This window comes from Pecten maximus, chromosome 8, assembly GCF_902652985.1.
Source record: "Pecten maximus chromosome 8, xPecMax1.1, whole genome shotgun sequence".
Lineage (NCBI taxonomy): Eukaryota > Metazoa > Mollusca > Bivalvia > Pectinida > Pectinidae > Pecten > Pecten maximus.
In genome coordinates, this window is record NC_047022.1 from 22,394,081 (window position 1) to 22,510,760 (window position 116,680).

At 35.4% G+C, this 116,680-nt stretch overlaps 6 protein-coding genes across 7 annotated transcripts; 3 read left to right on the forward strand and 3 right to left on the reverse strand.

Moving 5' to 3' along the window:
- Positions 1-18,955: 18,955 nt before the first annotated feature.
- On the forward strand, positions 18,956-33,141 carry LOC117332850 (protein pelota homolog). Its single transcript, XM_033891902.1, has 10 exons — positions 18,956-18,996; positions 21,309-21,401; positions 23,968-24,118; positions 26,047-26,137; positions 26,407-26,570; positions 26,808-26,868; positions 27,088-27,128; positions 27,360-27,480; positions 32,298-32,418; positions 32,733-33,141. The coding sequence occupies exons 1-10, from the start codon at positions 18,956-18,958 to the stop codon at positions 32,989-32,991; spliced, it is 1,143 nt and encodes a 380-aa protein (XP_033747793.1). The 3' UTR covers positions 32,992-33,141.
- A 3,667-nt stretch (positions 33,142-36,808) lies between these two features.
- LOC117332794 (protein GUCD1-like) lies at positions 36,809-54,281 on the reverse strand. Its single transcript, XM_033891830.1, has 9 exons — positions 54,136-54,281; positions 51,280-51,403; positions 50,174-50,239; positions 49,303-49,402; positions 48,613-48,704; positions 47,601-47,700; positions 46,880-46,928; positions 46,588-46,662; positions 36,809-46,009 (listed from the first exon to the last, which is right to left on the reverse strand). Exons 1-9 carry the CDS (start codon positions 54,155-54,157, stop codon positions 45,921-45,923), a joined length of 717 nt encoding a protein of 238 aa, XP_033747721.1. The 5' UTR covers positions 54,158-54,281; the 3' UTR covers positions 36,809-45,920.
- A 3,433-nt stretch (positions 54,282-57,714) lies between these two features.
- LOC117332795 lies at positions 57,715-66,158 on the reverse strand. The gene is made up of 3 exons (XM_033891831.1): positions 66,040-66,158; positions 60,961-61,072; positions 57,715-59,636 (listed from the first exon to the last, which is right to left on the reverse strand). The coding sequence occupies exons 1-3, from the start codon at positions 66,105-66,107 to the stop codon at positions 59,472-59,474; spliced, it is 345 nt and encodes a 114-aa protein (XP_033747722.1). The 5' UTR covers positions 66,108-66,158; the 3' UTR covers positions 57,715-59,471.
- Positions 66,159-66,352: 194 nt separating this feature from the next.
- LOC117332798 (39S ribosomal protein L44, mitochondrial-like) lies at positions 66,353-78,560 on the forward strand. The gene is made up of 10 exons (XM_033891834.1): positions 66,353-66,437; positions 68,759-68,879; positions 69,314-69,400; positions 69,602-69,708; positions 70,465-70,540; positions 75,218-75,302; positions 76,112-76,183; positions 76,541-76,689; positions 77,572-77,654; positions 78,030-78,560. Exons 1-10 carry the CDS (start codon positions 66,362-66,364, stop codon positions 78,203-78,205), a joined length of 1,032 nt encoding a protein of 343 aa, XP_033747725.1. The 5' UTR covers positions 66,353-66,361; the 3' UTR covers positions 78,206-78,560.
- A 901-nt stretch (positions 78,561-79,461) lies between these two features.
- On the reverse strand, positions 79,462-93,245 carry LOC117332796 (rab5 GDP/GTP exchange factor-like). 2 transcript variants are annotated; one of them, XM_033891833.1, is made up of 8 exons: positions 93,158-93,245; positions 91,910-92,209; positions 90,484-90,608; positions 89,481-89,513; positions 89,181-89,414; positions 88,124-88,351; positions 85,848-86,104; positions 79,462-84,980 (listed from the first exon to the last, which is right to left on the reverse strand). In XM_033891833.1, exons 2-8 carry the CDS (start codon positions 92,116-92,118, stop codon positions 84,417-84,419), a joined length of 1,650 nt encoding a protein of 549 aa, XP_033747724.1. In that variant the 5' UTR covers positions 92,119-92,209; positions 93,158-93,245; the 3' UTR covers positions 79,462-84,416. The 2 variants fall into 2 exon arrangements, with proteins under 2 accessions (XP_033747724.1, XP_033747723.1); XM_033891832.1 differs by lacking the exon at positions 89,481-89,513 and having other exon boundaries at positions 89,181-89,447.
- Positions 93,246-93,452: 207 nt separating this feature from the next.
- On the forward strand, positions 93,453-111,190 carry LOC117333004. The gene is made up of 6 exons (XM_033892111.1): positions 93,453-93,584; positions 100,737-100,860; positions 101,111-101,219; positions 103,730-103,825; positions 106,187-106,249; positions 109,100-111,190. The coding sequence occupies exons 2-6, from the start codon at positions 100,760-100,762 to the stop codon at positions 109,199-109,201; spliced, it is 471 nt and encodes a 156-aa protein (XP_033748002.1). The 5' UTR covers positions 93,453-93,584; positions 100,737-100,759; the 3' UTR covers positions 109,202-111,190.
- The last annotated feature ends 5,490 nt before the right edge of the window (positions 111,191-116,680 follow it).

Sequence of the window (116,680 nt, forward strand, 5' to 3'; positions counted from 1 at the left end):
ACCATACAGCTGCTTCGGTGATGTTAGGGACACCATACAACTGCTTCTTCCTTCTAGGACTCGTCAGTGATGTTGGGGACACCATACAGCTGTTTCTTCCTTCTAGGACTCGTCAGTGATGTTGGGGACACCATACAGCTGCTTCTTCTTTCTAGGACTCGTCAGTGATGTGAGGGACACCATACAGCTGCTTCTTCCTTCTAGGACTCGTCAGTGATGTTAGGGACACCATAAAACTGCTTCTTTCTTCTAGGACTCGTCAGTGATGTTAGGGAACCCATACAACTGCTTCTTCCTTCTAGGACTCGTCAGTGATGCTAGGTGGCGGCCAAAAATCAACCACACTTTTCATGGAACAAGAGGTCACATTTATACAATGCAGTGATTCATATATTCTTAAACATTATCTTTGTATATATAATAGATACAGTGATTCACTAACTCGTTAACATTATCTTTGCACATGACATGGTAAATACTTTGAAATTGCACAAGATTCACTTCTATTAGAATTGACAAAAACAAAGATAACGCGTATTACAATGACACAACATACAAATGTATATGCTTTCGTTTACACAGGGCAATAATTATAATGAGCATTAAGTAGTAATATTATACATAATAATACACAATGTTCACTATCAAAAATACAATCATCATACACATTTCTATCAAAACGGTATCTTATTCTATATGAATTTGACATAGTTTGGACAGTTAAAAAAGTTTACAGCATGTTAAATAATCTAAATGTCTTATCTTTAAATATACAATGTACTAACGTTTTTAAGGAGAACACTATTGCGAAACATTCCTTTCATTTTCGAGGTGGTCGGGTGGTTATACTAAGTAGTAATAAATTGGTGTATGTCAAAATCTAGATTGAGAGGTGCAAAAGACCTATAATTCAATAAATTTTTTAAGTTTCAGATTTTGGATTTAAAGCTGGAAAGAACAATATATAGTGAATAGCACCTCTAACTATGAACAGAATAATGTATGGTACATTCTGTTTCGTCCTTCCATGACCCGAAAGCGATGGTAGGAGACCAATAATTGGAACATATTAAGGAATACAGTAAAAGGTGTAGGCCAAAAACACTTGTTTCATCAATGGAAAAGCTACCGAAAAGTTATTTTACTTGTGTCTACTTGATGTAATGAAGTATGTTAATTTTTGAGTCTTAATAGACACTTAAAATGACGAAATCATAAAGATACGCGACAATGCTATTTGAGTTACTTTGATATAATACTTTTGCGCAATACACCTCCTTGATAATATATTTAAGCGTTAATATACACAATGAGGTATACCTGATATGAGTACACTGTGAGTGGTATGTCGGTGAGTACGCCACGGGTACCCTGTCAACGACCGAAGCTGCCGCGTATATTGACATTCAGTAAGGTATATATATATATGTATGTCACGCTGTCACTTTAAGTCGTTTGATCTGTCAGCGCCAGCATCATCAGCTATTCCTCGCGTTTCACTAATTTACATAGGTAAGGTGTTAGCTAGTGGAGATTTCCATTATTAGGTGTCCGGTTTTAAACGTATAGTTTTCTTGATGAACAAATAGCAAATCTGTGGAAAAAAATGAATAAAATCACATGTTAAGATGTTTTTAATACCGTTACACATATTTAACTAAAGGAAAGAGGATCCAAGAGAGTTAGAACAGAGCTGTAATGGAGACATCAGATCAATTTTGGTTTTAGAAAGCAGAAGCACTCGACTCCCAAGAAGTTCCACTGGCAAGTCTTATTTTGTTAGGCTTAAACTTCTTTCTGCTTGATTCTCTTGACACTTTTAAGTACGCATGTGGGTTAATGTTGCATTTATAATTAAAAAGAACAAAAAACATCATGTTTTAATATAAATTCAATATTTAATGATTTCCCGGTTAGTTCTGTTTGTTTTTTTGATCGGATTTTAATGTTAGGTGTCCAACGTCTTTATCGGGATGTTTTCGTCGTTCCTCGTGTTCTCGCGTGGTCACGTGACCGGCACGAAGGACTACATTAACACTTGGTCGGTAGATATGGCCAGAGCACCCGACCAACGTATTTTGTCGTACAAACAAATATGATACACTTATTCATCGTGTTAAGAAACCGAGAAAAAGTGCTGTACATTCTTCTATTTATTCAAGTATGGTTACATAACGGCGTTATAAACTGGTGTTAATTGAAGAAATGCCGATTAATTGACTACTTTTTAAGTAATTTTGACGATGTTTGTCATTTTCGTAAGAATGTACAGCACTTTTCGTTGCTCTCATACAATTACCTTCACGCTCGTACCTGTTTCATAAGTATTGATTTAGGGTAGTCGGGTGCTCTAGGACGATTTATAGAGCAAGTGTTAATGTTCATTCTCCAATATTGGAACTCTTCAGTGTTTTAAGTATCGAAATCGGCATATAGAAACGAACAAACGTTAATAAACGAATGCAATGGATCGTAATTAATTCAATTAATTATTTACAGATGATTTCCAAAGACATAAGGTATAGTTAGAAGTTTTCGGCTGTACACATGCAAGTTTGTAAATTCGTCACTGTGATGAAACCACCGTCCTCGTCGTTGCCATGACAGCCTATCGAAGCTGCGATCACGAATGCACTGACAAAGTGAAAGTTGAAGTATTTTTCGCAACATGCGGTTTAAACTTAAAATTACAATCACACCTCATATTGATTGGGGTTGTTTAATCATACCTGATCAATTGAATTATCAGAAAACTAACAAAAACATTAAAAAACACAGAATGAAGCCTTCGTGTCAGGCAGTGCAGACACAACGCGGGATCTGTAAACAATGTGACGTCATTGGAATGTACAAGTTGCAACAATGTACAACAATGTATATTTTACATGAATACACTAATGAGCAACAAAACGGGACGCAACATTAACCCACATGCGTATGGAAAGGTTGCTTCATTGCAACCTTTTGAATAGCTGGTAGAAACTAAATAGAGAAATGCTACTTTGGAGCAATTTTTGAATAATTAAACCATATCAAATGAATTAATTTAATTCAACATCTGTTAAGCCCTTTTTATTGAGAGAACTCAATGATTATATCCTGTTTGTCTTTTCTACAATCCTCTGTATAGCAAAAGTTCTTCAGATGAATGCTTGGAAACTCTTTGATTTCTAAAATACGTATTAAAAGTTGTTTGATCACGTCGTTTTCATGAAAATATTTCACATGCCATAGGATTGTTCAAACATGAATACTTAAATGTATTTATCGTTTACTGAGAAATTTGGAAGCTTAATTGTTTTAAGACGTTGATTGTGATTTTATTTTTACAGTTTTGATAATAGTATCAGTTTAATTAAAAAATATATAAAACTGCTTTTGATTCAATCAGTTGTCTTCTTGAATTACTGATGTTAATTGACGTGTAAAGTTCGTTATTCTTTCAAAATTATTTGCCTTAATGTCACATGTTTCATTAAATTTGAAATCGCTAATTATAATTAAATAGTCGTCTTACTAGCTTTATCAATATAATCTCCATTCCGACTTTCCGTGGTCACAATAAGAAAAGTATCATTTGAGTTAATACCTGATCAATACACATAGATAATTAGCATAAAATGTTGTCAACTTACTAGTAAATAGTCCTTCTAATTCAACAACAGCAAAATAGACTCATATAGTTATAAATATTGGTACAAAATTATGCTTTATCGAGAAAATAAACTTCTTCGAACTAGAGGGACGCTTTCTCGACTGGCAGTATCCTCTCTTTCATTAAAAAGATATTTTCAAAAACAACTCCGGGTCTGCAATTTTTAAAGTACAATTTTTACGCTTCTACATTTGCAAATTATGACAAATGATTATAAAATGTTTACCTTGTTCAAACGGCACTCATTGAGTAAAAAGTGCTTTGTTTGGTCGAATAGCTCATGATAAACAGCAATCTATGATGTCATTATACGAACTGTGCTGAGCCCTGATCCACATTACTACTGTGCTTTGTTGAGTGATATACATCTGCACGATGAAATGAAGACACATATTGCATATATAAAAGTTGCAGTATAATCTTACAAAGAATAGTCATTTAAGAAACGACCTCTGTTAATATCAAACGAAGCGCAATTCTGCCTTATGATGAATCGTTACAAGAGTCCTATTGTGTCGTTAACCTTTGCTGGTCTCCCCGTTCTGATTTTCTGTAAGTAAAGAGGTCAATATATTCTATACACCAAATCTATAATATTGCTGCCTGTTTCTCCTTCATAATCTCCTCTGTTTGTCACACCTTTGCCGTCGCAAATTTTCTATAAGGTTGAAACACCTGAGCTCGAATTCTTCAATACGGCATTGACCTATCGAGCTCCATATAATCCAAAAACATTGTTTTACTTCTAACCAGAGAAAAACATTCTAAACAAACTACCGTCGTAACAATATAATTATACAAAACTATTTCCTTTATCAACTGCATTTTCCAACACTTCATCTATTGAACAATATAGAATATATCACTTAACAAAAATATGTCAGCTGGAAAGAAGGAATATGTAAATTGGCCAAACCGCTAACACGTCAGTAAAATGCTTTTACGGGGACATGTATATGAATTATATTTTAGAATGTTTTTCAGCAACATATCATTTATCAAACATTTACTAAATATAACTAAATACTAAATACCCTGAGTTCGATATAACATCAGAAAATCATTTTAGTATAAACCAGAAAACTGCACTGAGTTGCATTATACTTATAGCCATAAACTGGTACTTTTTAAAAGCATTGACAATTCCCTGATTGCAGTATGTACATCATGCATCATTGCAATAAGAGAACGTCAAAATCTTCAACGATATTTTCCTACCATTGTTTCTGGTTATGAAAAGAAGCGGTTTTCAATCCAGGTTCAATAACATTTATTACATAATGTTTTGTCTGGCATAATTTTCCTTTGCAGACAGAGGGATGTCAAAATGGTAGATTGAATATATTCACAAGTATGAAACATCATTCCCCATGGTAAGAGAGTTTATCGATTTCGGTAAGGGTTTTGAAGTCAATTACAAGTTATGATAATGTAAATAATATAGATCTACTCAAGCACCACTTGACAGACCACTTGTACATGTTTAAGTTCGTAGGTCTATTGAACGTTTACATAGATTGTTTATGATATTAAATTTAATACTTATACCTGTATTATGATAAAGCGCATATCGGTTAATAAACACATTCTCACCTTTAACAATGGACTACTAATGGGATTAAGTCTCAGTGTACAATTGGAACTCCTAAGGCAATGCTTAGCGTCATCCCAAACCAACACAAACATTCTCCCAAAAACACACAGTCACGCGTCTGAAGGTAGTTTACATTGTATCCGAACGGACAGCTCACTGTCGGACGGAGGTATCCGAGCCACTGACATTGTGTGTTTGCATAAAATGATATTCATTCCAGTGATTTTCAATAGATTCATATTTAGGCAGTAGTAATAAACCATAACATAGGTTTCGGAAACGACAAAAATATTTTATCAGATCTAATGATTTTAAGTCTAAAACTATCCGGACACTGACTCCGCTCAGATTATTTCAAATTGAGCAGGTTCATTTGATTGTATACAGTTTATGATATTTTTCATTATTAGGTATTAACCAGAATTTAGTTTATATCTATATTTCTGTAGAAATTTTACAGATAAATAAATTTTTAAAGCTATGTTATTGTATATACATGTATCAATGAACTACATTTTTGTCTTATCTCCTGTTGTAATAAATTGACGAAAATAAGTAAATGAATACATGTATTTCAAGTTCATTTATGATTTTGTTTAATTCACTAAGAGTAACTAAGGAAACCAACTACCTTCTTAACGAGACTTCGATAACAAGACATAAATGAACATTACATTAAACTGTAAACGATATTTGTTGACGCATATCGTCAATTAATTTTATTTCAAACAAATTTACACGCATGACGTACCAAGAAGTAATGACCATTAATGAACGTAATATATACCAGAGTAGACATTGACTCCTATGGTTGTTACACGCTCTCGATACAATTACGTGACAATTCAAATTTCAATTAATGCTAATTTTATTTATATAACAAACGGATATGCCAGCTGTAATCAGAGATATCACAGAACATGTTGGAATGTCTAAAGGCATTGACATCCATACAAGCTTACAGCAATTTCCAACAGTTTGATTCCGCGGTTGTTGACCTTCGTTTCATTAAAACAGAACATACGTACTGTACCCAGAAATGATCACTGAAATGGTCGTATAATGAAAGCAAATTTTGTTTTCATAAGCATATGTTACAAGTAATGATTTTGAAAATTGTCAATTAAATTCCGGTCGATTCTTATTTCACAACAGTGTGTTAGATAGTGCACCTCTTTGCTACATCAGAACCCAATTTGTAAAGCCCTGTTAGCTTACCGGATCATTAAAGAAGTTTCTAAATTCAGATTTTTTTTCCCATTTTTGTTTTTATTTAGCATTGTTTTTGGTTTGTGTGTTCTTATCTTTGTATATTGTATTCACATGTGAAGGTATGATTTATTATGACTTTAAATATAAGAATACTCTTGACGTTTAATTGATACTAAGCTTACAAGGTTTACGCCATCAAGCATTGGCATTCGTTCGGTAGCTCCCCGGTACTACGCCAGAGTATCCCTCCCCGATTTATTTCCAATCTCCTCATCAATAAGCCATCGTTGGCGAGAACTTGCGATGTGGCCAACACCAACACTGTCGAGTGGTCATGACATTCGGTCAGTCCCCTCGGACCATTTCGTGTAGATGTCCACTGACCGACTGTTATGTTGTATATACATATGTAACGCGTCATTATATCACCATTATAGCCGTGAAGATCTCGGGATCAAATATTAATTAAACCATTTCTGACTCGTCACTGAGTCATGTCAGAGCACTAATGTATACGGATGTGACTACTAGGCGTTACTGAGGTCAATGCGCCATCGCTAATGAAGTCGACATAGCTAATTATAAACCTTACGCCTATTCTTCATCAAGCCTCAAAGGCCTTGTAATAGAAGGGTATTATGCATTTCATATCAGATTAATGAAGACCAATTTTGATGTTTTATCGTCAAAACAAGGTGGTTTTATTTTGGTGTGTCTAAATTTGGAGTTTCCATCAACCTTTTGTCAAATTTTGCCGTATTCCGATATTCACGATGCAATGTCGATTTCCAACTTGTCGAGAGATAAAATATTGTATATTACCTGAAAGTTATATCATTGTCATCCCTATATACCACATTAAACGTTTATCTATTAATTCATCTTAAATCAAAATCACACATGCGGTTTTCGGTTTGAAAAATGCGGCGATTGCTTTTGAAGCATGGCGGTTCACCGACCGACAGGTCTACTGTGACCCTTACAATTCAAAAACCCCTTTCGTATAAAATACAAAAAAGAAGTAATTAATTGTCATGTATCTATTCATATACATAGTCATGAATATAGTCAGTGCAAGTGTCAGAAACCTGTATTGATTCAATCGATACCATATGAGCATTAACCTCAGCTACAGTATCAGCAGTGTTAATGTTTTATTACTTTATTCAAAGCGAAATATTGCAAGTGCAAAAACATTATAATCACATTAAAAAAAATCATATCTTTATTGAAGGCTGACAAAACGACACATTATATGCAAACACGCCTGATAAAACAAAACAATGAAAATCATTAGATGTGGTGTAAGTCACATGCGCGGTTTTAATTTAATATGATTAATTTTGGCGCTTCCATGCCTGGCGCCAAATAAACCAAAATATAACCACAGCCAAAATATTCATATACATAGTACCATCTTTTGCATTTATCACGTAATAAGCGAGTTACTGTCTCAATTCGAAAACTCGTTTTATCAAAGATTAAATTGAAAACTTTTCTAACGTTATTTCGCTAATTAACATAGTTTTACTAATTAACACAATTTCTAATTAAATTGAAATAATTCTATTGTCCTTTTTACTTCAATTTTTTTTTGCGTTTTTCGCTTGCATTGGATTTCAGTGCCGCCATTATCTTTTTTTCGAGTTATGGTGTCAAAAAATTGAAAAAATGGGAGCTTGCAGCCAATCACAGCGCCATTAACTGTTATTTACTGATAAGTCGATTCATTGTTATGATATCTCCTGACTTTGTTGGTTTTTCGTCTTTTGATAGGAGTTCTGCTGCGAAATGATTGCAATGTATATCAAAATAAAGTATTCACTTATATTATTGCATGGAAAAAGAGAAATTTAATTTTTTGGTGAGTTAAAATCATCAGTTTTAACAATGCTCACGTGCATTTCAATTAAGAATAGCATGGCCATTTTATTAGGGATCATTTATTCAATGATTGCATTTTAAGTCATTTTGATTGGACGCGCATTGTCCTTGTTAAAGCTGCAGGGGTAATGCACTTGAACATAATTATCTTAAAAGAGGAATTAACTTAATAATGTCCATGATCATGCAGAGGTCTTAAAAGAAGATATATCTTTTTTTGATTTGTTATCATCTCCACATCGGCTTCTCCTTTAACTTTCCACGGTTTATGGTACATAATCATGCAATACTTTAGGACTTTATATAGTTGTATATTAACCCAATAACAAGTGTATCATTTCCAAAATGTCCTAAATATATCCTTTTATTTGGTAATAATAGTACAGACTTTAAAAATAGCCACACGGTAAGTATTTTACTCATCGATAAGACAAAGAAAGGAAATATTAAGGGATTACTGGTCCTTGTCTCGTGTCGTTCACGTTCTAATTCCAATATCAGTTTTAGTTTTACAAAGCATCGTATTAAATGTAAGTATATTTATAAACGTGTTTACCTTTTTAAGGATTAAATAGTATCATCAATGAATGTAGACTCATTTAGTCTAAAAGCATGAAGCTAATTACCCAGTAATCGGCATAAGTGTGGTATTTATTTTGAGATAATTACAGAATCATCGACATTACACACTCCGGAGGATTACAATGCGTCTTTAAGTAGACTTCTGTCAATATACGGATTATTCCCCCTTATCCTGTGGTCAGTTTAGTAGTAACTTCAACACCTCGGCGGAGCAATGACCTATAGACTGGACATAGGTATGTAACCTAATGTTAATGTACTGCATGCATAGTAAAATAGCATTAGCTTTGCCTGTCCATGAATGCATTGCTATACCTATATGTATATACCAAGGGGTATATAGATATATTTGTCTGATGCAGTAGATGAGCAAACATAAATCAGCAAACAAGGCTTTTCATGTGAAAAACAAACATATGCTAAAATTCAAATTTTATATCCAAAGCTCATTTTTGATATTGCTATCTTACATTCTAATACACGCAAAAGTCGAAATCATCTAGACATTTCAAATGGATGTCTCAAATCACTCACAAAATGCATAATCTTTCTTCGAGTGTTAAATTCACGAAAACCACAAGGTAGACGAAGCTCTTTGATGAAAGCAATTTTAACAAATGTGCTATTATGTTTTGAATTATCGGAATTGTGCACTATAAATAACGGTCACTAACCCTATCAATTAAGGTGTTAATGTCCATTTCAATGACACGCTTTGTATACTGTACAATGTAGGGTGCCTAGTGCTATCAAAACAAATCGTTGAGGTTTGTGCGAAAATGAAAAATCATTTGTTGCAATGACCGAAATCCATATTCTTAAAATAAATCCAACCTGCTTACAAATATATCAACAGATGATCGTAATGGTCTGGGTTACTAATCTATTATACGGGGACTCTCGATGAGACTTGAACAAATATTGCTCTTTAATTTTGGTGGAAACATTCTAATACACATATAATATCTATTGATGGAGGAATACAAATACACCTGAAAGATGTTTGACTAATTAATTAGTACATTTATATATACTTAAAACATATATCGATTATTAATGTATACATATATTATAATGTGAAGTCAGTGTTCTGAACACGCTTGCCAACTCCCAAACGCTACCGGCACTGCTTAACACCGCTCCGTGGTCGCTGGTCAGATTCTATATAGTAGGGGTCAATACCCAATGCAATGATATACCCAGAGAAAACCTTGTTAGGCACAGGGCCAAATCAGGTGAAATGGAAATTACCGATACGACAGCCAATCAAATGCATTCTCCATTGTAGGGAAGTCTTTTAAATACACACGCGCCTGGAGCTGCTATTAAAAGCAAATTTGCTTGCACGGGAGGTGGAAGTTTAATCATTCTAGCCGTGCTTAGTGCCTTGCTGTGATAAATTATCCTTATTTTTGAAGATTTCTATTCAAAATTCATTAATATCAGAATGAAGGGAGAAAGTGAGGATGATAAACCAACTCGTCCCCAGGAGTTGGTAATCAGAGACGTGGCAGATAGACTACGAAGTATTGGAGACGAAATGGACAGAGAGTACTCACAAGTCAACTCTGATTTTGTGGTGGATTTCTCCCAGTTGTTATTCCAATACGTTGTCACGGAATTCCAAAACAAATTCAAAATCGTGCTGAGAGTGGTAAAACCAAACTGAAGAAAGTATCAGAAAGGTAAGCATGTCCATCAAATATCAATAACGCATAGAACATAGTTTTATTAAGTTGAATATTAATTCATAAATTATCAAAGTTTGTCATTTACCTGGCATCTATTTTTTTCAATAAAATATCTAGATTGAAACAAGTCATAAATGTGTCGTTTGTTTTCGGATAAACTTTACAGTATATACATGTTATTTAATCAATTTTATCCTTCATCTTTTGCAGGGTTGGCAATGCTATTTTCCGTCCACATCCGTCCAAAGTTTTACCTGCAGTAGAGAGTTCAGAGCAACGTCAGAAAAAGACAGTGCTTTTGAACCCTAGCAAAGAGTTGGATTTAAAGAAAAAGTTCCCGGTGACTCTTACAAACATTTATCACGACTTCTGGTGATTTGAGCGGGAATGCAGGGGACGCTTTCACAAACAGCAGACGATACCCAGAAAGTCATTGTGTCATCATACACCTAATAACATACATACCGTCGCTTTGACACCTACTAGGTGGCTTGTTGCCATGACGACTGATACAGCGCGAGATGGGGAAAGGTCAATGACCTTTCGGGACAATGAATATTGATGAGTGCTAATTATGCTACGGATATAGATATGGAATACCGGGAGCAGAGAAGTTATACCATGGTGGTGATAACTCCTATAAGAGAGATTCCTGACTTTAAAACTCATTAAGGAATAATAAAAGCAGAAAGTTATTTCTCCTGTGACTCGAGAGAATTTGGGAAGTAGTTTTGAGGATACCTAGCATTCCTGTAGAGACACTGAATCTGTTTTTCTTTTTCCGCATTTCCCAATTTATAATGTTGTACACGTTATTTAGACAGTATTTGCTATCATATCAATCTACATTACTCACATTCCAACACTTAATAATGTCACTTCATGGTGCTGTCAACTTATGTCATTTCTAATACTTTACAGAAATCGTGTGTTTTATTTGTATCGTTTGTTTATTACGATTTACCCAAGACATTTATATATATATAATATGTATGTTTTTTTTTTAAATGTTATTGTCTCAGTTCTTAGTTTAATTAAGAACGCAACCCGGTGCAATTTCATATTGATGTTTTAAAGCCATAATACACGTGCGTGTTTGTTTAGTGTCTCGAGTTTAAGTATCTAATACATAAATAGACAAGCTTACTTACAATGAAAGTTTGTTATAATGTTTTTATTTCTCGAGTGGCTCCGATAACGTTCATCTTTCTTCTGATTCTTTATTAAGATATATCCATATTCATTCGATTTATTAATTCACTTTTAATATAGTTCGAGATGTTGCTTCATCAGTAAAACTGATCACCTTTTGCCATATCAGTGCTGTGATAATTTATTGTCAAGCTATTCAATGTTTATTATCTCATACAATGTGCAATTTGAGTGCCATACATTTTGTATCATGATGCAGAAATAAAATTGTAAACAAATATATTTTTGTTTATTTCATTCTCGTACTTCATATGTAAATATGTGTATTACCATTATCACAAACATAGCTTCTCGACGCGATTCAAATTAAACTACTTATTATGCTTGATTGGCCTTTAACCACCGACATTGCCTTCTTTATTCTCGGTGTGAATGAGTACTAGATTACAATGTTCTTTGATAAGAAATGATAACAGTATGTTAGGTTGTATCTATGACATATACATAGTTACAAAGTATCCTAGAGAAATGATAACAGTAGGTTGTATTTATGATATATACATAGTTACAAAGTATCCTGGAGAAATACATACGACGCTTATCCTGCCAGAGCACCTGGTCCTGTGATCATTGCACATTCGTTTGCATGTCGGTATTCCTTGTTTGTATTTTTACCGTAAAACTTCTAGAGATTAGCCTTTTCTTCAACATGTTAAACGGTAATTTGAACAAAATCACGAACTATATGGCATTATTGATGTTGAATATCTCGAGCCCATGGCGATATTTTATTATGTGAGACAGGTGGACAGCATCAGCAGCTTTTAATGAATAGTTGAAATATAACTCAACACGTGCACGTGTTAATTATGCCAAGAGCATTATCTATTAGATGGAATCTGTGGTAGTATATGTAATGGCAATTTAACTTAACATTCATTCAAAAGACATTGTCGGATCAATAATCATTAAACTCAATAAGATGTCTTTTCAAAGATTTATCTAAAATATTTGTCAGATGTTTCATATTATGAGATACAAAACACTTAATTAATCATATTTAAAATTGAAATTATTGATCAAATAAATTGTCATAAAATATATAAAGAAAACGAGACAATACTGACGGGTTAACAAAACTGCATCACAGATAAAACAAAAATACCGAACTTACATTTAAAAAAACATAAATAAAACAGCTGGCAAAAGGAAGGACACAGTCAAAAGCGATATGGAATTCACATGTACTTAACAACGGTGTTATAATCCAAGAATTCAATCATTTTCGCGAGCTCGCTCTTCGTATATTTTACATTTACAAATGTCATATTCTTGACAATAAATGCTTCTACATAGTCCAAAATAGCCGGCGACCATATTTTCACATTTCTTGGAATACCATAACAAGCGAACAAAGGCTTTCACATAAAATATGTCACAAATCGGACATATCACTTTCTTTTCATACTGACATCCGATATGTTTGATACGGTTTACTCAATAAAAATTGTACATTTAATGTAATTTTATAACATACATCGTGGACATTGCTCCTTGAATAAATCTTCATTTGGTTTGAGTTCTCTATCGCCGTGAATAAAAGCCTTTCTTTCCACCTGTGCACATTGTGTTGTGTATATCGTTTCTAACTGGTAATCTAAATATAGCCAAGTAATATTTCTACAAATCGACATATCAAGATTAATTATCCCTGTGGTCAAGCTGAAGAGGATATTGCGAACCTAATCTGATAGTAGGTTACACGATTAGTATTATATATATCGAGGCATTGAAAAAAAAATCTTTCGATGCTTCCTCAATAGACCAACGTATTTAGAATGATAACTATTATTTATTTAAAGAGATCCATAGCAATGTCAACATACATTTTACTTCTGTCACTTTCAACAAATAATGTGTTCGTTTGATAGAGTGTTCGATGCGGAAGGGAGAAATTAATCTAGTCTGCATTTCTATTCGTTCTGAAACTTGATAATCAATCAAGTTATTATAAATATTGACAGTCCAACTGGCAGGCATCTGTATTGAAAGTAAATATCGATCGAAGTCTACTTCCGTCCTCGATCTTTAATATATACAAAGATTTCTATATACTCAGTGTGGTCTTCATTTAATTTTTATTTAAATGATTTTTGAATTATACATATTTCGAAAAACGGAATGTGCTCTTAATAACAATGAACGAGTGTTGACGAGAGCACACAATCCCCCTTTCCCCTTTTTTAAAATAATGTAACAAATTGCCAAATATGACTTCCTTGAACTGATATTTCCATTTGGGAAATCATTACATAACTTTATTAGACAATCAGAAACGACGTTGTGGAATAACATAGTTTTAGCCAATAGAAATGCTTGTTTTCATACAAGGGTATCAGTTTATAGATAAAACTAAGGCAATACCATGGACCATGGCTATAACTTCACGTAAGTAATGATTTCCTTGCAGGAAATCGGCAATCGTCAAATGAGTGGAAGGATTAATTTATAAAGTTAACTGAACATTTTTTTTTGTCAGACAAATAGGCCTAAACGTAGCAGGATTGCGATTAATCCGAAGGTTTCTGATATTTTATCAGTCTTTTAAAAAATATTATATGTTCGGTTCATATAAGATTTTGAAAAGGCCGATAAACAGAAACCTTTGGATTAGATTGCGATGTTCTGCCATCGCAAAATAAACACTAGTGAAAAATTCGATATCGATTTGAACGTATTTTATTGTTTAGACACAACTGGAAGTTTTTAACAACTTATTAAAGCCCTCTCCACAAATATATTTCAAAGATTGTGATAGAGACACAGTATACTTATAATGATTATTAAGAAAGAGAAGCAAAGAAGAATGACAGGAAGAAAGACAGATCTAGAGATACAGTTAGGACTTAAAATTGTGCAGAAAAGGATGTTACTTGTCCTGTCACTAATTCATTTAATTCCAATAAAGGAAAACACTGCTTCAGTCTGATTTTAAAGCAATATTGAGAGACCAAACGTACATACCAGTAAAAATTTTCATACGCAACCCTGCATCTATGAACATCTCTTGTGTGGGTCATTTACATATGACTACGATACGATGACTTGATTACAAGGAAGATGTTTAATTATTAAAATCATCTGTATATTATCTAGATGTAGTATTGGGAGACTGGAACACATTGTTAGTGAAGCATTCACCTGAGAAATGCGTGGCTGTTGAACTCGAACGTAATTAACACCTTTTGGTGGCGTTACCTACTTCAGCGGCTGCCGGCTCGTTACTCGTCTACACAAACCGTGTTAGATTCCAAACAGTTATTGACTGATCTGATAAAAAGAATCTTTGAATTGTACAATCAGCTGTTATACAGTGACAAATGTTACCGACATTTTTGTGTAAACGAGTGGCTAATTATGTACTAAGATAAACAATGTTTGTTTGATAAAGCGTGTCTGTTACTCCTTTTGTAACGGACAACGTTAACTCGGATATTGATTACCGTTAATAAATTAATCAAACATAGGTATGTATACTTAACGCTATAAAATTGACTGTTGATAAAGGTCAATGTCTTCAACAAGATACAAGCTGCTGATGTTAAACTTTAGTTAGATATTCCACTAATGCCGACCAATCATTTCATTTCCTTGTTCGAGGTGAAGCCTAACGTATTTGATGTTTGTTGGTGTGTCCGGTGGTTCTGTTGTCACCAACCAATGGAGTTTGTGACTTAAACTCGGATCTAACATAGATGTGGGTGGTGGGCGTCGTCGATGAAACGGAAGACGTTTACTTGTCCTGAACACATGGTCTTTCCTTTTATCTTTTTCAATGATCGCCAAGTGTTAGTTTTTATTCTGTCCCCGATGGATTTTTATATATGGTATCGCATTGGTGTGTGAGCTCTTGTACATATCAGCTGGTGAAGAAATTCATTTTCCTATAGGGAAAACTTAGATGTTTTGATTTTTTAGTTTATTTTAAATGAATGAATAAATAATTGATATGTATGTATACAACAACAACAACAACAACAACAACAACAACAACAACAACAACTAAATATTATTTATCGTTGTTGCTTTACTATAAAACCTTCGTTTATGGAAACTTGCTGAACAAACCATTTATCTAATTGAGAACATATTGATGATAGTTCAATGCATTGATTCCCGAATAGGCTTACGACTGCTTCAGAAAATATATATGTTGTCCTCAAACTGCTGAGAAACGGACTGGTCTGTACTGTCATGGTTGTGTCCTTTGGTAATACACTTACCTTAATTGCTCTTGGCCTTTCGTATATCGTTCAGTGAGGTGGTCACCAACTACTACATGAAAACTCCCTAGCTGTTCACAGGGCGATCAACACACCAAGCAAACAAGATATACATCTCTGGCATTTTGCAATTATGAATACTAGATTGAAACTTTTGTCACTGCATGACATCGATATACTTAAGCATCGATCTAGATTACATTGATTAGCTACATGAGACACTTGACACGGTACTCCCATTTTTTTCGGGGACGTTAGCGCATAACGAACACGGACACCCATTTTTGAGTAGGTAGATCTGTGACCGTGTTACTACTAACCCAAATATAAGCTTTCCATTTATAGATAGTAACATCCCCGCTTCTCCTCCATTCGTTGTCTAAGCTAGTATTTGTTCCCAACATAACGATTCCTGTGACTGATGTTGACTTCAAGGTGATTGAAAAAAAACCCAGATGAATAACACGGGGTTTCGAAAGATGCATGGTGATGTTCAAGGCTATGTGAATGTTTTATAGTCTACACCATAGTATTAAGGTAGATTATTTTCATACCTATTTCCATGAGATTTCTGCAGGTGTCGGTCACGGTCGTCTTTGTTGGAGTCCCAGGTCTCTACATGTTTAGGCATACCTTGACACTCCGTTATGGTTTTTAAAGATGGTGTAACCTAAATAGGATAATTAAAATACCTCGAATTAAAACTTCGTGTGATCTTCTTAATAACACCATTTACAATCTGCTCTTTTTTTTTTTTTTTTTACACTTTCTAGTTCGAGGAAAGACAACTCTTTTAGAATAATTGCTAATAATAATAATTTATTAATTAGGCTATTATATATACGTACACGTAAGGTTGCTTAACCTCTCTATAAATGATTCATGTTTAAAAATTGGACAACACGTCACCTAAAATATTAGAGATCAACCTTACATGCGCGTGTACATGTAGGCTACACGTACACGTACACGTTGACGTTATTTTGAACGTCGTAAAACGACGTTACGACAAACGATACAGTATACGTGTATGAAGGTAATGTTATAACAGTCTATTTTGAACGCTCAATTTCTCGTTTTTTACCATACCAAGAAAGACCCAATCGTGTCACAAAATACAGATGTTAAAAAACAAAATTTACAACAAAAAAATAATTAAATAAGTGTTTATATAATAATCCGAATTTTTATGTTAATGACCGTAGCGACTAAACCGAAACTGTTCTGAATACATAATGACAAAATTAGATGATCAGACCACACTGGGACATTGTACGATGTTTACTTGCCGAAATATACGCATTTTAATTCCAATCCAAACCGCCTCACAACTTCGGGTCGCCATCTTTGCTAAAATCAAAACATCTGTGCGTTTGGAAGAGTCAGTACTGCAAAGCTTCTAAATGATCTTGTGATACAAATTTTAAGATTATAATAGAAACGAAGTATGGATTTTAAAATTATTTGATTTAAATTACTTATGCTTTAGGTTAGCAAATAGTAGCAATTGTTTACAATGAACTTTAACGTTGTACTCAATACTGATCACGATGCTTTTATTTAGACGTTTTCTATTTCTTTCGCTTCATTTCATTTAAAGAATTGTTTTAGATTTCCCAGTAATTTCGCGGGAAATGAATTTGATGACGTAGGAAGCCCACATGCTATAGAATCAGGCATCTATAGTCGATAAGTGGAGGTTTGGAGTGGATAACACTTCGGTCCATTAGCTGTATGACATTTCGTGGCGACGGTTATAGAACGTGACCCAGAAAACACGACGATAATAAAAACAGAAGACCATTGAACATTACCGGATTATTTTCGCAATTTTGAGACACCATTGTGCTAAATTACAATGGAAAGTAACACTGTTTTAATTCATAGCTATCGTATCGTAACCTATATGTAGTTGGGCAAGACCTACTTTCGTTTTACAGTTTACGGATATGGTCATATAAATAATTCATCTTCTCAACCATAGTCGAATTACTTCACGGAATAGTTCTAACAAGTATATTTGTACTTCTCATGTACAGGGTGCATCTTTGTTTAAAATTGACTGGTCTGCAGGTGTGATCTGGCTACTCTCAGCAGACCCTGACCCCAGGGTCACGTTACTATCGTATCCCTTTGTAAACACTTCATAATAAATGTATCCACCACTGATTCGTTTGGATTACTACAACTTTCTACCTTCTGGAAGAGACGTGTATATGATATACCATATTTACGTGGATGGATACTTCAGCATTTTAAATACTTTAATATATAAATACTTATAATCCGGTAAGCTTGTAATAATAATAATAATAATAAAATAAAATCATTGCGAAAATCCGTCATTCAAACACAGTCGACTGTACTGTGACGTTTCAACTTACTTCCAAACTCTGCGCTACGTCAGAGACGTGTAGCAGTTGCAAACCACATAAATCTATGACGTCTGGCACACAAAATGACGTAACAGTTAAACACGTAGGATTGCTTAACTTCTCTATAATTACTTATCATATAAGATCTAGTCCACGATAAAAGCCGAAGTTTAATTTCGTGAAGTAATGTAGGTATTCATGACAATATCGCATTTCGAAATTTATTTTTCAAACTCAGCATATCAACAAACTCAATAAGAGAAATGCTTAAATATACAATCATATCATGCAACCTTTTAATGTGAGAGAGTTTGTCTCCCCTGATCGTGAATTTTTCAAAGGCGATATGTCATTGGTCAATTTTATCATATCGGACCAATAGCTAGCAATGTAATAACACGTGTTGGTACTTTTCGCTCGCAGGATGTTGCCTCATATGTGTCAAACGTGAAACACATTCAACATGTTTAGTGTTTTTGTGAACTTCGAATATGACATCACATAGTTAATGCGAAACAGAACGTAAAATGAAGCTCGTCAGCAGAGATATTGACAAAAATAATTCCGGGTAAATTTCATATACCGTGGATTTCGGGGTACCGGTTCGCCGGTGTTGTGTTTTTCACTTGTGTCTTGTGACGTCTATTCTTGGAAAAATTGTATTTGCTTTTTTATACGAGTTTGATTGGTAAAATCTTATTTAGATTGGTCATTTTTCATTTCACTAGGTAATTCCTCGTCTATTGCTTTTATCCCTATTTTCATTATAACATTTATTTAGACAATATATATGGAATCCATTTACAGGAACAATTTACCATATTACAGTACTCGTGTTATGTACGCATTTCTTCACGGTCTGTCGATTTTCTTCTTTTACGAGACGAGTCTCCTAATGACATGGATGAAATTGTTCAGTTTTGATACTGAATTCAGTATTTTGGAAATATTTCCCCCATATATGCATATGTTAAATTTTGACAAAACCAGATATTTCAGGAACTGGGACAGACTTTCACCCATGTGATGACCAGTATTAATTGAAAAAATTCTCTCTTTAAGTTGATGATCTTGAAGTTTCCATATACTCTTTAATGTTTACGCAAACACTGTATACCCTTTCTAAATTCAAATATATATATGAATACATATATGTACGAAAGCAGGTTTGAATCATTTTCGTAGGAGGAAGTAATATTTTTCATGTAATAAAGTGAATACAACTTGTAAGATAATTGTTAGTATGCGAAACTAATGCATTACAGGGATTTTTCTCACTAGTTTTGGATGGGGCCTTTTTGTCTCATTTTGGGGAGAAAATTGGTGAATTAAGAAAGATTTTGGGAATTTCGCTTAATTATGAAATAATATCAGATGGGAATGGGGTCCATTAAAGGCCCCAAAAAGCCCTAAGAAAAAGCCCTGCATTATTATGCAAAACTTACATATTGTATCAAGTAACTACTAGTTGACCTAGTATAAAACAACAATTTCTGATTATCGCTATAATACGGAGATGTAAATGGACCTCTACTTGTAAACAATGTCAGTTTGTTGAAATAATGTATCTAAATTTGACTATATCTAACAAAACTAATTGCCATATAATCTATAAATATCTTCATTTTTAGCTGATATCACAACTTGTTATAATAATTTAGTTGTAAAATTGTCACTTGCATTAATTATATAATTAAGAATATATTTCGAAACACACCATCCCAGCGGCATCCCATCACTTCAAAATTACAACTGATAATGATTTGGGCCTGTGTAATTTAAAGGAAGATGATCATGAGGGTCACCTTTCTTAAATAAAACTAAAACATGAGCTTTCTTCCATGGATTTGGAAAAGAATATTTCACAGATGGCACAGTTAAATAAAATGGAAAAAGGTGAAGAAAGTACTCACCGTAACGATGACTAATTTTGTCAGGTCCCACTGCTTTTCACCTATCAAGAGTAGACAAAATATCATAAACATTGTCTATGCTGATGATAATATCACTTAAATAACTCGCACATTTCACAACGCATTCTGGTAAGTTTACATTATAATTATCAAAAGTAGAAATTAAAGAAAAATCATCATTAAGAACATGAGACTTGTCTTTGTCACTACATGTTAAAGCTATTTTTGGAATACCACAATGAATATGATTAGGAGGAGGAAGTATTTTTTTGGGATTTGACGAAGTTTTTCAGTATTTAATTTTCCAAAAGAATTGAGGATTAGAATTCCTTGATATGTCAACATTTAACTTGAGATTACATTAAAAAGTATATTTGTAGCCTTTCATATCATTCACTTTATTTCTGGATTTTTTAAAAAGTTTTTTAAATTGATAAGGTTTCTGTATTGAGAGCCTTTTTTCATCACCTGTCACGAATTTGACAGTGTTTAGGTAGAGTTAGATCAAACCATGAATCAAATCATATTAATAATCTGATATTCAGAAACCGTTCCATTGTCTTATTGAACTAAATACACAAATTAAAGCAATGGCTTTGCATAATAATTGTGTTAGTTTTGCGATATAACACATTATTTTTACATGATAATACATTAGTTTCAAGTTGTTGCATCAGAAAAAATGTTTATGCCTATGCAAATGATCCCAACTGGTTTCACATGTATGTTCAAAATGGTGATGGTTTATTTTACTGCTACATAATGTCTCCCTCTAAAATGACTTGTCAATTTTGTTTTCCAAAACTTGTCATGAATACTCTTATCATATAAACATAATTCTGGAGTTGAGCTTTTGTGTTAAGCAAGAAGTCAAAAAGGGAAATAAAGGGTATCATTCAATTCAAATTTTTGATTGAATTGAATTGTATCATTTAAAATTCTGATTACAATTTTTTTTATGTTTCAGGGGTGTGACCCTGATTCCTGAGGAGGCTGAGGATATGTGGCACACCTTCAACCTGGTAACCATTGGAGACTCGTTAAGGTCTACCACCATCAGGTATATATAGTAACCATTGGAGACTCGTTAAGGTCTACCACCATCAGGTATATATAGTAACAGGTCTACCACCATCAGGTATATATAGTAACCATTGGAGACTCGTTAAGGTCTACCACCATCAGGTATATATAGTAACCATTGGAGACTTGTTAAGGTCTACCAACATCAGGTATATATAGTAACCATTGGAGACTCGGTCATTAAGGTCTACCACCATCAGGTATATATAGTAACCATTGGAGACTCGTTAAGGTCTACCACCATCAGGTATATATAGTAACCATTGGAGACTCGTTAAGGTCTACCACCATCAGGTATATATAGTAACCATTGGAGACTCAGTCATTAAGGTCTACCACCATCAGGTATATATAGTAACTAGTCTACCAACATCAGGTATATATAGTAACTAGTCTACCAACATCAGGTATACATTGTATATAGTAACTGGTCTAGATCTACCATCATCAGGTATATATAGTTACCGTTCTACCACCATCAGGTATATATAGTAACCATTGGAGACTCGTTAGGTCTACCACCATCAGGTATATATAGTAACCATTGGAGACTCGTTAGGTCTACCAACATCAGGTATATATAGTAACTAGTCTACCATCATCAGGTATATATAGTAACTGATCTACCATCATCAGGTATACATTGTATATAGTAACTGGTCTAGATCTACCATCATCAGGTATATATAGTAACTGGTCTACCATCATCAGGTATATATAGTAATTGCAGAATACCTGTATTAGGAAAAAGAAGGTGATGAAATCAATAACTCCACCACTACCGACCTAGGAGATTAACTCAAAATCGAGAGTGTTTCTTCTGAATCGGAAATTACACTTCTTGAAATTGTCCGACTTATTTATCCTGATATGAACACTGATGAGTCGGATGTTGAACAGAAAATGAAAATGAGGTGAGCTAGACTACAGAGACGTATGAAGCCGAAAAAATCCGTTTATATCTACCTCATTAGATTGAATTGAAAAAGGATGACAGAGGATTTGATCATTAAGATGAAGGCGAGGTCTATTTAAAAGATAGTCAAATACCTTTTCAAGCAAAAGCAGTAAATTAGAACAGTAACTTGTTAATGTTGTGCCAATTGACAATATAATGATAACAGTGTTAAATTTAAAAATCCTAAAGAAATTTGTACCGATTTTACATTATAAAATAAACAATGTTTCACAGATATATTCAGGTGAAACACAGAATATACAGATAATTTTAATATACCCCCCCCCCCAACAAAGTTAGGGGGGTTACACTGGAATCAGGTTGTCCGTCCATCTGTACGTCTGTAGACACAACGATGTACCGGCTACTCCTCCTAAACTACTGAGGGAATTTCAACGAAACTTTATGTCAATAACCTTTATACATTGTAGATGTGCGTAATCTATATCATGTTGTAATTTTGTGGTTACCATGGTAACCAGGTCACTATACTTTGTTTTTTGGGTGAGTCTGTAGACACAACGATGTACCAGCTACTCTTCCTAAACTACTGAAGGAAATTCAACGAAACTTTATGGCAATAACCCTAATGCATTGTAGATGTGCGTAATCTATATCATGTTGTAATTTTGTGGTTACCATGGTAACCAGGTCACTATACTTCATTTTTTTGGTGAGGGGGAATTTTGTCCAGTCAACTCCTCATAAACCTGTGAACTGCTTCAAGTCAAACTACACAGGAGTGATAGGGACCATGTGTAAATGTGCATGCATGATATTTCTCTACAGAATTTTTAGTTTCCATGGTTACCAGGTTTCAATACCCTTATTCTTGTGGAAAACTTTGTCAAGACAACTCGGTCAACTCCTATAGCTATCAACCGATTTCATTTGAAATACACAGGAATGTTGGGGACTCACAATGTGCATGCAGGTTTTTTCCCCACAAATTTAGGTTGCCGTGGTAACCTGTTCACAAAAAACAGGTTTTTGTTGGAAAATATTCACCAGAGAGGCGGGGGTATGAGTTGGCCCTCTGGACGACAGTTCTAGTTGTACATGTAATGATATTAAAGCAGACTCTCTACAATCTAAAACTGTGTACAAACCAAACAAATTATATTGTCCCAATGTAGTCTGTTTAGACAGAGTCCACTGTATTGGTAAGATTCCATTACTGGAATGAAATCATTGTTATTGAGTTATGATAGAGTTATACCCGGTTTACTGCTTTTACTTAACTTTAATAGTGTCCTTTTAATTAGCAGTTGATTGGCATGGTCAGTGATAAGTTCTCAAAATGGTCAGCCTGTTTTAATTGAATTTTTAGTCCCCTACCGGTAAAACCAAGGGGACTATAGCTTTCCTCCTGGCTGCCTGTCTGTCAGTCCGTCCACACAGTTTTCCGTACTTTTCTCAGCCATACTCCGAGGTATTTTCAGATCAAGTTCAGGTTTCAGGGTTTTTGGGTCAAGAGTCCTGGTCACTTACCATTTTTAGTGGGGGACCGATAGGGGACATGTACATGTATTGTTTAAGCAATACCCAGCATGCTTGTTTCCATGGTTTTCTGCTTTGTTTCCAGGAAGGTTCAGACAGAATCAGCAACAGGAAGTGTAAGTGTAAACAAAGTGAGAACCACCCTCACTATCCATGTTGAAGCCATTGACTTTGATACACAAGGATGTATGCTGCGGGTCAGAGGACGCAACATACAAGAAAACCAGTATGTCAAGGTAAACAGTGACCATACATTTACAGTAAAATCAGTATATAAAGGTAAACAGTGACCATACATTTACAGTAAAATCAGTATATAAAGGTAAACAGTGACCATACATTTACAGTAAAATCAGTATATAAAGGTAAACAGTGACCATACATTTACAGTAAAATCAGTATGTAAAGGTAAACAGTGACCATACATTTACAGTAAAATCAGTATGTCAAGGTTAGAAGTGACCATACATTTACAGTAAAATTAGTATTTCAAGGTAAACAGTGACCATACATTTACAGTAAAATCAGTATGTCAAGGTTAGAAGTGACCATACATTTACAGTAAAATCAGTATGTCAAGGTTAGAAGTGACCATACATTTACATTAAAATCAGTATGTCAAGGTTAGAAGTGACCATACATTTACAGTAAAATTAGTATTTCAAGGTAAACAGTGACCATACATTTACATTAAAATCAGTATGTCAAGGTAAACAGTGACCATACATTTACAGTAAAATCAGTATGTCAAGGTAAGCAGTGACCATACAGTAAAAATCAGTATGTAAAGGTAAACAGTGACCATACATTTACATTAAAATCAGTATGTCAAGGTAAACAGTGACCATACATTTACAGTAAAATCAGTATGTCAAGGTAAGCAGTGACCATACAGTAAAAATCAGTATGTAAAGGTAAACAGTGACCATACATTTACAGTAAAATCAGTATGTAAAGGTAAACAGTGACCATACATTTACAGTAAAATCAGTATGTCAAGGTTAGAAGTGACCATACATTTACAGTAAAATTAGTATTTCAAGATAAACAGTGACCATACATTTACATTAAAATCAGTATGTCAAGGTAAACAGTGACCATACATTTACAGTAAAATCAGTACGTCAAGGTAAGAAGTGACCATACAGTAAAAATTAGGATTTCAAGGTAAGCAGTGACCATACAGTAAAAATTAGTATTTCAAGGTAAGCAGTGACCATACATTTACATTAAAATCAGCATGTCAAGTCAAGCTGTGAGCCAGTGACCATATATTTTGCAGTAAAATCAGTATGTCAATGTAAACAATGACCATGCATTCACAGTAAAATAAGTATTTCAAGACTATTGACAAATGACCATCCATTCAATGGAGTTCAAATTCAGATGGATTCTTGTTATCAAATATAGCATTTTACTATTTGCAGGATGGAAGCAAGGAAGAATTCTTGCTGAAGGTTTTGAACTAGCTCTTATAAAGGGGTTTTAAATGTCACTGTTTTTAGCTCACCTGCCTGAAGGGCAAGTGAGCTTATGCTGTGGCGCGGCGTCCGTCGTCCGTCCGGCTGTCCGTCTGGCGTCAACTTTTCCATTTAAACAACTTCTTCTCAATAACCAAGAGGCTCAGAGACCTAATACTAGGCCTGTAGCATGCTGGGGTGAAGGGCTACCAAGTTTGTTCAAATAAATGAAATTGACCTTCATTCAAGGTCAAAGGGGTCAAATAGGCTATAATCTTCAAACGACTTCTTCTCAATAACCAAGAGGCCCAGGGACTTGATATTAGGCCTGTAGCATCCTGGGATGAAGGGCTACCAAGTTTGTTCAAATGAATTACCTTGATGTACATTCAAGGTCACATTGGTCAAATAGGCTGAATTCTTCAAACAGTGATTTCTCGATAGCAAAGAGATCTGATATTAGGCCTGTTTTTTTACTGGAATGAAGAACTGGAAAATTTATTGACATGCATAAACCTAGCCTCACTGATATTTGAATAAAGTTGTTATCAGCATAGTATCTGCAGAAATAACCTAAATCAACTTCAAAGTTGCTGTAGAGCCAGGTGAGCGATACAGGCTCATTGGGCCTCTTGTTAAAATAGATCAGTATTGATGACCGATTCTGACAGAAAAATTACTGTTTGTTTCTCTGCTTTATGTAGATGGGCGCTTACCACACACTTGACCTTGAGCTGAACAGGAAGTTTACATTAGGCAAACAGGAATGGGATAGTGTAGTTCTAGAAAGGATTGGTAAGTTTGAACCAGCTTTATAATGTAAGGGACTAATCCTCGCCAAAAACTTCACACAAAAATGCCACAGAATTTAGCCTGATTAGCACCTGTGTTCCTATATATATAAAGTATACATATCTTTCCCCTTTTTTTTCGCTGCTTTTGACAATTATTTGTTAAAAAGTTGCAAAATTATTTGAAATTTATTTTGCATTTATTTGACAGATAACTTTTAAATGGCATATGATTATTGTTTAGACATACATGATTTGTGTGTTTATATTCAGAGACAGCTTGTGACCCAACCACACATGCCGACCTGGCCGCTGTCGTGATGCAAGAAGGGCTTGCTCATGTGTGTTTAATCACCGCTAACATGACTCTTGTCCGTGCAAAAATAGAGACTAGTATACCCCGCAAACGCAAGGGCATGTGTTCACAACACGACAAGGTAGGTGCTAGACAGATGTTTGGTTTTGAAAATAAGCAGAATTATTTCCTTAGTTCTCCACCAGTCTGTAATTGCATAAATTGGGAAAATATATCAATATCTGAATGAAAATTGAGAAGATATTCCTCCAATATTGATGATTTGTGGGTATAAAATGATGGAAAATGTTTGACAGTTTTTATCCATGATAAGTTATATATTGATTACAATATTTTATTTTTATATTTATTTCCACAGGGTCTGACAAGATTCTACGACCAGATCATACAGGCTGTACTACGCCATGTCAATTTTGATAGTAAGTGTTGTCTGTAGCTCACCTCATGCCCATTGCTTGTGACTTTATATAGTTGTGTAATGTATCATTTGTCCAGTATAAACTTCCTGTCAAATCAGTGGTCATGTCTGTATTAAGTCAATTTCTTACGATGCCTTCTGATGTTATACAAAAACCCAAAAGCCCAACTGTATTGTAATTTGATTTGGTTTGAATTAAGTGTTTTTTGTTGTGTTTCAGTTGTAAAATGTTTTCTAGTGGCAAGTCCAGGGTTTGTTAAGGTAAGAAATGATCATTTTTGACTTTACAAATTATAAGTAATATTTCCTAAGGGGGTTAATGCTTTTAAAGATAAAGGGTGATTTAAATAGTGGACAGCTCATATTTGAGGAATGGTGTGCTAAAATTAGAGATTTGGACAGAGTGAAATATTTGCCAAATAAAGATCTGATAGAACCAGAAATTGTATCTGCCTTTTCCAAAATGTTATTGCTGTTTTCAATCTACTTCAGGACCAGTTTTCAGAGTATATGTTTACGCAAGCTGTTAAAATGGATAACAAAGTGTTGCTGGACAACAAGTCAAAATTTGTTCTTGTCCATGCTTCTTCAGGATTCAAACATTCTCTCAAAGGTAAGAGTTATTTGCTCATGCCTCTTCATGGTGCTATACAAATCTGAACCTATGTGTTCAAAGCATAGTTAAAATGAGAAGCTGTTAATGGGGTATCTCAACCAGAGGAGGAAGATTGATAAGTTGACCAAACACAAGGTTTACTATGTGTTTGGCAACTTAAGAATCTTACACAAAGGGTTGAGACCACCCCCTTGACCCCCCTCCCCTCCCAATTCATACCCAAGAAGGGGAATGATCATTCTTTTTAGCCCACCATCATCAGATGGTGGGCTATTCAAATCGCCCTGCGTCCGTGGTCCGTCGTCCGTCCGTCCGTCCCTCCGTCCGTCCCTCCGTCCGTAAACAATTCTTGTTATCGCTATTTCTCAGAAAGTGCTGAAGGGATCTTTCTCAAATTTCATATATAGGTTCCCCTTGGTTCCTAGTTATGCATATTGCATTTTGAGACCAATCGGAAAACAACATGGCCGACAGGCAGCCATCTTGGATTTTGACGAGTGAAGTTTGTTATCGCTATTTCTCAGAAAGCACCAAAGGGATCTTTCTCAAATTTCACATGTAGGTTCCTCTTGGAGCCTAATTATGCATATTGCATTTTGAGACCAATCGGAAAACAACATGGCCGATAGGCAGCCATCTTGGATTTTGACAATTGAAGTTTGTTATCGCTATTTCTCAGAAAGTATTGAAGGGATCTTTCTCAAATTTCCTATGTAGGTTTCCCTAGGTGCCTAGTTATGCATATTGCATTTTGAGACCAATCGGAAAACAACATGGCCGACAGGCAGCCATCTTGGATTTTGACAATTGAAGTTTGTTATCGCTATTTCTCAGAAAGTATTGAAGGGGATCTTTCTCAAATTTCCTATATAGGTTTCCCTAGGTGCCTTGTTATGCATATTGCATTTTGAGACCAATCGGAAAACAACATGGCCGACAGGCAGCCATCTTGGATTTTGACAATTGAAGTTTGTTATCGCTATTTCTCAGAAAATACTGAAGGGATCTTTCTCAAATTTCATATGTAGGTTCCTCTTGGTGCCTAGTTATGCATATTGCATTTTGAGACCAATCAGAAAACAACATGGCCGACAGGCAGCCATCTTGGATTTTGACAATTGAAGTTTGTTATCGCTATTTCTCCGAAAGTAATGAAGGGATCATTCTCAAATTTTGTATGTAGGTTCCCCTCGGTGCCTAGTGATGCATATTGCATTTTGAGACTAATGGGAAAACAACATGGCCGACAGGCAGCCATCTTGGATTTTGACAATTGAAGTTTGTTATCACTTTTCTCAGAAAGCACTGAAGGGATCTTTCTCAAATTTCACATGTAGGTTTCTCTTGGTGCTTAGTTATGCATATTGCATTTTGAGACCAATCGGAAAACAACATGGCCGACAGGCAGCCATCTTTGATTTTGACAATTGAAGTTTGTTATCGCCATTTCTCAGAAAGTGCTGAAGGGATCTTTATCAAATTTCATATGTAGGTTCCCCTCGGTGCCTAGTTATGCATATTGCATTTTGAGACTAATGGGAAAACAACATGGCCGACAGGCAGCCATCTTGGATTTTGACAATTGAAGTTTGTTATCGCTATTTCTCAGAAAGTGCTGAAGGGATCTTTCTCATATTTCATATGTAGGTTCCTCTTGGTGCCTAGTTATGCATATTGCATTTTGAGACCAATCAGAAAACAACATGGCCGACAGGCAGCCATCTTGGATTTTGACAATTGAAGTTTGTTATCGCTATTTCTCAGAAAGTAATGAAGGGATCATTCTCAAATTTCATATGTAGGTTCCCCCTCGGTGCCTGGTTATGCATATTGCATTTTGAGACCAATCGGAAAACAACATGGCCGACAGGCAGCCATCTTTGATTTTGACAATTGAAGTTTGTTATCGCCATTTCTCAGAAAGTGCTGAAGGGATCGTTATCAAATTTCATATGTAGGTTCCCCTTGGTGCCTAGTTATGTATATTGCATTTTGGGACCAATAGGAAAACAACATGGCCGACAGGCAGCCATCTTGGCTTTTGACAATTGAAGTTTGTTATCGCTATTTCTCAGAAAATACTGAAGGGATCTTTCTCAAATTTCATTTGTAGGTTCCTCTTGGTTTCTTATTATGCATATTGCATTTTGGGACCGATCAGAAAACAACATGGCCGAGAGGCAGCCATCTTTGATTTTGACTATTGAAGTTTGTTATCGCTATTTCTCAGAAATTGCTGAAAGGATCTTCCTCAAATTTCATATGTAGGTTCCCCTTGGTTCCTGGTATTGCATTTTTGGACCAATCTGAAAACAACATGGCCGACAGACAGCCATTATCGCTAAATCTTAAATTTGTTATATAGGTTCCCTTTGTTTGAAAAGTACCAGAGGGCTATTAGTAAGACTTAGAGGAAGGGAAAAGTATAGAAAAGATCAATCTGACATGGAACCTATAAAGATCATTCAATGGTGGGCGCCAAGATCCCTCTGGGATCTCTTGTTTCTTCTCTTACCTGGTTGGCATATGTATGTTATGTTGACATTATATTCATACAAGACATTAATGATGCGACGTTATTGTATTGTTGGTGCCATGCCATCATGATGTTGTATTATTGATGTGCCGTCATTGTGGTGTTATGACATCATAATGTTGTATTATTGATGTGCCGTCATTGTGGTGTGATGACATGAAAATGTTGTATTATTGATGTGCCGTCATTGTGGTGTGATGACATCATAATGTTGTATTATTGATGTGCCGTCATTGTGGTGTGATGACATGAAAATGTTGTATTATTGATGTGACATTGTATCGTTGGTGCAATGTCATCCTGATGTTGTATTATTAATGTGCCGTCATTGTGGTGTGATGACATCATAATGTTGTATTATTGATGTGTCGTCATTGTGGTGTGATGACATGAAAATGTTGTATTATTGATGTGCCGTCATTGTGGTATGATGACATCATAATGTTGTATTATTGATGTGCCGTCATTGTGGTGTGATGACATGAAAATGTTGTATTATTGATGTGCCGTCATTGTGGTATGATGACATCATAATGTTGTATTATTGATGTGCCGTCATTGTGGTGTGATGACATCATAAAGTTGTTAGCTCACCTGGTCCGAAGGACCAAGGTGAGCTTATGCCATACCGTTGCGTCCGTCGTCCGTCCGTCCGTCCGTCCACAATTGACTTCTTCTTCATAACCACACATCAGAATTTGACCAAATTTGGTCAGAAGCATCCCTATGGGTAGGGGACTCAGAATTGTACAAATGATGGGGCTGACCCCCTGGGGGCCTCTGGGGCGGGGCCAAAAGGGGTCATTTTTGCGCTATTGATATAAACGACTTCTTCTCTGAAACCAAGCAATGGCTATCACTCATATTTACCTGGTAGCATCCCTATTGAGTGGGGATTCAAAATTGTACAAATGGTGGGGCTGACCCCCAAGGGGTCTGAGGGGCGGGGCTAAAAGGGGTCAATTTGGCTCTCTTAATATAAATGACTTCTTCTCTGAAACCAAGCGATGGATATCGCTCATATTTGCCTGGTAGTATCACTATGGGGTGGGGATTGAAAATTGTACAAATGATGGAGCTGACCCCCAGGGGCCTGAGGGGTGGGGCCAAATGTGGTCAATTGGGCTATATTGATATTAGCGACTTCTTCTCTGAAACCAAGCAATGGATATTGCTCATATTTGCTTGGTAGCATCACTATTGGGTGGGCATTCAAAATTCTACAAATGGTGAGGCTGAGGGGCGGGGCCAAGAGGGGTCAATTTGGCTGAATTGATATGAACAACTTCTTCTCTGAAACTAAGCAAGGAATATCGCTCATATTTGCCTGGTAGCATCCTTTCGGGTAGGGATTCCAAATTTTAAAAAGGAAAGGACTGACCCCCACTTCCCCCGGGGTGCAGAAGACAGGGTCAAAAGGGGTCAATTGGTTTAAACAACTTCTTTTCTGAAACTAAGCAGTGGATATCACCCACATTTGTGTGGTAGAATCCCTATGGGGTTGTGCCAAAAGTTAATTTTATTTCATGGATTAAGGTATTTTTTGACATCAAATCCTCACATACCCATATAAAATGCCTATGATATATTGACATAGCAATACCAGTGACAAATATACTTAATCATCATTCTTGTTTCATATCTCATGAAATCCAGGTGAGCGATACAGGCCCTCTGGGCCTCTTGTATTATTGATGTGACATTGTATCGTTGGTGTGATGACATCATAATGTTGTATTATTGATGTGACGTCATTGTGGTGTGATGACATCATAATGTTGTATTATTGATGTGCCGTCATTGTGGTATGATGACATCATAATGTTGTATTATTGATGTGCCGTCATTGTGGTGCGATGACATCATAATGTTGTATTATTGATGTGCCGTCATTGTGGTGCGATGACATCATAATGTTGTATTATTGATGTGCCGTCATTGTGGTGTGATGACATCATAATGTTGTATTATTGATGTGCTGTCATTGTTGGTATGATGACATCATAATGTTGTATTATTGATGTGACATTGTATCGTTGGTGTGATGACATCATAATGTTGTATTATTGATGTGACGTTGTATTGTTGGTGTGATGACATCATAATGTTGTATTAGTGATGTGACGTTATGATTTCCAAATGTTGTAAATAGGGAATTCCAACATCTCTCACATTTGCACGTGATAAAAATTCTTTTAAGATTTGATGCCTTATACATTTGTATATACTGTTTTACATATATATATATAGCAAACACAACTGTCCATTGCTTTTCCAGAGGTTTTACAAGATCCAGCAGTCACTGCTCGATTAGCTGACACAAAGGCGTCCTTAGAGATCAAAGCTTTGGATGATTTTTACCAAATGCTTCAAAATGACCCAAACAGAGCTTTCTATGGGTAAGTATTCCAAGCCCTAATGACTATGAAGTTTTTTTCATTCCTGGTTATGATGTAATTAAGTAATGGAAAGTCTGTTTTGACTTCAGTTTCTGGCTTTACTAAGTACTTTAAAAATGTAAGACCGTGCTTCTGATAAGGGTTAAAAAAATAAAATATTGTCTTAACCAACATGCCAAAAAGAAAAAAATCTGGTTAGTTGAAATTTTTATGTTGATAGTTTCTCATCACCATTGTGTGTAAAACATAAAACTTTACCACCATGCCCCCTCCACTAATTTGAAAAAAAAAATGTCTGTTTCTGGTTAATTCAGAGTAAAACAAGTGGAAAAGGCTGCAGAGCACCAGGCTGTAGAGGTGTTGCTGATATCTGACGAGCTATTCCGATCCCAAGACATCAAACAACGTAAACGATATGTGAAAATTGTGGACACAGTAAGGGAGACCGCTGGTGAAGTGAGAATGTTCTCTAGTTTACATGTATCAGGAGAACAACTAGGTCAGTTATCAGGGGTTGCAGCCATACTTAGATTTCCAATGGCGGATGAGGATGAGGATTCTGAGGAGGATTAAGAAATGTTTTCTATCTCTGAAAAGATCTGTGCAATGAATATGCTAGCTTTAAGAATGAAAATTGTTGCTGGCATTTAAAACACTATTTGTTGCAATCCTTATTTTATGTGTAGCATGATAAAAATTATTTATTAAATCATTTCAATTCTTTGAAATTGTTTTATTTTGTACTCGGCTAAAATACATAATCTGCTCCAAACTGTGACACTAAGAATTGCTCTAAAGGATCCCAATTGTAAAATGTGGATAAGACTTGTACAAATGTCAATATTGATCTAAAGAAAATTTTGTTGAGATCCAAATTTCATGTATGGATAATTTCAGAATACAGTACAGGTTAGGTTGTATGGTCCCAAATTACTGCCACAGTGGTGAGGTCTAATCCCTTACACTTGCTCATCTTGGTTGAAACACCAGCTAACACTGGCTCAAAACCTGAGTGGTCACCTGTTTACTGACAATGCGTAACGTGGTATGGAAGAGTGTTGGGGATTAGTGAAACAAAGGACTCACTCATGATTGACAGGTGCACTGCACAATACTTTGGTGTGTTTTACCAGTTGGAACCTGCATTGTCGTACAGTATAGGTACTGTAGCTGGACATTGTGTACTTGTAATATCTTAGACCAGTGTTGTGAAAAACCGGGATACATTGTTAGTGACTTGTGACAAACAGGGATACATTGTTAGTGAAATCACAATCTATACTAGGGATACACGAGTGGGATCTGATGTGTCCAAGATGTATTGTGTTGTAAATATATGGTACATATACACTCAAAATTATTTAATTAAATTCTAGCTAGATGAGTAGCACAAATGTTCACTGGGAAATGAAATATCGACACAGAAAACAAAACTCCATAACATTTTAATGATCTCCAGAGAAGCGAAAATCAACACTATGTTGTTATGTGGATCTTGCAGAGTATTTGTGATTAATCGTAAGGTTAAAGTTACTTAACAGTCTGAAGTAAAAGTTGTAATCTAAATAAGAAAAATCAAAACCTTCTCTACTCATAAGCATATGTAATGTACGTGTAATTATCTTGCTACAATCTTAATCCCTATACCCTTGCCAGACACCAGCTGTTGGTGGCTGGCGGATACACCCGAGTTGAAACATGTGGCATACTTAATCCCCTTCACTAGAGTGACACTCGCAACCCTGAGGGTGAAATAGAACCATAACACCTGACATGTACTGTATATTTACATAATTTATATTCTAAAACTACCAGAAGAATTTCAAAGAGAAAAATTTACGTCTAACTAGTAACAAGTACAGTAAACATCCAGTTCGAACGTACATTTTTTTTCTAGAAAAAAAACAGTATTTAGTTTAGCTATTAATAGTTCGAACTCGGTTGTTTATAACTGACACTATTTCGAATAGTTCAAACTTGTCAAAAGAATGTAAAGTAAGAATTTTTTTGGCAAGCTTCATTGAAAGCTCGCGACCGTGACTGGCCCAGAAAAAATGTCAAGACTTAAATTTGATCAACAGGCACGTTAAGGTTATTAGATTGTATGCGTGATCATTGGAGTGCGTCTGTGACAGAAACAAAAACACATGAATACATATGTATTCATAATTATTATTGATCACGAAGTGAGGAACGTTTAATGATAAATTAACATTCAATTAAATAAAATGCAATCATTTTACTTATTATACGCCCGTCGAAAGACGGGATGTATTATGTTACCATGTTGGCGGGTGGGTGGGCAGGTGGGCAGGCAGGCAGGCACATATGGTGTCCGGACCATATCTCCAGTACTACTCGACCCAGGCCCTCCATACTTGATATACTCAAATATACATATTGATGAGCCGGAGTGTCGCATACCAAAATCATGCCCCTTACCCCCTTATTTGTGGAGTTATTCCCCTTTGATGATTTTACTTGTCCAGACCATAACTCCAGTACTACTCGACCCAGGCTCTCCATACTTGACACAAATATACATATTGATGAGCCGGAGTGTTGCATACCAAAATCATGCACCTTACCCCCTTATTTGTGGAGTTATTTCACCTTTGATGATTTTACTTGGAGCACATATATGGTGTCTGGACCATATCTCCAGTACTACTCGACCCAGGCTCTCCATACTTCACACAAATATACATATTGATGAGCCGGAGTGTCGCATACCAAAATCATGCCCCTTACCCCCTTATTTGTGGAGTTATTCCCCTTTGATGATTTTACTTGTCCAGACCATAACTCCAGTACTACTCGACCCAGGCTCTCCATACTTGACACAAATATACATATTGATGAGCCGGAGTGTTGCATACCAAAATCATGCCCCTTACCCCCTTATTTGTGGAGTTATTCCCCTTTGATGATTTTACTTGTCCAGACCATAACTCCAGTACTACTCGACCCAGGCTCTCCATACTTGACACAAATATACATATTGATGAGCCGGAGTGTCGCATACCAAAATCATGCCCCTTACCTCCTTATTTGTGGAGTTATTCCCCTTTGATGATTTTACTTCGAGCACATATATGGTGTCTGGACCATATCTCCAGTACTACTCGACCCAGGCTCTCAATACTTGACACAAATATACATCTTGATGAGCCGGAGTGTCGCATACCAAAATCATGCCCCTTTCCCCCGTATTTTTGGAGTTATTCCCCTTTGATGATTTTACTTGTCCAGACCATAACTCTAATACTACTCAACCCAGGCTCTCCATACTTGACACAAATATACATCTTGGTGAGCCGGAGTGCTGCGTACCAAAATCATGCCCCTTACCCCCTTATTTGTGGAGTTATTCCCCTTTGATGATTTTACTTCGAGCACATATATGGTGTCTGGACCATATCTCCAGTTTTACTCGACCCAGGCTAAATATACATCTTGATGAGCCGGAATGTCGCATACCAAAATCATGCCCCTTTCCCCCGTATTTGTGGAGTTATTCCCCTTTGATGATTTTACTTGTCCAGACCATAACTCTAATACTACTCAACCCAGGCTCTCCATACTTGACACAAATATACATATTGATGAGCCGGAGTGCCACATACCAAAATCACGCCCCTTACCCCCGTATTTGCAGAGTTATTCCCCTTTGATGATTTTACTTGTCCGGACCATAACTCCAATACTACTTGACCCAGGCTCTCCATACTTGACACAAATATACATCTTGATGAGCCGGAGTGTCGCATACCAAAATCATGCCCCTTACCCCCGTATTTGCGGAGTTATTCCCTTTTCATGATTTTGTAATTGCTCACCATTCACTTAATAATGGTTTTAGGAAACTGATTCTTTGCAAAGAGGTTTTTTTAATGTATATATTCTGTATATAAACATGTGAACTAATTTTTGTGTTGTTGTGTCTAAACCAAGGTTTCCCATATTTGCAACATATATACATCTCATCATTTAAAGTTGCCCTTCGGTTTCGACTACACACCATTATGTGTATCAATATCTCCTTCCAACTTCCCAACAATGATATTTCATTTTAAAGCATTACAACCTGTGAAACTACCCCCTTCCAAGTGTCAAATATTGCGGCAGGCGTGTTGTGGCCCTCCAACTGGCCCTTGTTTTTAAATGTGCCATTGTTCAGGCCAACGTTGTTACGTATCAGATTTACAATGGATGTGTTTGTGTCTAATGATTTTACTCTACCGAGTTTTTCGCCGATATCGACTCGGATAGTTCGAACTCACGCTTATTTTCTGAAGCATAATTTCGAATATTTAATTTTGTTCGAACTTATTGAAGGTTTACCGTAATGTGACATGATGAAGGTGGGGAATAATAACCAAACAATAGATAATGTAGGAAATGTATCAATTTATTTGTAATAAGTAATGTAAATTTGTACATAATTATACGTAAAATTTTTAAAATTACTTTAAATTGACTAAATATGACTTAAATGGGAAATCAGAACAATTCATACATTATATAAAGCAGACTTTGTGAATTTTTTTCAGTTTTGCTAAATAAACCTGTTGGTCAAGACCCAAATAATCAATCTGTTTTCCTGACAATTGTTAGAGATTTAGCAGTACTGCCAATAAGCAAGATAAACATGCCAGTATGAAAACCTGCTTACTTCAGCATAACAATATCAAATTAAGTTATCAAGAATCATGTCAGTTTACACAAAATATAGTCATTGTATGAAGGCAAAATTCGGACAATTCCTTTTTCTGAAAAAAATAATCTACCCAAGGTTAAATGTTTGAAGGAGATTGGGTATGATTTATGAATATATGTTTTAGGTAGCATACCATAATAAGCTGGTTCAGAGACTGTTTCTGCATTATAACTTTGAAGTAACCTGGTTATTAATTTCCTTCAAAGATATTTTTGATCCATATTGCATTTTTGTTTCTGTTCAATTTTCAGCAAATTCTGTTGAGAACTAGAGTGTTAAGAGTGATACCCTTTTTCGATATTTTGTCACTTCTTGATTTTGATAAATCTTACAGATAATCTATCCACAACAAAGATTTAGACATAAAACTTGCATCATCAGACCAGTTAAACTGAGTATTCATATATTATCTCCCACATAAATCCAAACAAGTTTTCCAAAGAAAATCCATCACCGAAGCTTTTGGCAAAAATCAAAATAGCGACATACCATACATATTTTACATACTTTATATATTAAAGGCATGTTGACCAACACTCATCTGTATTCAAATGCTGAAATATTGTTAAAGTTACACATACATATACATATATATATATATATAAAAGATATATTTTACTATCACTATGCACCAATTCATAAACATTCTTATAATACTTCAAGAACTTTGAAATGAAGAAGATGGCAAGGATGAATTAAATTTACATTATGCCTTGTCCACTAAAAAAAATTAATAACCAAATGTTGCAAAAAAAGCATACCTCCTTGTAATCATAAAAGTCCATCTACATATCTTCATATCAAAGAGCACCACTTAAAGGTGAACAGCTGTAACTCAAAATTTCTGTTCAATTACACCATATTTGGAGCTCAAGTACATCATCAAATTCCCAAATATGAATAAGTGGTCTTTCAACAAAGGTGGTAGAGTATTCATCAAATGTATTGTATAGTTTTCAAATTTCACTGGGATAATATTTCACAGTTGCCCCCGTCTGACCTAATTCATGAGTATCATTAAATTTTGTGCAACCATGCCTTATGAACATTTTGCCAGTATGTATGAATATTCGTAGGGGATTTATTTTTTTTGTGATTATTCAAATGACTGCAAATATATAGCATAAGAAATCCCCATTAATGTTACAATCTATATAGTACCAATACTTAACATTGCTAATTAAATATAGAGCTGCACATAAAATCTCGGCTACTTACTATATTAAACCTTCCTCTATACTCATGTTTAATAAATTATATGTAGTGTTGTGTATTAGTATCTATACGGGTATCATGAGAGGGGAGACAACTCTTGTAATTGCCTAACTTCTGTTAAATTGTAATTACCTCCCTTGATTTAGAACTCTCTAGGTAGGAGATTTGGGGAAGAATAAAATGATGGAAGTTGACATGCAGATTTTGTCTTCCTCTCAGCACATTTCAAATATCCCCAAGCGAGTTGCCGACAGTAGGGTAGTTTAAGGAACAGAAACCTAGAGTGGCTGAAATAAGATGGATACAAAATTTTGTCATTTTCAACAGACCCTGCACTGCCTTGCAACAGACTGGGCAACACTTGTCAAAAAGTCTCCTCATATTGTAAATCTAAAACAGCTGTGAAAACAACAGATAAGTGAAGTGATTTGGATAAATTTTGTTAAGTGTACGTAAGTATAATACCTGAATTAGACCAGTCACTAAAAAGAGTCTCCTGAAATCTTGACATCAGCTATATATATGTTTAGACCGACATCATAGCAGTGTTTAGTCAGCTGTGTTAAGAATGTGTTATCAGCAGTTCATGTGTTGGAGATTTTTTGGGATGGTGACATCAGCTGTGGTTAGACAGTGACATCAGCTATATTTAGATCTTGACATCAGCTGTTTTTAGATCATGACATCAGCTGTGGTTAGACAGTGACATCAGTTGTGGCTAGATCGTGACATCAGCTATATTTAGATCTTGACATCAGCTATATTCAGATCTTGACATCAGCTAAGCTGTGGTTAGATCGTGACATCAGCTGTGGTTAGACAGTGACATCAGCTATGTTTAGATCATGACATCAGCTGAGCTATGTTTAGATCGTGACATTCGCTGTGGTTAGACAGTGACATCAGCTATGTTTAGATCATGACATCAGCTATGGTTAGATCGTGACATCAGCTGTGGTTAGATCGTGACATCAGCTGTGGTTAGATCGTGACATCAGCTATGTTTAGACAGTGACATCAGCTGTGCTGTGGTTAGATCGTGACATCAGCTGTGGTTAGATCATGACATCAGCTGTGGTGAGACAGCGACATCAGCTGTGGTTAGTCCATGACATCAGCTGGGCTGAAATTGTGACATTAGCTTTGTTTAGGCGGTGACATCAGCACTTCAGACCAAACATCTCCTGAAAGCAGGTGTTATATGAATATAGAAAAGTATGAGCGCTGAAAAATTGATTTCATAGTTAAGCATAGTTTAACAGATACAGTGAATGATGTATAAACCAATTACTTGAATCGAGGATAAACAATGTAAATTTAATGACATTTTTCTCATATTAATCATTTAAAAATTCAAAATGGTCTAGCAACATTAACAAAGGTCGAAACCAGCATGCCTATTGTTTGAGAAAGGTCAAGGATAGCCAGAATAATGGAATAGCTGCTTCAATGAAGGTTACACAGGCTGTAGATTTATATAAATAGCAATATAGGATTTTTACACAAAAAGCTATTATCTATACTGTGCATTGATAAAGAACATTTTCATAAGTGATAAACATTCTGACAATAACTCGGTGAAAAGCTGAGCTTAACATCGTAAAAAGGCTTCCTACAATGGAAATAGTGGTCATTTTTTGTATGAAAGTTTTTTTTGTAGATTTAAAAGCCAACATGTATCTACTTAAGATAAATGAACATAAACAAGTAATTATCACAACTGTCCATAAATCTATATAGAGTTGATTACCATAAATGTCCATATAAACAAAGTCTACATGTACCTGGTTATCATTATTTTGAGATAAAACTGAAGTCTATGTACTGCAGTATCCGCTGGTCACAAATACATGAAATCTCTTGTTTAATATTTTATATTTCAATTCTGTACATGTACACGTTAATATCCATAGATGGCAGGGCTTCCAGTAGACTCTCGAGCGTATGTTTTTGACTCCCAAAAATAAAATTTGACTCTTGGGATTGAAGCGACATGTCTACTCAACTATGTTTGAACACTTAAGATTGCTGAGAAATAGATTTGATTTCTGAAATTGTTGCAGTAGGGTCAACTGGATGTCCTAGGCATAAATGATACCTGTGAAACAGGAGACTTACAGAGCAGTTTATACACAATTTTAGAATTACACATCCTATACATATATCAAAGGAGATTTTTACTGAAATAGTACAACCATTTAATACATACACAAAGTGTATCATGTATTTACAAGTGCATCACATTATCAAGTATTCTTGCATTGAGTACAAACTTGTAAATTTGATGATCATATATAGTTTTTTTATATAAAATACAATGTACCATGCATATTATGCTTTTAGGCCTTTAGATAGGTGATTGAAATTGTAAACATAACTAAGTTGTAGCCAAATACTGTTGTAATTCATTAACAAGCAGGGAATTTATGCAAATTAATTTCTAAATATACAAAAAAAATGTATATGAATATCCTGGGATAAAAAACATACCGTCCTTGAAATTCCAGTGATTGTATTCATGTACGATCTTAATGATTTGTCAGGAACTTAGCTCACGGATTTCAAAGATGCAAACCCACATGCTACCAATAATTATGAAGCATCTGCAGTTTTTCAGTTAAACACTGATCAATATGGCAAGTGAAGAAAACACTTTGATGTCGTCTGCTGTGAACATCATAGCTCATCGATCATGATAAACAATACGGCAGTAGGAGGACTAGTGAAAAGTTAAAGAAACAAAGAAAATAGTGAAATAAAAGAAAAGTGTTAAAGTAATTAGAAAAAAATAGGCAAATAAAGTTCCTGAGCCCGCAAAAATTGTAACATGCAGAAATTTTATCCTGTGTGATTGAAAGTGAAGTCAAAATTTACATTAAAACTTCATTATATATTATATTATATGTTATATTATATTATATTTATATATTTTCATTTTGAACATTTTACCTTACTTAAATTATGAAATACCTGTAGTAGTTTAAAAGAAAACACCTATACACTGAAACAATATAAGTGTACATAATATCACTTGATATTCCTTCAAATTATCGAGAAAAAAATATCAATTCAGATATCGCATTTATCACCAAAAGTATTTGAGCCTAAGCACAAAATGTGTATTTTAGCGTAAGTACGGTTTTAAGAATACGGACCCATATTGTTCTGTTTATATTTACGTGAAAATTACCTTGTGAAGACATCAAAAAGACACTTATTTTTGTGATGATTTCATTTTCAAAAATGTTTCGATTTAACACTGTAACTGTTTGTAACATATCTGCCAGATATTCCCCTTAAAAGAGATATACACATCGATGAATATGTACTTTTTTATAACATTTAATGTTCCAATTTTAAATAAAAGTTATCAGATTTCATCAACAATCCAGGATTCTATTGTATCAATATTTTAATACCAACCATTCCAGTTATAATGTTACAGTACTAATATGAACAAATTTCATAATTAACTTGGATTTAAAATTATATCTCCAATACAACTACATTTGTACAAGAATTTCATTTCTCATCTTTTCCGTTTTGTTTGTATAGTACTCCAAAATTCACTAAAACATTATTTTTTCCAAAAAAAAAGCAAAAAAACCCAACCCTCCACTTGATAGTATGGAAGCAGCCTTGTATACATTATAGATACCAGGTATGTGTAAATACTGATGTAAGATTGCAAAAAAAAAAGAAGCCAAATTTAGCAAAATTACTAATTCTTAAAATTCACATAAATATATCATTTTCCCCCAAAAATCAAAAATGTGAGAAAAACGTGCATCTGATTTATAATACAATTCACTCCAATTTGGCAATAAACTACAACCAATCTGGCAATAAACTAACTTGGAAATCAACTTGAGAAGCAATGAAAATTTTACATAAATTTTTCAAAATCTAAGGTTTTTAACCTAAAGTAACAGCAAAAAATTAAAATTCATGCAATATGTTGGGTGTGTGAAAATGTCCATACTTCAACTTTTTGAGCAGCTGATCTTACTACAAAACTTAAAAGTGAAATGCTGACGATGCTGTCGCTGCTGGTGGAAATGTAACACCGAAGTCTCACTTCGTGACTGTCACAGGTAAACAAATATCAAGTTGAGTTAATTTTTTTTTAGAAATTTTGACTTTTAAAAGTGGGTAACAACATGATCCTACACAGTACCACTGGAATCATATCAATGTAACTTCATATTATTTATCCCAATATTCATAATGTTACATAACATAAAAAGCATTCATCATAAACAATATGACAATACCCACACAGGCAGCTTATAAGGTAAGTATGATACTGTGTATCGTATTTCAAAAGAATCATTCATATCTGTTTCTGAAAAACATACACCGTTTCACTGCAAATGGTTATTTGACACCTGCATCAAGTTCCCTTTGAACAATATACAGAAGAACATTCATATAATTTGTGCTGCATTTATCCAACAACATACCCAGGGGCCAACATATAACCTCTGGTTCAAAAGCAGTGGGTGGGTTTCAAAACAATAAAGTATAGTTTGTGGACAATTCTACTGAACTGAAGGGGATAGGGGTGGGCTGAGTTCAAGGCATGGGCTTATTGATGGATAAATATGGTACATATCCATTGTTTTAAGACTATTCCAAATATGTATGTGTAGCTGCAGGTAAGGCAGGTGTTGGTGACATCTACTATTACTAGTGGTGGGATCTAAAATAAGATAACATAATATTTGAAAAGTGGACCATAGCAAATAAAAATTTTTTGGGTGGGCAAGGGCACAATAAATTGCTACCTGCCTGCTATCCCTCACTCCTCCATTTTTGGAATAGTCCTTAGCAACTGTTCACAATTTGCTTTATATTTGTCAACTTTCTTTTATTTTAATATTTCATATTTTTTCTTTCAAAAAATGGAATATTAGAACTAGACTTATAGTAAATAAGAAAATTTTGAAAACTTAATAGAACATATATGTATATGTAATTGGATGTGCTACCATTTTACCAAAGCAATCACAAATTGATATGATTTGGAACTAGAACTAAATACTTCCAATATCAAGACATGATAACTAATTAACTGACTTAGATAACTATAAACAACAAACAATTAAAAGTCCCATAACACAACAAAAACAATTAATATACAGTTAAACCTCGATAGTCAGGACAAAAATCTTTTTTTTTATCGGAAAATGAAACCTTGCTTGGTGATTAGTGATGTGGAGGAGCAGACGAGGCAGTGGATAGCATACATTTCACCTAGATGCATGGCCAGCTTGGATTGGCCTTTTGGATGAGAAAAGCTCCTGGTTTTTTTTATCTGTTTGTTACCTCTAGTTTAATCATCCCCTGCTCATCACAGTACAGGCCAAAAGGAGGGATGAATTACTTTATTGAATTTTTCATAAATGTTTTAAAATATTTGTTTTCCTCCAACACTTACTTTGTCCAGATTATTGAAGTTCTAACCTTTGTGCAATTCCTACATGTACAGTAATAACAAATTAAAATTCACCTATAAATGTAAACTTGATAAAGATAATACAATCCCCGCTCCCTCAATTACAGGTGAACACTGTCGAAAGTCTTGTAGCCTGAACACAAGAATATACATTACAGCCTACAGTTGAGCCTATTTATTCTCTCTGTAGAAAGGGAATAAGTCATATACTACAAAGTGCTAAGCACCTATAAACATCATCTAAAAATTACAACATAATTTAATTGACTTCATGTTAAATTATAAATTTGATGCATAACACACAAGGGAGGTAATTCAGTCAAATTGGAGAACTTTTAATACTGTAATGATTATTTAACAGTTTTAAGCAATTTTGACATAATTTTCGACAACAAAAAAGTATATTTAATACTGAAATGTGTTTGAGATAAATTTATCTTGCATATCCTGCTGATATTCAATACCCTCTCATTCGCAGCTAGTTTCTGTTAGACTGTTGGCTGTTGATGGATATACAATGTAGATTAATCTTAAACATAGCAGTATACAGGTAATACATTCTATTAATCCAGGAATCTTCATTCAAAACTTTTGTGGATTCTAAAATTTCTTGCCCACTGGAACGGGTTTTTATTGAATAAAGCAAGAAAAATATGTTACCGGATGCAGGGCTAGACCGTGGGTCAATGATATTAGAGGTGTCTGGATAATGAGGCTAGATTATAGAGTATGGCTGTTCTGTAAACTTATAGATATGTACAATAATCTTGTTTATATAGCTATCATGTTCCCCAATGATCACCTCGATTTAGGACTAGTTACCTTTCTAGGTAAAACTTGAATTTTTCAGTTCTTAAAAATGAAAAATAATAATTTCCCTTGAAATGATTATCATAACCAAAAATAAAGGAAATATAAAATAAATAGATTCAATAAAATACATAAAAAATACAATTGCAATAAAAATAAAAGTTTGATACAACTATTACTTGATAGATATCCAAACATTAGAAAGATTATCTCAGAATGGCAGCTGTAGTGATTTAATGATTTGATCCCTTGGTTTTAGGTGTAGTTCCTCCACATAGAGACCTGTACAACTCCATCTAACTCAGCAGGAAACTTTTTATGTACAGAACACCTAGGAATTCCCATGTATAACAGCAACTAAAATTATCCAGAGGGTGATTTAGCTGAAGAATTTGATAATACATTGTACATGTACATGTAACTGCATATGACAAAAAATGCTATCCCCTCATTAAACATTCAGCATGACATCTACCAACTTAACATTCCCTTGGTTTTTCTTTGACCACAATAAAAGCATTTTGTAACCATTACTTACAGTTTTGTAAAAAAAAAAAAAGATTAAATTTAAAGTTTCTTACAGTTTTGTAAAAAAAAAAAAAAATGAAGATTAAATTAAAAGTTTTCATCATACAAAATTAAACAGAAATACCTGAGGTACATACTTAGGAATAGTTTTCAGATGGTGGTAGTTTTTTATCATTACAATGTCTGCTGATTACATGGAGCTGTACAAGATCTGACAATACATATCACAGCCTCACCACTAGACAAGGTGTTATACATAATGAAAATTTCTCACAACCCTGCAGCAAAGTACCTCTTAAGAAGCCAAAGATAACGATGATGTTTTAGTCACAGTCCTGCAGGGTTGTGTCTCTAAATAAGCTGAAGAAAGATATCATATATATTCATAGCCCTGCATTATGTTTGTACTTCTCAGGAAGCTGAAGAAAACTATGTTTTGTTCACAATTCTGCAGTAATGTTTTGTCTTTCTCAGAGATGAAGGTGCAGTGGATATCTTCATCACAACCCATGCAGAGATGTTGTTTTTTTCTTTCAGTGGAGCTAAGATGAATATTTCTATCACAACAAACCACTGCAACATGAGATATAAAATTGTCTAGGTGCTGGAGATGTAGAGGATGTTTCACCATAATCCTGCTGAAATGTATGCCTTTATCAGGACTCAAGGTGTAGGCGATATCTTCATCACAACCCTGCGAAAATGTGCTATCTTATATAATCAAGGGATGAAGAATGTTTTCATTATTACACTGCAGTGATGTTTGTGTTTCTAGGAGCTGAAGATGAAAAGTGTATCTTCATCAGTACCATTACTTTTTCTTGCTTTGTCAAATTTGTCCATTCGGCTACAACAGACCTCTGTAAAAAAAAGAATGTCTGATTTATCTTCTGACTTACAAGGCTGCATCTAATCCATTACAACCAATTAATTCACAGTCATACTAACACAATACACTGTCATAAATTATGCACATATATTTACTGGGTAGCTCATATAACATTTTATGACTAATTAGATCACGAAAATTATTTACTTATTATACTTTTTAGCTTAAAACTTTTGGTATCATTTTTGAAAATTTGAATGATCTAAACAACACTTAAGTATAGAAAATCCTAATTAACACTACTTATACACAGCACTTTTGGTACTGAAAAATATATTGTAATGTAAAGGGCAAAAATGTTTGTTAAATTTCCTTGTCTACCCTAAACCAATTAATTTAATTAATTGACGAGACAAATCTCTGATATAACACATTTTCCTCCTGCCCTAGCAGCTTCTTTACATTAATGGTGACCAAACATTTTGACACAATATCTACCCCTTGGGTAAAGTATTAATATCTCATATTGTATGATATAATATCCATGTGGACCTATCACAGATATCTACTAAGCTGTCTCAATGTTTGACAAATCAATTTTCTACTTACCTTCATCATATGAAGGATTTTTATAGAACACACGTTTTTTTCTTTGGTCAAAGCCACACACAACCACAAAATGTCCTGAAAAACAAAAAGAGAAAATCTGAGCCTGAAGTAAGAGAGACTGGTTCACGATCTATGTCCCTGCAGATTTTACTGAAATTCTAACATTATCATTGCCTAAAAGTGAAGGTCACAGTGACCTAAATACAGACCAGTGTGATCTTTCCTTCCGTAGGAATACAAGTACCAGTATTCTTATCCTGTAACCTTTTTTCATGAAGCATAAAAATCTTACCTTGGTATGTTCCACAGCACCGTTTGAAGCAAGAAAAACAATGTCGTCTCTGTAAATTTAAATTTGGTCAACATTTAATGCTGATAACAAGTATGCTTTTTAGACTTCCAACAAAAATTATGCAGAAATTAATCCATTTTCTCTCATAATGGAATTTGGTGCAACAATTATGCCTTAAAATATATCAGTTGTAGAGATATGTAGTATTAAATGTATGAACATATTAAATATCCACAAGGTAATGACAAAATTGTAATTTAAAGGACTGTTGATGATATACATTTCATGCCCTTTACAATGTCATAATTGTCACCAAGAGGACAGCTACAGCCCACAAACAGCAGTTCAATCTAAAGCCTCACACAGTCCGTAATGGATACAGTAAATCTCTGGTCAATTAGAACAAAATCAAATAAATATTGTCGAACCTATTGTCAAACTATCCGAGATGACATCATCAGAAAAAAGAAAGTTTGAAATATCCGACACTGTCAAAATCATCACTTATTTTAGTTCAACTCAAACTTGAATCCACATCATACAGCGAAAAGCACAGGAACTGTAAATTAAACTGTTTTGCCATTCCTTATAAATATAAATGATGATAAAAACCATATGCTGTAAGTTCAATGCTTACTTAAAATTAATATCAATTGTTAATTGAAGTTTACAATATGACTGTAAAATTTCCTCACATGTTTTAGAACGACCTTGTACTGACCTTGTCACACCAGATACACTCGAGATAGTTCCAGTCCACTAGGCAGATCACCAGGTTTTCCTTAGCGATGTGATTCACGATGTCCGACATAGGCACTGAACTGTAAATATCACATCCAGATTAATATATACAAAGTGTATACAGTATTAGTAATAATCAGACAAATTTCATTTTCTTTTACAATGAATGTGGATAATATAGTGAACATCTATGTTCTGATTGTTTTCAAAAACTCATAAAAAAGGCAACCAATTTTGATAAATTCACTATGAAAAATGTCACAATCTAATATAAAATAGCTGCAAGCAAGTACTATTTTACAACTACCCTTAATTTGTGTATAGCGCACACTTTTTTTTCTTCCAAAATTGACTACACTATACAAACATCTTTACTTCCACTTTCCATTTCACTTATTGACAAAATTGTCATGCTTTTTTTCCAAAATTGAACTATAAATTAACATTATTATTCACAGTTGTGTAATGTGACATTTTTCTTGTGGCCTCACCTATTCTTGACAAGGCTTTCTGCTAAAATGAAAAGGAGCATAACTAACACACTCAAAATCTACAACTCTACAGTACAACTAGCTGTAATTTGCTGGCTGATCATGCCAATGAACAGCCAGGGTCAGTTTGAGGCTGGGTAATCTTAGAGCTGCTGGTGGCTACTTTAACGATCTTACCCAAGAGACAAAGCCCCAACAGCACATGGTGTTCTCATCAGCTTACATATGAGATGCCCCAGGTTGGGATCCAACACTCGCCTCTAATCTTCACATTAAATGATACTCTACTGACTTAAGCTATTGCGGCATGTGTATCGATATACAGTGTATTATTATTAGCATTCAATATAATTATGTTTTCAGTTTAAAATTTTGAACACATACATTTTTTCAACAATTTAATTTCCAAAATAATTCATTTACTGGTATTTTATTTGATAAGAGTCACTAGACCATTTTTGTCTCCAGAGAAGAATTCTGAACACATTATATGGTACTCACCACTTTTCCACGTCTATATTTCTTGAGGCAGCTTCAGAAAACATCTTGCCGACCCTGTCCTCATCTTGATTGAAGTGATTTCTGTAGAATGGCTATAGGACACAGAATACAACCCCATCAAACTTTTTTGTTACCATTCAATACATGTACAAACAGCCTCTAGATAGTACATTTTAGGTTTCCATTTTAGCAACTAATTCAAACAAACCATTTAAACTCTTGATCCCTGTTCTTCATAAAATAAATTTTTGGTTTGTTTTTGTTTAACGTCCTATTAACAGCCAGGGTCATTTAAGGACGTGCCAGGTTTTGGAGGTGGAGGAAAGCCGGAGTACCCGGAGAAAAACCACCGGCCTACAGTCAGTACCTGGCAACTGCCCCACGTAGGTTACAAACTCGCAACCCAGAGGTGGAGGGCTAGTGTTAAAGTGTCGGGACACCTTAACCACTTGGCCACCGTGCGTGGTCCCCATAAAATAAATATCAATAAGCTAAAAACAATTCAATTTTTGAAATAATTACCTGGCAGTATTCAATATTTAACCTACCAATTCTAAATAATGGTGAAAAACCAGAAACTAAAAACCACAACCATTACCAGAATGTCTTCAGAATTGAATAAGAAATGGGTTTTTTATATGTTTTTATTAAAACATTTGTTGAAAAAAAAAATGAAAAAAAACTGCATACCTTTTTAGCATATTCTTGATCCACTCCAAGGGTTATTGTTGTCAGCTTCGTTTTAATATCATGGTACTTAAACAAGTAAGCCAAATCAATTGTCCAAATACTGTGTAACAAACAAACAATTTAGCTGATTAATATTGCCAAAACCTTTATATTTACTGGTGGTGGGGAGACAATGTTTGTCTGTCTTATGGAAAAGTAAATTGATTGAAAATGAAAGAAATCTGAAAAAAAAATTCACAGATTTAATTGGTGCCATTGACCACTCCCAAGTGAAAGCTATAGGAGATTGAGAGGCTTACTTGGAGCTATAGAACCTGTGGTTGTCTTCAGGGGTGAGGACTTTGTGAAGGATGGAGTAAGTAGTGTAAATGTAGAAAGTATAGATCACCTTCGTAGCCCAGGCTAGCAGGAATTTCCCTTTAGCCTAGTGGTAAGATGTTTGCCTTGAGAGGAAGATGTTGTTAGTTCAACCCCAGCATGGTCAGTGTATGTTTCATTACTTCTTCACATGCATACATATCACCCAAGATTAAAAATAAATAAACATGAGTGAAAGAAAATTTGTTATGCCTCAGACTTGATCTCAGGATTGTTTTTCCAGTAGTGGATTGGAACAAAAACTATGAATAGAATAGAATTTGTCTTGGGTATTTAAACATACCATCCACATATGTTAATCATCAAAACCTAACATCGGTGAAAGCAATTTATTATGTGTCAGACTAATTTTAGGATTGAATAACGAGTCTACATACATGTTGTTTACTAAAACCTGTATATGAATTTGAAATAAACATTCCAGAGGTTTCGACACTGCACAGATTATACAAGAATGACAATGTAACTACAAACACAGGTATAATATACTGACCTTTCTCCACAATTCAGCGCCTCAAAGTCGGAAGTATAAACGCTGTGATCATCCCTCTTCATATACCTGAAAAATATTTTATTACATTCTTCATACCCGATACAAATGTCATTACAGAACTAGATTCTATGAAAACTGAAAATTATGAAAAGCTGCATCATCAATATGTCACAGATCCAGGAGTAGAGACCATTTCTTTAGTTCCAGTTTGGTATGTTCCGTTTATCCATTACCTGGATATACCAACCAGCATGCGAGTGATTGAAGATGAGGGAAAACTTCATTATACAATACTATCAAGGACAAAAATAGAGCTACAAAAGAACAATAATTTCAAAAGCTTCATTAGGGATTAGGGAATGTAATCAGCTATATATGAGATTAAACAATATGTGACCAAAAATATAGTCCATATAAAGAATAAAGACATTTTACTGAAATAACACTGGCAAGCTAGATGGGAAAAAAAGGTTTTTACTGAAATCTTTAATCGTCAGTCACAAAATTGACAGCCAAATTACATTACTTCTCTCCCCTTGGTCCAATTATGCGAGATAAATAGCAGAACAGATGATATATACAAAAAACAATAACCAAAATTGAATATGTATTGCCCCATCCTGATACGAGGGCTGATTGATAAGTTGTGAACCTCATATTGAAGGATTTGAATTTTTCCTTTTCTTGGCTGCATGTTCAGAAAGTCATCCACTGCGTGTTAGGGTTAGGGTTAACATTAGGGTGCCTGAAATAGAGGTTTTCAGTCTTGGAAATAGATGAAAGTCTGATGGTTATATTAAGGTGCATGTGGATGCTCAATCAATTTAAAGCCACAATCGTGACTCTTTCACACTAACCTTAACCCTAACCCTAACCAATTTTGTCCATTTTGCAAAAGTTGCTTGTCTTGTTTACTTTAGAGTATTACCTCATCGATATAAACTAATCAAATGAGACCAGTCCATGGGTACACGGCCCTATATATAGTCAGAGAATAGTACGACTTAAAAAGAACATCATTGAGTACGTCCTTCAATACAAGACTCACAACTTATCAATCAGCCCTCGTATGTATGCATGGCAGAGGTATCAACAAACACACAAACCTTAGCACCATGCAGCAACAAGCCAGTCCACAGTCCCAGGAATAAGACTGTATGTGTGTTGGCACTTTCAATTGAACTTGTCTTTGGCTCTCTGCATCTTTCTCCTTAAGCTTAATTCCTCCATCTAAGAACAGGAAATTAACTAAATTATGAAATGATACTATCAGAACAGTATCTAATTATTTTTTCCTCTTAGTCTTAACTTTGTGTCTGTGAAATAGTATATGCATTGTGTGGGATTAATAGAATTGATATATATGATACGATATGATATATGATATGATATGATAATGATGGACACAGGCCTGAGGCTTCTATATCCATGTATTGATCTAAAATATTGTCTATTCTACCATGTTTACTATGCAACGCCAGTTTTGATTGGTTTAAAACCATGTATTATTTTCCAATAACCCACGCTCGTGCCAATAATACACGGTCGTGACTCAAGGCTGTTACAATTTTATATATCTAATATTCACCCGTCTGATATAAGGTTACTATAGCCGAGTGGGCTAATGGGTTAGTCTTTCAATATATTTTTATCACGCCGCGAGTTCGAATCCTAAGGAGGCCTCCTTTTTCCTTCTTTTTTTTATCCTTTTTTTTTATCCTTTTTTTTTCTTTTCAAAATCAATGCCATATGATAGATGCTCTTGATCGTAGTACTATTTGTCTGTATATTTCATCAGCAAATAATGCAATACTCAAGAAATAAATAACAAGGTTTTCTCGGGGTTTCTTTGCTGTTTTTCTATTAGAAAGAGGTCGATCTCAGAACTAAACAGTACATGGTAGAATAGAAATAATCAACTTTGAATCGTGTATTGTTGCAGGATATACAACTCGGACTCGGATATTTTGCAATTTTAATTAATAACTCAGGCCTGTGGCCTTCGTTATTAATTTAATTGCAAAATATCCTCGTCCTCGTTGTATATCCTGTAACAATACACGAATCATCGTTAATTATTTCTTAAATATATTATAATGGTATCTTAAAGCCCTGAACCAGTAAGTAATATACTAAATCCTGAATACTGACACAAATCAATACCATAATTTATCATTCAAGTTTTTGTTTTCTTTCCAGGTTTGTGCTGTCGTGCTAAATACATTTCGTTCTTCGTAATTATTACAAATCGGGAATCAAAATACTTTCAATGTAACTTTGAACTTTTTTTTTTAAAGAGCCTCAATATACAAGGATTGGTCTCAGTTTTTCTTTGGAATCTGCAGACTGTTTCCATAAGTCTTTAGTATTTTAATTAATTGCTATGGTTTGAAAATGAAATTGAAATGGTTTAAATTTCTTTTTCTATTCATCTTTTCCATTCCTGCTGTATTCTGTTTCCTTAATACCAAACATAATCTATATATATTGTGTCCTTGACTTAATTAATCATTTGATAGACCTGTGTACATGTATTTCAAATTGCCTTCTTTAACATTTCGTTGATCTTTTATGTCGGTTTATACTTCTCCATTTCATTTGTTACAATTTTCTCCATGGATCCTCCCCACTATTTACCGATGGCCTCCTCTAAATGTCTTACTCTTTCTTCATATCCTTGCATTAATTCTTTGCATTTTCTGTACTTTGAGTCCTTGACTTCTCCGAGTAAATTTCTCTCCACATTAACTTGGCATGGTGTTCATGTGAATAACAACTTTCGGGTTGATTATATAATTAGTGTACGGTACCAATTATAACAGCCTGTATGGCAAGCCGTTTGGGTTTTTACCTATTAAATACAGATATCTGTATTCAAAATAAAGATATCATTATTAATATAAAAATTAAAGATATCTTTAATTTAAATAGAGATATCTGTATTTGAATTAGAGATATCTGTATTTAAAATGAAGACATCTCTATTTAAACAAAATTAAAGATATCTCTATTTAAAATAGGGATATCTTTAATTCAAATAAAGATATCTCTATTTTAAATAAAGATATCTTTAATTGGACAAGAATTAAAGATATCTCTATTTAAAATAAAGATATCTCAATTACAATTAAAGATATCTATAATTCAAATAGAGATATCTGAATTTTAAATAGAGATATCTGTAATTTAAAAGAAGATATCTCTATTTTCAGTAGAAATAGAGATATCTGTATTTAAATTAGACATATCTTTATTTAAATAGAGATATCTTTATTTAAATTATAGATATCTCTAATTAAATAGAGATATCTTCATTTCAATAGGTAAAAACCCAAACGGTTTGCCATACAGCCTGTCATCCCTCAATATTTCTTACATGAAGAGTTGGCAGTGTAAGCTTTTGTCCTTTAGATCCTGATGACTGATTTTTTACGTATCTTGCAAATGGGCTATATATATATAGCTACAGTATATATATAGCTACATACGTAGCTAGAATCAATCTCTAATGATGTGGATGCTCATTTTTGTCGGTCTCCTGTGTACCATTTTCCCTTAGTTTCCTCTACTTTTTAAGTCCTTCATGCCATTGCCCTCAATTAAAGCTTGACTATGTCCTTCTGTTTTCCTTTGATCAACGGCTGTTGATAAGGTTTCAGAATGTATCCAAGGCATTACATGAATACTTAAAATTTATACTCTTTTTCTAGTTTTTAGAGTTGTGATTGTTAACTGATGTCATATGTTACTCAAAATCCCATAACCGAGTCCCTGTGACCATACATGTATATATCAACTTATCAGTCGGAACGAAGAAGACAGATTATTTTGGCCTAAGGGCTACAGTACAGTAATCTCTGCAGGTCAGCTTAAAAGTTCATCATCAGCTACGTATACATGTACATATATATATATATATATATATATACAGTATTATTTCAACATGTGGCAGTCCAGCTTACCGCCTTTGACAGCTTCCTCCATCGTTTAAAGTTGCGTAATGTGTATCTGCTGATCTACATGCCACCGTATCCCACATAACAAACATGGGAACACAGAAAATAACAAACCAACTTCGCAATGAAAAAGTGACACTCGAGTTTGTAAACAGGAACAAGCATAAGGGAGATAACTTTGAATTAGACAGCCTCTCATCATTAAGGTTGCACACCTACTAAAATACACGTACTGCATGGTCAAAGAAAGTTGGATCGAGTGATGACATTCCATCTATATATATTTATTACCCAGATTGCATTTATTTAGGCTATCATGGCAAGCCGTTTGTGTTTTAACTATATAATTCAGATATCTCTATTTTTATCGAAATAACTGTTTTATATAGGTATCTCTCTATTTGAATCATCGAGAAGTATCTCTTTTTAAATACAGATATCTCGATTTCTAATTCAGACATCTATATATTTATTTAATAATTAGAGATATCTATATTTGAAAAAGTGATATATCTAATTTAATTTCAATACGGTTATATGTATTCAATAGAAAATATAGCTACAATGTATCTCCATTTCATAAATAAATACAGATATCTGTATTCAAATTACAGACATCTCTATCTCAAAAACAGAAATATTTGATTCAACTTAAGATATCTGTGATTCAAATACAGATACAGTGTATCTGTATTTTGTCAAAAAATAATCATGTATAATGACCAGGATATCGTTTGTTCTCACGTATAACGGACAAGTCATCTTTTGTTCTCTCGTATAATGTCCAGGATATCTTTTGTTCTCACATATTATGACCAGGACATCATTTGTTCTCCCGTATACGTATAATGACCAGGACATCGTTTGTTCTCCCGTATACGTATAATGACCAGGACATCGTTTGTTCTCACATATAATGACCAGAACATCGTTTGTTCTCACATATAATGACCAGAACATCCGTTGTTCTCTCGTATAATGACCAGGACATCTTTTGTTCTCTGTATAATGACCAGGACATCGTTTGTTCTCATTTATAATGACAAAGACATCTTTTGTTCTCTGTATAATGACCAGGACATCGTTTGTTCTCATTTATAATGACAAAGACATCTTTTGTTCTCACGTATAATGACCAGGACATCTTTTGTTCTCTGTATAATGTCCAGGACATCGTTTGTTCTCATTTATAATGACAAAGACATCTTTTGTTCTCTGTATAATGACCAGGACATCGTTTGTTCTCATTTATAATGACAAAGACATCTTTTGTTCTCACGTATAATGACCAGGACATCTTTTGTTCTCTGTATAATGTCCAGGACATCGTTTGTTCTCATTTATAATGACAAAGACATCTTTTGTTCTCTGTATAATGACCAGGACATCGTTTGTTCTCATTTATAATGACAAAGACATCTTTTGTTCTCTGTATAATGACCAGGACATCATTTGTTCTCACATATAATGACCAGGACATCCGTTGTTCTCTCGTATAATGACCAGGACATCTTTTGTTCTCTGTATAATGACCAGGACATCGTTTGTTCTCATTTATAATGACCAGGACATCCTTTGTTCTCACGTATAATGACCAGGACATCCTTTGTTCTCACGTATAATGACCAGGACATCATTTGTTCTCACGTATAATGACCAGGACATCATTTGTTCTTTTAAATGTATAATGACCAGGACATCTTTTGTTCTCTGTATAATGTCCAGGACATCGTTTGTTCTCACTTATAATGACAAAGACATCTTTTGTTCTCACGTATAATGACCAGGACATCGTTTGTTCTCATTTATAATGACAAAGACATCGTTTGTTATCAAGTATAATGACCAGGACATCTTTTGTTCTCAAGTATAATGACCAGGACATCAGTTGTTCTCAAGTATAATGTCCAGGACATCATTTGTTCTTTTAAATGTATAATGACCAGGACATCCTTTGTTCTCACGTATAATGACCAGGACATCCTTTGTTCTCACGTATAATGACCAGGACATCCTTTGTTCTCACGTATAATGACCAGGACATCATTTGTTCTCACGTATAATGACCGGGACATCATTTGTTCTCACGTATAATGACCAGGACATCATTTGTTCTCACGTATAATGACCAAGACATCTTTTGTTCTCACGTATAATGACCAGGACATATTTTGTTCTCACGTATAATGACCGGGACATCATTTGTTCTCACGTATAATGACCAGGACATCATTTGTTCTCACGTATAATGACCAGGACGTCATTTGTTCTTTTAAACGTATAATGACCAGGACATCTTTTGTTCTCACGTATAATGACCAGGACATCCTTTGTTCTCACGTATAATGACCAGGACGTCATTTGTTCTCACGTATAATGACCGGGAATCATTTGTTCTTTTAAACGTATAATGACCAGGACATCTGTTGTTCTCACATATAATGACCAGGACATCGTTTGTTCTCACGTATAATGACCAGGACATCATTTGTTCTCACGTATAATGACGAAGACACAATCTTTTGTTCTCACGTATAATGATCAGGACATCTTTTGTTCTCGAAGTATAATGAACAGGACATCTTTTGTTCACAAGTATAATGACCAGAACATCTTTTGTTCTCACATATAATGACCAGGACATCATTTGTTGTCACATATAATGACCAGGACATCTTTTGTTTTCACGTATAATGACGAAGACACAATCTTTTGTTCTCCCGTATAATGACCAGGACATCGTTTGTTCTCACATATAATGACCAGGACATCCTTTGTTCTCACATATAATGGCCAGGACATCCTTTGTTCTCACATATAATGACCGTGACATCTTTTGTTCTCATCTATAATGACCAGGACATCGTTTGTTCTCACGTATAATGACCGGGACATCTTTTGTTCTCACATATAATGACCAGGACATCTTTTGTTCTCACGTATAATGACCAGGACATATTTTGTTCTCGCGTATAATGTCCAGGACATATTTTGTTCTCTCAGTATAATGACCAGGACATCGTTTGTTCTCATATATAAAGACATGCATCCTTTGTGTCCATATATAATGAATAGGCCATTCCAACACATCATGATATGAACATCCGATATTTTCACATTCAAAAGGCGAAAAGTCTTGAATCCCTCATATGAATAGTAAGAAACAATGGCAAGATAAGTACCCTGATCTGTACATGTTGAAAGTTGAGAGGAGTATTCTTAAACAGTTTTGGTTTTTACATATTTAACTCTTGTAGGTTATGCATTGAAAATAAGTCAAGGTCACCCATATATATAAGGAAATTTATAGAGCTTAATCCCAGGTATTTGCTGGCCAAATAAAAAGTTGTTAATGGTTTCCATGTTAGGTCTTCAAGATACATCCATAAATTCCTTGTAATACTCAACCTTTTTACTTACATTTCAACCCTTCTCTCTCAGCCAGCTTTCATATGCTGGTTCTGTTTTTTTTTTAAGTAAAGTTCATTAGGGTTGGTTGGTTCTGTAATGCATCTTTGTGGAAGCTTAAGATACTGCTATGTAGTCATAAACATCACATGGACAAAATACAATTATGACAATATGAAAATCTCATCACAGAGTTTTATTTACAAATCATACTTCATGTTTCAGTCACATGCACAAATAATGAACCACAAATTCCCTCGGACATATATCACATCTCTCATTTCAAACAGTTATTCCGTAAAGATTTTAAATATCACAACCACCAAGCCCATACAAAAGTAGACTTTACTTGGGGTAAGAATATTTGAATACATGTGTATGCAAAGTATAAGCAATATAAACTTCACTGTGGACATCTAGTGGTTTACCATCACTCTCTATACAGCTACCACTGGTGGTAATATTCCTCTAGTGGTTTACCATCACTCACTATACAGCTACCACTGGTGGTAATATTCCACAAGTGGTTTACCATCACTCGCTACACAGCTACCACTGGTGGTAATATTCCACTAGTGGTTTATACCATAACTCGCTATACAGCTACCACTGGTGGTAATATTCCATTAGTGGTTTTCCATCACTCGCTACACAGCTACCACTGGTGGTAATATTCCACTAGTGGTTTACCATCACTCGCTACAGAGCTACCACTGGTGGTAATATTCCTCTAGTGGTTTACCAACACTCACTATACAGCTACCACTGGTGGTAATATTCCTCTAGTGGTTTACCAACACTCGCTATACAGCTACCACTGGTGGTAATATTCCACTAGTGGTTTACCAACACTCGCTATACAGCTACCACTGGTAGTAATATTCCTCTAGTGGTTTATCATCACTTGCTATACAGCTACCACTGGTGGTAATATTCCACTAGTGGTTTATCATCACTCGCTATACAGCTACCACTGGTGGTAATATTCCACTAGTGGTTTATACCATCACTCGCTATACAGCTACCACTGGTGGTAATATTCCACTAGTGGTTTACCATCACTCGCTATACAGCTACCACTGGTGGTAATATTCCATTAGTGGTTTACCATCACTCACTACAGTTACCACTGGTGGTAATATTCCTCTAGTGGTTTACCATCACTCGCTATACAGCTACCACTGGTGGTAATATTCCACTAGTGGTTTACCATCACTCGCTATACAGCTACCACTGGTGGTAATATTCCTCTAGTGGTTTATCATCACTCGCTATACAGCTACCACTGGTGGTAATATTCCATTAGTGGTTTATCATCACTCGCTATACAGCTACCACTGGTGGTAATATTCCATTAGTGGTTAACCAACACTCGCTATACAGCTACCACTGGTGGTAATATTCCTCTAGTGGTTTACCAACACTCGCTATACAGCTACCACTGGTGGTAATATTCCATTAGTGGTTTACCAACACTCGCTATACAGCTACCACTGGTGGTAATATTCCTCTAGTGGTTTACCAACACTCGCTATACAGCTACCACTGGTGGTAATATTCCTCTAGTGGTTTACCATCACTCGCTATACAGCTACCACTGGTGGTAATATTCCACTAGTGGTTTATACCATCACTCGCTATACAGCTACCACTGGTGGTAATATTCCCCTAGTGGTTTATATTACCAACACTCGCTATACAGCTACCACTGGTGGTAATATTCCACTAGTGGTTTACCAACACTCGCTACACAGCTACCACTGGTGGTAATATTTCACTAGTGGTTTACCATCACTCGCTACACAGCTACCACTGGTGGTAATATTCCACTAGCAGGATATCATTATCCTTTTACAGCTATCACATGTGGTAATATATTGACACTTGTTTTCTAGTACAGTTTTAGTTCATATATATTATGTTCATTGTCAACATCATTCCCATTTTTTTGAAATATTTAATTGTTCAAGGTGACTTTCTATTGAATAGTGAGGTCGCTTCTCCAGCCATTTTTCTTCATTCACTTTCTTTATCTGTGTAGAAAAATCTTCTCTGTAGCCAGCTTTTCTCAACGCTTTTGCAGATCCATGTTCCTCTTCCTGAAATGAAGCATCAAACAATTTTAAAACCAATATCATTTTTGCAGCAGTGCTATTTTCAAACATTCATTATAATCTAATGTTATTTGATTGGAAACCAAGCATTTTTTAATTACAAGAAGACAAGAGGCCCATGGGCCTTAACAGTCACCTGAGATTTGAAATATTTCAGTTAATCTAATTGACCCTTTTTTGGCCCCACCCATCAGTCCAATGGGGTCTGTCAGGGCCAACATGTGCATATCATTAAGCTGCCATCCCATGCTGATAATGTTAGGAAAGTTAGAATGAATTCCAATAGAAATCAAACAAATAATAGTCAAAAATGTGATTTCCCTTTATAAACTATAGTAAAGTTTACCCCCTCCCCATGGGCAAACTTGAGACCCCAGGGTCATGAAATTCACAATTTTGATAAAGCACTATAAGACCTTTCAAGCTATGAAGAGCATTTGATTCTACCTTATATGGGTCTTGAGAAGAAGATTTTTGAAATTTCAGTCAATTTGACCCTTTTTGGACATGCCCATCAGCCCCTGGTGGTCAGTCAGGGCCAACATGAGCATACCATCAAACTGTTATCCCATGCTGATAATATTAACCAGGTAAGAATGAATTCCAATACAAATCCAACAAATAATAGTCAAAAATGTATTTCCCTATATAAACTACAGTGAAGTTTACCCCTTCCCCAGGAGCAAACGTAATACCCCAGGGTCATGAAATTCATAATTTTGGTAAAGCACCATCAGACCCTTCCATCTATGCAATGTATTTGATTCTACCTTATATATTGGTATTGAGAAGAAGATTTTTGAAATTTCAGTCAATGTGACCCTTTTTGGCCCCGCCCATCAGCCCCTGGGGGTCAGTCAGGGCCAACATGTGCACACCATCAAACTGTTATCCCATGCTAATAATGTTTACCAGGTTAGAATGAATTCCAATAGAAATCCAACAAATAATAGACGAAAATGTGATTAAAGCACCATAATACCCTACCAATGATGAAGAATGTTTGATTCCACCATATCTCAGTGTAGAGAAGAAGATTTTTGAAGTTTTAGTCAATTTGACACTTTTTCACAATTTTGGTTGACCTTCAGACATAGAAGCTTTCTGCCAAATTTCATTGAATTTGGTGTAGCGGTTTTTGAGAAGAAGTTGAAAATGTAAATTGTTTACGGACGCACAATGCACGTCGCACGACGACGGACAAAAGACTATTAGAATAGTTCACTTGACTTTGTCTCAGGTGACCTAAAAATGTCAGCCTTAATCAAGTGATTTTAAAAACAAATAATTCCGGATATATATATCTTACATGAGTTATGAAGGGTTTGCTTATAATTTCCATATTTCTTGCATTCTGTAGAAAATTCTTCACAGCTGTTGCCTTGTGAGTGTTTTCAACTCTTCGTATCACTTTGTTTTTCCTGCAACACACAGATGATAAATAACAATTTAAAGATATAAATTAATGATTAACTGAAAGGTCATATGAACATGTTCAAATATACATGTACAAAAATGTATATCAATTCACCGACATTGTAATTTTAAGGACTTACATTGTAGAAATTGTAATCTACACATTTACATCCAAGTGTGCATATCTTAGTGTTGAAAAAATTCTTAACAATTACCCTGACAGAAATCAAATTCAGGATTTTCAAAATCTCATCGGAGATTCTCAATGCCACATCTGAAGTTATTTGTTGGATGCTAAATATGGGAGAAAATGGGAAATTTTCATTTTTATAACTCGAGTCTACCAGCTGTACCTTTCCAAAGGTCTGTGGTCAAGCATGCGCACTGGTCATTATATATATACAAATTCTGGTTTCTTTATAGGGGTTTAGAATTTTGTATTAAGTTGATTACACCAATTTAAAATATCTTTTTTTGCCAGGAAGATGGAATAGGCTATTCTTCAGACCTACCAGATTTACTTCCCTCTGTCCCCCTCTATCATTACTTGAAGCTAAACAGTAAAGAAATAAGCTTGACAGCCTATGGGGCTGAAAAAGTGAAATTAGGATGTTTCTTTCATACTTGCTCTAAAAGATGTGCAATTCAACATTACTACATTTTTCGACAAATCTCTTTGAAACTTGGTGATATATACTGTCTATGACGTATTTTCCTGAAAAGAATTTTGATTCAAATTTTTTTTGCAAAAATGACTCCCTTTATTTATTTCCATACCCCCTACCCCAGTTTCCTTAATCCGAAGATGTTTTACTGGCCTTTTAAAAATCTGATATGGGCCAACTAACTTTAGGGGAAGGGGAAAAGGCCATATTTGTAATGTGAATCATGTGATGATAAGACTATCTGAAATTATTTGTCAGGTCATGGGAACGTAGTCATTACAAATATGGCAATACATTTGACTTGTAGTTCAACATGTGTTGTACAAGACACAAATTTTAAAGGGGTGCATTGCATGCTCATAATCACAGGCACTTGCATAATGTGAATTTTATTTAATTTTGTATATATATATATATATATATATAGCAGGGGTCTGTTTACTGTGGGAAACACATACAGGTATTTGCATATAAAATGTGAATCTTCAAAGACATGACCGGGGTTTGTGTATTGGTACTTTTACCACTACACAGACCCCTGCCATATATATAAAAATAAATACAAGAGATCCCAGAGGGATCTTGGCGCCCACCATTGAATGATCTTTATAGGTTCCATGTCAGATTGATCTTTTCTCTACTTTTCCCTTCCTCTAAGTCTTACTAATCTGTAAATTCAGAAACAGCCCTCTAGTACTTTTCAAACAAGGGGAACCTATATATAAAATTTAAGATTTAGCGATAATTGCTGTCTGTTGTTTTCGGATTGGTCCCAAAATGCAACACCAGGGACCAAAGGGAACCTACATATGAAATTTGAGAAAGATCCCTTCAGTACCTTCTGTAAAATAGCGATAACAAACTTCAATTGTCAAAATACAAGATGGCTGCCTGTCGGGCAGGTTGTTTTCTGACTGGTCTCAAAATCCAATATGTATAACTAGGCACAGAGGGCAACCTACAAATGAAATTTCAGAAAGATCCCTTCAGCAATTTCTGAAAAATAGCGATAACAAACTTCAATTGTCAAAATCCAAGATGGCTGCCTGTCGGCCATGTTGTTTTCCTATTGGTCCCAAGATGCAATATGTAGAACTACAGACCAAGGGGAACTTACAAAAACGTTTGAGAAAGATCCCTTCATTACTTTCTGAGAAATAGCGATAACAAACTTCAATTGTCAAAATCTAAGATGGCTGCCTGTCGGCCATGTTGTTTTCCGATTGGTCTCAAAATGCAATATGCATAACTAGGCACCGAGGGGAACCTACATATGAAATTTGAGAAAGATCCCTTCAGTACTTTCTCAGAAATAGCGATAACAAACTTCAATTGTCAAAATCCAAGATGGCTGCCTGTTGGCCATGTTGTTTTCCGATTGGTCTCAAAATGCAATATGCATAGCAAGGCACCAAGGGGAACATACATATGAAATTTGAGAAAGATCCCTTCAGTACTTTTTCAGAAATAGCGATAACAAACTTCAATTATCAAAATCCAAGATGGCTGCCTGTCGGCCATGTTGTTTTCCGATTGGTCTCAAAATGCAATATGCATAACTAGGCACCAAGGGGAGCCTACATATGAAATTTGAGAAAGATCCCTTCAGTACTTTCTCAGAAATAGCGATAACAAACATCAATTATCAAAATCCAAGATGGCTGTCTGTCGGCCATGTTGTTTTCCGATTGGTCTCAAAATACAATATGCATAACTAGGCACCAAGGGGAACATACATATGAAATTTGAGAAAGATCCCTTCAGTACTTTCTCAGAAATAGCGATAACAAACTTCAATTATCAAAATCCAAGATGGCTGCCTGTCGGCCATGTTGTTTTCCGATTGGTCTCAAAATGCAATATGCATAACAAGGCACCAAGGGGAACATACATATGAAATTTGAGAAAGATCCCTTCAGTACTTTCTCAGAAATAGCGATAACAAACTTCAATTATCAAAATCCAAGATGGCTGCCTGTCGGCCATGTTGTTTTCCGATTGGTCTCAAAATGCAATATGCATAACTAGGCACCAAGGGGAACATACATATGAAATTTGAGAAAGATCCCTTCAGTACTTTCTCAGAAATAGCGATAACAAATTTCAATTGTCAAAATCCAAGATGGCTGCCTGTCGGCCATGTTGTTTTCCGATTGGTCTCAAAATGCAATATGCATAACTAGACACCAAGGGGAACATACATATGAAATTTGAGAACCAGAGGGATCTTGGCGCCCACCATTGAATGATCTTTATAGGTTCCATGTCAGATTGATCTTTTCTCTACTTTTCCCTTCCTCTAAGTCTTACTAATCTGTGTAAATTCAGAAACAGCCCTCTAGTACTTTTCAAACAAGGGCAACCTATATATAAAATTTAAGATTTAGCAATAATGGCTGTCTGTCGGCCATGTTGTTTTCCGATTGGTCCCAAAATGCAATACCAGGGACCAAGGGGAACGTACATATGAAATTTGAGAAAAATCCCTTCAGTACCTTCTGTACAATAGCGATAACAAACTTCAATGTTCAAAATACAAGATGGCTGCCTGTCAGCCAGGTTGTTTTCTGACTGTTCTCAAAATCCAATATGCATAACTAGACACAGAGGGCAACCTACAAATGAAATTCAGAAAGATCCTTTCAGCAATTTCTGATAAATAGCGATAACAATCTTCAATTGTCAAAATCCAAGATGGCTGCCTGTCGGCCATGTTGTTTTTCGATTGGTCTCAAAATGCAATATGCATAACTACGCACTGAGGGAAACCTACATATGAAATTTGAGAAAGATCCCTTCAGTACTTTCTGAGAAATAGCGATAACAAACTTCAATTGTCAAAATCCAAGATGACTGCCTGTCGGCCATGTTGTTTTCCGAATAGTCTCAAAATGCAATATGCATAACTAAGCGCCGAGGCAAACCTACAATTGAAATTTCAGAAAGATCCCTTCATAAGTTTCTGAGAAATAGCTATAACAAACTTCAATTGTCAAAATCCAAGATGGCTGCCTGTCGGCCATGTTGTTTTCAGATTAGTCTCAAAATGCAATATGCATAACTAGGTACCGAGGGAAACCTACATATGAAATTTCAGAAAGATCCCTTCATAAGTTTCTGAGAAATAGCTATAACAAACTTCAATTGTCAAAATCCAAGATGGCTGCCTGTCGGCCATGTTGTTTTCCAATTGGTCTCAAAATGCAATATGCATAACTAGGCACCAAGAGGAACCTTTATATGAAATTTCAGAAAGATCCCTTCATAAGTTTCTGAGAAATAGCGATAACAAACTTCAATTGTCAAAATCCAAGATGGCTGCCTGTCGGCCATGTTGTTTTCCGATTAGTCTCAAAATTCAATGTGCATAACTAGTCACTGAGAGGAACTTACATATGAAATTTCAGAAAGATCCCTTCATTAGTTTCTGAGAAATAGCGATAACAAACTTCAATTGTCAAAATCCAAGATGGCTGCCTGTCGGCCATGTTGTTTTCCAATTGGTCTCAAAATGCAATATGCATAACTAGGCACCAAGAGGAACCTTTATATGAAATTTCAGAAAGATCCCTTCAGTGCTTACTCAGAAATAGCGATAACAAACTTCAATTGTCAAAATCCAAGATGGCTGCCTGTCGGCCATGTTGTTTTCCGATTAGTCTCAAAATACAATATGCATAACTAGGCACTGAGGGGGACCTACATATGAAATTTCAGAAAGAGTCCCTTATTAGTTTCTGAGAAATAGCGATAACAAACTTCAATTGTCAAAATCCAAGATGGCTGCCTGTCGGCCATGTTGTTTTCAGATTGGTCTCAAAATGCAATATGCATAACTAGGCACCAAGGGGAACCTAAATATGAAATTTGAGAAAGATCCCTTCAGTACTTTCTGAGAAATAGCGATAACAAGAATTGTTTACGGACGGAGGGACGGAGGGACGGACGGACGACGGACCACGGACGCAGGGCGATTTGAATAGCCCACCATCTGATGATGGTGGGCTAAAAATCCCTTCAGTACTTTCTGAGGATTAGCGATAACAAGAATTGTTTACGGACGGACGGACGGACGGACGGACGGACGGACGGAGGGACGGACGACGGACCACGGACGCAGGGCGATTTGAATAGCCCACCATCTGATGATGGTGGGCTAAAAATTCACATCATATAGTTCTATGCATGCACCTGTGCTCCTGCTAAGCTACCCCCTCCCTCTCCACCCAAACTTTTATAAATACAAGTACGACAGAGATAAAATAAACTTAAAGAGAAATAGCTGACGTATGATTAGACTACTTTACCCTGCAAACGGCTGTCCGCCAAGACTTTTGTATCTTTTGAAATACCCCAATACACATGTGAGTCGCATCTTCACTGAGCCTTCTCCAACACAGTTGACCTTAACCTTGGTCGACCGAATGCGACTGTTCTGGTATATATTAGTTTCGTATTATATGCAAAAACCGAGAAAATGTGATGCGATATTTTGCAGTGATTTAAACGAGAGATGAAAAATGTGGAAGTATTTAAGACTACACTTCTGTCGAAATTTCTGAATCAATTTACACTTCTATGATAAATCTTATTTGTTTGTGCGAAACTAAATTTATAATGAAAACAAATATGGCGGCTCGCATGTGCATGCGGTTACAGCTTATGCGAAAATCGAAGTTAATAATAGAAACAGCTTTCCTTAAGGGTAATTGATGTGACTGTTCTTGTAGTGGTGTATTACATATTTATTCGCATTTCAGACTTCTTTGGCAATAGTTATGGCTGATGTGCACCAACCATGTTTGGTGAGCAAGTCTTGACCTTTACTCGGGCTTGTTCGATGTCACATTTCAGGCTAATAAGCTAGCTAAATCCGTTTTCATTTTTGCGGTCCAAACGGTTAGACCGGTCTTGTTCGTTTATGAAATAAAGACGGACCTGGTGATTTTTTTTTTGACGAGCCTTGACAAAGACTCCCGAGGCCTGTATTAACATTTGCAGGTCCGTCAAGATATTTGTTTGGAAATATTACATTTAAAAACTGAATGAACCGGTTTGTCCGCATAAACGAACAAGCCCATGGGGTTCTAATGTTAATATCGCCTTTAAAGCTGCATGTGAGAGTTTAACATCATAAGTCGACCCATACAGAAAACGAACATTTTCCCAACCTCAAGTGTATTGCAAGAACGTCAGAAAATTTGAACTAATGTAATTTCACGCACAAGTCTTGACATACCTGCAGATGTTGTAAGACTTGTAAGAAACTAACATAAAATCACTAGGTTTTTGTTTTGTTTTTTAAATCAACCATAATTGATCATCTTTGATTCACACACCTTTTGGGTCACGGTAACAAAAAAGGCCTTGGTTGCATTTAATATTGCTGTCCTATTCTCGCATGTCTAAATGTAGAGATTATAAGTTCATCTTACTAGCTCAGACTGCGGAAATTTCCCTTAAGCCTAGTGGTAGGATGTTTGCATTGAGAGCGAAAGGCCGCTAGTTGAGCCCCAGCACAGGCAGGGTATTTTTCATTACTCCTTCCTATTGTAGCGGGACTGGACTGGGTCGATCATCGGTGACCAGGTAGCTCAATTGGTAGAGCATCCGGCTAGTGTTCGGAGGTCCCGGGTTCGAACCCCGGTCTGGCTGCTACATTTTCTCCTCTCCTGTTACAAAATTGGCGCCCAACTAAAATACCCACGGTGGTGGTATAATGGTCTCGTGTGTCTTCGAGGGCGAAGACTTGGAAAAAAGGAGGGAGGTGTGTAGCGGGACTGGACTGGGTCGATCATCGGTGACCAGGTAGCTCAATTGGTAGAACATCCGGCTAGTGTTCGGAGGTCCCGGGTTCGAACCCCGGTCTGGCCGCTACATTTTCTCCTCTCCTGTTACACTAATATAATTTTAGGCATGGCCTATGTGAGAGCGCAGCAATCCCGGTGCCCATGGAATTCGAGAAACAAGCACACATAATCTAGTCTACTAGAATAGTAAATCCCACGTGATTTGTTTCATCTATGCGGAACGTAGTACAGTTTCCGATGGTGTGAAATGTAAAACAGACTGGTCGTATCACTGCCTCAAATATCATGTGAATTTAAATACATGCTTTATTTAGCGTAAGATATATATATAAGATATATATAATATTGTAATGTTTTTAAAACTCGAGGATCAAGACCGTGATTTCGATGCTAATTTATTTACGGTGGTCACATGACTCCTCGAATACCGCGAGATCTGCCGAAGTTTACCGAGTCCACACATCACGTGGTATGCAACTCGAACGGACCGGAGCTGCACTCGTAAAACACCGGAAATATTTTCGTTGAAAATTATACCGTTACGTTTTGAATATAAAAAATTAAGAAATTGTTCGAGATAAATTTTATTAACAAATTCTAACTAGTGTGAAGTCAAACATTTGCATATTTTTAAAATGTTGATATTTTGTTATCTCCTGAGAATGTGACTTTGAATACAGTCTTGCGCAACACTGGATCTTCTCGTGACTTCCTGTTTCCGGTTACTGAGAAAGTTTTTGAACTCTAAGTATATTGGGGGAAAAGGGGGGGTTTCCGAGACATCTCTACCATTAAGTTCGCTATGCGAACGGGCTTCGCCCGTTCGAGCTGCGCTCTCTATTATACACATATTTCCCAGGGGAATCTCCAATTATGGCTGGAAAAAGACAAATTGGTCTTTACCTGTGTAGGGAAAAAGAGAGCTGACAAGTGTATGACATTATAATGATGAATTGTTGACTATTGTTTCCCTGAAGTCATGCTTTTAAATAACTATGATTTTCATGTCAAAATGTTAAAAAAAACATACTCAAAATTGCTTTTATTACAGGATTAAGCATCGCAATGAAGTGTGCTGAGAAGTTCTTACTTTTGGCTGTTCATAGGGTATTTCCTAAACCTGGCACGTCCTTAAATGACCCTGGCTGTTAATAGGACGCATACATTAAACAAAATAAAAAAAAATAATAATAAATCTTCTAATTGCATTTTGCAGATACATGTAAAAGAACTTTAAGAAATCCAAAATGGCGGCGTCCTGTCCTCAGTGAATTATTTTATAAGCGACAAAGAATTGGACCAGAACCTGAAAGGCATCCATCTGCATTCGGAATATGGTATGTTTATGTACCAATAATTTGGTAAAATTTCTTAGATTTCTTCTATCTTCTTCAATACAATACTTTTTCTTATGACTCAATACAATTAAAAATGAAACATTTAATAATTTAACAATTCTTGTAACTCACTTTTTATCACTGTGAAGCAATTGTTATAGTAACATAATCTATGTACATCATGTGTATTGGTAGATTATTCAATGTATGACTCGAATCAGAACAAAAATTAGAAATTTTGGAACACTTTGATTTAATTATTGTGTAAAAAGCCTGGTACAATGTATATTGAAAATCTTCATTAAATGCTTCATCAGTTTCAGATCGACTTCTGTATTTGAATAAACAATATATACATAATAAAAACAATTGTCTCATTCACATTGTACAGCATGTCAAATGTATTATTGTTTTTTTTTTTTTTTTTTTTGCAGGAACTATGATTCTGAGGTGTTTGCATTTGGTAAAAGATTAGGTGAAGACTTTAAAGATGAAGCACTTAAAAAAGCTTTGGTTCTAAGGTAATGTTTACCTCAAAGTTTTAATTTCATTTGGTTTGACTAACCACCTGAGATATATTAGGATTTAATTTCCTTAGCTGATCAGTTCAAACTCCTCAAAAATCAAGCTCCGTACAGACTAGTTTAACAGTGAACATGACACATACCATGCTTCCTCAGTTTAATTTTCTGTTACAGTGTACATTTTCTGTTTACTTTCAGATCATATCAAGAAGAAGAAGATAAGGCAAATCAAATTCTTTTAGATGAAGAAAGTCTAGACATAGATGGAGAGTCGGTGGAACACAATGAACAGCTGGCAGAACAAGGTTAGTGATTTCACTGTTGTAGGCATCATTACCTCATGTTTCCCCATCCCAGCTTTTAAAATCTTATTGCATCTTGAATGAAGGGAGACCTTTTGTATTAGTACTGGTTCTCTTTCTTGTTCTCCAAGTGCAAATTTGTCTACTACATAATTTTTTATCAGACAATAACTTTAAAATCATTTAAGATACCTAATGAAAAAAAATCTGTATACTTGCACGTTTATCATCCCATTGACCAATTGCAGTGCATTGGATCATTGTGACGTTGACCTCAGGGTTTTCCTAGTAAAGAGAAGCGAAACATATGCTTTTGGTCTAATCTCAAAAACAATCTCTGGTTAGTCTTATAAGTTGTATGCAAGCAATATGAAATTCAAATTTAGCTCCACTGCTAAAACAATAAATTTAGAACTGAGGGCTATAGAAAGAATACAATGTAGCAGCCAAACAGCTGGCAATTAAAATCTAAACTTGTGAATTTAATTCAATGTATGTTGTGTCCAATACCAGGTAAATTCTTAAATTTGACTGAATTTCCTCCCTTGGATTATTTGATGGACAGATAAATAATGGGCTATGATATTGTTTGATATGACATCATTTTATGCCAAATACTGTCTGATGATAAGAAAAGACCAAAAATTTAGCACTGGATTGTGCATGAGAACTCATTGATGAGAATACCATTATATACTGTACATCTGCATATATATGAGATAATCGTGTGTGTATTCTGATACTGTTCTGTGTTAACAGGAGAACAGCTGACGTCCAGGTATGTGAAGGCATACCTTCGGGCGATGTATCCACAGATGTTTGAGGAAGGCATAAGGTGAGCATAGTCATATTACTGTATCAGTGAGCATAGTCATATTACTGTATCAGTGAGCATAGTCATATTACTGTATCAGTGAGCATAGCCATATTACTGTATCAGTGAGCATAGCCATATCACTTTATCAGGTGAGCATAGTCATATCACTGTATCAGTGAGCATAGTCATATTACTGAATCAGTGAGCATAGTCATATTACTGTATCAGTAAGCATAGTCATATTACTGTATCAGGTGAGTATAACCATATTACTGTATCAGTGAGCATAGCCATATCACTGTATCAGTGAGCATAGTCATATTACTGTATCAGTGAGCATAGCCATATTACTGTATCAGTGAGCATAGTCATATTACTGTATCAGTGAGCATAGTCATATTACTGTATCAGGTGAGTATAACCATATTACTGTATCAGTGAGCATAGTCATATTACTGTATCAGTGAGCATAGTCATATTACTGTATCAGTGAGCATAGTCATATTACTGTATTGAGTGAGCATAGTCATATTACTGTATCAGTGAGCATAGTCATATTACTGTATTGAGTGAGCATAGTCATATTACTGTATCAGTGAGCATAACCATATCACTGTATCAGGTGAGCATAGCCATATTACTGTATTGAGTGAGCATAGTCATATTACTGTATCAGTGAGCATAGTCATATTACTGTATCAGATGAGCATAACCATATTACTGTATCAGATGAGCATAGCCATATCACTGTATCAGTGAGCATAGTCATATTACTGTATCAGTGAGCATAGCCATATTACTGTATCAGTGAGCATAGTCATATTACTGTATCAGTGAGCATATTCATATTACTGTATCAGTGAGCATAGTCATATTACTGTATCAGGTGTGCATAGCCATATTACTGTATCAGGTGAGCATAGCAATATCACTGCATCAGTGAGCATAACCATATCACTGTATCAGTGAGCATAGCCATATCACTGTATCAGTGAGCATAGCCATATCACTGCATCAGTGAGCATAGGCATATTACTGTATCAGTGAGCATAGCCATATTACTGTATCAGTGAGCATAGCCATATTACTGTATCAGGTGAGCATAGCCATATCACTTTATCAGGTGAGCATAGCAATATCATTGTATCAGTGAGCATAGTCATATTACTGAATCAGTGAGCATAGCCATATTACTGTATCAGGTGAGCATAGTCATATCACTGTATCAGTGAGCATAGTCATATCACTGTATCAGTGAGCATAGCCATATCATTGTATCAGTGAGCATAGTCATATCACTGTATCAGTGAGCATAGTCATATTACTGTATCAGTGAGCATAGTCATATTACTGTATCAGTAAGCATAGCCATATTACTGTATCAGGTGAGCATAGCCATATTACTGTATCAGTGAGCATAGTCATATTACTGTATCAGTGAGCATAGTCATATTACTGTATCAGTGAGCATAGTCATATTACTGTATCAGGTGAGCATAGCCATATTACTGTATCAGTGAGCATAGCAATATCACTGCATCAGTGAGCATAGTCATATCACTGTATCAGTGAGCATAGTCATATCACTGTATCAGTGAGCATAGTCATATCACTGTATCAGTGAGCATAGTCATATCACTGTATCAGTGAGCATAGCCATATTACTGTATCAGGTGAGCATAGCCATATTACTGTATCAGTGAGCATAGTCATATTACTGTATCAGTGAGCATAGTCATATTACTGTATCAGGTGAGCATAGCCATATCAGTGTATCAGTGAGCATAGCCATATTACTGTATAAGTAAGCATAGCCATATCATTGTATTGAGTGAGCATAGCCATATCACTGTATCAGATGAGCATAACCATATCACTGTATCAGTGAGCATAGCCATATTACTGTATCAGTGAGCATAATCATATCACTGTATCAGGTGAGCATAACCATATCACTGTATCAGATGAGCATAGCCATATCATTGTATTGAGTGAGCATAGCCATATCACTGTATCAGATGAGCATAACCATATCACTGTATCAGATGAGCATAGCCATATCATTGTATTGAGTGAGCATAACCATATAACTGATCAGGTGAGCATAACCATATCACTTTATCAGGTGAGCATAGCCATATCACTGTATCAGTGAGCATAGCCATATTACTGTATCAGTGAGCATACCGTAGTCATATTACTGTATCAGTGAGCATAGTCATATTACTGTATCAGTGAGCATAGCCATATAACTGTATCAGGTGAGCATAGCCATATTACTGTATCATTGAGCAGAGTCATATTACTGTATCAGGTGAGCATAGTCATATCACTGTATCAGTGAGCATAGTCATATTACTGTATCAGTGAGCATAACCATATAACTGATCAGGTGAGCATAACCATATCACTTTATCAGGTGAGCATAGTCATATTACTGAATCAGTGAGCATAGCCATATTACTGTATCAGTGAGCATAGTCATATTACTGTATCAGTGAGCATAGTCATATTACTGTATCAGTGAGCATAGCCATATCACTTTATCAGGTGAGCATAGCCATATCACTGTATCAGTGAGCATAGTCATATTACTGTATCAGTGAGCATAGCCATATCATTGTATTGAGTGAGCATAGCCATATCATTGTATTGAGTGAGCATAACCATATCATTGTATTGACTGAGCATAACCATATCATTGTATTGAGTGAGCATAACCATATTACTGTTTTGAGTGAGCATAACCATATCATTGTATTGAGTGAGCATAACCATATCATTGTATTGAGTGAGCATAACCATATCATTGTATTGAGTGAGCATAGCCATATCATTGTATTGAATGAGCATAACCATATCATTGTATTGAGTGAGCATAACCATATTAGGGTATCAGATGAGCATAGCCATATCACTGTATCAGATGAGTATAACCATATCATTGTATTGAGTGAGCATAACCATATCATTGTATTGAGTGAGCATAACCGTATTACTATATTGAGTGAGTATAACCAAATTACTGTATCAGATGAGCATAACCATATTACTGTATCAGATGAGCATAACCATATCATTGTATTGAGTGAGCATAGCCATATCACTGTATCAGATGAGCATAACCATATCACTGTATCAGTGAGCATAGCCATATTACTGTATCAGTGAGCATAACCATATCACTGTATCAGGTGAGCATAACCATATCACTGTATCAGATGAGCATAGCCATATCATTGTATTGAGTGAGCATAGCCATATCACTGTATCAGATGAGCATAACCATATCACTGTATCAGATGAGCATAGCCATATCATTGTATTGAGTGAGCATAACCATATAACTGATCAGGTGAGCATAACCATATCACTTTATCAGGTGAGCATAGCCATATCACTGTATCAGTGAGCATAGCCATATTACTGTATCAGTGAGCATACCGTAGTCATATTACTGTATCAGTGAGCATAGTCATATTACTGTATCAGTGAGCATAGCCATATAACTGTATCAGGTGAGCATAGCCATATTACTGTATCAGTGAGCAGAGTCATATTACTGTATCAGGTGAGCATAGTCATATCACTGTATCAGTGAGCATAGTCATATTACTGTATCAGTGAGCATAACCATATAACTGATCAGGTGAGCATAACCATATCACTTTATCAGGTGAGCATAGTCATATTACTGAATCAGTGAGCATAGCCATATTACTGTATCAGTGAGCATAGTCATATTACTGTATCAGTGAGCATAGTCATATTACTGTATCAGTGAGCATAGCCATATCACTTTATCAGGTGAGCATAGCCATATCACTGTATCAGTGAGCATAGTCATATTACTGTATCAGTGAGCATAGCCATATCACTGTATCAGTGAGCATAGCCATATTACTGTATCAGTGAGCATAGCCATATTACTGTATCAGGTGAGCATAGCCATATCACTGTATCAGTGAGCATAGCCATATCATTGTATTGAGTGAGCATAGCCATATCATTGTATTGAGTGAGCATAACCATATCATTGTATTGACTGAGCATAACCATATCATTGTATTGAGTGAGCATAACCATATTACTGTTTTGAGTGAGCATAACCATATCATTGTATTGAGTGAGCATAACCATATCATTGTATTGAGTGAGCATAACCATATCATTGTATTGAGTGAGCATAGCCATATCATTGTATTGAATGAGCATAACCATATCATTGTATTGAGTGAGCATAACCATATTACGGTATCAGCTGAGCATAGCCATATCATTGTATTGAGTGAGCATAACCATATCATTGTATTGAGTGAGCATAACCGTATTACTATATTGAGTGAGCATAACCAAATTACTGTATCAGATGAGCATAACCATATTACTGTATCAGATGAGCATAACCATATCATTGTATTGAGTGAGCATAACCATATTACTGTATCAGATGAGCATAACCATATCACTGTATTGAGTGAGCATAACCATATCATTGTATTGAGTGAGCATAACCGTATTACTATATTGAGTGAGCATAACCATATCATTGTATTGAGTGAGCATAACCGTATTACTATATTGAGTGAGTATAACCATATTACTGTATCAGATGAGCATAACCATATCAGTGTATCATGAATATACTCTTTATAGCTGACAACCCTGAATTAACACCACTGTTTTGATTTTCAGTGCTATCCATGACTACCTTGTATCTGATGAGATGTTCGCCTACATAGGGAGTCAGCTAGGTCTAAAGGACATCATTATGAAAATGGTAATTATTTGTCCTAGTCTGTTGATCTGGAGGCACAGTGGTAAGAAGTCACTGTTGTCTAGTGGTTGGGTGTAGGGCTTCATGATCGAAGGGTCATTAGTTCAAGTCCCAGCACAGACACTGTATCCTTGAACACTTTACTGTATAGTGTTTCAGTCAACTACTCTGTGAATTAGGGGGCCGCAGTGGCCGAGTGGTTAATGTGTACCAACACTTTATCACTAGCCTTCCACCTCTGGGTCACGAGTCTGAAACCCACATCGGGCCGTTGCCTTGTACTGACCGTAGGGTGGTGGTTTTTCTCTGGGTTTTCCCGCTTTCCTCCACCTCCAAAAACCCGGCACACCCTTAAATGATCCTGGCTGTTAATGAGACGTTAAATAAAAGAAACCAAACCAAACTCTGTAAATTCAGTATGTGATCATGATGTTAGTTGAACATGGCTAAATGCCCTATAACCAGAGGTAATAAAAGTGAACCACCTTAAAATAGCTATGTTGTTGTGATAGGTGGTACTAACCAGAACTTCAAATTATTATCATTGTTTCCCTTACACCCTAGCTGGCTTCATATCTCGGACTAGAGTGATACTCTCTACAAGGATTTAACATTGATTTTTTGGAAATATAAGACAAAAGAAAAATTTTTAGGCAAGAATTAGTATTCTTCTTGGTGTAAACACCAAGAATCAAAATGAAATTAGGGACTTGCATGCTTTTCAAAATTATTGTGCCTAACTCCTTCAGAATTCTAGCTCATTTTGAATTAAAGTTTACTACTTTGGATCGTTGTTTTTTTTTGAATTTCAGGAATATCCACCCTCAGAGGAAGATTACTGTATTACAATGAAGGCTGTGATTGGAGCTCTGGCAGAAAGCCAGGTAAGGACTTATTGGTTATTGGAATTTATCAAAGTAGATTTGGTAATTTGATATACATGTATCAAATTATAGAAGACGAATTAACATAAGCTTTAGGCTTGTTTTCGAATCCTTACATTCATGTAATGTGTACAACTTTGCTGTTTACAAAATAAAATACTGTTTAAACCAAATTATAGAAGGAGTTTGATAAATTCCACATTATTAAGTCACAAGTGGAAGGTTCTGTTTATCACAAAAATAAATAATTTGAGAGTAATCTTTCAAATTAATTTCTATATAAGGCAGGCAGATTTCAACTTGGACAGTATGTGTTTCTCTACAGAGATAATTCTGGGAAGTTATACCTGTTTTCAGGATGTTGCTCGAGCTGAAGCCTTTGTGAGAGACTTTATCATCGTCCAGCTTGCGGCAGAGGATATAAATGAGATCTGGGATGTTGTCAACCCTATGGGACTGCTTACGGACATACTAAAAAAGATGGGCATGTCACCTCCAGAACCGAGGTAAATACAGATGTATCTTGTAAATACTTCAGGAAATATTTTAATATTTTATCTGGTATCAATGTCAGACTTAGATAAATGATGCATTTACTTTATTGCTGGTAATATTCGCAGAGGATTTATTTTTGCTATATCTGTAATAATTAAATACAGTTAAAAAATAAATTTTGTGCGAAATTTAATACCGTCTTGGTCTGACTAAGACAACCATGAAACATTAGCCCTGTGAAATTTAACAGAAATATAGTATCATCACACAATCAATTACCTACCATGTATTTTACTATTATCCCACTACAGCAGAGACATACCTCGGTATTTAAATAAAATCAGATCCTAGTAAACACTATATCATTGTGAAAGATAATACATCTTTGATGATTGTATCCTCACATTACATGCATTTGTAACTAAGTAATGAACATTTTGGCTGCAGAACTGATCAAACTAGCAAATTGATCTAATGACTTCAGGAATAACAAAATCATAATTTTTTTTCAAATCCATAGGTGACCTGTGATTATAAAATGTAAGAATGGCAGACAGTGTAGACAGATTTAGGATCAAATGTGTAAAGAGATCAAATTATGTGTATTGTGTGAGTTTTCCTGTGCCCCCAGTCCCGTCCCGTCCCGTCCCGTCCCAATGCAATGTAACTAGCTAATCTCAGGAACTGCTGATGTGATCCTCACCAAACTGTATTTTGGGATGTCAAGTGGCTGTGGGAGAATTTAAGTCTAGTTTTCTTAAAATTTAGTCTGTATATTCACCAAAAGTATATCACTCTATTTGTGATTGTATTTGTTGCAGGTTGATTTTATTAAGCTGTGTACCGGGTATATGTATATTACCACATTTTTTTCTTTATATTTTTTTTTGCAGGTTGATATGGAAATCTGGTGCATCAACAGTTCTGTCTGTGTACCATGTAGGGCTGTATAGTGATAGGAAGCTTATAGGAAGAGGTATGGACTACGTATTTACTTTCATTATCAAATTTTCATATCAGTTAGCAATAGGGGAGGTAAGTGAAGCTGGGTATACTGGAATCCAAGTGTCTTTCTGGAGACAAGTTATTCTCTCAATCACTTTTGATGAAACTTTTTTCACAAAGTACCTATTAAAACAGCTGTGTACTTCACAATTTATTTTTCATTTTTTTAATTTCTCTTGGAGTCACACCCCTTCAATGATTTTCCTTACAGAATATTTTATTTGGAAGCATATGGTAATACAGGGTATTAAATTTAAAACTTTTGAGTTGTAGCTCCAGTTAAGAAATTATGATTTCTTGTGTAGATAAAAAGTAGATTGTAACCATACATATTTATATGTTGTAGCTCCTGGTGAAACTGTGTTGATAGCAGAGGAGATGGCGGCACGTGATGCATTGAAAAAATTTATGAACACTCAGGACAACAGGTCACCATTAAAATTTCGTGAGGCAGTGGAAAATTTACAGATAGATTATGAAAGGAAAAATGCCAGTATTAGTGAAATTTATGCGGGATCCTGAGGTTAAATAAACAATTAAATATTTATATCGTCATTGGACCCATGAAAATGCTGACATCACAGTAAGCCACAAGTATATGAATATGATCATATTGTGAGTTGACAGACTTGTTCTTTATTGTGTAAGGAATGCATTGATACTCTGATTCAGAGGTCAACTTTAACTTCAGTACATATACACAGTTAAAGCTGGCAGCATCAGGTGTATTGCGCTGGGTACAAAGGATTATCTCCCTTTGATATTGGTAACAATAAGAACAATATGTAGCTGTATTTATAGCTGTTGAATTTTCCTAGCAATTAGTTTCTAATATGTAATGGTTGAGATTGACAATAAAATAGATACTTGAAGAATATTTGATTTCATTTTCTTGAATTTTCTTTGCAGATTCACCATGTATTAAAAATAACGACATGAATTAAAAAAAATAAGACTTGAGACTAAACAAGAGGCCCAATGGGCCTATATTGCTCACCTGTCATTAGTCAGAGAAGTGAGTTTAAGATTTGAGGTGGAAGATCTTTGACTTCAATGACCATAAACACTATCAATATGTAGTATCTCGCACTGAAGCTCTGATGATGTAATAAATGAATATAAACATTCCAGTGACCTTGAGAAAGTTGTAATCAGAGACATGCCGAAGAGCAACACATTTTTAGCTCACCTGGCCTGAAGGGCTGGTGATGGTCTTTTCCAATGGCGCAGCGTCCATCCTCTGTCCCTTCATCTTTATAGCATTCAATCCTTTTTACTTGTTGGAAAAAATGTTACACATATGGGTCTCCTGAACTTGATAAGAAGATAATTGGGGTTTTTAACATTCTGTGACTTTGATATGATGTAATTCCATTTCAGTCCATAGCAGGAGACTATTGGCCAAAGATGAGTACCTTGCATCTTTAGGAACATGAGAAGATTCTCAAATTAATTTTAAACTACAGTTGTATTTGCCCCCTGTGACCTTGAAAATAGGTTAAGGTCATTTATGTGAGGAAATTTTAATGTACTCTTCCTCATGTACCTCCTTGTCAAATATCAGTTCTCAATTACTTATAGTTTTTAGTAAAAGTTAACGGATGGATGACGGATACCCACTCAACCACAATAACACAAGTTCACTGGCACTTTGTGCCATGTGAGCTGATAAGGGCCTGCATTGCTCACCTGGATTTTTTGGTGGCAATACACTCTTATTTAGGATATACAGGAATAACTAATAGCTTTTTGATTCCAATGATTTAAAACAAATTCAGTTAAAATTGTAAGCAATCAACTTTAATAACAAAATTTGACTAGAGTCTTCTCAGACTTAGGCCAATAATTTCAGTTATACACCTGGAAACAATATTCAGTTCCTGTAGTCCAATGATGCCGAAGACTTAAGTTAATGAAGCTCCATAAATAATCACTTAAAAATGCTCAATTTGGTTCGTCCCCTAGGAGAGCCAACTGTTCTGTTTAATATTTAGCCTTCCTCACCTAATTAATTATGCTGTTGTCAAATTTGATTAAAATCCATCAGGCTTCATAGAGGGAAATAAAATAATTTACCTCAAATCCCCCTTTTGGACCCTTCCCTCACCAAGGCTCTTTTTAAATATAATATTGAGACCCCCCTCCAAGTCCCACTTAAGTTGATCGAAATCAACCACCCATTCAGGACCAGTAGCAATTTGAAGATAATGTGGAGGACAACATATAGATGATGAAGGCTGTCCCTTTTTATAAGCACTGTTTTTTTAAAGCAGCTAGGTGATCTAAACATGAGGATATAAATAACTTAAATAGTCGACTACAGAAAAACATATTCAACAATTGATTTTATTTCATTATCTTAATTTCATAACATCAATTAATGAAAATAAGTAGCAGCTGGAAAATGGATTTCTTTGTAGAGGTGACAAAACAGCTGTTTTCTCTTTTATTACACATGAACTTGAAATATTCTCATTAAATTTGACAGAACTAGAATTCTTAATTATATCAAATTTAAATATTAATGGCAAATTAACATACCCCAATGTCATTTGGTTACATTTTGACAAACTTGAGGTATTAGATATTGATTGATTTATTATTAACCAGAGATTTTTTTTTTTGCACTCAATTGACATTTGACATTGATGTCAAGGTCACAATGATCCAAAGACAGCAGTGCATTTGGTCAATTGGGTGGTAAATGTACAGCACATTTCATTAAGATATTTAATTTTAAAATGGTTATTGCTGGATACAAAATTATGAAAAAAATTTGCACTTTCACATTTGACCATGAGGTCAAAGTGATCTTAGGGCAGTTTGAAAGTAGTTTAAAAGTTATCATCCAAACAAATATGATTGGAAAAATGTGCACTGATTTGACCATTGATCTTCAGACTCTTTAGACCATATAACTATGCTACCAGTTTCATCAACATCTTCAAACACATGGAAGGTTAGGCCTGGATAATAAATTGCGGAAATATTTGCACTTGTTTGACCTTGAGGTCAAGGTCACAAAAACATAACTGCAGTGCACTGACATTGGCCTGACATGATGCAAGTACATTTTGTATGCTTCAAGTTTTTTTAAGTTTCTTCAATGGTTTAGAAGTAATGGCCCCGACAAGAAATTATTGGAAATTTGCATTGATGACACGTTTGACCTTGAGGTCAATTTCACTGTGACCTAACGACAATGCACTGCATCCTGGATTTGAGTGGTGCAAGTATCCTTCAAGTTTTATCGACACATCTTTTATGGTTCAGGAATTAAGACCTGAACAAAAAAATCATTAGATGAAGAAGATGAACCAAAGAAGAACTGGTACTAATATAATATGTGTATACACTACCTCTTATCTACCAGTATCTTGATTCAAAACATAATACTGAATTCATATTTTTATCAATCAGTGTTGTTCAGTGTGGCTCTATGTAAAATAACTTAGTTGTTTACTTCAGTTGCCTCAGGTCATCCATTGTAAAATTGCTTAATATTAAACATATAAGTGCTTATTTTTATTATCAGCCTGTTTCCTTCTTGAAATTTTGAAATTAAATGAATATACATGTATCAAAATAAGTCGCTGAATGTGGCACTACTATTTTCATATATATCTTTGGTACACTATGTATTACCGGTAATATGTTTCTCCATGTACATTTTTTTTCATGTTGAACAAACAATATTTATTGAAACTATCAGCAAAAGTGGCTGTTGATTTAATATTTCAGTTAATAGAAATGAAAACAAAATCAAAAGTAAAAGTCAAATACCAAACATTTCGGCTTGCATTTTAGAATTAAGTTTTGAATTGTTATTTTATAGAATTAAAATGCTTTGTAAATTAATATAAGTTGTACTGTATTGCATGTCTGCGTTTAAGAGGACGTCATTGCTTGGAGTAAGGATGACCAGTCCCATACATTAAAGCATGGATTCGTTCAAAGGTTTGACAGAATGATGCTCTTTTCTGTATATCATTTTTTAATATTTGCCAAGCATATATATTCATGAATTTTGCAGTTGTTGAATCAAGAAAATTTTGTTGGTATGTACCTAAAATAAGTATCATTTTGTTTAGTTTCTTTACCCTTTATACCACAAACAATGTAAACAGGATCTTAAAGCCACAAAATCAAATACAAATACTTTCATTTCATACAATAGTGCACATTACAGATTTATATTTATTTACTCCATAATGACCAGGAAAAGACCCTACACCAAGGTCTTCTGTGAGACAGTATACTATATAAAAGTGATGTAATACATTCAGTATATGTACAGCAATAGTCACAGCAAATATTGTTCTCGTGGCTAACATTGACTTCACAGCTATTATCAACCTCTAAGTAAATATACTGAACTAACAGTAAATAGGCCCCACTGCAAGCTTATTTTCACAAAACATGCACAATTACAAGCATGACAATTGATCTTGATAACTTATGTGAAATATTACCAGTAATCAAAAATGTGTAATAAAAATTCTGAAACCTTCCCATCTTAAAACTACATGTAATGTTGTTTTTTTAAAATTTAAACATTAAATTTTGGATAATAAAACTAAGTAGGCAAAAACAGAAGCACATACCAAGCAAAGGTTAGTTTAAAGTTAAGAATCCCAATAAAGTTTAGAAATATAAATATCTGGTTTAGAAATTCAGACAATTTAATAATAAAATTATTTAATAAAAATACATGCCTGATTCAAGTTTCAGTTAAATTTCTTTTTTCTTCATTAAGTAAAAGGAAAAATATTGCAGGCATTTTATTTGTTTTGGAACAAATTAAAGTGTACATTGTTCCACACATCACATACCCCACAGGCTCCAATCATGTCCAGGCTAAAGGGAGATTATCCTGTTTCAAATGTCTAATATACATGCACTTTTTAATTAGAATATTTATTGTACCAAACTAACAGCTTTGATTTCTTATATCGGTGCATCACCATGGAAAATTCCCAATACATTTGTACCAGAAATTTGTATTTCTTACTTTTGACAATTCCCTGATTCTCAAAAGTAATTGTGAACTTGGACACTATGACTTTAGGTCAGATAGCTTGTAAAAGTGGAGAGTAAAGGTGACCTTACTCGATCAAGCTAGCAGGTAATTCCCTTTAGCCTTATGGTAGGATGTCTGCTCAGTGAACAATTGCAAGAGGTTGTGAGTTCCAGGCGTAGCACGGGCATAGTAGTGTCCAGTACTACAGATTTAATGCTGTTACCAGAATACTGTAGCCTTCACAATTTAGATCTAGTTGTCATCCGAAAAAGACGAGACAGGGTATATGATTATTCATACAATTGAGAAATTATAAAAGGTCCTAACTAAATCTGATTACTATGATTTTTTTCTTGTTTTATTACTTTCATTTCTGTTCTTGAAACATTAGGTATTTATTGATACCAAAAAATTATATATTATATATGAGAATTATTAACAGCACTTATGTTAAATAAACACATCGTAAAATATTTCAAGTATTATGGATAAATATCCAAAATTGATAAAACAATGAAAAGAAGATGACAAATTTATAAATAGTGAATTTTAAATATCACTTGTATATAAAAAATTGTTGAAATGGAATCTGAAGAATGTCAAGGTATTCATTCAATTATCAATCACAATCTAATCAATAGAAATTGAATTAAAACACAAAGTTTGATAAACCAGTAGGTACACTAACACTTATTTACCGTCTTTTTCTATTATTTCCTAGATTTTCTTTGCTAGATTTTGTTCTTATTTTGATTTAATTTGATTTCTTACAGATTTTCTATTTACAAAATTTCATAGATATTTTCCTCATAATTATAGATATTCAGAATACAGACTAGTGCAGGACATACAATTATTTTTCACAAATCATCAAATATGTGTGCTGATTTAATAGGAAAAAGACAAAATGAGTATTAAGTTGAGATGCAAATGAATTTGCATACCTCTGACCAAAATTAAATTTTGTGTTATAAAAAGTTGTAGGGCAAGTATGTATTAGGTACTTGCAGCCAATAGAAATTAGAATACAATCACAATAGTATTCACAATACATGATTCAATGACAAACATACTTGTTTTGAGATAGTATTTTTTAAGTACAGTTCATGTTTGAAAAAAATACAATTGTATATAAGTATTTTAAATGTGCAATTTCTTGCTTGTCTTTATATAATTTTCTTGAAGTTGTAAAATAAATTTGAAGAGATTAAAACTTTATTATGTAGACCCATTCACCAGATGTCTTTTCAAAGACACATTGAGTTTACCAGGAAAATGTCTAATGTTTGAGCAGATTTTCTTTGGAAAAAATAACATTTATACTGAAACAGACTTACAATGATGAGTACACTGTATCATTAAATCTTGTATTTATCATGCATTACATGTACTTTGGTGAATCATGGATTGTATTGTGGTCTATGAACAGTGTACTATCGTACATTAATATTGGTGTACTTTGGGCTATTCCAGTAAAATATATATCCAACGGTAGGAATCCAGAATTAAAGAAATTCTATGCAAGGTTGGTGATGGAGAAAATGTAGCCTATACCATCATACAGAAGTGTTTGAATTAGATCACATGTATGGGTGGCCGCTGCTTCACAAACCTGGATTCCTGTCGTTGGGCAGATATTTTACTGGAATTGTACTTAATAAATTGGATATCCTTAACACTGTACCTACATTTGCCTCCAATATCACAACTAAATCAACTAGCATATGCAGATTGTGGTTGTAGCATGTCCGTTGCTTGAGTATTACTATCAGCAGGATCATTTGGTCCCGAGTCACAACTCTGATTGTCTGTCTGACTATCTGCTGTCTCCATTGGTTCTAAGCTGCTTGAATCCGAGCCCTCTTTCACAGTGTTGGTACATTCTAATGTAGAAACGGAGGATACAGAGATTCGTTCGGGTAATAAAGGGGAAGGTAACTCTACACAGATATCTGCATCAATGTCTACCTTGGTTTTGGCTGGTCGTATAATAAGGGGTGTACGGTCCAACACATTCTTTATTTCTTGTTTGAAACTTTCCTTGAATTCTCTCATATCTTGCTGGAGCTGAAGTGTGTCTGCCATGACTTTTTCCTGTCGCTGTTTTAACTCTGCCAGAGTTTTCAGGTTTTCATACATTAGACGTAGTCCCTCACACATGTATTCATTGCCAACTTGTGGTGGGACAGCTTCTCCAGACATGTAACGGTCAAACTGTTCCTGAGTCAGGGCCAGTGATTCTGCACCCAGGCTCTCAATAAATGCCACAGCACAACACTGAGAAAAGATTATTAACATGAACTTAATAATACATTGATATCATGCAAAGAAAAAAATATAGAATTTATGTACATTCAACCTTTTATACATTATAGTGTATAGGCAAGACAGAGGACTTTTTATCTAATATTATTCATATGTCTAGATTTTAGGTTAATATTTAAAGGTAAATGTAATTAGTACAGGAATATTCTCCAAAACCTACATGTATCTGGTCAATCAAGCAGATTTATTTTCAAATTAATTTTGATTTTCATTACAAAACTAAGTATGCAGCATCAATCTCCATGAGGGAGTGGTTACCTTCGGAAGGAGGGGAAAAGCAGAATGGTACTGCTAAATACAGAAAATAATAAGAGATCCCTGAGGGATCTTGGCGTTCACAACTGAATGATCTATATCAGTCATATGAAAGACTTATCTTTTCTCTTCTTTTTCATTCTTTCACTCTTCTTTCAAAACATTTAATACCTTAATAGAGTACAATATAGCAGGAGCAACCTGCAATAGTCAAAATCCAAGATGGCTGCCTGTCGCCCATGTTGTTTTCTGATCGGTCCCAAAACGCAACATGCACAACTAGGGACCAAGGGGAACTTACATATGAAATTTGAGAAAGATCCCGTTGGAATTTTCTGAGAAAGAGTGATAACAATCTTCAATGATCAAAATCCAAGATGGCTGATGTTGTTTTCCAATTGGTCCCAAAATGCAACATACCCAACTTCAGACCAAGGGGAACTTATATATGAAATATGAGAAAGATCTCTCTAGTACTTTCTGATAAATGATGTTGTTTTCCGATCAGTCCCCTAATGGAATGTGCAAACCTAGTGACTAAGGGAAACTAGTCATCGCACTTACCAGGTTTGTGAAGTAGTATCCAGCCTCGCCACTCATAAGACGACTGGGGTTGGCAAATCGAGTTATATACTGTATGTTGGAGTGAAGTAGAGGAGGGTTTGCCTTCAGGACCACGTAGATGAGAGCAGGTAAGAAGTCATCTGCATTAGCTGGTCCTGACTTGGACTGTTTGATCACCTCAAATATACACTTACAACAGTTTACTACACACACCAGCTTGTCTGGGGGAGACTTCTTAGCATTCATGTCGATGATCTCTGAAATAAGATTCGTAAACAATGCAACCATTGTATAGAATGAATGCTCAATAACACAAATTATTACATTTTCAGTTTTGTATCAGATAATGATTGGTCTACATTTGATCACGCGTTACATTTGATATCAAATGGCACTCTGCAACAGTGATAAAACATCATACTACATGCTTGTGTGAGTGCTCTGTGATGTTGTGTAATTTCAGCCAATCAGATTTGTTGGACACATGTTGGCCCAGTTGCACAAGAGTGCATACAACATGATCTATCAACAGGGCTCAAAGTGGAGCATATTTAGTGGCCATGGCTCCTTAAATTTACCATTGGCTACCAGTTATAAGGCAAAAATTGTGTAAATTTGCAATTTTGGTTAATCTTTTAAAGGTTGCTTAAATGATGTTCACAATCAAAAAAGTTACAGAGACGTTATACTAATCTAAATAATTAAAAGAGTATTTTCAAATTTATGACATCAGGACCACAGGTGAGGGTAGGCAGGAAGTCATATACATTAACTGGTCCCGAGTTGGGGTGTTTGATTGTATTACAACATATTTCTTGTTCTAATTAAGTAAAATCAACCTTAACCTTCAGAACTTTTACCCTAAATCCCTATTGCATATACATGTATGCATATCACAGTGTAGTATGATCAGGTGATATTTGAGAAAGTTTATAATTAGCCTTCTGTAAGAGCCTTAGACGATGTATTTTTTTTTTAAAGTATACATGCATTTCCTTTTCCACCTGTGATTGCCCAAGTATCATGTCTGATCTAGGGGGTGTTAACCCAAAGGCAATATTGCCCCTTAACTGTGTTGGGCTGTTTAAGGGGGTGTAAACCCAGTATTTCCCCTTAACTATGATGGCCTAATTATCATGTGTTTGATCTAGGGGATGTTAACCCAACATCGCCCCTTAACTGTGTTGGCCTAAATATCTTTTCTGTGCTAGGGGTGTAAACCCGATATTTCCCTTACCCGTGATGGCCTGTTTAAAGGGATGTATACCCAGTATTGCCCCTTACCAGTGATGGCCTGTTGTAGGGGACGTAAACCCAATATTGCCCCTTACCTGTGATGGCCTGTTGTAGGGGATGTACACACAATATTACCCCTTACCTGTGATGGCCTGTTTTAGGGGATGTAAACCCAATATTGCCCCTTACCTGTGATGGCCTGTTGTAGGGGATGTACACCCAATATTGCCCCTTACCTGTGATGGCCTGTTGTAGGGGATGTACACACAATATTGCCCCTTACCTGTGATGGCCTGTTCTAGGGGATGTAAACCCAATATTGCCCCTTACCAGTGATGGCCTGTTGTAGGGGACGTAAACCCAATATTGCCCCTTACCTGTGATGACCTGTTCTAGGGGATGTAAACCCAATATTGCCCCTTACCTGTGATGGCCTGTTTTAGAGGATGTAAACCCAATATTGCCCCTTACCTGTGATGCCCTGTTTTAGAGGATGTAAACCCAATATTGCCCCTTACCTGTACTTGTGATGGCCTGACCAGGGGATGTACACCCAATATTGCCCCTTACCCGTGATGGCCTGTTGTAGGGGATGTACACCCAATATTGCCCCTTACCTGTGATGGCCTGTTGTAGGGGATGTACACCCAATATTGCCCCTTACCAGTGATGGCCTGTTGTAGGGGACGTAAACCCAATATTGCCCCTTACCTGTGATGACCTGTTCTAGGGGATGTACACCCAATATTGCCCCTTACCTGTGATGGCCTGTTGTAGGGGATGTACACACAATATTGCCCCTTACCTGTGATGGCCTGTTGTAGGGGATGTAAACCCAATATTGCCCCTTACCTGTGATGGCCTGTTGTAGGGGATGTACACACAATATTGCCCCTTACCTGTGATGGCCTGTTCTAGAGGATGTAAACCCAATATTGCCCCTTACCTGTGATGGCCTGTTTTAAGGGATGTAAACCCAATATTGCCCCTTAACTGTGATGGCCTGTTCTAGGGGATGTACACACAATATTGCCCCTTACCTGTGATGGCCTTATCCACCAACTGTCTTACAGTAGTGTCGTGGTCATTGATCAAAGTGTCTAGTTGTTGAGCAGTGATCCAATGCAGACTACGAATCCTATCTTGTATCTGTAGATCCTTCTGTTCATCTTGTGTATCAGGTGTGGAGAACACAGAGGCGTACAGTCGTACCATAACATACCTCTCTGTATAGTCCATCAGTTTCTCCATAGTCTCACTACTGTACACTGTTAAAGACAATTAAATTACCCCTTGAATGTATGTCAAGGTCATTCATTTAAACCAACTTGATCGCCCTAACTACAGCACGCTACAAGCTCAATGTTAATAATGACCATGAACCTCTTGGTTATAGGGAAGAAGTTGTTTTATAAATTTTAACCTATTTGACCCTGTTTTCTTGAATGTAGGTCAAGGTCATTCATTGGAACAAACTTATAATTAGTAGCCATTCACCCTAGCATGCTACAGGCCCAATTTCAAGTACTTATAAAACTTAACTGCATTTCCTTTAAAGGCTTGCAATGAATTCAATGATTAATCAGACTTATATAAGGATTGATTATCTTCATCAAGTGCAGATTATGAACCAAGTACTGTATGGCTTTAATAGATATATGCATCAATACATTATGACACCAATTATGTTGTTCAGACTGTTGTAAGTCAACAATATCTATATAGAACAAACATATAACTATTTCCAATAACCCTACTCTATGTTATACATTCATCACAAAAATCTGTATTCTTTATATATCTTTTTTTTTACAGGGATACGATACACTCATAAAATATTATCTACCTGAGAAAAGGGTTTCTAACTGAACTTCAGACCTACACTTGGGTAAAGCTGGTCAGAACTTATCCCTGTATGCACTCTGCCTCTCTCATGTAAAAAGTCAAACCATAAATTGTGCCTTTAAAAAATTTTTGTGAAAGCATGGCCAAAAGACAGACTATGTTGTTGCACTAGAAAAGAGATACAGTGTTTACAACAGGATCATTATTTCATGAGTTTTGTGTCCCCTAAAATGACATCAATATAATACTAACCCTTATAGATGGGATTATTATTGACACGGTCCCCGAGAGTCTGATAGAAGTCTTGTACAAACTCGGCCAATTCCTCCACAGGAGTGTCGGGCATGTTCTGGACACGATCTACAACAGCCTTGATATGCTTTGACACGTCTAGTGCAGCATTGTGTTGGATTTTCTTCAAAAATTCTGCAAACTCTGTCCCCACTTGTTGGAACTCCAGACAGACCCGTCTACTCTCATGAGAACCTGATTTGCTCTGTTGTGGAACTTGTTGGGATTCTGTCGGGATTAAGAAATTCATGTTAAGAGAACCTGATTTGCTCTGTTGTGGAACTTGTTGGGATTCTGTCGGGATTAAGAAATTCATGTTAAGTCAATTGGTGAAAATAATCAATCATTGAAACTACGTTATGTGCCTGAAATGTTACATTTTCCCTCAAAGTTACCTAAGAAACTAAGTATTGATATGATTGAATATTTACAGTCCTCAAAAATGGCTTCTATCATCCTTGTTACTCCAGGTGTACACTCAATTTTGCTGTCTGCAACCTTGAATATGTCCTGACAATATTGAAGGCTCAGTAACCACCATCTTGTGGATGACACAAAAAGACTTCAAGTTGATCCTCTGATGTATATTAAACAAATCTCAAGCATGCCATACCATTAAGTAGAGTGGCTTTGACTTTGAACTTATTTGCTTATCCTGCATGATCTTCAAAAAAACTGTATCAGCTAATATATAAGTAAATGGTCAGCATTTTTCCTGACGCCAATCAAACAGCCTGTCGTGTGTCTGAGATTTTGACATATTCCAGGGGTGCAGAGAGTGAAAGTATAAACTTAACCACTTGAGTCTAGATAATGAGCTTCTTCGAGGGATAAGACAAATCGCAATATAAGGAAAATGTAGGTGTTACGATTCTAATGCACTTGTAAACAATGTTCGGTCCCATTGTTTTTCCTAGATATTTGGGGGAAATTCGATAAGCCAATTTTGGAAAATTTTACACACAAATCATTGCTTTTATGAGTGGCATATTCTAATTACCAATTTTGAAGTACTTTGTGTAAATACTAGCTTTACAGGATGACACACATCAATTTTGTACTGGACTATCAAACAAACATCACAATTGGGAATTTTTAAAGTTCATTTGGGGGAAATAAGCTTAAATGCATTGGGAATGGGTCTTTTATATTAGCTAACACAGTTACATTGGCAGGAAAAACACAAGTGTCCAGATACAGAGTCAAATCATCAAAACAAATTTGACAATACAAATATGCAAAGTGATAGTTGTAGAGTTTATACCTTTTGATGCTGACTTTCGAAAAATTGATTTTACAGTATGTGTCCTTTTGTTGGCATGTTGTGTTTTCTTCTCTTCAAATTTTGTAAATGATGCTGGAATTACATTAAATCCGCCAAAGTCTGACCTGGAAAGTAACGACCAAAAAAAATTAGTCAAGCTTAGTCATTATGTAATGATTATTTTCAACTTCTTTCAATTAAGCAGCTTTTCATAAGCATCTCATCATAAATGTTGGGCTGTTGGGGAAGAAAAAACAAAAAATAATGATACTTGGGAATTCATCTTCAAGGAAGCTTTAATTTCCCCAGGGGCTCATAAAATACTCTAACCTGTCTCATGCTTGTGAAACCAGGCCCAATATAAAAAAAAATGATGATACATATACTTGCTGTTGGGATACAATCTTGTGAAACATAGGCCGACTGTTATTGAAAAAATGATGGAAAGTTGCTGTGATCCAATTGTTAAGGAATCTTTGTGAAATTGGGCCGGTAATAGTAATACTCTATACTATTATTACTATATCAACCATACAATACATTCCCCATATGTTATAGATGCACCAGTTGACTTTATTTGGAAGATGTATTGATTTTTCCCTAACTAAGAATCGCAAAAGTACAAATTCTTGTCACAAGGAATAAACCAATCAGTAAAAACAGATCAATGACACACCAAATTGTTCATTCATATGGTATTCTGACCAGATTTTCCTTTTGTATCAACAGAATTCTGCATATCCATTTCTAATCATTCCTGTCAAGTTGACAAGAATAAGATAATAAAATTAAGCCATCTTTATAAAATCACAATTCACTAACATCTGCATTATCATATTAATTAATTAATATATGTTTCCCTATAGTGGTTTGGATATATGTGACATTAAGATTCTACAGAGGTACTCTTAATATACAAAGTATAACTATAAGCTAATGGCTACCTAATACCACCGCTACCCCTCATTTGGAACAATGGCAACGAAATGACTATTGTATTTACTATCCCTAAAAAAAACAAGAAAAACCTGTTTATATTGACCAGTTACCATGACAACCAAAATTTTGGAATTGAAACGACTGTATACAGCTGCATGCACATCTACATATCATCGTTTATATTTGAGTGAAGTTTCTTCGGAATTGGACCACCAATTTAGAAAGAGTGGTTCAGACAAAATTATTATCAGAAAAACCTGCTTACATGGAACAATTACCATACTAAACCAAAAATTTAAGAAAAAAAAAGTTGCATACACATCTTTACATGATCCTTTATATTTGTGTGAAGTTTCATTGGAATCGGCCCCCTAGTTTAGGAAGAGTTGTATGTCCGGACAAAATGTCTTGACAGATGGACAGACAACCCCATTCCAGTATACCACCCTAATTTCAAATAAATTTAGTTTTCCAATAATACCCTTACCCTTTAGATTTTTCAGCCTTTGGTTGTTTCATGGTGCTATCATGTTGGGCTTGTGCTTGCTTGGCTTTCTGGTAGACTTCCTTGTGGCATTTGGAGCAGAACCCCTGCCATGCTGGGTTTCCATAGAAACCACAACCATTTTTACACAAAAGATCAGATCTATCAATATGGATCTTCTTATTAGAACTAGTTTTACGTGAGGAACTCATGTTGTTAGATAAGTGTGGCTGTTTGTAATACTCTAGTCCAGGTGATGTTTCACACAAACATATTCAGCAACCTCGCTCATTCACTGTGGATCTGAAACAAGTAGAACAAATTCACCATATGTATAATTTGAAAATTTTTTATCCAGATATTTTGTTTGTGGTAAAATGTAAAACACAACTGTCTATAAAGTTATAAGTGACATAGTTGATGGAATTGGAATCTACAAAAAAATGTTTTATAAGATTATCATGTTGCAGAAAAATGCCAACTCGCATATATATATATATTATACACAAGTTGCAGTATGGATTTCAAAATTGTTTAAACAGTGAATTTTGCAATATATTATCTAACAGCGCATCAATTCATGACAAGGTGAATGACATTTTACTAAAACATGTTTAATGAAAGCATTGTCTACTTAAAAACTAGTTAGTATATATTATACTGCATAGATCTCTGCTCTACCGGAAGTATTGCATCAATTTTAATTTTGGTACTTCAACCTGCAAATATTTTTCTTATTTTTGCATGTGTATGATATTTAATGACTATATTATACGACTTGGGTGAATTTTTTAAAAAGCTAAGTTTAAAAGTGATTTTGGCTATCTTAAGTAACACAGCAATAATTCAACTGGCGTATAATAGGCAAGTTTGCGTATAACCTTATTATACGCAATTTGGTGGTTTTGCCAAACCCGATTATTAATCAGTTTTCACCAGTAAATTAATTCAGTTTGCCTATTTTTTCATATCTGGTCTCTAGACTAACATGACAATCCCATAAATACATTTTCTCAGACTGTTAAAACGGACTGAATCAATGTTTGTTTGATAAAAATCGATTGGGTCTCGGTAAACTTTATTCTTTGTGCACGCACGTACGAGTCGAATTTTGTCATCCGACAAATCTGAATAAGCAAAGTCAACGACCACTTTAGTATCGAAATTTAGCATTTGTTTAGATGAAATAACGTAAATAGTTTGATGTATGAAAAATACAAATATAGTACAAACTAATTATGCAATACTTACAGGTTTTGTGGACGAATGATTATCGATCCTAAAGCAACAGTCACCAGCAGTCTGCATATCTCTCGTCACATGAATCTTACTGTCAGGGTCAAGGTCACGATTTGACAGGAGTCAGCATCTATCTATATATTAGTTTCGTATTTCAACAGGACAGCTCATTTTGGCAATTAAACACGCGTCTATGCAAAACCACTATATAAACATAAAATTAAGATATTGACAAATCCAATAAACAAGCTTTTTAGTTTCACATTTATTTCATATATTCTTATTTTCGTATTCTGAGGGGGCGTGTCATTGTTGACACCTGTCAACACGTGTTCACATTATGGTGCAACATTAATAAAATGTCTCTTCTATAAACTTCTTGCAAACAAAAAAGTTCTCGAAACCAAGAGGAACTACCAGTTGGAGTCATATTTCTACGGTAGGTAAACTAAATTTGCTATTCTTATGAAACATCAATGCATATTTTATTAAATTATATTATTTAATCAATGTCATCTACTTTAATATGGCGTTTCGCTATATTTACGCATTTCAAAATAGAAAGTACATGTAGTTGTAAAGTTACAGCATATGCGTATTCATATATTTGAAAGAATCTGGTGTTGACTTATTCAATGATAAGATAAGTATAACATGAATACAGTTTGTGTTCAAAACAACCACACGGTGACCTTTGGATATAATGTATTCAATAAAGTAAACAAAGTTGAAGCTTAGCTCGAGGACGAATATTTAATGCATTATTGAAGCGCGGAAAACAACAATATTAGATACGCCGTTCAGTAAACCACCATGACGTGTTCTGATTGATCAAAATAGAGAGTTGCTTAGAATTTAATCGACATTTAATTTACCAGGGCGATGTTAATTAAGAAATAAATACAAAATAACTATCATAAAGGAGTTAGTTGTCAATGTTGTGTTCATGAAAATCTCCAGTTTACAAAAAGGTTGTAATTAAGAGCTGTATTATCAGAGACGTATACGGTAACATATGCAGTGCATTGTATATCAATCTATTTTTTTCTGCCATTATGTTTGTTCAAGTATTCATAACCGTATATGTTAAATGCTGGTCAAGATCCATTGTGCGTGTTATTGATTTCACCATACAATTAAAATGTGTTATGTTCGAACAAGTTAAATTAGATTTGTTAATTGATTGAAAATTAATTAATTAATAATTATTTAAGTAAATACATTTCAAATTCAACGTTTCCATCTTCGAGATTATAAAAAAAGAGTATCAAGCCCATATACAAAATGGATCCGTTTTGAAAACAATGAAGATTTCCTGTTTGAAGGTATAGTATGGCTTGCCAAGTTAATCGATATTTATTCAGAGACCATTATGTATCCCGTTCTTTATATGATTATTGAAATTTTCTTCTACCACAATACCATGTGTTATTCAACTCTCAGACCATCAGTTAATCATTACAGCTGTTGATTAACAATCTGTTTATACCACACGTGGTATAAACTCTGTACGCATTTTGATTGGCTAACACGGTGAACTTTGACCCAAACTGCAATTGTTATTGACGTCATCAATAATCTAATGACGTCACATCACCGGGTCCCGGACGTCACCGGTACACTTTATTTGCATACGCGAAATTATACTTGGCCACGTTTCCCTTTGATTCAAGCCGATATTATTGTGGTAGAAACAGGTCACACGACTCGAAATGGTTGGATATGGAATTTATTTCACACTCGTAAGTTATTTTTTAAAAGTTGCAAAAAAACACTCGATAAAGCTCGTGTCTTTTGTAACTTTTAAAAATTAACTTACTCGTGTGAAATAAATTCCATATCCAACAACCACTCGTTGTGTAACCTCTATTTATACTGTATATCTTATGAAATATTGTATATAGTATATACGTTATCTTATACGACATTATACGTTATTAATTTACAACAACAACGATTATTCCGGCTGCACCTTCGACGTCATCTACCCAGGCAATCGTTTATTGTGCGAGTCCAGTTTTGATTTAAACATATTTTATTGCCATTAAGAAACGGGACTGGGCACAAGTTGTACAACTTATTCAAAGCCAGATCTCCTTTATAACCTCATGCCTGGTTTAATCACAGGCGTCTGCGTCTGTTAGTTGAGTAGGGTCTAAAAAAAATTCTATTAATACAAACCAAAAGCAGACGCCTGTGGTTGAGTATTTAACATAAGTTTTTCCTCTTTTTTTTTTTTGAGATATTGTCTCATCTTTATCCACAAATAGGATCTTCTTTGTCTGTTACTGTCTGCTCTTGTGTTTCCCACTGGATCTGCGAGCTCTCAGTAGTTGTGATGCCAAGAATGAGAGAGCAACATGACACGATGATATGTGTCGACAGTTTCACTCTCACACACGAAAAATATGGCGTCTCCACCAGGTCTCATCATAGATGCAAATTGTCCGGTGTTGGCGACACGTCGTATTGTGTGTGGATGGTTGTGTGAACAAATAAGTTTTCTTTGTCTGTTTCTCATCTAGTTCATATCCATTGACCGAGTTTTACTGTTTTAGCCGTCGGTTGTCCTCCTTTCAGGACAGTATAGCAAGCCAGGTTGGCATTTATTCATGGATCAATGTTATCTAGTATTTCACCAAATTATATAAGATATCTGATAAAATACATATCTCATAAAGTATATAAAATATCTCATAAAACACGAAATATCGCATTAATCATATACGGTATTTTATATAATTTGGTCAAGTACTTGCTCAACATTACTCCATGAGTAAATGATAAATTGACTTGCCTTATATTATAAAATGTACAGTATTACCTTCCGCACCATTTCTCGTCTTTTTCATTGTATTGTCATTCTCACTATGTAGCAGCCCCTTTTCTGAATTGCTTTCCTACTAATACCATTCCCACAATGCCCTATCCATTGTCGTAACATACTTTCATCCTCATCTAATGCATTTGAAGCCTTATTCCCGTCTATATACACTGTTAGGTATTAAGGTTTTATGCAGGTAATGGAAATTGTGATCTCATAAATTACCGGTTTAGATTTCATTATAACCTGCCTAAAACCTATATAACAAATTTGCCATACTGCTATTTGAAATGAAAACTAGTAAAAATCAAAATGTCGGCATCTATTTTTCATTCAGCAAATCACTGATAATGTCTGCCGTGTAGCAGTTGAGCTGTACATATTCCGCGTGGCTGTTGGAGTTACCGGTCTTCGTACTCATCTTAATACATAATTTGTATTACGTGTGGGTGACTTCAATCACAGCTGGGTGATTGGCCAATTAAATGCTTTATATTTTCTTTTGCAGTATTTTTATATATCAAATTCTCATATTCGAGGTCATTCAACGGCATGTGTTTAGCTGTGTTTTTGCTGTCTGGAATTATTTCAACAGATGTAGGGAAGAGCTGAAGTTGACTACTGTTGGACAAAAAAAAATTATTTTGAAGTGAAGCTCGATGAAACTCCCAAACACTTTTCAAGTTGATTCTTGATGATTCGTTCATTTTTTTCTACAGTTGGCAATCTAATCGTTTCTGTTAAAGCAGCAAAGTCCAAGGTATCTGATTCTGGTCTTGTCACTCAAAGTTTCACCAAACCATTTGGTTTAAATGTCACTATAACCCCCAATATAGCCCTCTCTATCATGGCTTCTACGTGGTGGCTGTCTCGTCTTACGTCGACCCTGAAGCAGTTGTTTGGTGGTTGTCTGGTATTGTTCAACGTCTCCGTGCCTCTGGTTTCCATTTCTCTCGCCTTCATTTAAAGTTATATAAATATCGTATCGCTCCCCGTTATTGTCAACCATATTTGAATTAACCACCAGGCACTATAATATATGCCAGAGAAACATTACTAAAATACGGTTATCTGCCCATAAATTACATATCGAAAGAGAAATTTACACAGAAATTAAAGGAACTGTACCATTTGTTATGAGAATGACATTGAGGACAAATTTCATTCCTTAATCAAATACAATGTTTATAGAGATTTAAGGGACAATTATTTAAAACAATATTTCTAAGACCCGTTTCAAAAAATTTCACAAGAAAGAAAAACTCATTTAAGACCCTATTGCAATTTATATCGATTTTAATGTATTCGAATAAATAGTTGACGGATTTTACCTACACCATTTGTTTACATGTTATCCTTAGTTATCATAATAACTGTTGAATAGGTTATATATAACGAATCGTAAATCAGCTTAAGAGTACATTATATGCTATAACTCCATGCAATTGAGGGTGTATGCCATACCATATCATTGTCATCCGTAATTATTGAGAAGCATTTCTGCAAGTTTGGTATATATACTTTAAATCGCCAATAACTTTAGATATCATACTCATTAAACGGCGAGTTCTTCTTATAAACAGTGATATTGGTTTAAGATATAGCTGTGCACGAGTTTATACCGTAAATATGTCTATAAACAATAGGTTTAAGATATAGTTATCCACGAGTCAATACCGTAAAAATCTAAGATACGCAAAGGTCAACAGAGTGCACGAGAACAACACACCTAGCGGTGTATTTTCCTCGTAATATAATCTTACAACTCCCACCCCCATCACCCCCCCCCCCCCCCTCCGCCCCGCCCACCTTAACTGTCCCAGATGATTATTTTGTGAAAGAAAGTAAAATCTTTTTAATTATGTTTTAATGATAATATCACTGTCTTCAAATAACTATAATTCTTTCATATGGAATTTTCCGTATCTTCTCTATTTGGCGGCTATGTCGTATGTGTATATTTGCCTTTATCACGTATCGCACGTAAGGCATTGTTCTCAGCTACAACAACAACGGTTATTCCGGCCGCATCTTCGACGTCATCTACCCAGGCAATCGTTCATTGTGCGAGTCCAGTTTTGATTTAAACATATTTTATTGCCATTAAGAAACGGGATTGGGCACAAGTTGTACAACTTATGCAAAGCCAGATCTCCTTTACAACCTCATGCCTGGTTTAATCACAGGCGTCTGCGTCTGTTAGTTGAGTAGGGTCTAAAAGAAATTCTATCACAATACAAACCAAAAGCAGACGCCTGTGGTTGAGTATTCTAACATTAGTTTTTCCTCTCTTTTTTTTTGAGATATTGTCTCATCTTTATCCACAAATAGGATCTTCTTTGTCTGTTACTGCCTGTTCTTGTGTTTCCCACTGGATCTGCGAGCTCTCAGTAGTTGTGATGCCAAGGATGAGAGAGCAACATGACACGATGATATGTATCGAGAGTTTCACTCTCACACACGAAAAATATGGCGTCTCCACCAGGTCTCATCATAGATGCAAATTTCCCGGTGTTGGCGACACGTCGTATTGTGTGTGGATGGTTGTGTGAACAAATAAGTTTTCTTTTGTCTGTTTCTCGTCTAGTTCATATCCATTGACCGAGTTCTACTGTTTTAGCCGTCGGTTGTCCTCCTTTCAGGACAGTATAGCAAGCCAGGTTGGCATTTATTCATGGATCAATGTTATCTAGTATTTCACCAAATTATATAAGATATCTGATAAAATACATATCTCATAAAGTATATAAAATATCTCATAAAACACGAAATATCGCATTAATCATATACGATATTTTATATAATTTGGTCAAGTACTACATCAACATTACTCCATGAGTAAATGATAAATTGGCTTGCCTTATATTATAGAATGTACAGTATTACCTTCTGTACCATTTCTCGTCTTTTTCATTGCATTGACATTCTCACTATGTAACAGCCCCTTTTCTGAATTGCTTTCCTACTAATACCATTCCCACAATGCCCTATCAGTTGTCGTAACATACTTTCATCCTAATCTAATGCATTTGAAGCCTTCTTCCCGTCTATATACACTGTTAGGTATCAAGGTTTTATGCAGGTAATGGAAATTGTGATATCATAAATCACCGGTTTCGATTTCATATTAACCTGCCTAAAACCTATATAACAAATTTGCCATACTGCTATTTGAAATGAAAACTAGTAAAAATCAAAATGTCGGCATATATTTTTCATTCAGCAAATCACTGATAATGTCTGCCGTGTAGCAGTTGAGCTGCACATATTCCACGAGTCTGTTGGAGTTACCGGTCTTCGCACTCATCTTAATACATAATTTGTATTACCTGCGGGTGACTTCAATCACAGCTGGATGATTGGCCAATTAAATGCTTTCTATTTTCTTTTGCAGTATTTTTATATATCATATTCTCATATTCGAGGTCATTCAATGGCATGTGTTTAGCTGTGTTTTTGCTGTCTGGAATTATTTCAACAGATGTAGGGAAGAGCTGAAGTTGACTACTGTTGGACAAAAAAAATATTTTGAAGTGAAGCTCGATGAAACTCCCAAACACTTTTCAAGTTGATTCTTGATGATTCGTTCATTTTTTTCTACAGTTGACAATCTAATCATTTCTGTTAAAGCAGCAAAGTCCAAGGTATCTGATTCTGGTCTTGTCACTCAAAGTTTCACCAAACTATTTGGTTTAAATGTCACTATAACCCCCCAATACAGCCCTCTCTATCACGGCTTCTACGTGGTGCCTGTCTTGTCTTACGTCGACCCTGAAGCAGTTGTTTGATGGTTGTCTGGTATTGTTCAACGTCTCCGTGCCTCTGGTTTCCATTTCTCTCGCCTTCATTTAAAGTTATATTAATATCGTATCGCTCCCCGTTATTGTCAACCATATTTGAATTAACCACCAGGCACTATAATATATGCCATATAAACATTACAAAATACGGTTATCTGCCTATAAATTACATATCGAAAGAGAAATTTACACAGAAATTAAAGGAACTGTACCATTTGTTATGAGAATGACATTGAGGACAAATTTCATTCCTTAATCAAATACAATGTTTATAGAGATTTAAGGGACAATTATTTAAAACAATATTTCGCAAGAAACCCAAGCAAGCACACATTGTGAAAGAATGATCTAACTTTGGTAAATACATTGTATAGTACTTACGCCTTAGAAAGAAGAAGGTTGTTGTCAGCCTAAGATCTCTTTAGCAGGCGTGAATGGTGAAGCAGGCGACGAAGAGAATGTGCATGAATGTATGTCTCCGAGTATTTTCCGAGAGAAATCTAACGGAAAGCATACGTAATTACTTTAAACCATCGATCAACCTCGGTGATTACGATTGATTTTAATTAGATTTTAAGTGAGGAAATGAATTGTGTATGAAAGGTTAATGGGCGTCATTGTGGTTGTCAATGTAAACATTGGGTCATGTCTTGTGTTTTTGTAATAAGTTGTAAAACTTAGGCAATTAAAGAATCTGAACCTTTCTCCCGCCCTGGTGATCATATAATGCCCATAACTGTTCATCGCCCCATGAACAGTCAGGGACATTTTGAGACGTTGTCTCCATGTAGTAGATGGTGGCTGCTCACTGAACAACATACAGGAGGCCCGTCGCTTGCCATCCATAGCCATTAGGGTAAAGTGTCCTGCCCAAGGAAATAACCACGACATCGAGATACATGTTGCTATAATACCATGCCGGACTTAGTCGAGATGAAACCCGCACATTTATTTTTTCTGCTTGAAGGTTCGGATGCAGTGAAGTTTACAATGGTGTGTATAACTAGTGTGCTTCAGGCTCCTATCCAGTCCTTCCTCCGCCCAGCAATGTGGGTACCCGGATGTAACAAATTACACTCCCATAAAGAAATGTGAGTATTAAACAGCTAGGAAACTCGATATTTTATCTAATGGAGGACCAGAGGATAGAGGGATGGGGTCCAAAACCGGCAAAATAGGAAAGAAAATATCTGATATTAAATTAAGTGGTTTTCAACTAATATTGCTTTGAATTTATATTTGGAATAACATTTGAAAACCATGTGTTCATAATTTCTTTTAGGCAACCATCAAGTTCTAGAATTGTGTTAAAGATTTTAAGATTACCGCTTTTATGTCTAGTTGGAGATCGGACTCTGTCGGCGCAGACGCACTGCTGGAGGACATCATTAATACTGTGCCTGATCTAACGGAGTGCGATTCTACCGGGTCAACATATGTAGTAAATAAGGTCAGTAAACAAAGCTCGAGCAACAAACGGAGTCGACAGGGTCAGTCAGTAGACAGTATAGAGACAACATACGGGTCGACAGGGTCAGTCAGTAGACAGTAATGGACCGACGGACAGGGTCAACGGGATCAGTCAGTAGACAGTATAGGGACAACATACGGGGTCAACAGGGTCAGTCAGTAGACAGTACGGGGACAACATACGGGGACAACATACGGGGTCAACAGGGTCAGTCAGTAGACAGTACGGGGACAACATACGGGGACAACATACGGGGTCAACAGAGTCAGTCAGTAGACAGTATAGGGACAACATACAGGGTCAACAGGGTCAGTCAGTAGACAGTATAGGGACAACATACGGGGTCAACAGTGTCAGTCAGTAGACAGTGGACAACATACGGAGTCAACAGGGTCAGTCAGTAGACAGTATAGGGACAACATACGGGGTCAACAGGGTCAGTCAGGAGACAGTATAGGGGCAACATACGGGGTCAACAGTGTCAGTCAGTAGACAGTATAGGGGCAACATACGGGGTCAACAATGTCAGTCGGTAGACAGTACAGGGACAACATACGGAGTCAAGAGGGTCAGTCAGTAGACAGTATAGGACCGACGGACAGGGTCAACATGATCAGTCAGTAGACAGTATAGAGACAACATACGGGGTCAACAGGGTCAGTCAGTAGACAGTATAGGGACAACATACGGGGTCAACAGGGTCAGTCGGTAGACACTACAGGGACAACATACAGAGTCAACAGGGTCAGCCAGTAGACAGTACAGGGACAACATACGGGGTCAACAGTGTCAGTCTGTAGACAGTATAGGGACAACATACGGGGTCAACAGTGTCAGTCTGTAGACACTACAGGGACAACATACAGAGTCAACAGGGTCAGTCAGTAGACAGTAAAGGACCGACGGACAGGGTCAACAGGATCAGTCAGTAGACAGTACAGGGACAACATACGGGGTCAACAAGGTCAGTCGGTAGACAGTACAGGGACAACACTACGGAGTCAACAGTGTCAGTCAGTAGACAGTATAGGGACAACATACGGGGTCAACAGGGTCAGTCGGTAGACAGTGTTCGGGCGACGTACGGAGTCAACAGTGTCAGTCAGTAGACAGTATAGGGGCAACATACGGGGTCAACAGGGTCAGTCAGTAGACAGTATAGGGGCAACATACGGAGTCAACAGGGTCAGTCGGTAGACAGTACAGGGACAACATACGGAGTCAAGAGGGTCAGTCAGTAGACAGTATAGGACCGACGGACAGGGTCAACATGATCAGTCAGTAGACAGTATAGAGACAACATACGGGGTCAACAGGGTCAGTCAGTAGACAGTATAGGGACAACATACGGGGTCAACAGGGTCAGTCGGTATACACTACAGGGACAACATACAGAGTCAACAGGGTCAGCCAGTAGACAGTACAGGGACAACATACAGGGTCAACAGGGTCAGTCAGTAGACAGTATAGGGACAACATACGGAGTCAACAGTGTCAGTCTGTAGACAATAAAGGGACAACATACGGGGTCAACAAGGTCAGTCGGTAGACAGTATAGGGACAACATACGGGGTCAACAGTGTCAGTCTGTAGACCGTATAGGGACAACATACGGGGTCAACAACGTCAGTCGGTAGACAGTACAGGGACAACATACGGAGTCAACAGGGTCAGTCAGTAGACAGTATAGGGACAACATACGGGGTCAACAGGGTCAGTCACTAGACAGTATAGGGACAACATACGGGGTCAACAGGGTCAGTCAGTAGACAGTAAAGGACCGACGGACAGGGTCAACAGGATCAGTCAGTAGACAGTACAGGGACAACATACGGGGTCAACAAGGTCAGTCGGTAGACAGTACAGGGACAACATACGGAGTCAACAGTGTCAGTCAGTAGACAGTATAGGGACAACATACGGAGTCAACAGGGTCAGTCGGTAGACAGTGTTCGGGCGACGTACGGAGTCAACAGTGTCAGTCTGTAGACAGTATAGGGACAACATACGGGGTCAACAGGGTCAGTCAGTAGACAGTACAGGACCGACGGACACGGTCAACATGGTTAGTAGTCAATACAGGGGCGACACAAAGGGTAAAAATACCATAAGATAGTGTTGGGGGGATGTACGGAGTCACCAATTACGGAGTCAACAAGGCTAGTAGACAGTACAGGGGCGACGTACGGAGTCAACAAGTTTAGTAGACGGTACAGGGGCGACGTACGGAGTCAACAAGTTTAGTGGACAGTACAGGGGCGACGTACGGAGTCAACACGGCTAGTAGACAGTACAGGGGCGACGTACGGAGTGAACAAGGCTAGTAGACAGTACAGGGGCGACGTACGGACTTAACAAGGCTAGTAGACAGTACAGGGGCGACGTACATGATCTACAGACAATACCTGAAAAAGAGCACTGCTTGAATTGTATTTTTGTGAACGTTTTTCCTGTCTCGTTCATTTGGCGTAAATACATATCTTCACCAGGTGGATGAAGAAAGAGGATTTGTCAGGATATTTGCTTTTACCTGGGCGAACTGGCTAGATGTCATGGAATTTACTCTACGCGGCAATAAATTACAGGTAATGAATTAGCTCGTCACGTCTTTATCAAGCACAAATATGTTTTAGTTTCTTTCATTTCAAAAATTAAATGTTTTCGAGCTACTGCACTTGGTACTTGTTACGCGAGGTCTCGTGATCTGGGAGTTTTTGTCCAGAAGTAATTTGAATTCTTTATACATTGCTAATGCGTTCCTGTGTTAATGTTGCACGAATAGTTGCAATTCTCCAATGTAAGTCATGTAATAATGACTAATAATGTGACCCGATTTAGGAGAAATCGTGATTGTGGACTAACCGTCAAACATTGGTATTGACCTCGTCTGTTAATACACTCATTATATAATCAAGGGGAGGAACTCGATCGGCCTAATAATGCGACCCGATTTAGAGGAAATTGTGGACTAACCGTTGTGTAGCTAGAATTGGTCTCGATTGAAAGACAGATGATTTTAGACCGTGGGTATTAGACTCGTCTGTCAATACACTCAATATGATCGATTAAATATTGAGTGTATTGACAGACATGTCTAATGTCTATGATCCAAACACAGGGCCACGTCAATATCGTATCGTTTTGTAAACACTTAATATGTCTACCCGACGACTATATTTTTTTGTCACAGGTTATGAGTCGTAGGGTAGACATATTAAGTGTTTACAAAACGATACGATAGTGACGTGGCCCTATGATCCAAACGAAGACGAACAAACATTTCTCGGAGGATTTTGTCAAGTTGTTATTCCTTGTGTCGTTTCCCAATCATCACTGAACAAATATTTTGGAAAAGCTTTTCTATACTTTGTATTATAAACTTTTCAGAAATAATGAACACAAAAAATGTCAAACAGTTAAGAAATTTATGTAGATTTAAAGAAAATTATGTTTCAAAAAGTCTCATGAACTGTGTCCTCCACATGTATCAAATTTGCTTTGTTTGTATATTGTTGTAAATATGTTTTTCTCTGTACATCTAATTTTGTGAAGAAAAATGAAATAAAGTTTGAACTCAGGTGTTGGATGACAAGATAATCGTGGCTTATAAAAGTTCGACACGACGCGTGTCTATCAAGTTTCCTAGGTTACAATTTGATTGTGTTATGTCTCCAACTGGGAATGAAACAGCATACCTGGTATCTCCTCTCTCAGGCTACATTCTCAGTCTGGTCAGCTACTATCAACGCTTACGAATGGTTCAATTAAAAAGTATCTATGAAATTGCATTAATTTAATTCTTAAAATGTTTCGTGACGCCTGTCATTTTAAATCCGCTACATCATAGTCACTTCCCAAGACTTTTTGTTAACTCTCAATTCTATATTTTATTTTGTCCTTTTGCGATCGCTGTAATCTAGTAATCTCCCGATGACTTAATTAAACCAACGATAAAATCAGCTTACTTAATTATAATGGTAACTTGACCTCAGTATACAAACTATAAACCCCAAGCAATTATCTTAATATGTAGGACAATAACCAAGGAACCAAATTCTACATCCTCGTGTAAACAATAATTGAACACGAATTAGGTAGAGTAATGACAATTTGTCAGTTTTCAGCTTCATCGCTTCCTCTGAAGATCTTTCGATATTTCTTTGATGATGTTGGGTACATTTTCTATTAAATATCTATATGATAGGTTATAAATATTAAAAATAGTGCTAAAGCAAAGTTTTCATTTTTCAAGTAGCGTTAAGTAATTTTAAATGCCATTAATACATTGCGTTTGGGTTATGACATGTTTCCGTTATCACGATTTTCCTGACAGATATAGACTACTAGTTTTGAGAGATGCAGGTTGATAAGGAAGACCATGGTAACGTTCCATGGTGGACATCATTATCTAATTTGGAAATATTTAATTGTCTTGATTGGTATGCTTAGTGGCTCTTTTGTCACCACAGTAGTTCTTATTTTGCGATTTGCATATAATTTGTATGACAAGTGTCGTCGACCAAGCCGAAGACGTTTACTCTTTCGGAACACCTGGTTTAATGTCCTTGTACTAAAAGGGTTCCATACCAATATGTATTTTTTGCCCTTGTTTTATAGATTTTGAGTTAGAATTATGGTTCTCGTTATTATGACCTGGTCCAAGTTATGTTGGTTTTTGAGTGTGAATTATGGTTCTCGTTATCATGACCTGGTCCAAGTTTTGTTGGTTTTTGAGTTTGAATCGTGGTTCTCGTTATAATGACCTGGTCCAAGTTATGTTGGTTTTGTTTACCAGACACGTGGACCTTTTGTCATGGTACGTTGAACATGTGTTGCTGTGTGGGATTTGCTTATTTATTTGTTATTAAATGCATTGATTTGTTTGAGAGATGTCAGCTCATAGTGCAGAAGTAATATTAATGGTGACTTTTTTGTTCCTATTACAGGCACGTTCATTTTCCAGTGGGTTTTTACCTTTGTCGATCCCATTTGCAGCCATTTTGAATTGTGTAAGTATGCAAACTATATCTATATTAACCTGATGAACAACAAAATTGCACAATATTTTCTTGCGGCACCTTCAATCAATCGCAACACATCAGCCAACTCCGTAAAGTCTTGACGGAATTGTGTTATATATAGCATGTCATTGCTTTTTATTATCATTTTGATTTGAATGTGGCATCTAATTACTAAAGTAATAGTCTCATTTTACAGAATTAATTAATCGTCATAGCCTTTTGAGTGACTTAAGACACCATTTGCTTATTAGTTTATTCGCGGATGTTTATATTGATGGCATGATATTAATTAACATGTTTTCCAGGTACAAAACTTATTCTTGCTTACTGAATAGTTGTAAAATTTCGCAGTTGCCCCAGTCGGACCAGTTCGAGAGTATAACATTTCGCGAATTCCGCGCCTTATAAACATTCTGCAGTCAACACTTCTATACATCTGTTTGTATATATAAATATTCGCTGGGTATTAATTTTCGCGTTATGTGTAAAGCCCGCGAATATAATGAAACTAAATCCACCGTGAATAATACCAACTATTCAGTATAATACAAGGTGAGGTCACAGTCTTTTGCGAAACCAAGTCACACCCTTAAAACAAGAATAAGGGTGTTGAACACCCTTAAAACAAGAATAAGGGTGTTGAACACCCTTAAAACAAGAATAAGGGTGTTGAAAACGGACTCATCAGCTATACCAACAAAAATAAATAGTAATATCGTTATATTGATATTATTATATATATACAAGTAATGGTTTCCAATGGTCTTCTTCAACCTGCATCACTCTCTCGAAAGCATATTGTTAGTGTTTGCCGTTAATAGCCGATATTCACCTTTGCGTATGTAATAATGGGAACAACTCCGTGAATATCCAATTGACTGGAGCATGTACGCACCATAAGTAAGGGAAAGAGGGGTGTTACTAGAAGGACTCACGCAACTAAATCAGCTGGTGTTTAAACCGAACCAAGTCCCTGAGGAAAATGTGTTTCTTAGGTTTGTAGCTGTTTTTCTGAGTAAATAACATATGAAATGGGTACTTTCTATATACGAGAATAAAGTGTAGGGTCTTGAGGTTTGGAAAAATTAAGAAATATACACTCCTACTGAAAATAGAATGGCGTAGGATTCGAGGTGTAAAAAGGCTGGAATTCCCCAGGTAGGGGTTCCCCAGTGTACTGTTAATGTCAGGGTTACTGTCTTTCGAGTACTCGTGTGCTCTAATATGCCATTATACCTATACAATAACAACATGTATCCGATAGAAAAAACTTCAAACTTTAATTTGATATAAATTTCACATCATTTGAACTTCAAACGAGCGAATAAAGGGATTGGGTCACTAGTAATAACATATAGTAAATTATTTAGTTGTGTGAGTCCTAGAAATAGAAAATTAGCAAATCCGGAATTTTAAATCACCACGTTTATCATACATATTAGCCATCCTTGCTGGTTACGTTGTAACTAATAAACGATATACTCGGCTGATGTTGATGGAGGTTGCAATGTCTTTGATTTGAATTAAATTCAACAGAATTTATCTGATCGACATGATCAACAATTTGTTTAGAATATAAAAACAGCATATCGCAAACATATCTGTAGGCGAAGTTCACATACTTTGAAACGTCTGTGTTGCCTGTTCTGATACACTCGTCTATATTATCGTACTCGTGTGGAAAAGGTCGATCAAGAGGCGGTCATAGTTTGTTCTTATTGGTATGTCAATAGTCTGTTGAAAGATCTTGTCATCACACTCCAAAAAGATGCTGTTGACCAAACAGTTTTTCCATACTGAACTCAATTAACGACTTAGCTCTATGAATAAAATAAAAAATCTGCATTTAAAAGTTTGATTGACTAGCTGGTATATTCATTTCCTCTGGTTTACATTCTTTATAAACATGATATGATGGAACACCTCTGTCGGTAGGGACTTATCAATTCTCATTCACTATCATCTCACTTCCTCATTACTAGTCATTATTTACGGTGTGGAAAATAAACAAAAAAATGTACATAAAAGTAACACAACAATTGATTACTTTTATGGAAATGTTGATGACAGATTGATCACTTTGTCATATAAACAGGTTTTCTACTTCACCTGTCAGTCAACCATCAGGTGTTAGGGAAATGTAACGCGCTCGGAACATTACCGTCACTATTTAACATGTACTAACCAGTTTATGTATATGCAAATTGTCCTCTATTTTTATCTGTGCATACATCTACGTGTACTTAGATAGAGCCATCACACGATGTCGACTTTGTCAAGTTGTATTCCCTATCATTTCCCGAACCTTATTCTACATAATGTACATTCACACTTTGATATCTCGTACTCTAACACTGCTTAACTTGAAGGAAAAATCAATTCCAAGAGAAAAGAATATATAATATACATGGTAATATCGAATAATCGGAATATCTCGATATCTCAAACTCTAATCAATCGAAGACACTGCTTAACTCTAAGGAAAAATTTAAATCCGAGAGAAAAGAATATAAAATATACACGGTAACATCAAATAATCGAGATATTTTTTCATGATCCCACTGACTTCGAAATAACGAAGTTCCTCTGTAGATTGCATTACCATAATATTTCCTATGACTCGTGTATATATAACCCCAGGCACTGACATGAACTTAATACAATATATCTATAAATAAAAAAAAGCCATGAATATTCATATTTATGTCACCTGAGTCTTATATAAAAATCACTAATGTTATAGGGACATCGAAAAGAGATACATGTTTTCATTACATTGGCAGATCTTTTTTTGATTCAGTGATTATTTTTTAACGGTTTCTGTTATCGTCTGCTCAGGTTTTGTTCTGGATACCGTTTTACGACAAGAAGTTCAACAGGACTCGGTTGGACGCTCTACGAGAAGCTATGTCAGCGGACGTGATATCACAGGATGTTTGAGTCTTCTCTATACTAAAAAGTGTACTCGGACATAAAAAAAACCGCAAATATCTATCAAGAAGCTATATCAGTGGACCTGATATCACAGGATGTTTGATTTCTGTCGGAAACAATGAACCATATTTACCCAGAGGCCATGACATGCATACATGTATTTGTGTTCTGACAGGAGAAAAATAATTTATATTGATATACCCTAATTGTATGCAAATATTATTCCAATTGTATTAAGCCAAAGTTATTGTATTTTACCAAAATATGTCTCAAATATATTGACAAGGAATGGAATACTTATTGTTGAATGTCAAACATATTTCTTTGTTATTAAACAAACTCGTCACTAATTTGACTTGAAGTGAGAAATATATATGTATCTATTGCCATAGATACTTACATTTAATATTTTCTATACAATAGTAAAAGATACTTAAATCTTATTTTTCTACACTAGTCAGAGATGATTAGATTTAATATGTTTATAGACTAGTCACAGATAATTAGTCCATTAGGTTTTACACAATAGTTACAGATCATCATATTTGATATTTTTTTTACAATAGTCACAGATAATTAAATCTAATATTTTATACAATAGATACATGAATTTAATTTTTTATACTGTGTATTTTAATATGTCTCAAATATATTGACTGGAAGGGGAACTTTATATTAGTTTTTTGGACAAATCATTTTGTATTGTATGTTTTTTTCACGACAAAGGAGAAAAATGATAATGGATGTTTCCTTGTTCAAAATACACTGCCATTCATTAAAAAAAACTAAACATAATCTTTTGACTTGTTTTGAAATATTATAAGTGCATCGGAAACTCTTACCTTGCAATTTCGTCAGTGACAAGGACAAATTGCTATACATAGCCCACCTTGATGAAGTTTTAAGGGAGGGTCAAGGTAGGGACCTATTTTCGAAGATATTAAAAAAACACGTACTTTAACTTTACACTCTATGAATGATGACTTCAAATATCAATGTTATTCAGTGAAAATGCGTTCTCAATTTCACGAAATTTCCAAAATGACATGATATTGGAAAATTGTTATTAAGATCATCATGAGGATTTGTAGATCAGCTATATCCGTGTCAGCTATTAATGGACTATAAACGTATCATGATCAGATGTTATCAAAATAAAATTAGGATTTTAAATATTTATAGATTTGCTGAATTTCAAAATATTTTCTGTAAAGTGTAAAGTATGATTGGCAGTGTTTCTATAGAAGGTGTACACTTTATCTTACTTAAAATAAGTTTATAGGCATTTCCATCAATACAAATGATCTAAATATCATCGATAGGTGAATTTTTACTCCCTTCAAACATGTCAAAAGTTCTTGCTTTACCCATTAATTAATCTTACCTGCTCATCGTCATCTTAAAATTCTCAAGTCAAACTACAAGTAAAAATTCAATTCGAAGTATTACTAGTAAGGATGTTTAGAAATGAGAGATATGTTGATTCTATCTAAACGGATGCGATTGGAAATATTTACGCGGTGACCATGCTGTGTTTCACATTTTTGGAAGCATATCAAAAGTATATTGTACCAAAAATTATTTCTGATTTTGACTTTGGTGAGATATTCTAGTAACGACAAATTGAGTTGATAAAGAGTACAAAGCCTCCCCTAGACAAGTCCAAGTTCGATTCAAATATTACTCTTTACATTAATGAGACTATCGCACTTTGTCATTTATTGATGACGTCGTGATTTATGAAGTCAAACTGGTGATGTTATATGACAGAGCGGGATAATCACGTGATAAAGTAGAACATATATAGACATTGACTACGCGTCAAGAAAAAAGTCATCTTTAATGTGAAAATGTGATCTTGCCATGATTTGTATATCTGTATATAGATATATGCCTATGTGTGTTAACATACTCTTGTTGAACATTGAATGTAAAACTGTTTATTTGCGATATTACATATCATGTCACCAATATATTAATTCTAACTGAATCTTGCTTTGTAGTTTGTTTTTAGTTGTTGTTATTTTTAATTTGATTACATTTTTGGGAGGAGAGGGGAGCGGGGATGTTGGGTTCTCCCGTCTTATGTTAGGTGGTCAGCTGACATATTTATATCTTTACAAGTTAAACTGAGTTTATATTAGACATATTTTCAATAGTCAACACATATTTGGGTCAGAGTTTGGTTTCCAATCTATTCAGTGTGTGTGTGTGTGTGTTTTTTTTTTTTTTTTTTTACATCTAGTGATGTCTTCAAAATAACCATGGATTAGGTTAACACTTCTTTACATTTCCAACATCCAAATAATTATGTTCTTTGATTCACATAACTTATCGATTTCAAGAAATAAAGGTATATATTCATTTATTCAGGAAAAGAAGAGCGGACAAATATTGTAAAATAAATGCAGACTAGTTCCCCAACATTGTTATTTATATGCGGAAAATGAGACGTTTATTACGTGCTGAATGTGATATTAACATTTTAACGATGGCGGTTTCGTTGTGTGGATGTGCACAGAATAACTTCACGAACGCAAGGCAGAGGGAAACATTCTTTGTTCTACCTGTGGAGTTACATGAGCTGATAGTTTTTATCAAATGAGAATATTTAAGTGTTTTGGAATATGGATCTTTAATTACTTTTAAAGTTGGGCGGTACAGCGAAAGAGGACGAACATACGACTTATGAAAATCCAAGTGAAGTGTCACTACCTAGCTGGTTTGTGTTGCAAGGATTGACAATGCTGTCATGGTGTGTCCTTGGACAAGATATATTACCCCGATCGGTCATGACAACCTGTAACGGGTCATCCGAATGATGTCCAGTGATAGCTGCGTCAGATAGCGTACAAAGGGGACACTACTTCAAAATAGTATTTGCTGTGGGCGTTACTTCTAGCAAACAAACAAAATTATACATTGACAAAAAGATGTTAAATGGAATGACGGTGAGTTGACGCTCAGTAGGTTATAATGAAAATTTCCGTTTGAGTGATCAAAAACAAAAAGAAACTGTTTGTCTAGGTTTAGTGTTGATATATATGAAATACATTGTAAGTAAACAAGGAAGAGAATAAAAATGACTTTATTGAGAATTAGTGCGAAGCTAGGTTAATTATGTTAATCTCATGGGTGGTAATAACATACGTCATAGGATCAACGATATTCACATGAGAAATATATGTCCAGTTTTTACGGAAACGATTCTCAAGTTGAATTAATTAATTAAAACAAATACCTTATGTTGTCTTCACTGTCATAACCGTAATATAGGTGACATTGACGATTGTTTCCGCCAACTCATTATTATTGTAATAATTACCGGTTTTCAACATACAACAATCGCATTTCTCGCGAAATACTAAAGGTAAAAGACAGTTTTAAACATGTTTCACTACAAATTTCATAGTTACATAGGCAAAATTCCTTCACGTGAAATTCATATGGAATTCACGTGAAAAGTTTCATGTGAAAATACACGTGAATTTCACGTGAAGGAATTTTGCCTGCGTATATCAATTAGAATAGACTCTTTTATGAAGAAATACCGTAAATACTATGCGTTTTAAACGACAAGCGGAGAAGCCACGTGATTGATCAGATCACAGAAAATCGAATAATAGATACACTGTACGGTGAAGGTAACCGTACTGACCGCGTTGTCAGTATCATGTGACCGGGTGGGGTGTGCTGCTGGATGTCTTCGGCAGTATGCTTCAGTGAGGTAGCACTATAAATCGGCAAAAGTTCCGGCCTATCACAAGGAGACATAATACGAACATACCGCAGCCTCGCAAAACACACATACGCACTCGCCACACGCATGCATGTCGCAGGCACGGGAGGCCGTCCTTAAATGACCTTAGCTGTTAATAGGACGTTAAACAAAATAAACCAAACCAAACCAATGTACTGACTGAAATGAGTCATCCATTCATTAAAAAGAACAAAAACATGATAAATAATCATTTACCAATAAATAATGAATATTTTACTATCATGCTTAAATGAATACAAGAATCATGAACTTAATTTATATGTTAAAGAATGATAACGAATACAATAACAATCACTGTAGTTTCATTTAAACAGGGAATGCCTGGTATCCGCATGCTAGTAAACTTTACGATACATACTATAAACCAACTTATTTTCGCGTGCGATTAATATTTTGTTCCTGACTGCCCCCTGTATCATTCCTTTCTAAACCATTACACCATTTCTTTCTTCCCCTGCTATATATATGATACATATAAAATTGTCAGTACTGTTCTATAGCAATTCTTTAAACACAAGGAGACGTATGTACTGAGTACTTGTTTCGGAATCCTTTTATGTTTTGTATAATGTACGTACAATTGCAATTTACAATTATAGAATAAAGTTTAAACTAATTTTCGCGAATCACACTGGCTATAAAAAATTCACGAAAATTAGTTTCAATTACAGATACAGTAGGCTTTTTATGACTATAAATCGGAAAATTTAATTACCGCGAAAAACTGGTTAGGCATGAAAATGCGAAATTGAGTCGCTTCTGAAATAAGTTGGTTTACAGTAAATAGCAATAAAACATCAGAAATATATTGCAAATGGCAGTTTTTCTCTTTACATTTCCCATTCAGTTCTCTTTCTCTCTCTTTCGCTTACGTTGTCTCCCATCCAGTTTTGTATGAAAACCTATTTTGTCTAAAAAAAAAACCGAAAACTGACAAAAAACAATCGTATCAGATACAGCAGTGAGAATCATACTTTTTATTTTTTTTTGAGTAAACAAATATCGGATTCACTTCCCTGGTCCCATTTCCTGCGCCAACTCCCCCCCCCCCCCCCCCCCCCTCCCTCCCTCCCCTCCCTCCTATACAATGTATATAAGAAAATCAATATATCTATATCTAATAGAGACTTACGTAATAGTGTCAGTATCCCTCAATACACAAATCTCTATATATCTCCATATTCATATCCGTATAAATACGTAGTATATCTATATACCTTAATACGAACACCTTTATTTATTTTGCAAAAAATAACCCTAGAACTCTATACACACACTACCTTTCTCTGTGCTACGTAAATTCTTTGAAATGCACAATTGCAATATTTACAAATAACCCTAATACTCTCTATACACATTAATAAACATTTTCTCTGCGCTACGTAAATTCTTTAAAATGCATAATTGCAATTATGAATAATAAAAAAATCATGCAAAAGTAACGCTGTATAACTTAAAGTGATATATGACAACATGGATCATGCGATTGGCGTCTAACATCCAATGACTCTGATTTCGTTTTGATGCGGTCAGTCAGATTTTAATTTGCATTCTCCATCAATCAAAAATGACGAAACAACCGCTTAGTTTTCTTTCAACAAGAGCTGCTCTTTGTTCAAATAGTTTTAAACAATTCACACAAACAATGGTATTGTTTCGGTATATCAATTGTTAGGGGTAATTAAATCAATAAACTCTTATTCATGAAATGAAATATCAATTTAAAATCATCATAATTAAATATTAAACAATTATATCTGAACAAACTTAATTTGATGGATTATCATTTCATGTAACAATGACACATGGAATTATTTATCCAGCTTGAATAGCTATTATCTTCCAAGCAGATTCCAAGGATTCCAAGAGAACGAGGCCAAACACTTTTGATGACATGTTTGGGCTTTTCAAGCTGTTTACATTGATTAAAATTGTAAACGTCTATATAATAAAGTATTCCAATTAGGTAAGCTTTCAGACGTTTATTTATACATATGCCATGTTTAAAGTTTTGTTTGTTCGTCAAATACGAAAGAAATCAGACAAAAAATTCAGCCGCTATCTCGTCAAATGCAAGTCCTAGTTTACTTACATGACGAGAAAAGTGGTGCGGGAGAACATTGCGCACGCCCGGAACTGGCATGACGGGATAGCATACCATCCCTTTACATTCATAGATCCTCATTCGGATAACCCAGATCATTTCTTTTCGCCAGAATCCTCCTCGAGGTTGGACAATTTATACAGGTCTTGGATTTCTGGACTGTATGATTCTGAATTAGTGGTTGGATCTGTGTAGTAAAGAAATATTTTGATAATATATGATAATCAAAAACATAAAACAAAATCACTTAAACAATTCAACGTTACGATGATAAATACAAGTATACCAACCTGTAAAGAAAAACTTATTTTAACCAAAAATGAGAAAATGAGGGCAAAACATGAACAATATATGCAAGCTATAAATAGTTTAAATGGCAATTTCGGTAAAAGCACGCAAACAATAAGACCAGGTGTTCTGGGAATGTAAGCGTCTTCAGAGATATTGAAGTATCAAGATGAACTACAATTTTATGCAGAAATATCCCTTAGCGTCAACAAGCAATTACACAAACTGCAAATTTTCGTAAATAACTTACCTATCGACATTAAAATCTTCACTGATGTCAGCCCTATCTAAAGAGAACACTAAATGGGGGATATTATAATACGCCGACACATAGCTGACGGACAAAAGTGAACCCAAAAATTATAAAACTGCCCTATCATAGCCTGCAAACCGATTACACCTATCTGCCGAGACTTCATTTTCTAAGAAAAGTTGACGACACATGAACCACCTGATTGGTGATATAGATGTTGAGGTGTATACAACCATCGTTAGAAATACCTAAAAATACTGCATTGATATCTGGATTTTACAGAAACATAGGGACATGAAGGGAAAAAATATCTACCTGCAGTTCGACAACACAAAGGAGAGACAGGAACGAATCTTACAACATTCGATATCTGCAGTAGAAGAATGATATCCTTCCCTCCTCCATTCAATATCTTACTACAGTAAAATGACATGCACACTCTCGTCAACCCCTCGCAAACAATAATCCAATGCCTTTAAGGGTCATCTATATAGCAGAATAATGTTGAATTTCAAACACGAATAAATACCTAAAAATTTACACAAAAAATGTCATGTAACATACCAAAATGTTTGTTTGGACATGTAGCTTCTTACAATCACCAATAAATTGCTATAGATGCTACCAGTTTCTTCTATAGAGTAACTTTGTGGTAAGATGTAGCATGGAATAATTCTAAGTCACGCAAATGAAAAATCCTGAAAAATAGCCAAGCTGTTATGTTCACAAGTGTCTATAGCACAGGGTAGGAGCATTTGTTTGACCGGATTTTACTGTATGTACGTATAAACATTTATTTTGTTTTGACCTTGGAATGCAAATGGCGGCTGTGAATAATTTTACACAAATATGGCTTAAAGGGGGGCATTTCAGTTAATAACAACACTCCTATATCATACATTTAAGACATCTCATCATAGTAAGAAGAACATTTTAAAGTCAATTCGTTAAATTGGTGAGTTTGCAGCCTTTTTCAGAAATAGGCATATTTTACCCCAAACTCAACGGCTGAAAATTTTTTCATAAAAGTAGTCTTCTTGCCACTTCAAGAATACTTTA

Excerpts from the sequence above, each read along its gene's own strand:
- LOC117332798 (XM_033891834.1), top strand. The coding sequence starts at position 66,362 with ATGGCGGCTCGCATGTGCATGCGGTTACAGCTTATGCGAAAATCGAAG. Across the intron at positions 70,541-75,217 it reads ATGTTTGAGGAAGGCATAAG|TGCTATCCATGACTACCTTG; the intron begins GTGAGCATAGTC and ends TTTGATTTTCAG. Across the intron at positions 76,184-76,540 it reads GAGCTCTGGCAGAAAGCCAG|GATGTTGCTCGAGCTGAAGC; the intron begins GTAAGGACTTAT and ends ACCTGTTTTCAG.
- LOC117332794 (XM_033891830.1), bottom strand. The coding sequence starts at position 54,157 with ATGGAGGAAGCTGTCAAAGGCG. Across the intron at positions 49,403-50,173 it reads GCGCTGAATTGTGGAGAAAG|TATTTGGACAATTGATTTGG; the intron begins GTCAGTATATTA and ends TTTGTTACACAG. Across the intron at positions 46,663-46,879 it reads GTGCTGTGGAACATACCAAG|GACATTTTGTGGTTGTGTGT; the intron begins GTAAGATTTTTA and ends TTTGTTTTTCAG.
- LOC117332796 (XM_033891832.1), bottom strand. The coding sequence starts at position 92,118 with ATGAGTTCCTCACGTAAAACTAGTTCTAATAAGAAGATCCATATTGAT. Across the intron at positions 90,609-91,909 it reads AAGGCTGAAAAATCTAAAGG|GTCAGACTTTGGCGGATTTA; the intron begins GTAAGGGTATTA and ends GTTACTTTCCAG. Across the intron at positions 89,448-90,483 it reads TCGAAAGTCAGCATCAAAAG|AATCCCAACAAGTTCCACAA; the intron begins GTATAAACTCTA and ends TAATCCCGACAG.
- LOC117332850 (XM_033891902.1), top strand. The coding sequence starts at position 18,956 with ATGAAGCTCGTCAGCAGAGATATTGACAAAAATAATTCCGG. Across the intron at positions 26,138-26,406 it reads TGTAGTTCTAGAAAGGATTG|AGACAGCTTGTGACCCAACC; the intron begins GTAAGTTTGAAC and ends GTTTATATTCAG. Across the intron at positions 26,571-26,807 it reads TGTGTTCACAACACGACAAG|GGTCTGACAAGATTCTACGA; the intron begins GTAGGTGCTAGA and ends TTATTTCCACAG.
- LOC117332795 (XM_033891831.1), bottom strand. The coding sequence starts at position 66,107 with ATGCGACTCACATGTGTATTGGGGTATTTCAAAAGATACAAAAGTCTT. Across the intron at positions 61,073-66,039 it reads GGCGGACAGCCGTTTGCAGG|GAAAAACAAAGTGATACGAA; the intron begins GTAAAGTAGTCT and ends TGTGTGTTGCAG. Across the intron at positions 59,637-60,960 it reads GCAAACCCTTCATAACTCAT|GAAGAGGAACATGGATCTGC; the intron begins GTAAGATATATA and ends GCTTCATTTCAG.
- LOC117333004 (XM_033892111.1), top strand. The coding sequence starts at position 100,760 with ATGGTGTGTATAACTAGTGTGCTTCAGGCTCCTATCCAGTCCTTCCTC. Across the intron at positions 101,220-103,729 it reads CAACATATGTAGTAAATAAG|GTGGATGAAGAAAGAGGATT; the intron begins GTCAGTAAACAA and ends TATCTTCACCAG. Across the intron at positions 106,250-109,099 it reads TTGCAGCCATTTTGAATTGT|GTTTTGTTCTGGATACCGTT; the intron begins GTAAGTATGCAA and ends TCGTCTGCTCAG.